Source organism: Mobula birostris, chromosome 25 (genome assembly GCF_030028105.1).
Source record: "Mobula birostris isolate sMobBir1 chromosome 25, sMobBir1.hap1, whole genome shotgun sequence".
Lineage (NCBI taxonomy): Eukaryota > Metazoa > Chordata > Chondrichthyes > Myliobatiformes > Myliobatidae > Mobula > Mobula birostris.
In genome coordinates this window covers 56,855,135-56,989,317 of record NC_092394.1, presented here as the reverse complement: position 1 = coordinate 56,989,317, position 134,183 = coordinate 56,855,135, and the positions used below count along the sequence as shown (strand labels likewise).

The 134,183-nt window shown below is 46.8% G+C and overlaps 2 protein-coding genes across 10 annotated transcripts in view; both read right to left on the bottom strand.

Annotated features, from left to right (window-relative positions):
• Positions 1-24,151: 24,151 nt before the first annotated feature.
• On the bottom strand, positions 24,152-83,087 carry adora2aa (adenosine A2a receptor a). Of its 4 annotated transcripts, none has more exons than XM_072243025.1 (3): positions 82,555-83,087; positions 76,661-77,332; positions 24,152-28,314 (listed from the first exon to the last, which is right to left on the bottom strand). In XM_072243025.1, exons 2-3 carry the CDS (start codon positions 77,005-77,007, stop codon positions 27,426-27,428), a joined length of 1,236 nt encoding a protein of 411 aa, XP_072099126.1. In that variant the 5' UTR covers positions 77,008-77,332; positions 82,555-83,087; the 3' UTR covers positions 24,152-27,425. The 4 variants fall into 4 exon arrangements, with proteins under 4 accessions (XP_072099126.1, XP_072099125.1, XP_072099127.1 ...); XM_072243024.1 differs by lacking the exon at positions 82,555-83,087 and adding an exon at positions 82,352-82,421; XM_072243026.1 differs by lacking the exon at positions 82,555-83,087 and adding an exon at positions 82,133-82,319.
• Positions 83,088-124,868: 41,781 nt separating this feature from the next.
• The window catches only part of specc1la (sperm antigen with calponin homology and coiled-coil domains 1-like a), a 267,927-nt gene continuing 258,612 nt past the window's right edge, over positions 124,869-134,183 (bottom strand). For all 6 annotated transcript variants that reach the window (XM_072243781.1, XM_072243776.1, XM_072243777.1 and 3 more), the window contains 2 exons: positions 130,142-130,201; positions 124,869-128,018 (listed from right to left, as the gene is read on the bottom strand). In XM_072243781.1, the coding sequence (XP_072099882.1) occupies positions 127,929-128,018; positions 130,142-130,201 (150 nt within the window). In that variant the 3' untranslated portion in view covers positions 124,869-127,928. The remainder of the gene's footprint in view (positions 128,019-130,141; positions 130,202-134,183) is intronic.

Below are 134,183 nucleotides of genomic sequence, written 5' to 3'. Positions count from 1 at the left end.
AGGACTCAAAGTCCACCTGCACCTCTGATGTTTGAATTTTCTCCCCATCTAGATAATAGTCTGCACTATTGTTCCTTTTACCAAAATGCATTATCATACATTTCCCAACACTGTATTCCATCTGCCACTTTTTTCCCCATTCTTCCAATTTGTCTAAGTCCTGCTACAATCAGCACTACCTACCCCTCCTCCTATCTTTGTAACATCTGCAAACTTTGCCACAAAATCATCAATTCCATTATCTAAATCATTGACAAGCAATACTGACCTTCTGAGGAACACCACTAGTCACCGGCAGCCAAACCGAAAAGGCTCCCTTTCTGCTTTCTGCTCACTTGCTGCTTTCTGCCTGTCAGCCATTCTTCTATCCATGCCAGTATCTTTCCTGTAACACCACAGGATTTTATCTTGTTAAGCAGCCTCATGTGTGGCTTATCAAATGCTTTCTGAAAACCCAAGTAAATGACACCTACTGCTTCCTCTTTGTTTACCCTGCTGGTTACTTCCTCAAAGAACACTAATAGATTTGTCAGGCAAGATTTCCCTTCACAGAAACCATGCTGTCTTTGACTTATTTTATTATTGGTCTCCAAGTACCCCAAAACCTCGTCCTTAAAATAGACTCCAACACTTTCCCAACCACTGAGATTAGGCTAACTGGCTTATAATTTCCTTTCTTTTGCCCTCTTCCCTTCTTAAAGAGTGGAGTGACATTTGCGGGACCATGCCAGAATCAAGTGATTCTTGAAAGATTGTGACCAATGCATCTGTTATCTCTTCAGCAACCTCCCTCAGGACTCTGGATGTAGTCCATCTGGTCCAGGAGATTTATCCACCTTAAGATCTTTGAGTTTGTCTCACACTTTTTCCTTTGTAATAGCAACAGAACTTATTCCTGCGGCCTGACACTCATGGACCTTTGGCACACTGCTACTCTCTTCCACAATGAAGACCGATGCAAAGTACCCATTAAGTTCATCTGCCATTTCTTTGTCCCTTATTACTACTTCATCAGCATTATTTTTCCAGTGGTCCAGTATCAACCCTCACCTCCCTGTTACTCTATATAACTGAAAAAACTTTTGTTATCCTACTTTATAATATTGGCTAGTCTGCCCTCATATTTCACCTTTTCCATTCTTATAGTTTTTTTAGTTGCCTTTCATTGGATTTTAAAAACTTCCCAATCATCCAATTTCCCACTCACTTTTGCTACTTTATATGCCTTTTCCTTGGCTTTTATGCAGTCCTTAACTTCCTTTGTCAGCCACAGTTGCCTAACCCTGCCATTTGAGAACTTCTTCTGTGGGACATATCTATCCTACGCCTTGTGAACTATTCCCAGAAATGGCAGCCACTTCTGCTCTGCCATCATCCCCGCCAGTACCCTCCTCCAATCCACCTGGGCAAGCTCCTGTCTCATGCCTCTGTAATTCCCTTTTTCCATTGTGTTACTGATACATGTGAGTTAAGCTTCTCCCTCTCAAAATGCAGTATGAATTCAACCACATTATGATCACTGCCTCCTAAGGGTTCCTTTACGTTAAGCTCCTTAATAAGATCTGTATTATTACACAACACCCAGTCTATGGTAGCTTTTCTCCGAGTAGGCTCAAGCACAAGCTGCTCTAAAAAGCCATCTTGTAGGTATTCAACAAATTCTCTGCGATCCGACACCAACCTGATTTTCCCAATCCCCTTGCATATTGAAGTCCCCCATTACAATTGTGACATTGCCCTTATTACATGCCTTTTCTGGCTCCCTTTACAATCTCAGCCCCATATCTTGGCTATTATTTATGTTCAAAGGTCAAATTTAATGTCAGAGAAATGTATACAATATACATCCCGAAATGCTTTTTCTTCACAAACATCCACAAAAACAGAGAAGTGCCCCAAAGAATGAATGACAGTTACATGTGAGAACCCCAAAGTCCCCCCTCCCACGCGTAAGCGGCAGTGAACAACGAACCCCCTCTCCCCACCAGCAAAAAACACGTGCATTGGTACCATCACTGAGCCCAAGCGTGTGCTATGCAATAGCAAAGACACAGACCAAAGTTACCCCAAAGGCTTCACATTTCATCTGACAATCGACAAACCAAAGGTTCTCCCTCTCCCTGGGAAAGGAGAGGGAGGTATCCCTGATTTTCAAGGCGAGCAGGAGACATAACAACAACCCGCTGGTTTACAAACTTAAAAGACTGTTTTGTCACCTTTTTCAAGTTCTGTGTCCAAAGATTGCAAAGACATCGGGTCTTTGGGCCCACAGCGAAAGATTTTCCGGCCTCCCTGACAACACACGAATCTCCTGCCATGACACCGACCCTCAGTCCGCCCGTCTCCAGAGCCCCGAGATCTTTGGCTTCCGAACACAGTCGAGATTCTCAGGCCAAACCCTTGGCATGTTGAATAGCGGCCAGTCGTGGAACCCCGAGAACGGGTCCCATTCCCGCAAAGAACTGGAGCCTGCGTGTAACTCCAGGTCAGGATCTTCAAAAGAACCCTGAAAGAGAAAAATAAAGATATTAAAGATAGAAATAGAACTGTTTCCGAAGATGCAAACAAAGGAGTTGCCGTTAGACGCCGTCACCCCTCCTAAGCTCCCATAATGGATTTTTTACCCTTGCAGTTTCTTAACTTCACCCACAAAGTTTCAACATTTCCTGATCTCTTTCTCAAGATGTAATTCCATGTCTTACCAACAGAGCCACATAATAAGACGTAGGAGCAGAATTAGGCCATTTGGCCCATCGAGCCTGCTCTGCCATTCAATCATGTCTGATCCTTTTTCTCCTCCTTAGCTCCAATCCCCAGCCTGCACCCCCCATACTTTTTTGCCAGGTTCAATCAAGAATTTATCAAGCTCTGCCTTAAATACACCCAACGACCTGGCCTCCACAGCTGCCCATAGTAATAAATTCCACAAATTCACCACCCTCTGGCTAAAGACATTTCTCCGCATCTCTGTTTTGAAAGGGCGCCCCTCTATCCTGAGGCTGTGCCCTTTTGTCCTAGAGTCCCCCACCATGGGAAACATCCTTTCCACATCTACTCTGTCTAGGCCTTTCAACATTCGAAAGGTTTCAATGAGGTCCTCCCTCATCCTTCTAAATCTGAGCAAGTACAGACCCGAGGCTATCAAACGCTCCACGTATGATAACCCTTTCATTCTCGGAATCATTCTTGTGAACCTCCTCTGGACCCTCTCCAATGCCAGCACATCTCTTCTAAGATGAGGGTCCCAAAACTGTTAACAATACTTAAGGTGGGGCCTCACCAGTGCCTTATAAAGCCTCAGTATCACATCCCTGCTCTTCTATTTTAGACCACTTGGAATGAATACTAACATTGCATTTGCCTTCCTCACCACCGACTCAACCTGCAAGTTAACTTTCACGGTGTTCTGCACAAGGACTCCCAAGTCCCTTTTCATTTCAGATTTTTGGATTTTCTCCCTGTTTAGAAAATAGTCTGCATATTTATTTCTACTACCAAAGTGCATGACCATGCATTTTCCAACATTGTATTTCATTTGCCACTTTCTTGCCCGTTCTCCTAATCTGTCTTAAATCCTTCTGCAGCCTACCTGTTTCCTCAATACTACCTGCCTCTCCATCAATCTTCGTATCATCTGCAATCTCAGCAACAAAGCCATCTATTCCATCATCTAAGTCATTGATATACAGCGTAAAAAGAAGAGGCCCCAACACCGACCCTTGTGGAACACCACTAGCCACTGGCAGCCCATGAGAAAAGATCCTTTTATTCCCACTTGCTGCCTCCTACCAATCAGCCAATGCTCTACCATGCCAGTAACTTTCCTGTAATACCATGGGCTCTTAACTTGGTAAGCAGCCTCATGTGGCACCTTGTCAAAAGCCGTATGAAAGTCCTATTATACAACATCTACTGCATCCCCTTTATCTATCCAACTTGTAATCTCCTTAAATAATTCCAGCAGGTACATCAGGCAGGATTTTCCTTTAAGGGAACCATGCGTACTTTGTCTAATCTTGTCCTGTGTCACTCCATTACCTCATCCTTAACAATTGACTCCAACATCTTCCCAATCACTGAGGTCAGGCTAACTGGTCTATAACTTTCTTTCTGCTGCCTTCCTCCTTACTGAATCAGTGGAGTGAGATTTGCAATTTTCCAGTCCTCTGGTACCATACTAGAGTCCAATAATTTTTGAAAGATCATTACTAATGCCTCCACAATCTTTACTGCTATCTTTTCAGAACCCTAGGGTGCAGTTCACCTGGTCCATATGTACACTTAGGACTTTCAACTTTTTTGAGCACCTTCTCCCTTGTAACAGTAACTGCACTCACTTCTCTTCCCTCACACCCATCAACATCTGGCATACTGCTAGTGTCTTCTACAGTGAAGACAAATGCAAATACTCAGTTAGTTCACCTGTCCCTCATTATTATTTCTCCAGCCACATTTTCAAGCAGTCCACTCTCATCTCTTTTTTATTGTTTACATACTTGAAAAGGCTTTTACTATCCAATTTGATATTGTTTGCTAGCTTGCTTTCATATTTCATCTTTTTGCTCCTAATGACTCTTTTAGTTGCTCTCTGTAGGTTTTTAAAAGCTTCCCAATCCCCTGTCCTCCCAATAATTTTTGCTTCGTTGTATGTCCTCTCTTTTGCTTTTACATTAGCATTGACTTCCCTTGTCAGCCACGGTTGTGTTATTTTGCCATTTGAGTATTTATTTGTGTTTGGAATACATCTATTCTGCACCACCTTTATTTTTTCCAGAAACGCACGCCATTGCTGCTCTGCTGACATCCCTGCCAGCATCTCCTTCTGATTTACTTCAGACAGTTCCTCTCTCATGCCACTGTCATTTCCTTTACTACACTGAAATACTGCTATGTTAGGCTTTACTTTCTCCCTATGAAATTTCGAGTTGAACTCAATCATATTGTGATCATTGCTCCTCAGGGTTCTTTTACCTTAAGCTCCCTAATCGCCCCTGGTTCATTACATAACACCCAATCTAGTATAGTTGATCCCCTAGCAGGCTCACCAACAAACTACTCTAAAAAGCCATCTCGTAGGCATTCAACAAATTCATTCTCTTGAGATCCATTACCACCTGATTTTCCCAATAGACCTGCATGTTGAAATCTCCTGTTGACTATCATAACTTTGTCCTTTTGACACGCCATTTCTATTTCCCGTTGTAATCTGTGATTCACGTCCCAGCTACTGTCAGGAGGCCTGTATCTAGCTGCCACCAGGGTCCTTTTACTCTTGCAGTTTCTCAACTCACTCCACAAGGATCCTATATCACATCTTTCTACTGATGTTAATCCATTCTTTACGTGCAGAGCCACACCATCCCCTCTGCCTACCTTCTTATCCCTCTGATATAATGTATAACCTTGGACATTCAGCTCCCAACTACAACCATCCTTCAACCATGTGATGGCCACAATATCATACCTGACAATCTGTAATAGTGCAACAAGATCATCCACCTTATTTCTTATACTCCATGCTTTGAGATATAACACTTTGAGTACTGTATTTGCTAACCTTTTTGATTCTGCATTCCTAATGCACTGATACTCACCCTGCTGGCTGCTATTTTGTCCTATCATCTGCCTGCCCTTCCTGACTGTCTGACTGCATGCTATCTTTCATTTTTTTACCAAACGTTCTATCCTGAGTTCCTTCACTCTGGTTCCTACACCACCCACCCCACCCCCGCCAAGTTAGTTTAAACCCCCCCCCCCCCACAACAGCTCCAACAAACCTACCTGCAAGAATATTGCTTCCTTTCAGGTTCAGGTGCAAACTGTCACTTTTGAACAGGTCATACCTCCCCCAGTAGAAACCCCAATGGTCCGAGAACCTGAAGCCCAGTCCCCGCGCCAGCCTCTCAATCACACATTGATCTGCCAAATCACCCTGTTTCTACCCTCAGTGGCACATGACACAGGCAGCAATCCAGAAATTACTACCCTGGAGCTCCTAGCTCTCTAGATTCTTTTTTCAGAACCTCTTTGCTTTTCCTTCCTATGTCATTGGTACCAATATGTACCAAGACATCTGGCTGCTCCCCCTCCCTCTCTGCAATGCTGTGGATGCAGTCCGAGACGTCCCTGGCCCTGGCACCTGTGAAGCAACATTCTATTTGGGTGTCCCGTTCACATCCACAGTCTCTTGTCTGTTCCCCTAACTGTTGAGTCCCCTATCACTACCGCTCCTCTCTTCTCCCTCTTTCCTGTCTTGCACCACGAACCCCATGCTCAGTGCCAGTAACCTAGTCTGGGTGGCATGCCCCTGGGAGGTCATCCCCTTCAACAGTATCCAAAGTGGTATACTTATTATTAAGGGGAATGGCCACGGGGGTTCTCTGCACTAACTATCCATCCACATTTCCATTTCTCCTGACAGTCACCCAGCTACTCGCCTCCTGCAACTTCGGAGTGTCTACTTTCCTGTAACTCTGATCGACTATCTCCTCTCTCTCCCGTACAAGCCGAAAGCCATTCAGCTGCTGCTCCAGATCCCTAACACGGTCTTCAAGGAGCTGCAGCCGGATGCACTTCATGCAGATGTAGTTCCCCGGGAGACTCTGGCCACTCTGCTTGCCCCTTCTGTAATTTTAAACAAGCATTGCTGACCTGCGAGAAACCTCTTCGCTGTGGCCTACTCCTGTCGCTGATTTGGACTGCCGGAATAAGCTCGAACACCCACAGAGCTCTCCTTTTAAACAAGCGTTGCTGGCCCGTGGGGAACATCGTCGCTGTGCCCTGCTCCTGCCACTGACTGAGCCGCCTACCCCTCCTGTCTGTCCATTCAATACAAACTATATCCTTTGATGTTAGGCTCCCAGCTGTAAACTGTGGATGACACAAGAATTGATGGTGCAGATAGAGAGGATTATTGTCCAAGGCTACATCAGGATATAGATTTGTTGGCAAACTGGCAGATGGAGTTTAACCTCAACAAGTGTAATGTGATACATTTTGATATTGCAAATGTGTTCAGTAACTGGCCAGAGGATCTTGGGGTGCAAGTCCATAGTTCCTAAAAGTGGTTACATAGTTGGGTAAGAAGGCATGTGGTGTGCTTGTCTTCATAGGTTAATGCATAGAATATAAAAGTTTGGATGTTATTTTGCAACTTTACAAAACACTGCTGATGCTGTATTGGAGTACTGTGTGCAGTTCTGGTCACCACTCTGTAGGAAGGATGTGCTTGCACTGGAGAGAGTGCAGAGCAGGTTCACCAGGATGTTCAAAGTTCAAAATAAAATTTATTATCAGAATATATACATGTCACCACATACAACCCTGGGATTCTTTTTCTGTGGGCATACTTACCAGATCTATAGAATAGTAAATGTAAACTGTAATCATCAGGAACTGTAAATAAACTGAGCAAATCCAGATATAAATAAAGAGAAATAAGTAATGAGCATGAAATAACAGTGGCTGGGAGGTGGACCACAGGTTACAACAGGAAATAGATAAAGGTGTGTCAAAAGGGCAATGTTATGATAATCATGGGAGATTTTAACATGCAGGTCAATTGGGGAAATCAGGATGGTAATGGATCTCAAGAGAGTGAGCTTGTTGAATCCTAAGAGATGGCTTTTTAGAGCACTTTATCATTGAGCCTACTAGGGGACAGCTATACTGAATTGATGTAATGAACCAGAGGTGACTAGGGAGTTTAAAGTAAAAGAACCCTTAGGAACCAGTGATCACAATATGGTTGAGTTCAACTTGAATCGATAGGGAGAAAGTAAAGTCTGATGTAGCAGTATTTCAGTGGAGTACGGGAAATTACAGTGATATAAGAGAGGAGTTGGCCAAAGTAAATTGGAAGGAGCTGCTGGCAGGGATGACAGCAGAGCAGCAATGGTGTGAGTTTCTGGGGAAAATGAGGAAGGTGCAGGACAGATGTACTCCAAAAACAAAGAAATACTCAAATGGCAAAATAGTACACCCGTGGCTGACAATGAAAATCAAAGCTATTGTAAAAACAGAGGGCATACAACAAACCAAAAATTAGTGGAAGATAGAGGATTAGGAGGTTTTTAAAAACCCACAGACAGCAACTAAAAGAATCATTAGAAGGGAAAAGATGAAATATGAAAGCAAGCTAGCAAATAATATCAAAGTGGATAGCAAAAGCTTTTTCAAGTATGTAAAAAAAGAGAGAAATGAGAGTGGATATAGGACCTCTAGAAAATGGGGCAGGAGAAATAATAACGAGCGACAAGGAGATGGCTGATGAACTAACTGAGTATTTTGCATCGGTCTTCACTGTGGAAGACAATAGCAGTGTGCCAGAAGTTGTAGTGTGTGAAGGAAGAGAAGAAGTTTCTATTACAAGAGAGAAGGTGCTCAAAAAGCTGTAAGACCTAGAATTACGTAAGTCACCCAGACCAGATGAACTGCACCCTCGGGTTCTGAGAAAGGTAGTGTTAGAGATTGTGGCGGGATTAGAAATGGTGATTCAATAGTCATAGTCATCCCTGCCAGCATGGTGCCAGAGGACTGGAAAATTGCAAATGTCACTCCAGTCTTTAAGAAAGGAGGAAGACAGCAGAAAGGAAATTATAGACCAGTTAGCCTGACCTCGGTGTTTGGGAAGATGTTGGAGTCAATTATGGCCTGCTCCTGCCGCTGACGGAGCCACCTACCCCTCCTGTCTGTCCCTTCAATACGGAGTATATCCTCCCAACTACAAACTGTGGATGATATGACACTTGTTGGGGTTAAATTCCATCTGCCAGTTTGCTGGGACAAGATAGGACAAAGTACACATGGTTCCCTTAAGGGAAATTCCTGCCTGACGAACCTGTGGAATTCTTCGAGAAGATTACAAGTAAAGGGGATGCTGTGGATGTTATTTGGACTTTCAGAAGGCCTTTGGCAAGGTGCCACACACAAGGCTGCTTACCAAATTAAGAGCCCATGGCATCACAGAAAAGTTACTAACGTGGTTAGAGCATTGGCTGATTGGTAGGAGGCAGTGAGTGGAATAAAAGGATCCTTTTCTGATTGGCTGCCAGTGACTAGTGGTGTTCCACAGAGGTTGATGCTGGGACCACCTCTTTTTATGCTGTATATAAATGAATTAGATGATGGAATAGGTGGCTTTGTTGCCAAGTTTGCAGATGATACAAAGATTGGTGGAGGGGCAGGTAGTGTTGAGGAAACAGGTAGGATGCAGGAGGACTTATACAGATTAGGAGAATGGGCAAAAAAGTGGCAAATGAAATACAATGTGGAAAAATTGAATACAATGAAATAAAAGTGGAAAATGTAAACACGAGGAATCCTGCAGATGCTGGAAATTCAAGCAACACACATCAAAGTTGCTGGTGAATGCAGCAGGCCAGGCAGCATCTCTAGGAAGAGGTACAGTCGACGTTTCGGGCCGAGACCCTTCGTCAGGACTAACTGAAGGAAGAGCTAGTAAGAGATTTGAAAGTGGGAGGAGGAGGGTGAGATCCAAAACGATAGGAGAAGATGGGAGGGGGAGGGATGGAGCCAAGAGCTGGACAGGTGATTGGCAAAAGGGATATGAGAGGATCATGGGACAGGAGACCCAGGGAGAAAGAAAGGGGGGGGGGGAAACCCAGAGGAGGGGCAAGGGGTATAGTCAGAGGGACAGAGGGAGAAAAAGGAGAGAGATAGAGAAAGAATGTGTGTATATAAATAAATAACGGATGGAATAAATAAAGTGGAAAATGCATGATCATGCACTTTGGTTAATAGAAATAAATGTGCAGACTATTTTCTAAAAAGGGAGAAAATCCAAAAATCTGAGATGCAAAGGAACTTGGGAGTCCTTGTGCAGAACACCCCAAATGTTAACTTGTAGGTTGAGTCAATGGTGAGGAAGGCATATGCAATGTTAGCATTCATTTAAAGAGGTCTAGAATACAAGAGCAGGGATGTGATGCTGAGGCTTTATAAGACACTGGTAAGGCCTCACCTTGAGTATTGTGAACAGTTTTGAACCCTTATCTTAGAAGAGATGTGCTGGCATTGGAGAGGGTCCAGAGGAGGTTCACAAGGATGATTCCAGGAATGAAAGGGTTATCATACGAGGAACATTAGATGGCTCTGGGTCTGTACTCACTGGAATTTAGAAGGATGAGGGAGGATCTCAGTTCAGCAGAGGAGGACAAAGGGCTTAATTAGGAAGGGGAAAAAAGATTATGAGAGAAAACTGGCAGGGAACATAAAAACTGACTGTAAAAGCTGTAAAACCTCCAGACCCTTGGTGACAATAGTCATGGACACTGTTCATTAAACCCCATAGACTGCCCATTCTGTGCCTCCTCCTGCCCCAGCTCTCAGTGTCTGAGCCTCTCCTCTACTGAATGAGATGAAGTTTGACAATAGATTGCTTTGGAAGGCCAGTGAAAAAAGTACATTGCAGTAATCTAGTCTGTTTGATGTAAAGGTGTGAAATCATTTTTCAGCATCATTACTTGACAGAAATCAACATACCTTCGCAATATTCCTGAAATGTAGAAATGCTGCTCTGGTCACTTTCTTTATGTGGAATTTAAAATTCAAATTTGAATCAAGGAAAGCAGCCATTCTAGATACTTCAGATTTTACAAAAGGAGCCAAGATCCCAAGTTTATTTCTTTTGGCTTTGGGACCAACCAAAAATATTTCAGTTTTATCTTTATTTAGTTTTGGGAAATGATTGCTCATCCATTTGTTTATTGCAACTATACCAGAAGTTAGAGAAGATATAAAACTCTGCGTCATCTGCATAACTGTGGAAATCAAGTTTATGCTCTCTAATATAAGGAATTCTGCAGATGCTGGAATTTCAAGCAACACACATAAAAATTGCTGGTGAACGCAGCATCTCTAGGAAGAGGTACAGTCGACATTTTGGGCCGAGACCCTTTTTATGTGTGTTGCTTATGCTCTTTAGTGATGTTTCCGAAGGGGAGAATGTATATATAAGGAGAAGAATAGGAGAGCAAGACAGCTTCCCTGAGCAACACCAAAACGTACATTGTATTTCTTAGAAAATTGGTCTCTAAGATACAGCATACGAAAAAAAGATGGGTCGACGTTTCGGTCCTAACGAAGGATTCCGGCCCGAAACATTGACCGACCTGCTGAGTTCCTCCAGTGTGTTGTCAGTATATGAACAAAAATTGAGAGCACTTCCCGAGAGGCCAGTCCAGTCCTCAAGGCACTGTTGTGGTCAATTGTGTTGAAGGTAGCACTTAAATGTGGAAGAATTAGAACTGAGACTCTGTTGGGCATCAGTGCTGAACCTAAGGTCACTGACAATTTTGCTAAGGGCCATCTCTGTGCTATGGTTTGCTCTGAAGCCTACTGGAATTTTTCTAGAATATTGTTCTCATGCAGAAAAGTGTTGAGTTGGTTGAAAATGAATTTCTCAGGAATGTTGTCCACAAAGGGAAGATTTGATATAGGTCTGTAGTTAGCTAGTACTTCCCTATCTAAGTTTGGCTTTTTAAGTAAGGAATTGACAGCTGCAGTTTTGAAGGCATCTGGAAAACTCCAGATTCAACAGATGTGTTAATTTTCCTAACAGAATTGAAAACACTATTATAGGAGCCCTTAAAATGTGTGGTAGGGAAAGGGTTGAGACTGCAAGTAGACAGTTTGCTCTTTGTTACATTCTTAAAGAGTTCTGCAGCAAAAATACGTGTAAATTTTGACATGGTGGCTCAGGTTGGCTGTAGAGGTTACCAGTATCTGCAGCTATACTCTCCCCAAAGGAAGTAATATAGTTGATAAAAAATTTGTAATTCCTCACCTTTTGTGGCAGATGCTTGACTAGAGAGATTATTGGTTAGGGCAGGGTTTATACTCTAGTCCTCTCAAAATGAATGCAAACATTGCATCTGCTTTCCTCACCACTGACTCAACATGCAAGTTAACCTTTAAGGAAACCTGCACAATGTTTCCCACATTCCTTTGCACCTCTAATTTTTGAATTGACTCCACATCTAGAGAATAGTCTATGCCTTTATTCCTTCGAAAAAGGCATGACCATAAACTTCACGACGTAATATTCCATTCTTTTCCCATTCTCCCAATCTCTCTAAATCCTTCAGCAGACTCCCTGTTTCCTCAACAATATCTGCCCCTCCACTCATCTTTGGATTGTCTGCAAACATGGGCGCAAAGCCATTGATTCCATCATCCAAACTATTGGCATAGAATGTGAAAAGAAGCAATCCCAGCACCACCCCTGTTGAACACCACTAGTCACTGGCAGCCAACCAGACTCCCTTTATTCCCACTCTTTGCCTTTTGCCAGTCAGCCAATCTTCTATCTATGTTATTCACTTTCAGTGATAATGGTAAGCAGCCTCATGTGTGGCACCTTGTCAAAGGCCTTCTGAAAATCCAAGTACACAACATCCACTGACTCTCCTTTGTCCATCCTGCCTGTTATTTCCTCAAAGAATTTTAACAGATTTGTCAGGTAAGGGACAGACCATGGCCTATTTTATCATGTGCCTCCAAGTACCCCGAAACCACATCCTTAATAATGGACTCTAACATCTTCCCAACCACTACTGTCAGGTTAACTGGCCTATAATTTCCTTTCTTCTGCCTCCCTCCCTTCTTAAAAAGTGGAGTGACATTTCTAATTTTCATTCCTCCGGAACCATTCCAGAATCTGGTGATTCTAAGGCATCCACAAACTCTTCATCTAGCTCTTTGCAGGACAAGTCTGTGGTGAGGAAGACAAGTGCAATGTTAGCAATCATTTCAAGAGGACTAGAATATAAAAGTAAGGATGTAATGTTGAAACTTTATAAAGTTTCACTTTAATTTTGTTGATAAAAAATTCTTTACTTGGAGTATTTGGCCTCACTGGGAATATTGTCAGCAGATTTGGACCCCTTAGAAAGGATATGGTGAAACTGGAAAGGATTTAAAGGAGATTCATGAAAATGATTCCAGGATTGAATAGCTTGTCATATGAAGGCCATTTGATGGCTCTGGGCCTGTATTCACTAGAATTCAAAAGAAGGAGGGGTGACCTCATTGAAACCTATCGAATGATGAAAGGCCTTGATAGAGTGGATGGGGAGAAGATGTTTCTTATGATGGGAGAGTGCAAGACCAGAGGACACAGCCTCAGAATAGAGGGGCGTCCTTTTAGAACGGGGATAAGGAAGTATTTCTTTAGCCAGAGTGGTGAATCTGGAATTCTTTGCCACAGGCAGCTGTGGAGGCCAAGTTATTATGTATAGTTAAGGCAGAGGTTGATAGATTCTTGATTGGTCAGGGCATGAAGGAATACGGGGAAAAAGCAAGAGATTCGGTCTGAGAGGGGAACTGAGTCAGCCATGATGAAATGGCGGAGAAGACTCGATGGGCCAAATGGCCTAATTCTGTTCCTATATCTTATGCTAGTGTTTTTCACAGTGAAGACTGATGCATGGTTACATAGTGGTTGGCACAACGCATTGCAGTACAGTCGACTGAGGTTCAATTCCCAATACTGCCAGTAAGGAGTTTGTACATTCTCCCCGTGACTGTGTGGGTTTCCTCCCACAGTCCAAAGATATAGCAGTTAATCAGTCAATGTAAATTATCCCATGATTAGGTAGAGTTAAAACAGGGGGTTGCTGTGAAGCCTGGCTCAAAGAGCCGGAAGGGCATTCTCTGCACTCTATCTCAGTTACTAAATAAATAAAGTGCTTATTAAGTTCATCAGCTATTTCCTTGCCCCCAGTACTACCCCTCAGCAGTCCAACATCCACGCTCACCTCTTTTACTCTTTTTATACGTATTTGAACAAGTCCCTCTGTCTCCACCACATCTGTTCTCAGGATGAGACTTTTCATTCCAGAACATCTGAAACGTCCTCCTCCTCTAAAGAACAGGGCTTCCAATGCACAGCCATCGATGCTACCCCTTCCAGCATTTACAGCAGCAAGTGGGACAGGTGCGACACCTGTCCATTCACCTCCTTCCTCACTACCACTCAGGGCCCAAACTGTCCTTCCGGGTGAGGCAACACTTCACCCGTGAGTGTGTGCTCGGTGCAGTCTCCTCTCCATTTGAGGGACTGACATGGGGGTCCACCTCACTGAGCATCTTCGCCTCATCCGCCACAAAAGCAGGATTTTCCAGTGACCACCCATTTCAATTCGGTTTCCAATTCCCATTCCGACATGTCAGTCCACAGCCTCCTCTATTGCCACACACGTACTGGAGGAGCAACACCTTATATTTCAACTGGGAAAACTTATACTCCAACCTAACAGAAAGAATATCAATTTTTCAAAACGCTGGTAATTTCCCTTCCCTCCCTCCCTCCTCTCTATTTCCATTCCCCACTTTGGTTAACCTCTTACCCCTTCCCTTCTCTTCACCAGCCCATCACCTCCGGTTTAGAATGGCACTGGTGTAGCACAGTGACTTCTGACTGGTGGCGGATGAAACAAGGAAAACAACTAAATACATTGTTAATCACTCTTTTTCTGGCAGACGATCATGCAAGTCATAATCTGGAACGTCCTTCAGAACTAAGGCGAGGCAGGATGGAGGGCCCACTTCTGACAGTGAGGAAGACCCGAGGATGAATCTGTTGTTATATATGAAATATAAATATGTGAAAAGAAAAAGATTGGTTAAGACAAATGTAGGTCCCCTACAGACAGAAACAGGTGAATTGATTATGGGGAGCAAGGACATGGCAGACCAATTGAATAATTACTTTGGTTCTGTCTTCACTAAGGAGGACATAAATAATCTTCCGGAAATAGTAGGGGGCAGAGGGTCCAGTGAGATGGAGGAACTGAGGGAAATACATGTTAGTAGGGAAGTGGTGTTAGGTAAATTGAAGGGATTAAAGGCAGATAAATCCCCAGGGCCAGATGGTCTGCATCCCAGAGTGCTTAAGGAAGTAACCCAAGAAATAGTGGATGCATTAGTGATAATTTTTCAAAACTCGTTAGATTCTGGACTAGTTCCTGAGGATTGGAGGGTGGCTAATGTAACCCCACTTTTTAAAAAAGGAGGGAGAGAGAAACCAGGGAATTATAGACCGGTTAGCCTAACATCGGTGGTGGGGAAACTGCTAGAGTCAGTTATCAAAGATGTGATAACAGCACATTTGGAAAGCGGTGAAATCATCGGACAAAGTCAGCATGGATTTGTGAAAGGAAAATCATGTCTGATGAATCTCATAGAATTTTTTGAGGATGTAACTAGTAGAGTGAATAGGGGAGAACCAGTGGATGTGGTATATTTGGATTTTCAAAAGGCTTTTGACAAGGTCCCACACAGGAGATTAGAGTGCAAACTTAAAGCACACGGTATTGGGGGTAAGATATTGATGTGGATAGAGAATTGATTGGCAGACAGGAAGCAAAGAGTGGGAATAAACGGGACCTTTTCAGAATGGCAGGCAGTGACTAGTGGGGTACCGCAAGGCTCAGTGCTGGGACCCCAGTTGTTTGCAATATATATTAATGACTTGGATGAGGGAATTAAATGCAGCAGCCCAAAGTTTGCGGATGACACGAAGCTGGGCGGCAGTGTTAGCTGTGAGGAGGATGCTAAGAGGATGCAGGGTGACTTGGATAGGTTAGGTGAGTGGGCAAATTCATGGCAGTTGCAATTTAATGTGGATAAATGTGAAGTTATCCACTTTGGTGGCAAAAATAGGAAAACAGATTATTATCTGAATGGTGGCCGATTAGGAAAAGTGGAGGTGCAACGAGACCTGGGTGTCATTCTACACCAGTCATTGAAAGTGGGCATGCAGGTACAGCAGGCGGTGAAAAAGGCGAATGGTATGCTGGCATTTATAGCAAGAGGATTCGAGTACAGGAGCAGGGAGGTACTACTGCAGTTGTACAAGGCCTTGGTGAGACCACACCTGGAGTATTGTGTGCAGTTTTGGTCCCCTAATCTGAAGAAAGACATCCTTGCCATAGAGGGAGTACAGAGAAGGTTCACCAGATTGATTCCTGGGATGGCAGGACTTTCATATGAAGAAAGACGGGATGAACTAGGCTTGTACTCGTTGGAATTTAGAAGATTGAGGGGGGATCTTATTGAAACGTATAAAATCCTAAAGGGATTGGACAGGCTAGATGCAGGAAGATTGTTCCCGATGTTGGGGAAGTCCAGAACGAGGGATCACAGTTTGAGGATAAAGGGGAAGCCTTTTAGGACCGAGATTAGGAAAAACTTCTTCACACACAGAGTGGTGAATCTGTGGAATTCTCTGCCACAGGAAACAGTTGAGGCCAGTTCATTGGCTATATTTAAGAGGGAGTTAGATACGGCCCTTGTGGCTACAGGGATCAGGGGGTATGGAGGGAAGGCTGGTGCAGGGTCCTGAGTTGGATGATCAGCCATGATCATACTGAATGGCGGTGCAGGCTCAAAGGGCCGAATGGCCTACTCCTGCACCTATTTTCTATGTTTCTATCTTTCTATGTTATAGGCCAAATCGAGGCTGCGAGGTCCAGGCCCCAGAGTATACCAAAGCGACTAAATCCAATGTTTGGACAGAGATTTAAGCAAGGATGAATCAGGAATGTCAGGAACAGGCCAAACTGAGGCAACAGAGCAGATCAGGGCGACTGAACACAAAGTATGAAAAGAGATTTAAGTGCAGGGCCAAATCGAGGAAATTGATTCTGATGTTTGGACATCATTTTAGGTGCTGGGCCAGATTGAAAAGGACAGGCTGTCGGGGCCTGAGGCGAAGGACGGACCCAGTTCAGATTGCTCCTCCATAACATATACTCTGTTATGTACTGAACTATGAGACTCTCTGTGGTTTTCAGTTCAGAATGCCATTTGCTCAGTTTTTGGTTTGCATAATCATTTTTTTTGTCTCTGGTCAGTGAGTGTTTGATGCTCATATTTAAGATGGGTTCCTTTGAGTTTCTTTGTTTCGTGGCTGCCTGTGAGGAGAGAAATCTCAAGGATGTATAATGTATAAAATAACTTTGGTGCCCAACCTTCTTCTCTTGTTCCATGGTCCAGTCTTCTCCGATCAGATTCCTTCTTCAGCTGTTCACCTCTTCCAATTGTCACCTCTCAGTTTCTTACTTCATCCTCCCTCTTGCTCCACTCACTACTTCCTCACCCGGTTTCACCTGCCAGCTTGTGCATATTCCCCCTCATCTTCGCCAATTCATTCTCCCCCTCCCCCCGATCACTCCCCCTCTCCCCCAGCTCATTCCCTCTCTTCCCAGCTCATACCCCTCTCCTTCCCGACTCATTCCCCCAATCTCCCCATCCAGTTCATTCCCCATCTCATTCATCCTCAATTTCCACATCTCCTTCCGCAGCTCATTCCCCCTACCCCCCAGCTCATTCCCTCTCCCCCCAGCTCATTCCCCCTCCCCCAGCTCATTCCCCGGCTCCCCCCAGCTCATTCCCCCTCTCCCTCAGCTCATTCCCCTCTTCTTCCCCAGCTCATTCCCCCTCCTCCACTCAGCTCATTCCCACTCCTCTCCCAAGCTCATTCCCCCTCTCCCAGCTCATTCCCCCTCTCCCCCAGCTCATTCCCACTCCTCCCCCAAGCTCATTCTTCCTCTCCCAGCTCATTCCCCCTCCTCCCCCAAGCTTATTCCCCCAATCCCTCCATCCAGCTCATTCCCCATCTCATTCATCCTCAATTTCCACATCTCCTTCCGCAGCTCACTCCCTCTCCCCCCAGCTCATTCCCCCTCCCCAGCTCATTCCCCCTCTCCCCCAGCTCATTCCCCCTCTCCCCAAGCTCATTCCCCCTCTCCCCCAGCTCATTCCCCCTCCCCAGCTTATTCCCTCTCCCCCCAGCTCATTCCCCCCTCCCCCAGCTCATTCCCCCTCTCCCCCAAGCTCATTCCCCTCTCCCCAGCTCATTTCTCCTCCCCAGCTCATTCCCCCTACCCCCAGCTCATTCCCCCTCTTTCCCCCAGCTCATTCCCCCTCTTTCCCCCAGCTCATTCCCCCTCCTTCCCCCAGCTCATTCCCCTCCCCTCAGCTCATTCCCTCTCCCTCAGCTCATTCCCCCTACCCCCAGCTCATTCCCCCTCTCCCCCAGCTCATTCCCCCCTCCCCCACTCATTCCCCCCTCCCCCCACTCATTCCCCATCTCCTTCCCGATTCATTCCCCCAATCCCCCCATCCAGCTCATTCCCCCTTCCCCCAGCTCATTCCTCCTCCCCTCAGCTCATTCCCTCTCCCCAACTCATTCCCCCTCCCCCAGCTCATTCCCCTCCCTTCCCCAACTCATTCCCCCTCCCCCAGCTCATTCCCCCTCCCCAGCTCATTCCCCCTCTCCCCAGCTCATTCCCCCTCCCCAGCTTATTCCCCCCTCCCCAGCTCATTCCCCCTCCCCTCAGCTCATTCCCCCTCTCCTCAGCTCATTCCCCCTACCCCCAGCTCATTCCCCCTCCCCCCACTCATTCCCCCTCCCCCCACTCATTCCCCATCTCCTTCCTGACTCATTCCCCCAATCCCCCCATCCAGCTCATTCCCCCTTCCCCCAGCTCATTCCTCCTCCCCTCAGCTCATTCCCTCTCCCTCAGCTCATTCCCCCTCTCCCCCAGCTCATTCCCCCTCCCCAACTCATTCCCCCTCCCCCAGCTTATTCCCTCTTCCCCCAGCTCATTCCTCCCTCCCCCAGCTCATCCCCTCTCCTCCCCAACTCATTTCCCCTCCCCCCAGCTCATTCCCCCTCCCCCAGCTCATTCCCCTTCTTCTTCCCTACTCATTCCCGCTCTACCCCAGCTCATTCCCCCTCCCCAGCTCATTCCCCCTACCCCCAGCTCATTCCCTCTCTCCTCAGCTCATTCCCCCTACCCCCAGCTCATTCCCCCTCCCCCCACTCATTCCCCATCTCCTTCCTGACTCATTCCCCCAATCCCCCCATCCACCCATCCAGCTCATTCCTCCTCCCCCCAGCTCATTCCCCCTCCCCTCAGCTCATTCCCCCCTCCCCCAGCTCATTCCCCGGCTCCCCCCCCAGCTCATTCCTCCCTCCCCCAGCTCATTCCCCCTCCCCCAGCTCATTCCCCTTCTTCTTCCCTACTCATTCCCGCTCTACCCCAGCTCATTCCCCCTCCCCAGCTCATTCCCCCTACCCCCAGCTCATTCCCCCTCTCCTCAGCTCATTCCCCCTACCCCCAGCTCATTCCCCCTCCCCCCACTCATTCCCCATCTCCTTCCTGACTCATTCCCCCAATCCCCCCATCCAGCTCATTCCTCCTCCCCTCAGCTCATTCCCTCTCCCTCAGCTCATTCCCCCTCTCCCCAGCTCATTCCCCCTCCCCAACTCATTCCCCCTCCCCCAGCTTATTCCCTCTTCCCCCAGCTCATTCCCCCTCTCCCCCAGCTCATTCCCCCTCCCCTCAGCTCATTCCCCCCTCCCCCAGCTCATTCCCTGGCTCCCCCCTAGCTCATTCCCCCCCTCCCCCAGCTCAATCCCCCTCCCCCAGCTCATTCCCCCTACCCCCAGCTCATTCCCCCTCTCCTCAGCTCATTCCCCCTACCCCCAGCTCATTCCCCCTCCCCCCACTCATTCCCCATCTCCTTCCTGACTCATTCCCCCAATCCCCCCATCCAGCTCATTCCTCCTCCCCTCAGCTCATTCCCTCTCCCTCAGCTCATTCCCCCTCTCCCCCAGCTCATTCCCCCTCCCCAACTCATTCCCCCTCCCCTCAGCTCATTCCCCCCTCCCCCAGCTCATTCCCTGGCTCCCCCCCCAGCTCATTCCCCCTCTCCCCCAGCTCAATCTCCCTCCCCCAGCTCATTCCCCCTACCCCCAGCTCATTCCCCCTCTCCTCAGCTCATTCCCCCTACCCCCAGCTCATTCCCCCTCCCCCCACTCATTCCCCATCTCCTTCCTGACTCATTCCCCCAATCCCCCCATCCAGCTCATTCCTCCTCCCCTCAGCTCATTCCCTCTCCCTCAGCTCATTCCCCCTCTCCCCCAGCTCATTCCCCCTCCCCCAGCTCATTCCCCCTCTCCTCAGCTCATTCCCCCTACCCCCAGCTCATTCCCCCTCCCCCCACTCATTCCCCCTCCCCCCACTCATTCCCCATCTCCTTCCTGATTCATTCCCCCAATCCCCCCATCCAGCTCATTCCCCCTTCCCCCAGCTCATTCCTCCTCCCCTCAGCTCATTCCCTCTCCCTCAGCTCATTCCCCCTCTCCCCCAGCTCATTCCCCCTCCCCAACTCATTCCCCCTCCCCCAGCTTATTCCCTCTTCCCCCAGCTCATTCCTCCCTCCCCCAGCTCATTCCCCCTCCCCCAGCTCATTTCCCCTCCCCTCAGCTCATTCCCTCTCCCCCAGCTCATGCCCCCTCCCCCAGCTCATTCCCCCCTCTCCCAGCTCATTCCCTCTCCCCTCAGCTTATTCCCCCTCTCCTACCCCAGCTCATTCCCCCTCATCACCCCATCTCATTCCCACCCCAACCCCAGCTCATTCACTCTCTCCTTCCCCAGCTCATTCCCCCTCTCCCCCAACTCATTTCCCTCATCTTCCCCAGCTCATTCTCCCTCTCTGCAGCTCATCCCCTCTCCTCCCCAACTCATTTCCCCTCCCCCCAGCTCATTCCCCCTCCCCCAGCTCATTCCCCTTCTTCTTCCCTACTCATTCCCGCTCTACCCCAGCTCATTCCCCCTCCCCAGCTCATTCCCCCTACCCCCAGCTCATTCCCCCTCTCCTCAGCTCTTTCCCCCTACCCCCAGCTCATTCCCCCTCCCCCCACTCATTCCCCATCTCCTTCCTGACTCATTCCCCCAATCCCCCCATCCACCCATCCAGCTCATTCCTCCTCCCCTCAGCTCATTCCCCCTCTCCCCCAGCTCATTCCCCCTCCCCTCAGCTCATTCCCCCCTCCCCCAGCTCATTCCCCGGCTCCCCCCCCAGCTCATTCCTCCTCCCCCAGCTCATTCCCCCTCCCCCAGCTCATTCCCCTTCTTCTTCCCTACTCATTCTCGCTCTACCCCAGCTCATTCCCCCTACCCCCAGCTCATTCCCCCTCTCCTCAGCTCATTCCCCCTACCCCCAGCTCATTCCCCCTCCCCCCACTCATTCCCCATCTCCTTCCTGACTCATTCCCCCAATCCCCCCATCCAGCTCATTCCCTCTCCCTCAGCTCATTCCCCCTCTCCCCCAGCTCATTCCCCCTCCCCAACTCATTCCCCCTCCCCCAGCTTATTCCCTCTTCCCCCAGCTCATTCCCCCTCTCCCCCAGCTCATTCCCCCTCCCCTCAGCTCATTCCCCCCTCCCCCAGCTCATTCCCTGGCTCCCCCCCCAGCTCATTCCCCCTCTCCCCCAGCTCAATCCCCCTCCCCCAGCTCATTCCCCCTACCCCCAGCTCATTCCCCCTCTCCTCAGCTCATTCCCCCTACCCCCAGCTCATTCCCCCTCCCCCCACTCATTCCCCATCTCCTTCCTGACTCATTCCCCCAATCCCCCCATCCAGCTCATTCCTCCTCCCCTCAGCTCATTCCCTCTCCCTCAGCTCATTCCCCCTCTCCCCCAGCTCATTCCCCCTCCCCTCAGCTCATTTCCCCTCCCCTCAGCTCATTCCCTCTCCACCAGCTCATTCCCCCTCCCCTCAGCTCATTCCCCCTCCCCCAGCTCATTCCCCCCTCTCCCAGCTCATTCCCTCTCCCCTCAGCTTATTTCCCCTCTCCTACCCCAGCTCATTCCCCCTCATCACCCCATCTCATTCCCACCCCAACCCCAGCTCATTCACTCTCTCCCCCAGCTCATTCCCCCTCCCCTCAACTCATTCCCCCCTCCCCCAGCTCATTCCCCCTCCCCCAGCTCATTTCCCCTCCCCTCAGCTCATTCCCTCTCCACCAGCTCATTCCCCCTCCCCCCCAACTCATTTCCCTCATCTTCCCCAGCTCATTCCCTCTCTCTCTCAGCTCATTCTCCCTCTCCGCAGCTCATCCCCTCTCCTCCCCAACTCATTTCCCCTCCCCCCAGCTCATTCCCCCTCTCCCCACTCATTCCCCTTCTTCTTCCCTACTCATTCCCGCTCTACCCCAGATCATTTCCTCTCCCCCCAGCTCATTCCCCCTCTCCCCACTCATTCCCCCTCTCCTTCCCTACTCATTTCCGCTCTAATCCAATCATTTCCTCTCCCCCCAGCTCATTCCCCCTCTCCCCACTCATTCCCCCTCTCCTTCCCTACTCATTTCCGCTCTAATCCAATCATTTCCTCTCCCCCCAGCTCATTCCCCCTCTCCCCCCAGCTCATTCCCCCTCTCCCCCTCAGCTCATTCCCCCCTCCCTCAGCTCATTCTCCCTCTCCTTCCCAACTCATTTCCCCCAATCCCTCCCAGCTCATTTCCCATCTCATTCATCTGCAAATTCCACATCTCCTTCCCCGGCTCATTCCCCCTCTCCTCCCCCAATCCCCCCCGGCTTATTCCCCCTCTCCTACCCCAGTTCATACCCCCTCTACTCCCATCTCATATCCCCTCCACCCCCAGCTCGTTCCCCCGTCTAGTCCAAGCTCATTCCCCCTCATCATCCCATCTCATTTCCACTCCAACCCCAGCTCATTCCCCTCTCCTTCCCCAGCTCATTCCCCCTCCCCCAGCTCATTCCTCCTCTCCCAACTCATTCCCCTCATCTTCTCCAGCTCATTCCCTATCCCCAGATCATTCCCCCTCTCCTCCCCAGCTCATTCTCCCTCTCCCTAGCTTATTCCCCCTCTCCCTCAGCTCATTCTCCCTCTCCTCCCACATCCCATTCATCCTCACTTTCCCCACCTCCCCCCAGGCTCATTCCCCCTTCTCCCTCAGCTCATTCCCCCTCTCCTTCCCACTCGTTCCCCCTCTCCCCCAGCTTATTCCCTCTCTTTACAAGCATCCGTTAGTCTTGTGAGACCATGGATTTGCGCCTTGGAAGGTTTCCAGTGGGCAGACCTGGGTAAGGTTGTATGGAAGACCAGCAGTTGCCCATGCTGCAAGTCTCCCCTCTCCACGCCACCGATGTTGTCTAAGGGAAGGGCACTAGGACCCATACAGCTTGGCACCGGTGTGGTCGCAGAGCAATGTGTGGTTAAGTGCGATGCTCAAGGACACAACACACTGCCTCAGCTGAGGCTCGAACTAGCGACCTCCAAACATTCCCTCTCCTCCCCCACTCATTCCCCATCTCATTCATCCGCAAATTCCACATCTCCTTCCCTGGCTCATTACCCCACCACGCCAGCTCATTCCCCCTCTCCTTCCCAGCTCATTCCCCTCTCCTTCCCAACTCATTCCCCCTTGCTCCCCCAGCTCATTCCCTCTTTTCTCCCCAGCTCATTCTCCCTTACCTTCCCCACTCATTTCCCCTCTCCCCAGCTCATTCCCCTCTTCCCCAGCTCATTCCCCCTCTCCTCCCCCACTCATTCCTCCTCTCCCCAGCCCATTCCCCCTCACCTTTCCTACTCATTCCCCCTCTCTCCAGCTCATTCCCCTATCCCCCAGCTCATTCGCTCTCCACCCCAGCTCATTCCCCCTCCTTCTCCCAGTAGTCTCCACACCCACCAGTGTTCACTCCACCTTCCATCTACTAGAATCATGCCCTCCCTTTCCTTCCCCCTGGAACTTTGTCCCTGCTGTTGGTCAGAACCTGCACCTTCCCTTTCCCTGCTCTCCTAAATCGCTCCCCATCTGCACCCTCCATCAAAAACCTAGCCCTCTCTGCTCCCGTACTTCACAAGTGCAGGCTCCCTTCTTCCTGTTCACATTGTGCTCGGCCTCTCCAAGAAAATGTGAACTTATGGTGATGCAAGGAGGTAACTGAGAATGACCACGGGAAATTATTTAATTCTTCACTCAATACAAAAGCACTACACTCTGTTAGAGAAGAGTACAGTCGGCAACAGCTGAAACAATGTATTGTACAGTCAAGGAAAGTGGGCCCAGCACACTGATCAACTCTGGAGGGAGAACCCTGTTGCCTCCCCCCACCCACTCTGCCCCAGAACAACCCACACCCTTTTCAACTCCACCTACTCCACCCTTTTCCGTCCCTCCTCAGCCCCACCCAACCCTCCCCAATCATGATCACCCATTCCCACCCTCTTTACCCCCTCCCCTTCTGTCACTGCTCTGCCCCTCTCTCTCAAACGACTGCCCAGCCAACCCCCCAACCCGTTCCCCTGCTCCGTTCCCTCTTGTTCACTGCCTTGTCCTTCCCCTAACCAACACCCCCACCCCCATATCCACGTTCTCGGATTCCCCGGTCATGTTGGTATCTGCTGCACCCATGTTCAGCAGATTCTCTAGGCTCTGGAATCTGCAGTCTGGGCCCCCACTCACTGAAGCCCACCCCCACATCACCTGGGGACTGCCTGAGCCGTCCTAGCGCAGGCCCGGGGCAGATGGGGTGGGACTACAGGGGCAGTGGGAGGAGGGATTGGGACAGGCAAGGAGGAAGTAGGACCAACAGAGAGAGTGGGAGGAGTGGGATTGGGACAGACAAGTGGGACTGATGGGGGGGTGGGGGGGGACGTCGACTCAGACCATGAGATGCCTGTGTCAGGTATTTTCATGCCTTACAAGGCGCAGATTGGAAGTCTGTGTGGGGCACCACTCCTCGCACAGACTAGAGCAATGTGTGGTTAAGTGCCTTGCTCAAGGACACAAACACACTGCCACAGCTGAGGTTCGAACTAGCGACCTTCAGATCACTAGACAAATGCCTTAACCACGTGGCCACGTGCCCAATGACAGGGAGACTGGGTCTGATGGGTGGGTTTGGGACTGATGGGGGAGGTGGATGGACACTGCAGATGGGGGACAGGTGGGAGTGGTTTGAACAGGGAGGGTTGAAGTGGGACCAAGCTGGTGGGAAAGGGATCAACACCAGGGCAATTGACCCAATGGGGGTATTAGGAATCGAATGGGAGGGGAGCAGATTCGGCGCCCGTTGGGGGGGGGGGGGTTCAAGGAGGCTGCAACATTTACAGTGATGATGTTGATAACAGACAGTGATTGGAACAGAGACCAGGCGAGGGGTTTGGAATAGTTCTGGTCTGGACCAGATCCGGAGTGGGATGGGGGAGCCAGGAATGTCTTGCTGCTGTGGTAGCTCCAGAGTCTGGGTTGGAGTCACTCAATCCCCAGGCTGGTTGCCACTGGTGGAAGGATGCAAAGTCTTTCCTCTCCCAACCCCTGCACTCGGGAGAACACTCTGCCTCCGCAAAAAAAGGAAGAGCAGGGGGTCAGGGGATAAGGGGGTGCAATGGCAATGGGAGGGGGAGCTGGGAATTCAGTGTGCTGAGAAGGCTGGGAGATGAGGAAGTAGATTCAGGGGAGGGATGTATGAGGTTTGAGTCTTGGTCAGTGTTAGAGCTGGGTGGGGGTAGTCTGGCCTGGATCAGTACTGCTCCTATCTGTCCCAACAGTGGTAGAGAGTGGCCTGATGTAGCTTCAACATCAGTTATGGATCCCATTAAGTCTTGGGACACTGGGTCAAGCGGGGCTGACCTGTTGTTACCAGCTACCATCCTCCATCAGCTGAGAAATCAGTGCCTCTCCTTCACGGACACAGAACGTACTCTGGGTGGAGTCTTCAATGTCCATCACCTAGGCTAGTTTGATAGCAGTACGACAGACCGAGCTAGCTGAGACCAGAAGGACAGAGTGGCTAGACTGAGTCTGTGACAGCTAGTGAGTGACCCAACACCAGAGGTAAGCCCACAACCTCAATCTCACTAATCCACCCTTCACAGAGGCATCTATCGTCAGCAGCAACATCAACCCAATCCCGCTCACATTCTTGGTCAGCATGGACCAGGTCGGCAGAAGGGTGTTTCTGTGCTGTATCACTCTATGATTGAGGTCAAAGATGCTGTCTTCACACTGGTCTCCATTGTGTTGTGTGGCTACACCATGACCAGTCCCCTCAGATGAAAACCGGACAGCCATGAGCACAGTGGACCAACAGCACCACCTGTACGCACCTGACACAGCATCTCCATCACTGCCAATGAAGATTGTCAGAATTGTAGATGGTGTAGCTTACAACGGAGCATTGATAGGATGCAAAGCTGGGCTGAGAAAAGGTAGACGGAATTCAATCCAGAAATCTGTAAAGTGATTCACTTTGGAAGGTCGAATTTAAAAGCAAAATACAGGTTTAATGGCAGAATTCTTAACAATGTGGAAGAATAGAGGGATATGGGGTTCACATCCATAATTCCCTCAAAGTTACCATGTAAATTGATAGGGTAGTTAAGAAGGCTTATGGTTGGAGGGGGGATTGAGTTCAAGAGCTGGAAGGTAATACTGCAGTTCTATAAACCCTGGTTAAACCACACTTGGGAGTATTTTTTCAGTCCTAGTTCCCACAATATGAGAAGGACAAGGAAGCTTTAGAGAGGGTGCAGAGGAGATTTACCAGAGTACCGCTGGATTAGTGAGGATATATTGAGTGAGCCAGGGTTTTACTGTTTGGAGAGAAGGGAAATGAGAGGAGGTTTGATAAGAGATGTACAGGATGATAAGAAACGTAGAGTGAATAGCTGCAGACTTACTCCTGAGGGCGGGGGAATGTCTGATACAAGGGGGCATAATTTGATGACTGGACAAAAGTAGAGGGGGGGTGTAAGGGGTCATTTTTCACACCGAGAGTGGTGGCAGAGGCAAATACATTAGGGACAATTAAGAAACTCTTAGATAGGAACAGGGATGAAAGAAAAATGGAGGGCTATGAAGAAGGGAAGGGTTAGATTGACTGGAGTAATTAAAGGGTCGGCGTAACATTGTGGGCCGAAAGGCCTGTACTATTCTATGTTTCAGATCCATTCTTGTCTCAGAAGTGCAGTATTGGGATATACATGCTGGAGAAGTTGGGATCAGCTCTCCATCTTGGAATTAGAGTACACTGAACCTCAGTAATTTTAAATAAAGTTGATGAGAATAAGTTACAGGGTTCAGTTCTTGTGTGTGAAGAAGGCTGTCAGATCAGATCCCCCAGGAAGGATGCAGCAGAGATCTGGGGACTGATTACTGTGCTAAAGGATGGGTAAATCACATAACATGCAACATGAGTGACCTCAGGTGGGTGGTCTTCCAGTAGCCACCGTGTGAATGGCCAGGTCCACCAAGGGAAGTGTGTTTGGTCCCAACCCGGTCCACATATGTAATTCTCACACCAAAACCAGCATGTACCTTTGACACATCACAGACCCAGCAGTGGATAAACAGTTAACAGATCACAGCCCAACCCGAGGTCTGAGAACAGACAGCACCTTCTCTCCAGGTGAGAGTATGAGGGATGTTCATTACTGAACCAATACAGGTCACCTCTCCTCAGCTCCTCTATCTCCTCACACCAAGGACTTAATGCCTGCACACCTCAGCCTGAGAACCACCCTCTGCACCTTGCAATCTCATCCCTTGCTCTGTGGACAAACTGAAGCCTTGTTTGGATGCCGTCAGGAGGCCTGGTGTGGAAAGGCCGTGTGTAAGTTCAAATCCCGTTCCTCCGGCAAGTGTTGTCCTTGGCCAAGAACCCACTCACACTTTGAGCCCCCTGGGCTGGTCTCATTTGGCCGGCGACCCAGAAGGTGCTGATGTTGGAAAGTGTCTTTATCTGCCACACCTGCTCCCTCGACACGTGCATTGGTGAGGAGGTCCAGGCCACATCCATTGACGTGAAGATTTACATTGTCCCCAGCAATGTGAATGGAGCTCCTTGTGTTTTGTCTTGTGAACGTCTGATCTGTTTTCCTCAGTATGTGCCTTTTCAGGATCTTCCGGAAGGTCTGTCGAAATTCTCTGATTCTGTAGGCGTAGATTAAGGGGTTGATCACAGAGTTGGCATGGGAGAGGATGATGGCAAAGTACAGGATGCTGTCAGGAGGCCTGCAATCCTTGCAGAAGAAGTTTACGCAGTTGATGATGTGCAGAGGCAGCCAGCAGGCTGCAAAGAGGCCCACTATGATGGCCAGCGACTTGGCCGCCTGCACCTCCTTCCGCAGCGTGGACCTGCTCCTTTCCGTTTGCAGACTGCTGAAGTCCATCTGCTTGAGCTGGTGCCGGGCAGCCATGAAGATCCTCAGGTAGATGCCCAGCATTAGAATCAAGGGAAGCAGGACACAGGCAAAGAAGTTGTAATAGACCATGTAGTCCATGGTGACCACCTCCTCAAACAAGCAGGAGACCAAACCATCTCTGCATGGCAGAGTCCTGTTCACTGCCACTGACATGTTGTGACCAGATTTATTCCAGCCGAAGATTGGGGTCAGCCCAATGAGGAAGGACAGAACCCAGCAGATGCAGATGACACCCCTCGCACGTGAGCCTGTCACCAGGCTATTGTACCTGGAATGAGAAGCCAAGGAATAATTACACACACGTAATCTTGGCAAACAGTTAAAACCCAGAGAAAGATGTCTCATATCCATGTACAGTGCACGATATCAAGGCACGGCACAATCCCACCCCCCTTGGTCACCTTGTCCAACACATACTCCATCTTCTCCAAAAGCAAGGTCACACAACTCTCCACCCAGCCTCACCGAGGAGTGCTGAGGACAATTGATTCTCACTCCATCCCCACCCAGCGTGGCCGAGGAGTGCTGAGGGCAATTGATTCTCACTCCAGCCCCACCCAGCCTAGCCGAGGAGTGCTGAGGGCAATTGCTTCTCACTCCAGTCCCACCCAGCCTAGCCGAGGAGTGCTGAGGACAATTGATTCTCACTCCAGCCCCACCCAGCCTAGCCGAGGAGTGCTGAGGGCAATTGCTTCTCACTCCAGTCCCACCCAGCCTAGCCGAGGAGTGCTGAGGACAATTAATTCTCACTCCAGCCCCACCCAGCCTAGCCGAGGAGTGCTGAGGGCAATTGGTACTCACTCCAGCTGCATTTTCAGCTTGGAGCAGTTATCTGAAAGGGACGGGGATCCAAACTGGGTTGAGACAGCAAGGGTGCCCTTCCTGTACACGGGCTCTTCCTGCTGCTTTCTTCACACAAACACACGTTTGGTACACCATTTAATATTCATCACCACTGTACTCTGTATAAGTACAGTCAGACTAATCCTCACCACTCTGTTCTGAATAAGTACAGTCAGAATAACCCTCACAACCACTGAGTTCTGTATTCATACAAACTAACCCTTACCACTGTGCTCTGTATATATACAGTCAAACTAACCCGCCCCACTGTGTTCTGTATAAGTAAGTTCAGACCAACCCTCAGCACTATGATCTGTGTAAGGACAGTCAGACTAACCCTCACCAACACCATGTTCTGTATAAGTACAGGCAGACTAACGATCACCACCACTGTGTTCTGTACAAGTAGAGTCAGACAAATCCTCACTACCACAGTGTTCTGCATAAGTACAGTCAGACTAACCTGCACCACTGTGTTCAGTATACATATAATCAGACTACCCCTCACCACTGTTCTGCATGCATACAGTCAGACTAACCATCACCGTGTTCGGTGTAAGTACAGTCAGACTAACCCTCCCCATTGTGTTCTGTTTCCATACACTCAGACTAACCCTCACCACAGCTATGTTCTATATAAGTACAGTTACACTAGCCCCCATGGCTATTTTGTGTAAAAGTACAGTCAGACTAACCATCACCACTATGTTCTATATCAGGACAGTCAAGCTAGCCCACACCACCACTGCGTTCTGTACAAGTATTCTGTGTTCTGTATAAATACCATCAGTCTAACCCACACCACTGTGTTCTGTATATATAAACTCAGAATAAACTTCACCACCACTGTGTTCTGTTTAAGTACAGTCAGACGAACCCTCGCCACTGTGTCCTGTATAAGTAGAGTAACCCTCACCACAACGATGTTCTGTATAAATACAGTCACACTAACCTGCACCACTATGTTCTGCAAAAGTACAATAAGACTAACCATCACCACTATGTTCAGTATTAGGACAGTCAGACAAACCCTCACTACAGTGTTCTATATAACTACAGTCAGAAAAACCCTCACCACTCTGTCCTTTTTACGTACACTCAGACTAATCCTCACAACCACCTCGTTCTGCATAAGTCAGACTAACCCTCACCACTGGGTTCTGAATACTTAGTCACACTACCACTCACCACTGTTCTGTATAAGGAAAGTCAGACTAACCCTCATCACTGTTCTTTATACTGTACATACAGTCACACTAAGCCTCACCACTGTGTTTGGTGTAAGTAAAGTCAGACTAACCCTTACAACCACTGTGTTCTGTATACGTACAGTCAGACTAACTCTTAACACTGTGTTCTGTATATGTACAGTCAGATTAATCCTCACTACCTATGTGTTCTGTCTAAGTACAGTCAGACTAACCCTCAGTACCATGTTCTGCTTCCATACACTCAGACTAACTGTTACTACCAGAGTATTCTGTATAAGTAGTCAGACTAATTCTCACCACAGCTAAGTTCTATATAAGTACAGTACAGTTACACTAACCTGGATGGCTATTTTCTGCAAAAGTACGGTCAGACTAACCATCACCACTATGATTGTATCAGGACAGTCAGGCTAACCCTCACCACCACTGTGTTCTGTACAAGTTGTCAGACAACCATCACCACTGTGTTCTGTGTATGTTCAGTCTAATGCACACCTACTCTGTACACATTAACTCAGACTAAACTTCACCACCACTATGTTCTGTATATGTACAGCCAGACAAACATACACTGCTGTGTTTTGTATACATATACTCAGACTAAACTTCACCCCCACTATGTTCTGTATATGTACAGTCAGGCAAACGTACACCACTGTGTTCTGTATAGATATACTCAGACTAAACGTCACCACCACTGTGTTCTGTATAGATATACTCAGACTAAACGTCACCACCACTGTGTTCTATATACATACAGTCACACTAACCCTCAACACTGTGTTCTGTATATGTACAGTCACACTAACCCTCAACACTGTGTTCTGTATATGTACAGTCAGTGTAACCCTCACCACTGTGTTCTGTATACGTACAGTCAGACTAACCCTCACCCATGGGTTCTGTAGAAGTACAGTCAGACTACCCCTCACCACTGTTCTGCATAAGTATGGTCACACTAACCTTCACCACTGTGCTCTGTAGAAGTACAGTCAGACTAACCCCCCACTACCGTGTTCTGTATAAGGAAAGTCAGACTAACCCTCACCACTGTGTTCTGGCTATGGACAGTCACACTAACATTCACCACTGGGTTCTGAATACGAACAATCACACTAACCCTCACCACTGGGTTCCGTAGAAGTACGGTCAGACTGACCCACACTATGGTGTTTGGTATACGTACAATCAGACTAAACCTCACCCCCACAGTGTTCTAAGTACAGACTAACCATCATCACAGCTATGTTCTATATCAGTACAGTTACACTAAACCACATGGCTATTTTCTGTAAAAATACAGTCAAAGTAACCATCACCACTATGTTCTGTATCAGGATGGTCAGGCTAAATCTTACCAACATGTTCTGTAGATGTCGAGTCAGTCTAACACTCACCACTGTTTTCTGTACAGGTACAGTCAGAATAACCCTCACCACTGTGTTCTGTGTACGTTCAGTCTAATGCATACTGCTATGTCCTGTACACATTAACTCAGACTAAACTTCACCATCACCGTGTTCTATATATGTACAGTCAGACAAACCCTCACCAGTGTTCTTTTTACATACACTCAGACTAATCCTCACAACCACTGTGTTCTGTATACATACAGTCATACTAACCCTCACCACCATGTTCTGCTTCCATACACCCAGACTAACCCTCACCACCACAGTGTTCTGTATAAGTACAGACTGACCCTCACCACAGCTATCTTCTATATTAGTACAGTCACACTAACCCACATGGCTATTTTCTGTAAAAATACAATCAGACGAACCATCAGGACAGTCAGGCTAACTCTTACCACCGTGTTCTGTATATGTACAGTCAGACTAAACCTCACTGTGTTCTGTGTACGTTCACTCTAATGCACACCGCTGCTCAGACTAAACTTCACCACCACTATGCTCTATATATGTACAGTCAGTCAAACCCCCACCAGTGTTCTTTTTACATACACTCAGACTAATCCTCACAACCACCATGTTCTGTATACATACAGTCACACTAACCCTCACCACTGTGTTCTGTAGAAGTACAGTCAGACTAATCCGCACCACTATTTTCTGACGCAAACACGAGGAAATATGACTGTCCTATCGAGGGGTGATGGGAGACAGCGATACTCGAAGGGGGTTCCTTATGTCCAGTCTATTCCGCAATTTGGTTTTCGTTGTATTCATTGCAGAGATATGTTGGAAATGGAAGCAATGTTTTCAGTGCTTTCGTGGCTATCTCAGGATATTAAGCCTTGACTTTGATCCAGAATGCCAGCAGAAATTTTATGCCAAACATACTTTTCAGCCCGCCACCATTTGCAAGCTCGAGGAATTCATCTCCTTCCCGCGCTGACACGAATGACACACGGGTAATGACCTCGTGTGCGTTCAAGCTCAACAGTGGGCATGACAGGGAATGAGGAGAGGCACAGCTGACTCATATCACCAAATCATATCGTTTCTTTGCTGGGGACCGCTGGGATAGTGGGTTTTAGTTGCAGTGATTTTTCTCCTTGGCAGAGGAATTGGACAGGAAGTTACCGAGATAGAGGGTTTGAGTTACAGTCTGTGATTATTCTCCTTGGAGCAGAGGAAGTGGACAGGAAGTTGCCTGGATAGAGGGTTTGAGTTACAGTCTGTAATTATTCTCCTTGGCAGAGGAAGAGGACAGGAAGTTGCCTGGATTGAGGGTTTTAACATAGAACATAGAATAGGACAGCACAGTACAGGCCCTTTGGCCCACATTGTTGTGCCGACCCTCAAACCCTGCCTCCCATATAACCCCCCACCTTAAATTCCTCCATATACCTGTCTAGTAGTCTCTTAAATTTCCCTAGTGTGTCTGCCTCCACCACTGACTCAGGCAGTGTATTCCACCTCTAATAGCCCCCTTGAACTTCCCACCCCTTACCTTAAAGCCATGTCTCCTTGTATTGAGCAGTGATGCCCTGGGGAAGAGGCACCGGCTATCCACTCTATCTATTTCTTTTAATAGCTTGTATACCTCTATCATGTCTCTCCTCATCCTCCTTCTCTCCAAAGAGTAAAGCCCTAGCTCCCTTAATCTCTGATCATAATCCATACTCTCTCCAGCGGTCCCCAACCACCGGGCAGCAAAGCATGTGCTACCAGGCCACGAGGAAATGATATAATTTGGCGATATGAGTCAGCTGCACCTTTCCTCATTCCCTGTCACGCCCACTGTTGAGCTAGAATGCACGCGAGGTCATTACCCGCACGTCATCCATGTCAGCGCGGGAAGAAGATGAACTCGAGCTTGCAAATGACGATGGGCTGAAAAGTATGTTTGGCATAAAATCTCTGCCAGCATTCTGGATCAAAGTCAAGGCTGAATATCCTGAGATAGCCACGAAAGCACTGAAAACATTGCTTCCATTTCCAACATATTTCTGCAATTAATGCAATGAAAACTAAATTGCGGAATAGACTGGACATAAGGAACCCCCTTCGAGTATCGCTGTCTCCCATCACCCCTCGATGGCACCGTCTTGTTGCAGGGAAACAAGCCCAGGGCTCCCACTGATTCAGCGATATTGGTGCGTTGCAATGATTTTATATGATCATACGGGGAAAATATGTGCTGTGTGTTTAACATCCAAACGTTACTTAAAATGTTATGATGCTATTGACTTATAAGTGACTTATATAACCATATAACAATTACAGCACGGAAACAGGCCATCTCTGCCCTTCTAGTCCATGCCGAACGCTACTCTCACCTAGTCCCACCGACCTGCACTCAGCCCATAACCCTCCATTCCTTTCCTGTCCATATACCCATCCAATTTCTCTTTAAATGATAATATCAAACCTGCCTCTACCACTTCTACTGGAAGTTCGTTCAACACTTACTTCAAGCTCCCCTGTCCTCCCCTGATAATTGACTTATCACTGTATTCATGCGCGGAAAATATGCGCTGTATGTTTAATATTAAATTCGGTAGATAAACCCTATTAGAAACAAAATTGAGAAATTGTGTGTATTAGCCATTTATCACCCATATTCCGGTTGTGATTAACACCCCCCCCCCCGCCAGACGGAATCGCCAAAGCAATTTGTAGAAAAAATTGGCACATACACGCAGGCGCAAGTCACGCATACTCACTGGTGCCCGTGCAAGGCTTCATGGTCATTGTAGTCTTTCTCGGGGTAAACACAACGTATTTGACTGCTACTTGTGTCCGTTGGCAACCCTACCCCATCCCCCCGGGTCAGCCGGTCCGCAAGAATATTGTCAATATTAAACCGGTCTGCAGTGCAAAAAAGGTTGGGGACTCCTGCTCTATCCAGGCAACTTCCTGCCCACTCCCTCTGTTCCAAGGAGAATAATCACAGCCTGTAACTCAAACCCTCTATCCAGGCAACTTCCTGTCCACTTCCTCTGCTCAGAGAAGAATAATCATAGACTGCAACTCAAACTGTCTATCTAGTCAACTTCCTGTCCACTTCCTCTGCTCAGAGGAGAATAATTAGAGACTGTAACTCAATCCCTCTATCTAGTCAACTTCCTGTCCACTTCCTCGGCTCCAGGGAGAATAATCACAGACTGTAACTCAAACCCTCTATCCAGGCAACTTCCTATCCACTTCCTCTGCCAAGGAGAATAATCATAGACTGTAACTCAAACTCTCTATCCAGGCAACTTCCTGTCCACTTCCTCTGCTCAGAGGAGAATAATCAGAGACTGTAACTCAAACCCTCTATCTGGTCAACTTCCTGTCCACTTCCTCGGCTCCAGGGAGAATAATCACAGACTGTAACTCAAACCCTCTATCTAGTCAACTTCCTGTCCACTTCCTCGGCTCCAGGGAGAATAATCACAGACTGTAACTCAAACCCTCTATCCAGGCAACTTCCTATCCACTTCCTCTGCCAAGGAGAATAATCATAGACTGTAACTCAAACTCTCTATCCAGGCAACTTCCTGTCCACTTCCTCTGCTCCAGGGAGAATAATCATAGACTGTAACTCAAACCCTCTATCCAGGCAACTTCCTGTCCACTTCCTCTGCCAAGGAGAATAATCACAGACTGTAACTCAAACCCTCTATCCAGGCAACTTCCTGTCCACTTCCTCTGCTCACAGGAGAATAATCACAGACTGTAACTCAATCCTCTACTCAGGCAACTTCCTATCCACTTCCTCTGCCAAGGAGAATAATCACAGACTGTAACTCAAACCCTCTATCCAGGCAACTTCCTATCCACTTCCTCTGCCAAGGAGAATAATCATAGACTGTAACTCAAACCCTCTATCCAGGCAACTTCCTGTCCACTTCCTCTGCTCCAGGGAGAATAATCATAGACTGTAACTCAAACCCTCTATCCAGGCAACTTCCTGTCCACTTCCTCTGCCAAGGAGAATAATCACAGACTGTAACTCAAACCCTCTATCCAGGCAACTTCCTGTCCACTTCCTCTGCTCAGAGGAGAATAATCACAGACTGTAACTCAATCCTCTACCTAGGCAACTTCCTATCCACTTCCTCTGCCAAGGAGAATAATCACAGACTGTAACTCAAACCCTCTATCCAGGCAACTTCCTGTCCACTTCCTCTGCTAAGCAGAATAATCACAGCCTGTAACTCAAACCCTCTATCCAGGCAACTTCCTGTCCACTTCCTCTGCTCAGAGAAGAATAATCATAGACTGCAACTCAAACTGTCTATCTAGTCAACTTCCTGTCCACTTCCTCTGCTCAGAGGAGAATAATTAGAGACTGTAACTCAAACCCTCTATCTAGTCAACTTCCTGTCCACTTCCTCGGCTCCAGGGAGAATAATCACAGACTGTAACTCAAACCCTCTATCCAGGCAACTTCCTATCCACTTCCTCTGCCAAGGAGAATAATCATAGACTGTAACTCAAACTCTCTATCCAGGCAACTTCCTGTCCACTTCCTCTGCTCAGAGGAGAATAATCAGAGACTGTAACTCAAACCCTCTATCTAGTCAACTTCCTGTCCACTTCCTCGGCTCCAGGGAGAATAATCACAGACTGTAACTCAAACCCTCTATCTAGTCAACTTCCTGTCCACTTCCTCGGCTCCAGGGAGAATAATCACAGACTGTAACTCAAACCCTCTATCCAGGCAACTTCCTATCCACTTCCTCTGCCAAGGAGAATAATCATAGACTGTAACTCAAACTCTCTATCCAGGCAACTTCCTGTCCACTTCCTCTGCTCCAGGGAGAATAATCATAGACTGTAACTCAAACCCTCTATCCAGGCAACTTCCTGTCCACTTCCTCTGCCAAGGAGAATAATCACAGACTGTAACTCAAACCCTCTATCCAGGCAACTTCCTGTCCACTTCCTCTGCTCACAGGAGAATAATCACAGACTGTAACTCAATCCTCTACCCAGGCAACTTCCTATCCACTTCCTCTGCCAAGGAGAATAATCACAGACTGTAACTCAAACCCTCTATCCAGGCAACTTCCTATCCACTTCCTCTGCCAAGGAGAATAATCATAGACTGTAACTCAAACCCTCTATCCAGGCAACTTCCTGTCCACTTCCTCTGCTCCAGGGAGAATAATCATAGACTGTAACTCAAACCCTCTATCCAGGCAACTTCCTGTCCACTTCCTCTGCCAAGGAGAATAATCACAGACTGTAACTCAAACCCTCTATCCAGGCAACTTCCTGTCCACTTCCTCTGCTCAGAGGAGAATAATCACAGACTGTAACTCAATCCTCTACCCAGGCAACTTCCTATCCACTTCCTCTGCCAAGGAGAATAATCACAGACTGTAACTCAAACCCTCTATCCAGGCAACTTCCTGTCCACTTCCTCTGCTCCAGGGAGAATAATCATAGACTGTAACTCAAACCCTCTACCCAGGCAACTTCCTGTCCACTTCCTCTGCTCCAGGGAGAATAATCACAGACTGTAACTCAAACCCTCTATCCAGGCAACTTCCTATCCACTTCCTCTGCTAAGGAAAATAATCACAGACTGTAACTCAATCCTCTACCCAGGCAACTCAGGTTCCAACCATTCATTGTGTGTATCTGTCCCCTGAAACTGTATCACTTGATCTTACCGAGATTAAACTTCATGAGGAACATTACCCATTAGTTTACCACTATCCCCCGCACTATTAATCATGTTACCGATTTTTTTAAATGTGCAAACTTGCTAACCATAACTCCTCCATCTATACATAAACTGTTAACGTAAACGTACATACGGATGGTGGGACTGGGACCAAGGGTGACACCCAGTGCAGATAGAAACATCTTCAGATCAATGAGGATCAACCAAGTGCAGCGCCCACACCAAGATGAAGCCGTACCAGAGCTGTGTCCTGTCCATACTCTTGTATGGATCAGAATGCTAGCGCATGACAGCGAGCGACCTTACCAAGCTGCTGTCATGAGCCTCCAGAAGATCCTCCTGATTTTCTGGCCAAGATGGATTTCTAACCAAGCCCTACTCCTCAGAGGACAAAGCCACAATCACCATGAGGAAATGTTGGAGATGGATTGCGCATGTGATGAGAAGAGAGGCCAACACCAACATCAAGACAGCACTTCATCGGACCCCTGAAGGGCAGAAGAAATGTAGGAGACCAAAGGAACTTGGAAGCATAAATTGGGAACAGATGTTTTCGGGGAAATGTACGGCAAAAATTTGGCAAATGTTCAGGGGATATTTGTGTGGAGTTCTGCATAGGTACGTTCCAATGAGACAGGGAAAGGATGGGAGGGTACAGGAACAATGGTGTACAAAGGCTATTGTAAATCTAGTCAACGAGAAAAGAAAAGCTTACGGAAGGTTCAAAAAACTAGGTAATGATAGAGGTCTAGAAGATTATAAGGCTAGCAGGAAGGAGCTTAAGAAAGAAATTAGGAGAGCCAGAAGGGGCCATGAGAAGGCCTTGGTGGGCAAGATTAAGGAAAACCCCAAGGCATTCTACAAGTATGTGAAGAGCAAGAGGATAAGACATGATAGAATAGGACCAATCAAGTGTGACAGTGGAAGAGTGTGTATGGAACCGGAGGAGATAACAGAGGTACTGAACAAATACTTTGCTTCAGTATTCACTATGGAAAAGGAACTTGGCGATTATAGGGATGAATTACAGTGGACTGAAAAGCTTGAGCATATAGACATTAAGAAAGAGGATGTGCTGGAGCTTTTGGAAAGCATCAAGTTGGATAAGTCACCGGGACCGGACGAGATGTAGCCCAGGCTGTGGGAGGCGAGGGAGGAGATTGCTGAGCCTCTGGGGATGATCTTTGCATCATCAATGGGGACAGGAGAGGTTCTGGAGGATTGGAGGGTAGCAGATGTTGTTTCCTTATTCAAGAAAGGGAGTAGAGATAGCCCAGGAAATTATAGACCTGTGAGTCTTACTTCAGTGGTTGGTAAGTTGCTGGAGAAGATCCTGAGAGGCAGGAGTTATGAACATTTGGAGAGGCATAATATGATTAGGAATATTATGCCTTATGAGCCTGACTGATTTTTTTGAGGATGTGACAAAACACATTGATAAAAGTAGAGCAGTAGATAGAGTGTATATGGATTTCAGCAAGGCATTTGATAAGGTACCCCATGCAAGGTTTATTGAGAAAGTAAGGAGGCTGGGATCCAAGGGAACTTTGCTTTGTGGATCCAGAATTGGCTTGCCCACAGAAGGCAAGGAGTGGTTGTAGATGGGTCATATTCTGCATGGAGGCTGGTGACCAGTGGTGTGCCTCAGGGATCTGTTCTGGGACCTCTACTCTCCATGATTTTTATAAATGCCCTGGATGAGGAAGTGGAGGAATGGGTTAATAAATTTGCTGATGACACAAAGGTTGGGGGTGTTGTGGATAGTGTGGAGGGCTGTCAGAGGTTACAGCAGGTCATTGATGGGATGCAAAACTGGGCTGAGAAGTGGCAGATGGAGTTCAACCCAGATAAGTGTGAGGTGGTTTATTTTTGTAGGTCAAATATGATGGAAGAATATCGTATTAATGGTAAGACTCTTGGCAGTGTGGAGGATCAGAGGGATCTTGGGGTCCGAGTCCATAGGACACTCAAAGCTGCTGCGCAGGTTGACTCTGTGGTTAAGAAGGCATACGGTGTATTGGCCTTCATCAACCGTGGGATTGAGTTTAAGAGCCGAGAGGTAATATTGCAGCTATATAGGACCCTGGTCAGACCCCACTTGGAGTACTGTGCTCAGTTCTGGTCTCCTCACTACAGGAAGGATGTGGAAACTATAGAAATGGTGCAGAGGAGATTTACAAGGATGTTGCCTGGATTGGGGAGCATGCCTTATGAGAATAGGTTAAGTGAATCAGGCCTTTTCTCCTTGGAGCGACGGAGGATGAGAGGTGACCTGATAGAGGTGTATAAGGTGATGAGAGGCATTGATCGTGTGGATAATCAGAGGCTTTTTCCCAGGGCTGAAATGGCTAACACTAGAGGGCACAGTTTTAAGGTGCTTGGAAGTAGGTACAGAGGGGATGTCAGGGGTAAGTTTTTTACGCAGAGAGTGGTGAGGGCGTGGAATAGGCTGCCAGCAATGGTGGTGGAAGCGGATACGGTAGGGTCTTTTAAGAGTCTCCTGGACAGGTACATGGAACTTAGAAAAATAGAGGGCTATGGGTAACCCTAGGTAATTCCTAAAGTAGGTAGATGTTCAGCACAGCATCGTGGCCGAAGGGCCTGTATTGTGTTGTAGGTTTCCTATGTTCTATATGTATGTATTTATGCCATACTGATGTCTTAAAGCATATGCAGATACTGTAGATAAATCTCTAAAGCCTGATCATGCATATCCAAGACCACTGTGGGAAGCCAGGAAAAGAGTTATGGAGATACTTTTGTCATCATTAGTGATGGGTGAGCTGCTGGAAGGCATGAGGGTGGAATGATATTGTGCCTTTATTTAGGAAGGGCTGCAGAGAAAATCCTGAGGCCTGTAGACCAGTAAGCCTAACAGGTGTGGTAGGCAAGTTACTGAGGGACAAGCGTTAAAAATGGCAGGGGTTGATTAGGACAGCACAGTTTTGTGTGTGGGAGGTCACGTCTCATATTTTTGATTAGTTTTTTTCTAAGTAACTAAGAAGATTAACGATGGCAGGGCCCGTAGGTGCAATCAACATAAACTTCAGTGAGATACTTGGTAACGTCTGCTTGGCGGCCTGCCCTGGAAGATTGTTTATTGAACTGGAGGCCTATCACAAGTGGTGTTTCCCAGGGATCATTGGTATTTAAAAGTCATTAAAAATTAGCATTATTTGTCACATGCATGTCACAACATACAGTGTGTTTGTTTGCATCAGCGGGTCGGTCGTTTGGGTAGTTTGTCATCTATACCAATAAGTGGGATGAGATTGTACAAGGGGTTGTTAGTAAGTTTGCAGGTGACACTGAAATAGGTGGTGTTATTAGCCCAAGACACAGGAGCAGAATTAGGCCATTCAGCCCATCGAGTCTGCTCCATCATTCCATCATGACCTGATCCTGAATCGCATTCCTTGCACTCAACCCCATACACCTGCCTTCTCACCGTATCTTCTGATGCTGTGACTGATCAGGAAACTATCGACTCCCACCGTAAATGTACCCATGGACCTGGCCTCCCCACAGTCTCCGGCAGAGCGTTCCACAGATTCACTAAATTCTGGCTAAAAAAATTCCTCCGTACATCTGTTCTAAAAGGTCACCCCTCAATTTTGAGGCTGTACACTCTAGTTCTGGATACTCCCACCGTAGGAAACATCCTCTCCTCATCCACCTTATCTAGTCCTTTCAACATCCCATAGGTTTCAATGAGATCCCCCCTCCACCGCATTCTTCTAAATTCCAGTGAGTACAGGCCCAAAGCTGCCAAATGCTCCTCATATGTTAACCCCTTCATTCCCAGAATCGTCCTCATGAACCTCCTCTGGACTCTCCCCACTGACAAGATAGATAGATAGATAGATATACTTTATTAACCCCGAGGGAAACTTGGTTTCGTTACAGCCGCACCAACCTTTCTGAGATATGGGGCCCAAGTGTAGTGTGATTAGTGTCTTATAAAGGCTCAGCGTTATCTCCTTGGTTTGAAATTCAATTCCCCTTGAAATAAATGCCAACAATGCATTTGCCTTCTTTACCACAGGCTCAGTCTGTACAAATGAACCTTCTCCCTATTTAGATAATAGTCCCCACTTTTGTTCCTTTTACCAAAATGCATTATCATATATTTCTGAACACCGTATTCCATCTGCCATTTTTTTGCCCATTCTTCCAATTTGTCTAAGTCCTGCTGCAATCACATTGTTTCCTCAGTACAACCTACCCCTCCACTTATCTTCGTATCATCTGCAAACTTTGCCACAAAGCCATCAATTCCATTACAGTATTCAAATCACTGACAATGTAAAAAGTAGCGGTCCCAATACTGACCTCTGAGGAACAACATTAGTCACTGGCCAACCAATGCATCCATTATCTCTTCAGCAACCTCTCTCAGGACTCTGGGATGTAGTTCATCTGGTCCAGGTGACTTATCCACCTTAAGACCTTTCAGTCTGCCTAACATTTTTTTCCCTTTGTAATAGCAATGGCACTCAGTCCTGCTCCCTGACACTCATGGACCTCTGTAAAACTGCTAGTGTCTTCCACAGTGAAGACTGATGTAAAGTACCCGTTACGTTCATCCGCTATTTCTTTGTCCCCCATTACTACCACACCAGCATCATTTTCCAGTGGTCCAATATCAACTCTCACCTCTCTTTTACTCTTTATATAACTGAAAAAACTTCTGGTATCCTGCTTTATACTATTGGCTAGTTTGACCTCATATTTCATCTATCCCTTCTGATAGCTTTTTTAGTTGCCTTTTGCTGGATTTTAAAAGTTTTGCAATCATCTAACTTCCCACTCGCTTTTGCTACCTTATATGCCCTTTCCTTGGCTTTTATGCAGTCCTTAATTTCCCTTGTCAGCCACGGTTGCCTACCCCGTCATTTGAGAACAACTTCTTCTGTGGTACATATCTATCCTGTGCCTTGTGAACTATTCCCAGAAACTTCAGACATCTCTGCTCTGCTGTCATCCCCGCCAGTATCCTCCTCCAATCCACCCGGGCAAGCTCCTCTCTCATGCCTCTGTAATTCTCTTTATTCCATTGCAATATTGATACTCATGAGTTATGCTTCTCTCTCTCAAATTGCAGCACAAATTCAGTCATATTATGATCACTGCCTCCTAAGGGTTCCATTACATTAAGCTCTCTAATAAGATCTGGGTTATTACACAACACCCAGTCTAAGTTGGCCTTTTCCCTGCATAGGCTCAAGGACAAGCTGCTCTAAAAAGCCATCTCGGAGGCAAATTCCCTTCTTGTGATCAGACATCAACCCGTTTTTCCCAATCTCCTTGCATATTGAAGTTCCCAATTACAATTGTACTATCACATGCTTTTTCCAGCTCCTTTTTCAATCTCAACCCCACAGCTACAGAGAAGATTTACTAGAATGTTAACTGGGTTTCATCTCCTAAATTACAGAGAAAGGTTGAACAAGTTAGGTCTTTATTCCTTGGAGCATAGAAGGTTGAGGGGGGACTTGATAGAGGTATTTAAAATTATGAGGGGGATTGATAGAGTGCATAGGTTTTTTTCCATTGAGAATGGGGGAGATTCAAACAAGAGGACATGAGTTGAGAGTTAAAGGGCAAAAGTTTAGGGGTAACATGGGGGGAACTTCTTTACTCAGAGAGTGGTAGCTGTGTGGAACGAGCTTCCAGCAGAAGTGGTTGAGGCAGGTTCGATGTTGTCATTTAAAGTAAAATTGGATAGATATATGGACAGGAAAGGAATGGAGGGTTATGGGCCGAGTGCTGGGCGGTGGGACTAGGTGAGAGTAAGCATTTGGCACGGACTAGAAGGGCCGAGATGGCCTGTTTCCGTGCTGTAATTGTTATATGGTTATATGGTTATATCTTGGCTACGATTTGGAGGACTATATATGATTCCTGTAATGGCTTTTTAACCCTTGCAGTTTCTTAACTCCACCCACAAAGGTTCAAGCCTATGACACCTCTTTCTAAAGATGCAATTCCATCTATTACTAACTGAGCCACACCACGGCCTATGCCTTCCTGCCTGTCCTTTCGATACGAAATATGTCCTTTGACGTTAAGCTCCCAACTATGACCTTCTTTCAGCCCCAACTCAGTGATGCCCACAAGTCATATCGACCAATCTCTAATTGCACCACGAGTTCTTCCACCTTATTCTGAATGTTAGGTGCATCTAGATACAGCATCTTTCATCCTGCATTCTTCACCCTTTTGAATCTTGCCTCTGTGGTACAAATTAACTCTTTACCTGTCTGCATTTGTATCCACTCATTGGCTTGTCCTTCCTTACACTCATGCTACACCAATCAACTGTTTGTAAACATGCTGGCTCACCCTCAGCTCTGTCATACTGGTTCCCACCTCCCTGCCATATTAGTTTAAACCACTCCCAACAGCTCTAGTAAACCTGCCCCTCCCTCGGATTCAAGTGCAACCCCTCCCTTCTGTACATGACTCCTCTGTCCCAGAATTGGTCCCAATTATCCAGAAATCTGAATCCCTGCTCCCCACTCCAATTCTTCAGCCATGCATTTATCTGCCACCTCACTCTATTCCTATACTCATTGTTGCGTGGCACAGGCAACAATCCCAAGATGACTACCCCTGAGGTTCTGTATCTCAGCTTCCTTCCTCACTCCCTGTAGTCTGTTTTCAGGTCCTCCTCCCTTTTCCTCCCTATGCCATTGGTACCAATATGTACCGTGACTCCTGGCTGCTCACTCTCCCTTTTCAGGATATTGTGGATGCGTCCAGAAACATTGCACAAGAGGCAAACTACCATCCATGTTTCCTTTTCGCATGCACAGAATCACCAATCTGTCCCCTTGACTATAGAATCCCCTATTACTGCTGCTATCCTCTTTCGTTCCCTACTCATCTGAGCCACAGGGCCAGACTCTGTGCCAGAGGCACAGCCGCTGTTGCTTCCCCCAGGTAGGTTACCCCAACCCCAACTTATTGTACTCCAATCATCTTATTGACAGTGAAGATGGTCCTCCAGATTTACAGAGGGATCTGGATGAGTTGAGTAAGTGTGCTGAGGAAAGGCAAATGCAATTTAATTGCCACAAGAAAGCAGGGCCCGTCATCAAGGACACACAGCGTCCAGGCTACACTCTCTTCTCACTATTGTGATTGCGTAGGAGGTATTGCAATGTTAGGTCCTGCACTACCACATTCAGGAACAGTTACAGTGCTGCTAGAAAATTTGTGAACCCTGTAGATTTTTTTCTGTTTCTGCATAAATATCACCTAAAATGTGATCAAATCTTCACATATGTCCTAAAGCTAGACAGAGGACCCAATTAAAAATATAACACAAAAAATTGTACTTGTTCATTTATTTATTGAGAAAAATGATCCAATATTACATGTATTTGTGTGAAAAAGTATGTGAACCTCTGGGGTAATGCCTTCCACAAAAGCTATTTGGAGTCAGGTATTCCAATCAATGAGATGAGATTGGAGGTGTGGGTTGTAGAAGTGCCCTGCCCTATAAAAAAGCCACAAAGTCATGTTACTGACAGAGCCTACTCTTCTCAAGAAAGATCTGTTTATATGCACCATGCCTTGATTAAAACAATTTTCAGAGAACCTTAGAAGAATTATAGAGATGCATGAAGCTGAAAAAGGCAACAAAAGCATTTCTAACCACCCGTGTGTTCATCAGTCCACAGCACGAGAAATTGTCTACAACTGGAAGAAATTTAGTACTGTTGCTGCTCTCCCTAGCAGTGGGCGTCCTGCAAAGATCACATCAAGAGCACAACGTGCAGTGCTGAAGAGGTGAAAAAGAATGCAAGGGTAGCAGCAAAAGACCTGCAGAAATCTCTCGAACTTGCTGAAGTCTCTGTTCATGTGTTCACTATAAGTAAAACACTGAACAAGAATGGTCTTCATGAAAGGAAACCACAGAGGAAACCACTGCTGTCCAAAAAAAAACATTGCTGCACGTCTCAAGTTTGCAAAAGACAACCTGGAAGTCCTACAATGTTCTGTGGACAGATGAGACAAAAATTGAACTTTTTGTCAGAAATGCACATTGTTATGTTTGGAGGATAAAGGGCATTGCACACCAACACACAACTGCGAAGCATGGTAGAAGATGTGTCTTGCTTTGGGGCTGCTTTGCTGCCTCAGGGCCTGGACAGCTTGCATTCATTGAAGGAAACACAAAATACTCTGCAGATGCTGGGGTCAAAGCAACACTCACAACATGCTGGAGGAACTCAGCAGGTCGGGCAGCGTCCGTGGAAACAATCAGTCACCGTTCCGGGCCGGAACCCTTCGTCAGGACTGAAGAGGGAAGGGGCAGAGGCCCTATAAAGAAGGTGGGGGAGGGTGGGAAGGAGAAGGTTGGTAGGTTCCAGGTGAAAAACCAGTAAGGGGAAAGATAAAGGGGTGGGGGAAGGCAATTCATTGAGGGAACAATGAATTCAAAATTGTATCAAGACATTTTACAGGAGAATGTCTGGGTAGCAGTCCACCACCTGAAGCTGAACAGAAGGTGGATAATGCAACAAGACAATCATCCGAAAGACAAGAGTAAATCAACAACAGAATGGTTTTTTTGGAATGGCCAAGACCTAACCCTAATCCTATAGAAATATTGTGAGAGGACCTGAAGCAAGCAGTTCAGGCAAGGAAGCCCACCACCATCCCAGAGCTGAGGTACTTTTCTAAGGAGGAATGGCCTAAACTTCCTCCAAGCTGTGTGCAGGACTGATCAACAGTTACTGGAAACGTTTGGTTAAAGTTATTGTTGTGCAAGGGGGTCTCACCAGTTACTGAAAGCAGAGGTTCACATACTTTTTCCAACAAATGCATGTAATGTTGGATTATTTATCTCTAAATAAACAAGCAATAATGCTTTTTGTTTTATTTATTTAATTGGGTTTTCTTTTTCTAGTTTTCAGACTTACATGAAGATCTGATCACATTTTAGGTGATATTTATGCAGAACTAGAGGAGATTTTGCAGGGCTCACAAACTTCATAGCACTGCCGAATTACCCTATGACCATCAGGCTCCTGAACTGGTGTGGATAACTTCACTCACCTCAACACTGAACTGACTTCACAAGCTATGGGCTCACTTCCATGTTCTTAGTATTATTTATTTGCACAATTTGTCTTCTCTGGCACATTGGTTACTTGTCAGTCTTTGTTTATATATAGTTTTTTAATAAATTATTTTTATTTAATATTTTCCTGTAAATATCTGCGAGAAAATGAATCCCAAGATAGCACATGGTGACATGTATGCACTTAGATTAAAAAATTACTTTGACTTTTGACTTTGACTCTGATCCTAGAAGCTTCTTCAACTGAGGTTATGTGGATAGAGCTCAGGAGCAAAAAGGGGGTGATCACTTTGCTGGAGGCAGTCTGCAGATCTCCCAGCATCAGCAGGAGATCAAGAAATAGATACGTAGACAAATCCGAGAGAAATAAGAGCAATTGGTGATAATAGTCAGGATTTCAACTACCAGCGTATGAATCGGGAGGGGTAGAAACTGTGGAATGTTTAAAGTGCATCCACTTAGAGCCGAGAAGGAGAAGAGTTAGACCAGATCATGGGAATGGAAAGGGATGAGAGCGTTTTGTGGATAGTGACCAAAGCTCTGCAGGTTTCGAGGTAGTTACGGAAGGAGATAAGAATGGACTGGTAGTGAAAGCAAACACGAGGAATTCTGCAGATGCTGGAAATTCAAGCAGCAACTTTGATGTGTGTTGGTAGTGAAGGCATTGATTTGGGGATATGCTGGCATCAATTTCATATAACAGGACGGGGAGGATGAAATCTAACAAGTAGGAGTCATTCAAAAGTGAAGAAGCAGGACGATGGCACCCTGGATGTCACAGGTTGGAGAGACAATCACACAGGTGGCGTAAAAAACTATCAAATATCACTAGTGCACAAGCCCAAGGAAAATCCCAAAGCAACCTCGGTACAGGAAGGGCAAGAGGATAACTGGAAAAAGGGGCAAAAGTCTCAATTTGTACAGAGCTGATGACGTGGGGGCCATTTAATCTGTTTTCATTACATAGAATTTGTGTGGGGGGTGAGGTGAGGGTGGAGAGGGCGAGGTGAGGGTGGAGAAGGCGAGGTGAGGGTGGAGAGGGTGAGGTGAGGGTGGAGGGGCGGGGTGAGGGTGGAGAGGGTGAGGTGAGGGTGGAGGGGTGGGGTGCGGGTGGAGGGGCAAGGTGAGGGTGAAGAGGGCGAGGTGAGGGTGGAGGGGCGGGGTGTGGGTGGAGGGGCGGGGTGTGGGTGGAGGGGCGAGGTGAGGGTGGAGGGGTGGGGTGAGGGTGGAGGGAGTGAGGTGAGGGTGGAGGGGGCGAGGTGAGGGTGAAGACAGGGAGGTGAGGGTGGAGGGGCGAGATGAGGATGGAGAGGGTGAGGTGAGGGTGGAGAAGGTGAGGTGAGGGTGGAGGGTCGAGGTGAGGGTGGAGGGGGTGAGGTGAGGGTGGAGGGGTGAGGTGAGGGTGGAGGGAGTGAGGTGAGGGTGGAGGGTCGAGGTGAGGGTGGAGGGGTGGGGTGAGGGTGGAGGGAGTGAGGTGAGGGTGGAGGGGCGAGGTGAGGGTGGAGGGAGTGAGGTGAGGGTGGAGGGGTGGGGTGAGGGTGGAGGGAGTGAGGTGAGGGTGAAGAGGGTGAGGTGAGGGTGGAGGGGGTGAGGTGAGGGTGAAGAGGGCGAGGTGAGGGTGAAGAGGGCGAGGTGAGGATGGAGAGGGTGAGGTGAGGGTGAAGAGGGCGAGGTGAGGGTGGAGAGGACGAGGTGAGGGTGGAGGGAGTGAGGTGAGGGTGGAGAGGGCGAGGTGAGGGTGGAGGGAGTGAGGTGAGGGTGGAGAGGGCGAGGTGAGGGTGGAGGGGCGGGGTTTTCTGCCGTACACTGCGGGCAAGTCACTTCGACGCTGGATTGTGTAGGGATATTTTCAGGCTGCCCCCAGTTGTTGGTTTGAAAACAAATGAAACATTTCACCATATGATTTAATGCATGTGATAAATAAATGCATCTGAATCATGTTAAACAGGAAGTGGCATTAGATGCCTTCATTCAGTTACTGCTGAATAAATGACCTAAAGCTCAATCCCAGATTGGTGTGGAAAGCAAGGGAAGAGAAGCCGGGCTCCAGCAGATTATTAAATCTTTACTGATCACAGGTGAGGTTGCAGACAACTGGAGGATGGCAAATGTGGTTCCTTTCTCCAAGGGAAGCAGGGATAAGCCAGGGAGGTACAGGAGACTGAGATGAAGCTCAGTGACAAGAAGAAGATGAATCCATACTTCATGTATGTGTGACTACAGCACCCAGAGATCACCCTGTACCCCTGTGGTAGTTGAGACTTGGGAAGATGGTTTGTTCAGGTTCATAGTTACATGACCCGTGGACCAACTCTGTCACCATCTCTGCTCCTTGGCATCTGCAGCAGTGTGATGGAGGAGCTCAGAACATTGCCTGTATCATTCAGGCTGCTGGAGGGACTGAGTGGGTTGAGTAGCATTGCTGAGGGTAAGGAATTGACAATATCTGAAAGCCTGTTGTCCTGCTCCAGGTTCCAGTGTTGCCAATCTTGTGTGTGTCCATAGTCTGATCTGTCAGTGTGACAATCATTAATCATTCTGTGGGACAGCTCCCTCAAATCCAACACCAGGCGTTTGTGAGCATTTACAAGACCAACAGGGCCGGATGTGAATCTGTTGTGTGTCTGAGCTCTGTATCAAGATCTAAGTCAGATGTTGTGTGTTTTTGGCCTTGTTACATGACGGTCGTGGTGTGTGACTGCTGGACAGCGAGCTGTGGAGAGCACCCACAAAATCCAGATGGGTGGGGTGTTACTTTGTTCCGTGAGGCTGTAAGACGTAGAAGCCTGTCAAATCTGCACCACTTTTTGATCCTGGCTGATTTATTTTTTGCTCTCAACTCCATTCTCCCACCTTCTCCTAGAAACTATTGATGCTTTTCTAATTCAGTACCCATCCACCACTGCTTTGAATACCCAATGACTTGGCCTCTACAGGTGCCTGCATTAATGAATTTCAGAGTCACTACATTCCGGTCAAATGAACTTTCTGCTTACCTGTGTCCTACAGAAAATCCTGTACTCTGAGCTTGTGCCTTCTAGTCCTAGACTCTCCCACTAATGAAAGCATCTTCTCCACGACCACTCAGTCTTGGCCTGACAATATTCAACATGTTTCAGTGAGGTTCCTCCCCATTCTTCTAAACTCAGTGAATACAAGTCAAGAGCCATCAAACGTTTCTTGTACATTAACCCTTTCATTCCCAAAATACCATCATTCCCACAATCCTGATTGAGAAGTTGCAGAACCTGGGCCTCTGCACCTCCCTCTGCAACTGACTTCTTGTCTTAACCAGAAGACCACGATCTGTGCAAATTGGTGATAACATATCCTCCTCACTGACGATCAGCACTGGCACACCTCAAGGGTGTGTGCTTAGCCCACTGCTCTACTCTCTCTATACACATGACTGTGTGGCTAGGCATAGCTCAAACACCATCTATACATTTGCTGACGATACAACCATTGTTGGTAGAATCTCAGGTGGTGATGAGAGGGTGTGCAGGAGTGAGATATGCCAACTGGTGGAGTGGTATCACAGCAACAACCTGGCACTCAATGTCAGTAAGACGAAAGAGCTGATTGTGGACTTCAGGAAGGGTAAGATGAAGGAACACATACCAATCCTCATAGAGGGATCAGAAGTGGAGAGAGTGAGCAGTTTCAAGTTCCTGGGTGTCAAGATCTCTGAGGATTTAACCTGGTCCCAACATATCGATGCAGTTATAAAGAAGGCAAGACAGCGGCTATACTTCATTAGGAGTTTGAAGGGATTTGGCATCTCAACAAAAACACTCGAAAACTTCTATAGTTGTACCGTGGAGAGCATTCTGACAGGCTGCATCACTGTCTGGTGTGGAGGGGCTACTGCACAGGACCGAAAGAAGCTACAGAGTGTTGTAAATCTAGTCAGCTCCATCTTGGGTACTAGCCTACAAAGTAACCAGGACATCTTCAGGGAGTGGTGTCTCAGAAAGGCAGCGTCCATTATTAATGACCTCCAGCACCCAGGGCATGCCCTTTTCTCACTGTTACCATCAGGTAGGAGGTACAGAAGCCTGAAGACACACACTCAGTGATTCAGGATCAGCTTCTTCCCCTCTGCCATCCGATTCCTAAATGCACATTGAACCCTTGGACACTACCTCACTTTTTTTTTTACATTTACTGTTTTTCTGTTTTTTGCACATTTTTTAAATCTATGCAATGTACGTATACTGTAATTGATTTATCTATTTATTATTATTTTCTTACTTTTATTTATTATTTATTTCTCTTCTATATTATGTATTGCATTGAACTGCTGCCACTAAGTTAACAAATTTCACGTCACATGCTGGTGATAATAAACCTGATTCTGATTATGAAAATCATTCTTGTGAACCTCCTCTGGACCCTCTCCAATACCTGCACATCCTTTCTTAGCTAAGTGGCCCAAAAAGAGATGAACATACACGCAAACATGAGGAAATCTGCAGATGCCGGAAATTCAAGCAACACACATCAAAGTTGCTGGTGAATGCAGCAGGCCAGGCAGCATCTGTAGGAAGAGGTACAGTCGATGTTTCAGGCCGAGACCCTTCGTCAGGACTAACTGAAGGAAGAGTTAGTAAGAGATTTGAAAGTGGGAGGGGGAGGGGTGATCCAAAATGATAGAAGACAGGAGGGGGAGGGATGGAGCCAAGAGCTGGACAGGTGATTGGCAAAGGGGATACGAGAGGATCATGGGACAGACGAAGATGGAGAGCAGGCAAGGAGTGATTGTGAGACGGACAGAGAGAGAGAAAAAAGGAAAAAACAATCAATCAATCAATCAATAAATAAATAAGGGACGGGGTAAGAAGGGGAGGAGGGACATTAATGGAAGTTAGAGAAATCAATGTTCATGCTGTCAGGTTGGCGGCTACCCAGACGGAATATAGGGTGGTGTTCCTCCAACTTGAATGTGGGCTTCATCTTTACAGTAGAGGAGGACAAGGATAGATCTATCAGAATGGGAATGGGAAGTGGAGTTAAAATGTGTGGCCATTGGGAGATCCTGCTTTCTCTGGCAGACAGAGCGTAGGTGTTCAGCGAAACGGTCTACCAGTTTGTGTCGAGTCTCGCCAATGTATAGAAGGCCATTTCGGGAGCACCGTACGCAGTATATCACACCAGCCGACTCACAGGTGAAGTGTCCCCTCATCTGGAAGGACTGTCTGGGGTCCTGAATGGTGGTGAGGGAGGAAGTGTAAGGACATGTGTAGCACTTGTTCCGCTTACAAGGATAAGTGCCGGGAGGGAGATCGGTAGGAAGGGATGGGAGGGATGAATGGACAAGGGAGTCGTGTAGGGAGCGATCCCTGCGGAAAGCAGAAAGGGGCGGGAGGGAAAGATGTGCTTGGTGGTGGGATCCCGTTGGAGGTGGCAGAAGTTACAGATAATTATATGTTGGACCCGGAGGCTGGTGGGGTGGTAGGTGAGGACAAGGGGAACTCTATTCCTAGTGGGTGGCAGGAGAATGGAGTGAGAGCAGATGTACGTGAAATGGGGGAGATGCATTTGAGAGCAGAGTTGATAGTGGAGGAAGGGAAGCCCCTTTCTTTAAAAAAGGAGGACATCTCCTTCATCCTGAAATGAAAAGCCTCATCCTGAGAGCAGATGCGGCGGAGACGGAGGAATTGCGAGAAGGGGATAGCATTTTTGCAAGAGACAGGGTGAGAAGAGGAATAGTCCAGGTAGCTGTGAGAGTCCATAGGCTTATGGTAGACATCAGTACATAAGTTGTCTCCAGAGGTAGAGACAGAAAGATCTAGAAAGGGGAGAGAGGTGTTGGAAATGGACCAGGTAAATTTGAGGGTAGGGTGAAAGTTGGAGGCAAAGTTAATAAAGTCAACGAGCTCAGCATGCGTGCAGGAAGCAGCGCCAATGCAGTCGTCGATGTAGCGAAGGAAAAGTGGGGGACGGATACCAGTATAGGCTTGGAACATGGATTGTTCCACAAAGCCACCAAAAAGGCAGGCATAGCTGGGACCCATATGGGTGCCCATGGCTACACCTTTAGTTTGGAGGAAGTGGGAGGAGCCAAAGGAGAAACTATTAAGAGTAGGGACTAATTCCACTAGACGGAGCAGAGTGGTGGTAGAGGGGAACTAGTTAGGTCTGGAATCCAAAAAGGAGTGGAGAGCTTTGAGACCTTCTTGGTGAGGGATAGAAGTATATAGGGACTGGACGTCCATGGTGAAAATAAAGTGGTGGGGTCCAGGGAACTTAAAATAATTGAAAAGATTCAGAGCGAGAGAAATGTCACCAACATAGGTGGGAAGGGATTGAACAAGGGGGGATAAAACCGTGTTGAGGTATGCAGAAACGAGTTCGGTGGGGCAGGAGCAAGCTGAGACAATAGGTCTGCCAGGACAGGCAGGTTTGTGGATCTTGGGTAGGAGGCAGAAACGGGAAGTGCGGGGTGTGGGAACTATAAGGTTGGTGGCAGTGGATGGGAAATCCCCTGAGCGGGTAAAGTCGGTGATGGTATGGGAGACAATGGCCTGGTGCTCCTCAGTGGGGTCACGATCGAGGGGTAAATAAGAGGAGGTATCAGCGAGTTGTCGCTGTGCCTCAGCAAGGTGGAGGTCAGTATGCCAGACTACAACAGCACCCCCCTTATCGATGGGTTTTATAATAAGGTTAGGATTAGTGCGGAGGGAGTGGAGAGCAGAGCGTTCGGAAGGAGTGAGGTTGGAATGGGAACAAGGTGCGGTCAAGTCGAGACGGTTGATGTCCCGTCGGAAGACCTGCTCTGTTTTACTTTTTTTTTGTTATTGTTATTCCTACTGTTTTTCCCTTTTCTCTCTTTCTCTCTCTGTCCCTCTCACAATAACTCCTTGCCTGCTGTCCATCTTCCTTTCTCCCTAGGCCTCCTGTCCCATGATCCCCCCCCCCACTTCTCCAGCCTTGTATCCCTTTTGCCAATCAACTTTCCAGCTCTGAGCTCCATCCCTCCCCCTCCTGTTTTCTATCATTTCGGATCTCCCCCTCCCACTTTCAAATCTCCTACTAGCTCTTCTTTCAGTTAGTCCTGACGAAGGGTCTCGGCCCGAAACATCGACTGTACCTCTTCCTAGAGATGCTGCCTGGCCTGCTGCGTTCACCAGCATTTTGTTTGTGTTGCTGGAACAGATACACAATGGTTTCCTGTATCCAACTGCAGATTAAACTCCCTCAGCATCATGCCAGGATGCCCCGGGAGCAGCACCTGCAACATCCGAGGTGTCCCACTGTCCTTTACGTGGCAGTCAGGCAGGTCAATTCATGACAGGAACGGGAGATCCTGCTCCATTGGGAGGGAATACAGAATCCTGAAGATCCAGACTTGGTGATTTAAAAACAGCTTCTTCCCCTCCGCCATCACATTTGTGAACAGTCCATGAAAACCACCTCATTATTTTGTTCTCTTCTTGCACTACTTTATCTTGTATATCCTTATTGTATGATGTTTCTTGGTCGTTAGGAACATCCTAACGAACAAGAAAATAGCAGTTGACGTCCGCTTAGAACTCTCAGCTGCTACATTCTTCCTATATTGATGTATGGCTGCAAGTCATGGACCATCACAAATGCAATGAACAAAAGAATCAATACAGCAGTGATGTGGTTCCTCAGAAGAATACAGACAGGATAACCAATGAAGAAGTTCTACAGAGAACGAAAACAAAATGTACATTACTTAAAAAATCAGAAAACAGCAATCAAAATTCTCTGGACACATCATGCGAAGAGAGACATGAGAACATTTATTTACACTGTAAAGCTGGAAGGAAGAAGCAGCAGAGACAGACAGAGAATGAAAATGATAGATGGAATAACATCATGGTTAGAAACAGGGGAGGCAACAACTACAATTCGGAGGGTCAGGGACCGTGATGGATGGAGACATGATCGCCCATGCCAAATGGCAAGGCACCTGAATACATATTGTATGATACTATTATAGCAATTTTTATGTAGTAACTGCACTGCTGTCACAAAACAGCAAATTTCATGCATATGTCAGTGGTAGTAAACTAGATGCTGATTCTGAAGAGGAAGACACGGGGTTAAACAGACACTGCCTTATCCAAGTGCACCTACTGCTCCTGTACTTACCGACAATGGGAGGGATCGGGATACACAAGCTTCAAGCAACAAAGACTGCTTGACACCCCCATGTGGTGACCTCTGGCACACGGGTCCAACACGGGTGGGTGCAGCATGCTGTGCCAACGCTGACACATGGGGGTTGGGTTAGGGGAGGGGGTTGAAAGGGAGGCTGATGCTCAGGAGTGAGTGTTCAGCAGTGAGGACAACCTCAAAGGTACATTTAATGTCAGAGAAATGTATACAATATACATCCTGAAATACTTCTTCTTGGCAACCATCCATGAAAACAGAGCAGTGCCCCAAAGAATGAAAGACAGTTAAATGTTAGAACCCCAAAGCCCCCCTGCCCCACCACGCTGGCGTTAAGGAGAAACCAAAGTGGGATGTTAGAGATGGAAGGAGTGAATAGATCAGTAAACCAGGAACACTGGTGGTACAGGATGCACGCGCGAGAGGGTAACAGGAAGGAAGGAAAGGGAGCAGGTGAATTGGCCGTAGTTCCCAGCCCCTGCACCGTAGGGTGTGATAACACTGGGGGAGGGTGCTGAGGAGATTCGCCAGGGGCAGTGTTTCTCTTCTGAGGAGAGAGTGTACTGACTGGGTTCGTTTCCTTGGAGCAGAGGAGGCTGGGCTGAGGGCAGTGAAGCGGAAACATGGAAGAGAGCTGCTTGCCTCAGCAGAGAAGTGTAAAACCAGACAGCGGTGATTTACAGTGAGCTCAGAGGGGATCTGAGGAAGAACCATTTCCCTCGGAAGACAGTTGTCTGGAACACACTGTCCAAGAGGTAGAGACTCTCACACCTCAGAATGAGAAGTTTGGTTGAGCTTTTGACTCCCCAAGATGCCAGTCCCTGGATCCGCAGTAAGTGCAGCCATAGAGACAGGTTATTTGCCTCACCTCATCCATACTGACCTAGGTACATCTGGAGCTGGTCCCATTTGCCTAAACAATTCCCTTCCATGTACTTGTGGAAATGGCTCTAGAATGTTGTAATTGCACTGGCATCTACACCTCACTTCACTTTACACACCGCCCGTTCTCTTCTGCTTCTACCCGAGGGACCTAACTGAAATATTGGCTAAATGCTGAGACTGAGTAACACTGATGTTTCTCCAACACTTTAGAAACTCCTTCTTCTTCTCTGCCAATAGATTTCTGAATGGACTATGAACACCCTTTTGCACTATTTGTTTATTTTGTTGGGTAGCAGGGTGGAGATACGTCTCTACTAATGGAGGTGTAAGGTGCTCCCTCCCTCTGCTAGCCTGCAAAGTGTAGCCCTGCTGAGGCCTCCTCACCTCGGTCAGGGTCACGTGAAGTCATGGGACCAGGTGGTGGATGGTTGTATGAGCAGCTGGTGCGTATCACAAGTCCTGGTTATGCGACCACTGATGCCAGGCAGACAATCTCTGAAGAGTATTGATAATGGCTGGGATTACCCATCTTGTAAAGACACTGTCCAGAACGCAAAACACTTCTGTAGAAAAATTTGGCAAGAGCAGTCATGGTCATGAGACCAAAATCGCCTACATCATACGAGACGGCACATAATAAACAAACAAATTTATTTTTGCAATTTATATTAATTTTTATGTCATGCTGCCACAAAACAACTAATGTCAATGATAATGCAGTTGAATTGTAATATTTTACATGGATCAAAGAGATCTGGATCTGCTCTAGGTGCATGTAGATAAGACTAGGTTAGCACAAACTAGATGGGCCAAAATTTTTGTGCCGCATTGCTCTATGATATAATAAATTGAATTATATTTATAATTCAATGGGACTTGAGTCCTTTTATGTCTGAAGCTCGAAGCCTAGAGTACAGCAAGCAGGCAAACGGTGTGTTATCTTTTGTTGCCAGACGATACAAGTACGAGTGAAGATGCCTACCACAATTACACAGGACGCTGGTGATATTGTGTAGAGTCATGGTTTCCCTACCCAAGGAAGAGAACATACTGCAGCTGGTTTTGGGAAATGAGACAAAGAGGTGACAGACCTGATAGTAGGTGAACATTTGAGGAATCGCGACCACAACTCATTATGTTTTAGGATAGCTATGAGCAAGGCTATTGGATGTTGTGATCTAGTATTAAACTGGGGAAGGGAAGATTACTACAGGACAGCTCAGCAGTGTAGAGGTTAATACAAAGCTTCCATCCATGACCGTTGAGCTAGCAAATCAGCCTGGTAAGAAACATTCAAATACAGGTCGACCATCACCAATCCGGCACCACTGGGACCTGAGGAGTGCTGGATTAGTGAAAATGCCGAATTACAGAAGGATCACATTAAGCATAATTAGTGCCGGATTATCAAAGGAACCGGGGATTAGTGAAGGTTGACCTGTACTACAGAAATGGCAAAACAAAATGCAGCACAAATTGGGGGTTGCTGGCAGTGTAGAAGGGCCTATTCTGTACTGTACCTCAATAATAATAAAGGATAAGACAGCAGCTAAGAGGTGTTGACTGGGGGCAGCTGCTGTCGGACAGGTCCACATCTGACATGTGGGAGTTGTTTAAAGACCAGCTAATCAGAGTTCAGGATCCAGCATGTAAGAAGTAAGGACGGGAAGTAAAGGAACCTTGGAAACTGAGAGCCAAAATTTAGTCAGGAAGGAAAAGGAGCTAACATCAGACTGGGCCCTTGTAGAATATAAAGACAGCAGGAAAGTGCTGAAACTAAAACAAGAGAAAATCTGGAAATGCTGGAAATCTGAGTGACACAGACAAAATGCTGGAGGAACTCAGCAGGCCAGGCAGCATCTATGGAAAAGAGTACAGTCAACGTTTTGGGCCAAAACCCTTCAGTAAGACTGAAGCGAGTGATTAGGGAAGTGAAAATGGGTTATGGAATGGCCTTGGACAGCAGAATCAAGGAAAATCCCAGGGGATTTAATATTAAGGAAAAGAAGATATCTAAGGGGAGGTTAGGTCCATTTGAGGATAAAAGGGGGAATTTGTGTTTGGAGTTGGAGCAAGTGGCTGAGGTACGAAGTTAGTACCTTATGTTGGGACTTATTGAGGAGAAGGATTTGGAGGACAGTGAAGGCATTATGGGTCATGCTAATTTGAAGAGACATTTTAAGATTAAGTAGGTAATCTGGGTCTTCTGGAAAGTATTAACATTGGTAAGTTTCCTGGGCCTGATGGCATACATCTCAAGAATATTGAAAGAAGCAAGTGAGGAGATTGCTGGGAGTTCAACAAAGATCTTTATGTCCTCACTAGCAAAAAAATGAGCTCTTGGAGAACTTGAGAGTAGCAAATGTTATGCTTTGTTCAAAAAAGAAAAGAAAGGATAATCGAGGTAATTATTGGCCAGTGGGGGTAGGGAAACTATGAGAGAGGATACTGAGGGAGCGCATGTATGCATACCTGGAAAGGCATGCCCTACTGCAGGGCAGTCAGCATAACTTTGTGCACGGCAAGTTATGCCTTACAGATGATGGAATTATTTGGAGGTGGTGACAAAGGAGCTGGATGAGAGTAAGGCAGTAGATGTTATCTAACCTAGTAAGATATTTGATCAGATTCAGAAGATAAAAGTGCACGGGGTCTAGGAAGAAATGCAGGTCTGGATTTGGAACTGGTTTGCACATAGAAGAAAGAGTAAGGTGGCTGTTTGTGATATATGTCAATGATTTAGATTACAGCATAGTTGGATGGATTAAGTAGCAAATTTGCAGGTGACACACATCTGCAGAGGAGTGGCAGATGGAGTTTAACCTGGGAAAGAGTGAGGTGTTACGCTTTGGGAAGTCAAATGAAAGGAGAAAGTTTACAATTAATTGCAGACCTACAGGGGATATGGAGACTGTGCACTGTGGTTTAACAAGGATATGGAGACTGTGCAACATGATTCTACAAGGATATGGAGACTGTGCACCATGATACTACAAGGACATGGAGACTATGCACCATGATTCTACAAGGATATGGGGACTGTGGACCACGATGCTACAAGGACATGGAGACTATGCACCATGATTCTACAAGGATATGGGGACTGTGGACCACGATGCTACAAGGACATGGAGACTGTGCACCATGATGCTACAAGGATATGGAGACTGTGCTCCATGATGCTACAAGGATATGGAGACTGTGCACCATGATGCTACAAGGATATGGGGACTGTGGACCACGATGCTACAAGGACATGGAGACTGTGCACCATGATGCTACAAGGACATGGAGACTATGCACCATGATGCTACAAGGACATGGAGACTATGCACCATGATGCTACAAGGATATGGGGACTGTGGACCACGATGCTACAAGGACATGGAGACTGTGCACCATGATGCTACAAGGATATGGAGACTGTGCTCCATGATGCTACAAGGATATGGAGACTGTGCACCATGATGCTACAAGGATATGGGGACTGTGGACCATGATGCTACAAGGATATGGAGACTGTGCACCATGATGCTACAAGGATATGGAGACTGTGCACCATGATGCTACAAGGACATGGAGACTATGCACCATGATGCTACAAGGATATGGAGACTGTGCACCATGATGCTACAAGGACATGGAGACTATGCACCATGATGCTAGAAGGATATGGAGACTGTGCACCATGATGCTACAAGGATATGGAGACTGTGCACCATGATGCTACAAGGACATGGAGACTATGCACCATGATGTTACAAGGATATGGAGACTGTGCACCATGATGCTACAAGGATATGGAGACTGTGCACCATGATTCTACAAGGACATGGAGACTGTGCACCATGATGCTACAAGGACATGGAGACTATACACCATGATGCTACAGGACATGGAGACTGTGCACCATGATGCTACAAGGATATGGAGACTGTGCACCATGGTTCTTCAAGGACATGGAGACTGTGCACCATGATGCTACAAGGATATGGAGACTGTGCACCATGGTTCTTCAAGGACATGGAGACTGTGCACCATGATGCTGCCTGGTTTAGAGAGCATGTGTTGTAAGGAGAAGTTGGAAAAAATGCATTGTTCTCCCTTGAATTTTAGAGGCTTAGAGAAGACCTGATGGAGACTTTAAAATGAAAGGCAGTTGGGACCTTTTCCCCAGGGTAGAAATGACAAACACCACAGATTAATATCTTTCAGGAATGGTTTACCAGGAGCAGTTGTGGAAATGGACAGCTTGAGGGAGGAGTTAGAAGTGTTTACAGAACATGGTAAGGCCCTGGATGGTTTAACAGGAGCACTAGTTTTAGCAGGCAGTTTGGATAGATGCAAACAAGTAAGGAATGATGGGATATGGATAGAACATAGAAATCTACAGCACATTACAGGAACCGTGGTGTACAAAGGCTGTTGTAAATCTAGTCAAGAAGAAAAGAAGAGCTTACAAAAGGTTCAAAAAGCTAGGTAATGATAGAGAGCTAGAAGATTATAAAGCTAGCAGGAAAGAGCTCAAGAAAGAAATTAGGAGAGACAGAAGGGGCCATGAGAAGGCCTTGGCAGACAGGATTAAGGAAAACCTCAAGGCATTCTACGAGTACATGAAGAGCAAGAGGATAAGACGTGAAAGAATAGGACCTATCATGTGTGACAGTGGGAAAGTGTGTATGGAACCGGAGGAAATAGCAGAGGTACTTAATGAATACTTTGCTTCAGTATTCACTACAGAAAAGGATCTTGGCAATTGTAGGGATGACTTACAGCAGACTGAAAAGCTTGAGCATGTAGATATTAAGAAAGAGGATGTACAGGAGCTTTTGGAAAGCATCAAGTTGGATAAGTCACCAGGACCGGATTAGATGTAGCCCAGGCTACAGTGGGAGGTGAGGGAGGAGATTGCTGAGCCTCTGGCAATGATCTTTGCATCATCAATGAGGACAGGAGAGGTTCTGGAGGATTGGAGGTTTGCGGATATTGTTCCCTTACTCAAAAAAGGGAGTAGAGATAGCCCAGGAAATTATAGACCAGTGAGTCTCACTTCAGTGGTTGGTAAGTTGCTGGAGAAGATCCTGAGAGGCAGGATTTATGAACATTTGGAGAGGCATAATATGATTAGGAATAGTCAGCATGGCTTTGTGAAAGGCAGGTCGTGCCTTACGAGCCTGATTGAATTTTTTGAGGATGTGACTAAACACATTGATGAAGGTAGAGCCATAGATGTAGGGTATATGGATTTTAGCAAGGCATTTGATAAGGTACCCCATGCAAGGCTTATTGAGAAAGTAAGGAGGCATGGGATCCAAGGGGACATTGCTTTGTGGATCCAGAACTGGCTTGCCCACAGAAGGCAAAGAGTGGTTGTAGACGGATCATATTCTGCATGGATGTTGGTGACCAGTGGTGCGCCTCAGGGATCTGTTCTGGGACCCCTACTCTTTGTGATTTTTATAAATGACCTGGATGAAGAAGTGGAGGGATGGGTTAGTAAATTTGCTGATGACACAAAGGTTGGAGGTGTTGTGGATAGTGTGGAGGGTTGTCAAGAGATTACAGCGGGATGAAAAAATGAGCTGAGAAGTGGCAGATGGCATTCAACCCAGATAAGTGTGAGGTGGTTCATTTTGGTAGGTCAAATATGATAACAGAATATAGTATTAATGGTAAGACTCTTGGCAGTGTGGAGAATCAGAGGGATCTTGGGGTCCGAGTCCATAGGACACTGAAAGCTGCTGTGCAGGTTGACTCTGTGGTTAAGAAGGCATACAGTGCATTGGCCTTCATCAATCGTGGGATTGATTAGGAGCTGAGAGGTAATGTTGCAGCTGTATAGGACCCTGGTCAGACCCCACTTGGAGCACTGTGCTCATTTCTGGTCGCCTCACTATCAGAAGGATGTAGAAACCATAGAAAGGGTGCAGAGGAGGTTTACAAGGATGTTGCCTGGATTGGGAAGCATGACTTATGAGAACAGGTTGAGTGAACTCGGCCTTTTCTCCTTGAAGTGATGGAGGATGAGAGGTGACCTGATAGAGGTGTTTAAGATGATGAGAGGCATTGATCGTGTGGATAGTCAGAGGCTTTTTCCCAGGCTGGAAGTGGCTGACACGAGAGGGTACAGTTTTAAGGTGCTTGGTAGCAGATACAGAGGAAATTACTCAGAGAGTGGTGAGTGTGTGGAATGGGCTGCCGGCGACAGTGGTGGAGGCGGATATGACAGGGTCTTTTAAGAGACTCCTGGACAGGTACATGGAGCTCAGAAAAATAGAGGGCTGTGGGTAACCCTAGGTAATTTCTCCGGTAAGGACATGCCTGGCACAGCTTTGTGGGCCGAAGGGCCTCTATTGTGCTGTAAGTTTTCTATGTTTCTATTACAGGTCCTTTGGCCCATGTTTTCATACCGACCATGAAATCTAACCTAGACACTGCCTAGAATTTCCCTACCCCATGGCCCTCTATTTCTCTAAGCTCCATGTACCTACCTAAGAGTCTCTTAAAAGACCCTACCGTATCCGCCTCCAGCACTGGCAGTGTGTTCAATGCACCCAGCACTCTGTGATAAAGGGATATTTCGTATAAGATCAGCACAATATGTCTGGAGTGGTTCAGCGTACTGCTCTGTGCTCAGCATTCTCTGAAAGACATATTTGTCAAAGATGGAGAACAGTGAAGATCCACCCAACCGGTTCTATAAAGAGTGGGCTTGCTGAAGGAGGGCTGACTGAGCTCAGGAGAATGAGGAAAGATATCATCAGAACAGCAAATTCATACAACTTGACAGGCTGAATGCAAGTCGGATGTCTCCTCTGACCGAAGAGTCCAGGTTGGGGGAGCGGGGGCATCATTTGAGAATAAGGGGTGGGGAATTTCGGACCGAGACAGGGAGAGTTCACTCAGAGGATGCTGAGTCTTTGGAATTCTGTACTACAGAGTGAGGGGAGCAATACAGGACCTACCACAAGTCGTTCCACACAGACAACAATGGATTTCTGGATAATGAGGGAATCAAGGGATCTGGGATCATGCAGTTGTAATCGGAGCGTGCTGGATCAGGCTCCCTCCTGATCTCACACGTTCTCTTACTGAGTGCCATCCAACAAAATGTGAAGAGGAAGATTCGAGGTAAAGCATGACAATGCAAGCCAGCTGACCAGGAGAGCCCAGGCGTGGAACAGCCTCCCTCCCCCAGGCAAGCGGAATGACAGAGTTCAGGAGCACAGTAATCCTCCAGGAAAACAGGAATCCACATTCCAACAGCAGCAAAAACAATCCATTTCTATTTAAAGCAAAAGTAACTTCAAAAGTGGTGGGAAAAAGGCCTGGACTAACACGCCAGACAATTCACCATATGGAATTTAAAAAAGAAGTCAGTCTTAAACTGAAATCAGAGCACAGATGCTGGAAATCTGCAATGTAGACAGGAAATGGTGGAAGCAAGCAACAGGTCACGCAGCACGGGTGATCAGTCTGAGTCACAGACCCTTCAGCTCAACTGGTACATGCAGACTAACATTCCCATCTAACTTAGTCCAAATTGCCACCGTTTGGCCAATATCCCTCTCAAACTTTCCTATCTGTTTACCTGTCCAAGTATCGTTTAGAGGTTATTAATGTACCTGCCTCACCTCTTTTCTCTGGCAGCTCATTCCACATACTGACCACCCTCTGGGGATAAGATTGTCCCTCAGGTTCCTATTAAATCACTGCCCTTTCAGTTTAAACCAACGCCTTTCGTTATTGATTCCCCAACACTGGGAGTCAGCCTGTGTGCATTCACCCTGCTCTGGCCCTCACGATTTCAAACACCTCTATTCTCTTACACTCCCGTCTTTGTAAATCTCCTCTGCACTCTACATCTTAATGGCATCTTTCCATCACAAAACTCCAAACATGACCTCACCAAAGTCTTGTACAAGCGCACCACGACATCCCGATTTCTGTACTCAGTGTCCTGACTGATTAAGGCTATCCTACCGCCCTGTCTCCCTGTGATGGCACTTCCAGGGAACCAGAGATGATGAAAAGACGTTGGTTTCTCCCTCTGCAACTGCCACCTGACATCCCACCCTTTTCAAAGAGGAGTTGTTGATCTTATCCTTCATAGTTCATCTCCAGAAGTGACTCCAACTCTCTGACCGGGTGTTACCATTCTCCCAGCTGCAGCAGCATAGCATTCATGGAGAAGGTGAAATCCCCAGCCCCAGGCCACTCCAGCCCCAAATCCTTGTCATAGAATATTTGTTGCTCTTTATTTTATTTAGAGGTACAACATGGTGACAGATTTTACCAGTGCAATGATCCTACACCACCCAGTTACGCCCATGTCTTTGAAACTGGAGGACCCAGAGGAAACCTACAGTATACAAACTCCTCACAGACACGAATGGGAATTTTACCCAGTTGCTGGTGTTACTTTGCTGTGCCTCCGCAAGCTTTCCGAGGCTCTCCAGCCATCGCACATTTCTAAAGACCGCATCTGTTCTGATGATAACGTCCGCTCTCCACTCCCAGTGACCCCCACTAATCTTTCACCCCTTCACTTGTCACAAAAACCTAAGACAACAGAAACTGGAGTAGGCCACTCCGCCCATCCAGCCTGTACCAGAATTCAATATGATCATGGCTGATCTATGCTGGCCTCAACTCAACTCTTCTTGCCAGATACCCATTTCCCTCAATTGCTTGATTGTTCAAATATTTATCCTTCTCCACCTTAACTATATCCAAGGACATGACCCGCACCTCCTTCAGGAGCAGAACATTTTAGAGATTCACCAGCCTGTGAGAAAAGCGAAGTCTACAATCCTCAGTTTTAATTGACCAATCCCTTATTTTGTAGTTTTGTCTCCTTGTCAGAGCATTTAGCGGCTATCTTCCTTTGGAATCTACTCAGTTTGAATCAGGTTGCCCCTCACCAAGTTTCAGTTGACCTCCTCAGCTTTATAGTATTTGGTTATTCTGCTTTCAGTTGCCTTGAAAGAGAATTCTAACGACTCACAGCCCTCTCAGAAAACAATGCTCTCATCTCAGCCTGAACTGGCATCTGCCACCCTAGGTTTTGCATTCCCCTACAAAGGGCAATGTGCTCCTCACACCCACCCTGTGGGAACCCTTGTGGGCTGCAGTCAAATTGCCTCTCACTCATCTGAACTCCAACCACTCCTTTCCTCAGAAACAACCCGTCCATCCAGGTTGCAGCTTCCGTTACATCCTCCCTCATGGATTCTGTCCGTATCCCATCAGACATAAAAGCAGAATCAGGTTATTCTGCCCATCGAGTCTGCTCCATCATTCAATTTCCATCTCAACCCCATTTCCCCTGTGACCATTGACGCCCTTACCAGTCAAGAACTCTCAGCCACCACTTTAAATACAGCCTTGCATTCTGTCCATACACATCAAATTATTACACAGTGCACTGAGTTAGAACAAGGTAAAACAGTAACAGTGCAGAATAAAGTGTAACAGCGTCAGAGAAAGTACAGTGCAGGTAAATGATAAAGTGCAAGATCACAGTGTGGTAGAGAGTTACCTCAGCACATGCCCAGTCGGTGTAATGGGACAGAACCTTGCACAGGCACATGTTACGCTGTCCAAAGCAAACAAGGAACCTATAATTGGACATGAGGTTTGCACAGTGGTATCAGTGAACAGGAGCTGTCTGATGTCATGTTATACACAGTGTTTCCGCTCTGTGCCTAGTATTTACTGCTCTGGTCACAACGTGGCATTTTCAGCGCTCACCCTGAGAGGCGGTAGGCACTGCCATATATCTGGGCAATATCCACATAACAACCCCTGTATCTAAAATCCCCCAGTACTTATGCAACATAGTCCTGTGACCAGACATCTGTCTGATAACCTGTGTTTCACCTTCAATCGAACAAGCCCTGTTTTTACCCACTGGGGGTGAGTCACACCATACATTATCTCTCCAGTGGCTTCAAGCTGATGTTCCACATGACCCAAGTTTTACTGTTGTGCTCAAGTAATTAACCCACAATCCTAAACCTCTCAGTATTCAGCATTGTATCTAACTCATCATTTGATGTCTGCTGGTATTTACTCCTAAGGCATTATAATTACTCACTATCTAAGTGCCCTAGTGTTGACCCCGTAGCTTTCTAACATTGCGGTCTTGTTTCTCCCTCTACCCCTTAACCCTATCCGATCCAGTTTATCCCGCCTGATGCCTGCTATCTAACACAATGTGGTCAAGTGTCACCGTGTGCTGGCAGACACAGGAATAGAATTAAACCTGGGAGCAGCTGGTTCAGAGAGCCAGAGGTCAGAGGTCAGCTATTGCTCTTGCTAGGGCACAGGAAGAGGTTGTGACCTCTGACTGCACATTCTCGGGATTCCATCCCGCCATCCACCCACCTTAGGAAGGCTGTCCTCACTCTCTGTACCTGCAGGGTCAGCGAATGGTTAACTAAAGCCCGGCCTCTCTCACTGGGCTGCTGCAAGCTCCTAATGCCTCAGGGCCTCAGGTCCTCGTCCACCCTGACTGGGCATTGACCAGTGGCCAGTTCCTGAAGTCCTTGAACCACTCCACTCTCCCGCTGAGCCAGTGAGCACAGATGTGGGAGAGGTGAGGGACAGGGCACATGGATGGGGGTGGGAGGGTTCACTGTTGGTTTCTCTCTGGGACCCCAGGCTGCCTGGTCCTCTGCTGTGCAGTGTGGAGAGGTGAGGGACAGGCAGTCCCACCATCGGAAGCATTAGGTTTGAGTGTCTCGGTGCCTGCATGCAGTCTGTCCCTCTGCTGAACCTCACTGGACAGGGCCCGTCCGGGGAAAGAATGTTTGCCAGGCAGCCAGCACACACTGACGTGCGCAGCGACACCCACAGGTCACAGGTCACAGGTCACCTGCGTGTATCTGTCCTTGCCCCTCACATTCCCCCACATGCAATCAGCCACATCCCTGCCACTCACCTCATTGCTTGCTGAGATTTATTAAACAACTCCAAAAAGCATTGCTCTAATGAGAGTCAGGTTACAAAGGAAAACTATTTTGTACTTGTTTCTGTCAATAAAACTCTGTCTTTATTTCTCCAGGAGACGTCTGCATTCTCCAGCACCTTCCCTCTGACTGGACAGGAGACGTGTCCTGTTCACATCGCTATCGTGATCGGCTACTCATTTATCCAGCCAGCTTTTATTCACACTAATCGCAATGAATACCCAGCTGGTGGCGCAGTGGCATCAGTGCCGGACTCCGGAGCGAAGGTTCTCGAGTTCCAATCCAAGTCGAGCCACCTCACCCACCTCCCGAGCACGCTTTCTACCCGTGCCGGGTTGAGCGTCGAGCTAGCCACTCAGCCTCAGGAACGTTCATATCGTCATCCGAAAGGAGACCAATCCCGACACCACGCGCCAGACAAGAACGGCTGACTGTCTGGCGCGACACGCTAACAAGGATCACTATGAATGAATGACAAAAGCATAAACTTACCTCAGTTGCCTGGTTGACACACAACAGCTGAGCAACAGAGAGCTGAGTCTGCCCTGAGTGATGTGTCTGACACTCCGCTTAAAGGGCCTGCCAGAGCTGGCAATGGCACTCCCTCAGGCACCCAGGCAGCAGCCAAACCCTCATTGGAACCAGTTGGAAGAGGACAGAGGTAACAAGAGGGTCTCTGGAAACACTCAGCAGTTCAGAGAAGCAGAATTAACACTTCAGGGGAAAGCACCCCCCCCTCCTCCATGGACTCTGTCTTTACTTCTCACTATCTCAGTAAAGCAGACAGCACAAAGACCCCGCCCACCCTAAACTTTCTCCCATCAAGCAGAAGATGCACATACCACCAAGCTCAAAGACAACTTCTACCCCACTGTCCAATGAACCTTGCTCTAGTCTCCCATTAACCCACCCAATCTACTTCATGATGATCCTGCTCCTTTGTGTCTAAAACAATTACAGGTGTCCCCCGCTTTACGAATGGTCACTTTACGAAAGACCTACATTAGAACCTGTTTTCGCTAACCAAAAGAGGATTTTTGCTTTTACGAAAAAAGACGCTCGCTTTAAACTTGTGTTTACCCTGAGAAAGACTACCACGACCATGAAGCCTTGCGCGGGCAGGTGTGTGCGCATGCGTGTACGTGTGGATTTTTTCCTACAAATTGGTTTTGGCTCAATCTTCCCGATTCTGATAAGTGAAACTACACTGTACATACATTATTTCTACTTTATATAGGCTGTGTATTTATCATATCATTCCTGCTTTTACTATATGTTAGTGTTATTTTAGGTTTTATGTGCTATTTGGTATGATTTGGTAGGTTATCTTTTGGATCTGGGAACACTCTACCTTCGGATAGCCAGGGAAACCTGTATTCTGTGTTGTTATTGTTTTACTTTGTTAAATGCTCTGTGTACTGTTTTCATCTGTATGAAAGACAAGTATTTCTGCTCGTGACAATGATAAACCAACTCCAATACCAATACTTCCAAATGTTTGCACAGTTGACGTGAGCACAAGTTAAACCTCCTGACCAGACTCACATCCTCCACTGCCCTCAGTCTCAGTGCTTCCCTCAGCTTCCCCTCATGGTTGCTGATGGAAGGCAACACTGGCTCTGCGAGAGGAGCTGACTTCCCTCCCCCTCAGATCCAGGAGCTGCAGAGGGGTCACAAGGTTGCAGTGTGGATAATCATGATTCCCATCATGACCCACAACTCGTTAGTATTTACTAACGAGAAGTGCCAACGTTCCTCCACCTCGCGCCTTGATCCATGGGGAATGTTGTCAAAAGCAGGATTGGACACAGCGAAGGACTGCACAGAGACAGTGAGGAAAAGAGAAGCAACACACACAAAATGCTGGAGGAACTCAGCAGGCTGGGCAGCAGCTATGGAAAAGAGTACAGTCGACGTTTCTGGCCGAAACCCTTCCTCAGGTCTGGAGAGAAAAAGATGAGGAGTAGAGTTAACAGGTGGGGGGAAGGGAGGAAAACGCAAGGTGATAGATGAAACCGGGAGGGGCAGGGCTGAAGTAAAGAGCTGGGAAGTTGATTGGTGAAAGAGAAACGGGGCTGGAGAAGGGGAAATCTGACAGGAGAGAACAGGAGGCCGTGGAGGAGAAAAAAAGGGGTGAGGAGCACATGAGGAAGATGATGGGCAGGCAAGGAGATAAGGTGAGAGAAGGTAAAGGGGATGGGGAATGGAAAAGGTTGGGGTGGGGGCATTACTGGAAGTTAGAGAAGTCGATGTTCATGCCATCAGGTTGGAGGCTACCCAAATGGAATATAAGGTGTCGTTCCTCCAACCTGAGTGTGGCTTCATCTTTACGGTAGAGGAATTGAGGAATAGGAATGGGAAGTGGAATTAAAACATGTGGCTACAGGATGTCCTGCTTTTTCTGGCTGATGGAGCGTAGGTACTTGGCAAAGTCTCACAGTACATGACCCCAACAGATTCACAGGTGAGGTCGCCTCACAGGTGAAGTGTAACACTTGTTCCGCTTGCAAGGATAAGTGCCAGGAGGGAGATCAGTGGGGGAGGGGGATGAATGGACAAGGGAGTCCCGTAGGGTGTAAGTGGGGAAGGGGAGGGAAAGATGTGCTTGGTGATGGGATCCAGTTGGAGGTGGCAGAAGTTTCAGAGAATTATGTGTTAGATGCGGAAGCTGGTGGAGTGGTAGGTGAGGACAAGAGGAACCCTACCCCTGTGGAGCGGTGGGAGGATGAGGTAAGAGCAGATGTACACAAAGTGAAAGAGAAGCATTTGAGGGCAGTGTTGGTGTTGGAGGAAGGGAAGCCCCTTTCTTTGAAGAAGGAGGACATCTCCTTTGCTCTGGAATGAAAAGCCTTATCCTGATAGCAGATGCGGCAGAGACGGAGGAATTGAGAAAAGGGGATGGCATTTTTACAAGTAACAGGGTGGGAAGAAGTATGGCCCAGGTATCTGTGAGAATCTGTGGGTTTATAATAGACCCTCCCCCCTTCACCATTCCCTATCCCCTTTTCCCTCTCTCCTTGCCTGCCCATTGCCTCCCTCTAGTGCTCCTCCCCTCCTTTTCTTTCTCCGATGGCCTTCTGTTCTCTCCTTTTGGACGCCCCCTTCTCCAACCCTATCTGTCTTTCACCAAGCAACTTCCCAGCCTTTTACTCCCCCTCCCGGTTTCACCTGTCACCTTGTGTTTCTCTCTCCCCTTCCCCCACCTTATAAATCTACTCCCCATCTTTTTTTCTCCAGTCCTGCCAAAGGGTCTCAGCCCAAAACATCGTCTGTACTCTTTTCCATAGATGCTGCCTGACCTGCTGAGTTCCTCCAGCATTCTGTGTGTGTTGCTCGGATTTCCAGCAACTGCAGATTTTCTCCTGTTTGTGAAGGAAGAGAGAAGATGACAGGAGTGTACAAGGAACCTAATCAACAGAGACTCTGCATTAAAACTAAGATCAGTTAAAGTTACGGTTGTGTCCTGACACTGTGGAAGGGGACTGAGAAATAAATCGATAATTTTATTTCCTTCTATGTGAAAGAAAAGGGTCAGAAACATTGATGAACTGTAGGGAGAATGACTGATGAGCTGAGAGAAATAACCAAGAGTCAAGGTGTGAGAGCTGATACATGCAAGAGCTGGGGCAGGATCTTGGTCTTCGAGGAGATGGCTTCTTCTTCCATGTTTGCAAAGATTCCCACAGGAGATAACCCTACTGTGTAAGAAAGGAGAGAGGAAACGAGAGAGGAACTACAGGGAGTCTGATATCAGTAGCAGGGAAATGCTGGAATCTTCTATAGAGGAAATAATAGGGAGCTTAGAAAGTGATGACAGGATTGTGCAGAGTCAACAGGATTGATAGAAGGAACATCATAGTGGAAAAGCAGATTGTGCAGAGGGTATGGAGAGTCTGCAGAGATATATAGATAGGTTAGATGAGTGGACAAGTGTCTGGCAGATAGAGTACAATGTTGGTAAATGCGAGGTCATCCACTTTGGAAGAAAAAATGGAAGATCAGATTATTATTTAAATGGTAAATAATTGCAGCTTGCTGCTGTGCAGAGGGACGTGGGAGTGCTTGTGCATGAATCACAAAAGGTTGGTTTGCAGGTGCAACAGGCTATCAAGGAAGCAAATGGGATGTTGGCCTTCATTGCTAGAGGGATTGAATTGAAGAGCAGAGAGGTGATGCTGCAACTATACAGGGTACCTGTGAGGCCGCACCTGGAGTACTGCGTGCAGTTCTGGTCTCCTTACTTGAATAAGGATAGACTGGCTTTGGAGGAGGTGCAGCGGAGGTTCACCAGGTTGATTCCAGAGATGAGGGGTTTAGACTACGATGAGAGACTGAGTCACCTGGGACTGTACTCGCTAGAATTCAGGATGAGAGGAGATCTTATAGAAACATATCAAATTATGAAGGGATAGATAAGATAGAGGCAGGAAAGTCGTTTCCACTGGTAGGTGAAACTAGAACTAGGGGGTATAGCCTCAAGATTCGGGGGAGTAGATTTAGGATGGAGATGAGGAGGAACTGCTTTTCCCAAAGAATGACGAATCTGTGGAATTCTCTGCCCAATGAAGCAGTGGAGGCTACCTCAGTAAATATACTTAAGACAAGATTTTTGCATAATAGGGGAATGAAGGGTTCTGGGAAAAAGCGGGTATGTTGAGATGAGTCCATGGTCAGATCAGCCATGATCTTATTGAATGGTGGAGCAGGCTCAATGGGCCAGATGGCCGACTCCTGCTCCTATTTCTTATGTTCTTATCATTTTTGCTCAATTTTCTTTCTTTCAAAGAGGATGTAACTGGCAGAATAGAAGAGAGATGCAATGCATTTGTGTTTTAAGGTGGCACATGGGACCACACACCAGTGAGGAGAGGTCAGGCTAGGCTGCTGTCGAGCCAGTAGATTGACACATGGTGACCACCACAGTGATCAGGGTCAACACACGGAGCATCAGTGTAGGCAACAAGGAGGGTGCGGTAAGACACTGGGGAGGGGAGGGGAGGGTACAGACAAGCTGAGTGAACCTCAGAGTCAGTGGGACAAAGTCAGGCTCTCACTTCAGTGCAGAAAGGCAAGATGGGATCGTTAGAAAATGGCGAGAGATTACGGGAGGGATGAGATGATGCATGGGTTGAGGTAGGTAGGATGCTGATGAGGACAGTGGTACATTGAGATGCTGTCAAGCCCTAGTACAAACACATCTCACTAATATCAAAAGGAAGAAGGAATCAGATATGGAAGGAGACTCCAGTAAGATGTTGGGGCACTTGGTTGCAGTGACCTCTTCAGGTTGAACAAAAGATGGAAGTGTTTGTCTTGTGATTGCAGGACATGTTTTTTTTTGCTACAAGACTGGTTCATTGGTGACACCAAGTGAAAAGATGCTGTTTGGCTTTGGTTGTAATGTAGAGCAGACCCACGTGTCGTGGCATTGCCTGTTACAGCTACCCAGGAGAGGAGGCGTCGGAGGTGCCAGGTTGGAGGTTGGCCTTCGCAGAGCAGCTCTTCCTGGAGGACAAGTTGGATCGCCTTCGACTGCAGGAGATAAGGAAGTGGCTCTAGTACAACATCCCGTGAGCCATCAATCTTCAGACCATTGCACTCAGGGACTTTACTAATACCACTTGTGATTCCATGTACTAATATTATTTTGTGACTGTATTTGCTATCATAACTATGTGCTGTGTGTGACTGTATGCACCACTGTAACTATGTGCTGTGACTATGTACCATTACAACTATATGCCATGTGTTACTGTATGTACCATTGTAACTATGTGACATGTGTGACTGTATGTACCATTGTAACTATGTGATGCGTGTGACTGTATGTACCATTGTAACTATGTGATGCGTGTGACTGTATGTACCATTGTAACTATGTGCTGTAACTATATGTACCATTGTAACTATGTGCTGTAACTATATGTACCATTGTAAAGCCTGGTTTATACTTCTGCATCAACGCGTCGCCGTAAGGTCTGCGTTGCCGCAAACCCTACGCAAAGCCAACGCGGAACCCTACGCGAGAGCTTGCATTGCTGCGACGCGCACCTCTCCCAAAATGTAACCGCACGTTGCGGCAACGCAGAACGCAGCAACTGTGATTGGTCCGCTTGGTAGCATCACATTTCCTCCTACGCTGCAATAGCTTCCCATTGGGCGACTGAAGGGCAGGGAAGGAACTCTGGCTGCGATGCTTTCCATAAAGCCTTACAGACCTCCGAAATTATGGAGGACACATTTCGCACGAAAAAAGACGCTCGCATCTTGTTTACCCTGAGACTACCATGACCATGAAGCCTTGCGCGGGCAGGTGAGTGCACATGCGTGACGTGTGCGAATTGCAGAGCGATGCAGACACACCAACGCACAAGTATAAATGCTCACAACGCGCGTAGGCCACTTGCGTAGGTTACAGCGTCCAGTTGACGCAGAAGTATAAATCAGGCTTAACTATGTGCTGTGAATGACTGTATGTACCATCGTACCTATGTGCTGTGACAGTATGTACCATTATAACCATGTATTATTAGTGAGTATGTACCATCATAATTATCTGCTGTAACTGCATGTACCATTGTAACTATACACTATGAGTGACTGTATGTGCTATCATAACTATGTGCTGTGACTGTATGTACCATTGTAACTATGAGCTGTGAGTGACAGTCCGTACAGTGTTTTGCATCTTGGCCCCAGAGGAACGCTGTTTCAGCTAGCTCTATGCATGTGTGTGGTTAAATGACAATTAAACTTGATTTTCACATCTGTGACCCTTGGCACAGGTCTGAGGGAAGATGTACTATGATAGAGGGAGTGTGGGAAGATTTACACTGTGGACCCGAGAGTGTGAAGGCTATGTTCGTTAGATGAACTGTGGAGGTTAGGGGAAGGAGGTGCTCTCTCTGAAGGGCCACTCACGGATGGCTCAGGGTCTGCAAGGCATCAGAGGAAATGTCTTCTTGTGGAACCCCTCGAGTGCAGCTCTGTGGAGGGCCAGTTACTGACAGAGACCCTCAGATGTTCAGTTGTTCTATCAATAAAGGATCTGGAGTTACCACAGGAAAATGGCTCCTAGGTACAGACAGAGTCGTGGTCTTACTGGATGATGGACAGACCCAAGGAGCAGAATCATGCTGTTCCTCGCTCTTTGTTCTGGTGTAACATGCATAAAATACTAGAGGAACTCAGTGACTCAGGCAGCATTTCAGGAAATGGATAAACAGTCAACGTCTTAGGCTGAAACCCTTCTTCAGAACTGGGAAGGGAGGGAGAAGAAGCGAGAATAGGGTTGTTGGAGGGGGAGGAGGAGGACTAGCTAGAAGGTGAAAGGTGAAGCCAAATGAGTGGGGGAGGAAGAATGAAGTCAAAAAGTTGGAGCTGATGTGGAAAAGGTAAAAGGCTGAAGAAGAAAGAATCTGATAGAAGAGAAGAGTGGATCATGGGAGGAAGGGGTGCCATGGGGTGGAGGTAGACAGGTGAGGAGAGGAGGTTAGAAGCTAGAGTGGAGAAATGAAGCTGGAAGGGGGAGGGGAAAAGTTACTGGAAGTTGGAGAAATCCATGTTTGTATCATTAGGTAGGAGGCTACCCAGTTAGAATATGAGGTGTTGCTTCTCCAGCCTAAGTGTTGCCTCATCGTGGCAGAAGAGGAGACTATGGACAAACATGTTGGAATGGGATTGGGGATAGGAATTAAAATTGTTGGCCACAGGGAAATTCCACTTCTTTGTATAGAGCTGAGGTGCTCAACAAAGCAGTCAGTCCCAATCTATGTTGGGTCTCACCAACGTGGAGGGAGCTGCACTGGACACAGTACATTTGCATGTGAAGCGATGCCTCACCTGGAAGGATTATTTGGGACCCTTAATGGAGGTGAGGGAGGTGGTGAATGCTTGCAGGATATATTAGAGGGCTGTTCTTGTGTTCAGAGCAGCCAGGGCAGGGTGAAGGGTGCTGGAGGAGTGGGGTGAGAGAGTCTGGTTAGGGAGGGCAGGCAGGACCAGGGCCATTAAAGACGTGTTGTATTTTGGGCTCTCAGCCTGACCTGTCATGAGAGGAAGATGTTTCTGGTGAGAAGAGGCACAGGTGTGGACAATATTTGTCCCAAAGGCAGGATCCCACTGGTGGGATCCTCAGGCACAAGTCCTTCCTGCTCAGATTGTGGAGCTCCATCAGACTCTTCCACTCCTTTGAGTGTACACTGTGCCCTTAGAAAAAGTGTGTGTCCCAATTGGACAGCGAGGGATTTATGACCCCACCATAGGATGGTTTCTGTCCCGTCAACCACCGGATAGTGAGGGGTGTCCGTCCCATCAGTGACCGGACAGTAAGGTGTTTGTGTCAGAGACCATACGGTGCCAATTGCCTTTAGAAACCACTGGTGAGGACAGGCCATGTGTTTCTGTAACCAGTCAGGCTTGTGTTTTCTGTGGGGACAGGGTTACACAGCAGTTCGTTAAGGTCTTTCCTTAGAGTGTGGACTGTAATATCACACCATTTAAATCAAGTTCTTACAGAGAGAATAAGGAAGAGTAGAATGAGGAACGTGAACCCATGGTATCACGTTCATGTTCCCCCTATTGTATCTTAAACCTGTCCATTTCCAACATTGTCAGAACCAAACCTGCTCTGCCACTTCATTTGTAAGTGGGTAAGTCCCTGCATGGCCGTGGATGGCCCGCTGGTTACACAATGCCTCCCCGAAACCGTGAAGTACTAACCACTGACTCAACCAACACTCTGATCCTGTTCAGACCTTTCCTGGGTCTTGCAGTCCAGTCACACCAGGAAGTGTGGAAGAGGAATTCAACCCATCAGTCACGTTCGTAAGAACTTTACAAGATTTGCCAAGCCCAATTCATTGCCAGGAAATTACACAGCTGCTGTGACACAAATGTGATTTCACGCTGCACGTCCACTCCCCTCTGTCCTTCTTGACATTGGCAAAGTTAGATCAGCATTTTACACCCCTCGCCAAGCATACCTCAGCCACCCCATGTCTACCCATCCTCAATCTCCAAATCATTCCCTCCTACTGCTGTATTTCAGCCTCAGTTCTCCCCATCACCTCCCTTTCGGGAATTCACATGATCAGAGAAAGGTAGACCCACAAACAGGCTCTTGGCCTACAGAGCCCTGCTGACCATCGACAACCCTCTCACACTCATCCTCCTTCTCCTACAGATAATCTTCCCTCAGATCCTACCTGCAAGTAGGAGTAACTCTCTCAGGAGAGGACACACTCTCTCTCATTCTCATACCTCCTCTTCCACACTTCCTCCCTCACTCTCAATTCTCACTCTTACTTTCAATCCCCCTCTTCTGACTTTCTCTTCTTCAGACTCTTGCCTATTCCATACAGTTTCCCTCTTCTTGTTGCTCTCTCCAACATTCTGCACCCCCTCCCTCTCATACATAGACATACTCTCCCTCTCTCATACACATCGATGCAAACTCTTCCCCCAGTCTCTGTCTCCCCCCTTGCCCACATCTCTCGGACACAGCCTGGCCCTCTTTTCCCCAGGTCCCCTCACACAGGCACAGCCTCACACTTGTCCTCGTGCTGTCACGTTTCTCCCTTTCAGCCCATCCTGTAGCATTCAACACCACAGTATCTGATTCACCAGGAAACCACAACGTGTTTATCCAGCGTTCTGACTGGAGTAAACTGAACCCACGACTCCCCTCCCTCAGGCACACCATCAAAGGTCAACTATATCCAACTGCAGTATTAGAATCCGGTAACAAGCAGCTTATTCCAGTAACCTGTGTTCACTGAGTGAACTCGGCATGACAGTCAGTTGGTGGTGGGGGTGGAGACTGGACTGTCGTCAACGCTGTCCCCAGGCGACTGGTGTGCATGTTAAATTCCACATCTGCAAAGTTCTGCCACCCCTGTTTACTGCAGATGCTTTTCGGTTCAATGATGCACAGTTTGAACGTTACGGTACAGAACCCACCTCAGCTCTAGGCAGAGTCACTGCCTCACTGCATCAGAGAGCACAGTTCAAAGCCGTCACCTCCCACTGGATGCGTGCAGTCTCACTGTGACTGTGTGGCCCCCAGGGGACTCCGCTCTCCTCCCACATGCCAAAGACATGGGTCGTGGTAAACTGGCTGCTGTACAATTCCCTTGATTCGAGGGTGGGGAGTTGATGGATGTGCAGGCAACGGTGTGATTGTTTGATAGTGGACACAGAGCTGATGGGCTGAAGGGTCTGTGCTATGTGGCTCTGGGATCTCCTCCCCACACCCACCTAACCGCTCTACCTCGCCCCTCACTAGATTGCCAGCACAACCAGAACTCCACACCCAGACACACTGCCCACCTGCGCCCCATACTGGGCTTGAGACCCTGCGGTGCTCCCTACCTGAGTGGGATCTTGATGCAGATGTAACGGTCAATGGCGATGGCCAGCAAGCTGAAGATGGAGCTTTGCGTCAGCACCACCACGAAGCAGGCGATGAAGAGGCAACCGTAGAACAGGGAGCAGAAGCCGGTGCTGATGGTGATGGCAAAGGGGATGGCCAGGACACCCACGGCAATGTCTGCCACAGCCAGGGAGACCACAAAGAAGTTGGTGATGTTCTGCAGGTTGCTGTTCAGGTAGACGGCCCAGCAGACGAGCACGTTGCCCAGCACAGCCAGCACGGCGATCAGCAGTTCCATCACGATGTAGATGACATTGTCCCAGGGCTGCTCCTCCTTCCCCTGCATGGTGCAGTGAGCAGCGGCGTGCGCGAGCCCTGACAGAAAACACTGTCCATATCTGCAGCTCACTGCCCGGGCTGTTCACAATGCGGGACAGGGCAGGCGACTGTGGAACTCACCCCCGTCAGTAACGACGCCAGGCACTCCCACTTCACCGACACAGGTTCCGAGCTTGCTTGCTTTCCATCAGTGGGGCTGCCAGCCACCTCGAGGTTCCACAGTCGGCGGGCTCCACCCGCTCTCCGGTCACAGGCTCTGCTGTGCGGCCCGCCACCCCACATACAAACTCTTCCGGGCTTCCGTCTCTCCCGCCTCTCCTGGCAGCGGCACTCTGCAACAGCAACATTTGTACCGAGTTAGTACCAGCATCTGTGTCGTGGCAATGTCACAAAGCAGATTCTAAGAACATGTAGCTATGGTGCATCAGAGATAGGCCTCTTCCCAGAAAAAGAGGAGGCAGTCTTGCCCTGTACTGGGCAGTGGACAGGGGCAAAGAGAAGTTAGAGAGGGATGGAATGAGGCAGGGGTCAGAGCCTTGCTTCCTCCAAAAGCTTCTTCCTGCCTATCAGCTGTACAGAAAGGCCATCAAGGAGGAGGCATGGTGGAAGAGGAGTGTGTGAAGAGGGAGTTAAAACATGGAGGAGGCTCCGTGTGGCCAGCCCTCCTTCCCAGGCAGCACCTGCTGAACTTCACAAAGCCAACAGGGCAGAGGGAAACAGCCCAAGGAAAGCTGCTGTGCCCCAGGACACAAACCACAGGCAAAACAGGCTCTGAGAGCTTCTCAGAGCTGGTTACACGGTAGAGAATATTTATTTATCTATTGAGTTACAGGATACAAAACATTTATTTATGTATTGAGTTGCAGCGGGAAAAGGCCCATAAGTTCCAGCCCTGTTGCCCAGCAATCCCCATTAAATCCTAGCCTTATCACAGGACAATTTACAGTGACCAATCAACCTATCAACCCATACGTCTTTGGACTATGGGAGGAAACTGGGGCACCGTGAGGAAACCCATGCGGCCCTGGGGAGAACGTACAAACTCTCTAGGGGCAGAGGAAGAAATTGAACTGCGTCTGGTACCGCACAATGCGGCCACCTGCCACCCCCGCCCCCCCAAAACGAAGGTGCTGTCAACCCACTGCAGAAAGATTGTATTGACACATTCATAACCCTGTACACTGTTCTGAGAACACCCGACAGCCTGCATCAGGCCAGACCTCAGAAGCCACGTCTTGCTGTAGCGTGCTGACTGGAACACACGCGACACTCCGGTACACTGTGAACACACTCCGATACACTGTGAACACACGCCACACTCCAGTACACTGTGAACACACTCCACACTCCGGTACACTGTGAACACACGCCACACTCCGGTACACTGTGAACACACACCACACTCCGGTACACTGTGAACACACTCCGATACACTGTGAACACACTCCACACTCCGGTACACTGTGAACACACTCCACACTCCGGTACACTGTGAACACACACCACACTCCGGTACACTGTGAACACACTCCACACTCCGATACACTGTGAACACACGCCACACTCCGGTACACTGTGAACACACTCCACACTCCGGTACACTGTGAACACACGCCACACTCCGGTACACTGTGAACACAGTCCACACTCCGGTACACTGTGAACACACACCACACTCCGGTACACTGTGAACACACGCCACACTCCGGTACACTGTGAACACACGCCACACTCCGGTACACTGTGAACACACTCCACACTCCGGTACACTGTGAACACACACCACACGCCGATACACTGTGAACACACTCCGGTACACTGTGAACACACGCCGATACACTGTGAACACACTCCGGTACACTGTGAACACACTCCACACTCCGATACACTGTGAACACACTCTGATACACTGTGAACACACTCCACACTCCGATACACTGTGAACACACTCCGGTACACTGTGAACACACGCCACACTCCGATACACTGTGAACACACTCTGATACACTGTGAACACACTCCACACTCCGATACACTGTGAACACACTCCGGTACACTGTGAACACACTCCACACGCCGATACACTGTGAACACACTCCGATACACTGTGAACACACTCCACACTCCGGTACACTGTGAACACACTCCGATACACTGTGAACACACTCCGGTACACTGTGAACACACTCCACACTCCGATACACTGTGAACACACTCCGGTACACTGTGAACACACACCAGTACACTGTGAACACACTCCACACTCCGGTACACTGTGAACACACTCCACACTCCGGTACACTGTGAACACACACCACACTCTGGTACACTGTGAACACACTCTGGTACACTGTGAACACACTCCGATACACTGTGAACACACTCCACACTCCGATACACTGTGAACACACACCACACTCTGGTACTCTGTGAACACACACCACACTCCGGTACACTGTGAACACACTCCGATACACTGTGAACACACTCCACACTCCGGTACACTGTGAACACACACCACACTCCGGTACACTGTAAACACACTCCGATACACTGTGAACACACTCCACACTCTGGTACACTGTGAACACACACCACACTCCGGTACACTGTGAACACACTCCACACTCTGGTACACTGTGAACACACTCCACACTCCGATACACTGTGAACACACTCCACACTCTGGTACACTGTGAACACACTCCACACTCCGGTACACTGTGAACACACTCCACACTCCGGTACACTGTGAACACACTCCGGTACACTGTGAACACACTCCACACTCCGGTACACTGTGAACACACACCACACTCCGGTACACTGTGAACACACTCCACACTCCGATACACTGTGAACACACTCCGCACTCCGATACACTGTGAACACACTCCACACTCTGGTACACTGTGAACACACTCCACACTCCGGTACACTGTGAACACACTCCACACTCCGGTACACTGTGAACACACACCAGTACACTGTGAACACACACCACACTCCGGTACACTGTGAACACACTCCACACTCCGGTACACTGTGAACACACTCCACACTCCGGTACACTGTGAACACACACCACACTCCGGTACACTGTGAACACACTCCACACTCCGGTACACTGTGAACACACTCCACACTCCGGTACACTGTGAACACACACCACACTCCGGTACACTGTGAACACACACCACACGCCGATACACTGTGAACACACTCCGGTACACTGTGAACACACTCCACACTCCGGTACACTGTGAACACACTCCGGTACACTGTGAACACACTCCACACTCCGGTACACTGTGAACACACTCCAGTACACTGTGAACACACGCCACACGCCGATACACTGTGAACACACTCCAGTACACTGTGAACACACTCCACACTCTGGTACACTGTGAACACACACCACACTCCGGTACACTGTGAACACACTCCACACTCCGGTACACTGTGAACACACTCCACACTCCGGTACACTGTGAACACACGCCACACTCCGGTACACTGTGAACACACTCCACACTCCGGTACACTGTGAACACACACCACACGCCGATACACTGTGAACACACACCACACTCTGGTACACTGTGAACACACTCCACACTCTGGTACACTGTGAACACACTCCACACTCCGGTACACTGTGAACACACTCCGGTACACTGTGAACACACACCACACGCCGATACACTGTGAACACACTCCACACTCCGGTACACTGTGAACACACACCACACGCCGATACACTGTGAACACACACCACACTCTGGTACACTGTGAACACACTCCACACTCCGGTACACTGTGAACACACTCCACACTCCGGTACACTGTGAACACACACCACACTCTGGTACACTGTGAACACACTCCACACTCCGGTACACTGTGAACACACACCACACTCCGATACACTGTGAACACACTCCACACTCCGGTACACTGTGAACACACACCACACGCCGATACACTGTGAACACATTCCACACTCCGGTACACTGTGAACACACTCTGGTACACTGTGAACACACTCCACACTCCGGTACACTGTGAACACACACCACACTCCGGTACACTGTGAACACACTCCGATACACTGTGAACACACGCCACACTCCGGTACACTGTGAACACACTCCACACTCCGGTACACTGTGAACACACTCCACACTCCGGTACACTGTGAACACACTCCGGTACACTGTGAACACACTCCACACTCTGATACACTGTGAACACACACCACACTCTGGTACACTGTGAACACACGCCACACTCCGGTACACTGTGAACACACTCCACACTCCGGTACACTGTGAACACACTCCGGTACACTGTGAACACACTCCACACTCCGGTACACTGTGAACACACTCCACACTCCGATACACTGTGAACACACACCACACTCCGGTACACTGTGAACACACTCCACACTCCGGTACACTGTGAACACACTCCACACTCCGGTACACTGTGAACACACACCACACTCCGGTACACTGTGAACACACTCCACACTCCGGTACACTGTGAACACACGCCACACTCCGGTACACTGTGAACACACTCCACACTCCGGTACACTGTGAACACACGCCACACTCCGATACACTGTGAACACACGCCACACTCCGGTACACTGTGAACACACTCCGGTACACTGTGAACACACTCCACACTCCGGTACACTGTGAACACACGCCACGCTCCGGTACACTGTGAACACACTCCGGTACACTGTGACATTCGGGACCATTTGCCCAGTCAGTTTTCTCAGAGCGGTCTCACCCAGATCTTCACCCCCAGAGCCCTCCTCCTCACACCCGCAGTCTGCAGCCCCAGTTACTACCCCACCCCCACCGGACCTCCCAGTGACCTCTCGGGGCGGCGATGGACGGGTGATTACGCGGTGGAGAGGAGGTGACTGGGAGGGCAGACGGGACCCTCGCTCCTCTCAATGGGCCCGAATTAGAGGAGGGAGGTCCGAGGGGATCGAGGGCCAGACCCGAGCGTACATCCCCAACTTCCCCCCACTCCGCCCTGTGAACCTCTCCCGGTCACCGAGCGGGGCCGAGACCGTGCCACACCCCGCCCGACAGCCCCTCTCTCACCCCCAGAAACCTGGCACGGATCCCGGCACAGCCCCGCTTCTTTAACTGATCCTGGCTGCTCGACGAGCCGTCGGGCATGTCCAGGTCCCAGGGGTCTGCGGATCCTGAGCCCGCTACGTTGACCATCTTCGGGACCCGGACAGACCGCGCGTATCGGTATCCGCTTTCACCCCCTCCCCCGGTCCCAGAACCCGCTTCAGGACCCTCGGCGCAACCAACCTCGTTCTGTCCGCCCGACCGCGAGCACGGAAAGCCAGACCTGAGTCTACTCCAACTCTCGTCCCTCCCCTTTCTCCTCCCTCCTACCCTCAACACCACTTCCCTCTCTACATCCCACTGACCAACCTCCCACCGCTTCTCCCTTCCTTTCCGCCCCACCCCTTCATCCCCCCTGTTCTCTCCAGTTCGGTGTCGGACTGAACTTTTTGAGCCCCGTCGGCTGTGTTCTCGGTGCCGAAGCGTGGAGTGGACAGTGGGAGCCTCCGCTCCGTCCAAGCGACCGGTACTGTAACAAGGGATGGACAATTTCGTAAGCGGGTTGGCGGAGAACGAGCTGGGGTATCCCGGACACTTGGAGACGGTTGGTAATTCAAAGAAACCACGCTGGCTCTTCTTTAGCGTGAGAATAGCTTCTCCCCGAGACCGGCAGGCTCCAGAACTTCCAAATCAAATATTGTTGCAACACGAGGACCTAATCTGTTCCGTGATTCAAACTTTCCAAAAACCAGCGCAGTCTCCGGCACGGCTGGGCGGACCTGCGCCTGACTCCAGGTATAGCACCGTCCACCCGGAAATAACACTGCGCTCTGCTGTCCGACTGGTCCTGCACCACTCTCCACCCTCAGTATGTGCAAATCTCTTTGTGCCGTCCGCCTGACGTGACTAAACCACTGTCCGGGACCAGTCTAATGTGGGCTTCACACTTGTACGTGCTCGCGGAACTGGCGTGGAAATGAAAAGCGAGTCCGGGAAGCCTCTCAGTAACAGTTTCGGATTGGCGACATCATCCTGCCCGCCTGTCCCCACAACTCTGTTCTCCTTTACGACACCTGTTTTCAAAGACCCACGGAGTCGTAGAGAAAAGGAACAATCCTTCAGAGCCCGTCCGTTCTTTTTGCCCACCTGCAAATTTCATGGCCGTGTAACTGCGTCTTAAACATAGTGGTTGTATCAGATTCCAGCCTTTGCCCTACCCTTCTCCGTTAATTCTCCTCCCTCTCTCCTGAGCCCTCCTGTGTTTGATACCCCCGCCATGGGAAATGATTCCCCATCCGTGCCTGTTAAAACTTTATACCTCCATCAGATCATCCTTCAGGTTCCTTAACTCCAGGGAAAACCAGCCCAGCCTATTTATTCTCTCCCCACAAACTAAAGTCCTGGTGATAAACACAAGGGATTCTGCAGATGCTGGAAATCCAGAGTAGCACACGCAAAATGCTGGAAGAACTCAGCAGATCAGTTGATGTCTATGGAAATGTATAAACAGTCGACCATTCAGGCCAAGACCCTGGAGCAGAATGAGGCCATTCAGCCCATCGAGTCTGCTCCACCATTCCATCATGGCTGATCCTGAATCCCTCTCAACCCCACCATAACCTTTGGTGCCCTGACCAATCAGGAAACTATCAACTTTCACCTTAAACATATCCATTGACCTGGCCTCCACCGCAGTCTGTGGCAGAGCATTCCACGCATTCACTACTCCCTAGCTAAAAAAATTCCTCCTTACCTCTGTTCTAAAGGGTCACCCCTCAATTTTGAGGATGTTCCCTCTAGTTCTGGCTACCCCCACCATAGTAAACATCCTCTCCACATCCACCCTATCTAATCTTTTCAACATTTGTAGGTTTCAATGAGATCCCCCCACGTTCTTCTAAATTCCAGTGAGTACAGGCACAAAGCTGTCAAACACTGCTCACATGTTAACATTTACATTCCTGGAATCATCCTTGTGAACATCCTCTGGACTCTCTCCTTTCTGAGATATAGGGCCCAAAGCTGTTGACAATACTCCAAGTATGGCCTGACTAGAGCCTTATAAACACTCAGCATTATCTCCTTGCTTTTATATTCTATTCCCCTTGAAATAAATGCCAACATTGCATTTGTTTTCTTTATCACAGACTCACCCTGTCAATTAACCTTCCGGGAGTCTTGCATGAGGACTCCTAAGTCCCTCTGCACCTCTGATGTTTGAACCTTCACCCAATTTACATAATAATCTGCACATTTCCCAACACTGTATTCCATCTGCCACTTTTTTGCCCATTTTTCCAATTTATCCAAGTCTTGCTGCAGTATTATTGCTTCCTCAGCACTATCTACCCCTCCTCCTATCTTCATATCATCTGCAAATTTTGCCACAAAGCCATCAATTCTATGATCCAAATCACTGACAAACAATGTGAAAAGTTGTGGTCCCAATACTGACCCCTGAGGAACACCACTAGTCACTGGCAGGCGACCAGAAAAGGCCCCATTCATTCCCACTCACTGCCTCCTGCCTGTCAGCCATTCCTCTATCCATGCCAGTATCTTTCCTGTAACATCACAGGATTTTAACTTGTTAAACAGCCCCATATGTGACACCTTATAAAATGTCTTCTGAAAGTCCAAGTAAATGACATCCACTGCCTCTCTTTTGTCCACCCTGCTTGTTACTTCCATGAAGAACTCTAACAGATTTGTCAGGCATGATTTTCCTTTACAGTAACCATGCTATCTTTGACTTATTTCAGCATGAGTCTCCAAGTACCTCAAAATCTCATCCTTAATAATAGACTCCAACACTTTCCCAACCAGTGAGGTTAGGCTAACTGGCCCGTAATTTCCTTTCTTTTGCATTCCTCCTTTCTTAAAGAGTGGAGTGACATTTGGAATCTTCCAGGCCTCTGGGACCATGCCAGAATGAAGTGATTCATGAAAGATCATGACCGATGCATCCGTTATCTCTTCAGCAACCTCTCTTAGGACTCTCAGATGTAGTCCATCTGGTCCAGGTGACTTATCCATCTTAAGACCTTTGAATTTGCCTGGCACTTTTTCCTTTGTAATAGCAATGGCGCTCACTTCTGCTCTCTGACACTCACGGACCTCTGGTACACTACTCATGTCTTCCACAGTGAAGACTGATGTAAAGTACCCATTATCTTCACCTGCCATTCTTTGTCCCCCATTACTACCTCACCAGCCTCATTCTCCAGTGGTCAACTCTCACCTCCCTTTTACTCTTTATATAACTGAAAAAACTTCTTGGTATCCTGCTTTATATTATTGGCTAGTCTGCCCTCATATTTCATCTTTTCCCTTCTTATAGCTTTTATTAGTTGCCTTTTGTTGGATTTCAAAAGCTTTCCAATCATACAACTTCCCACTCACTTTTGCTAACTTATATGTCCTTTCTTTGACTTTTATGCAATCCTTAGCTTCCCTTGTCAGTCACATGGTTACCTACCCTTGTCATTTGAGAACTTCTTCTGTAGGACATACCTATCCTGTGCCTTGTGAACGATTCCCAGAAACTTAAGCCATCTCTGCTCTGCCGTCATCCACCTGCCCCCCCCCCCCAGTATCATCCTCCAATCCACACGGGCAAACTCCTCTCTCATGTGTCTGTAATTCCCTTTATTCCATTGCAATACAGATACATGTGAGTTATCTTCTCCCTGTCAAATTGCATTATGAATTCAATTATATTATGATCACTGTCTTCTAAGGGTCCCTTTACATTAAGCTCCCTAATAAAATCTGGATTATTACACAACACCCAGTCTAAGATAGCCTTTCCCTGAGGAGGCTCAAGCACAAGCTGCTCTAAAAAGCCGTCTCATAGGCATTCAATAAATTCCGTCTTTTGTGATCCGACACCAACCTGATTTTCCCAATCCCCTTGCAATTTGAAGTCCTCCATTACAATTGTGTCATTACTTTTATTGTGCTTTTTCCTGCTCCCTTTGCTCCCTTCTTCATGAAGGTCCTGGTGAATCTCTTCTGCACTCTTTCCGGCAAAGCCACATGATTTTTGGGCCAGAATTGTAAATAATACCCCATGTGTGGCATAGAAATTCTTTGCAAAATTGCAACATAGTGTTCCAACTGCCGGCACCTGTGAAGACAAGCATGCCAGAATCCTTGGTCACCATCCCATCAACCAGTGTCGCTGCTTTCTTGGATTGGGTCTCCCTCATCATCAACGTTCCCTACTGTCCTATCAGTTACCGAACACTCTGTACCTCTTTTGACATGGAACATAGAACATTACTTTGGAACATAGAACAGTACAGGCCCCTCAGCTCATGATTTTATGCCATCCTTTCAACCTACTCAAAGATCAATCTCTGACAGTTCCAACTGGGCCTGCAGGAGGAGGAGGAGGGTTGGGCATGGGACTAGCAACCCCATCCCACAAAAACTCAGCACTACAGAAACACCAGCAGAAGCTCCAAAGACATCATCCGTGGGAGAGGAAGGATCTTTGCCTAGAAGACATATGAAGTTGTGTGGTGAAAACGGAAGCCACAGGTCAATCAACCTGACATTGGTGGTGGGGAAACTGCTAGAGTCAGTTATCAAAGATGTGATAACAGCACATTTGGAAAGCGGTGAAATCATCGGACAAAGTCAGCATGGATTTGTGAAAGGAAAATCATGTCTGACAAATCTCATAGAATTTTTTGAGGATGTAACTAGTAGAGTGGATAGGGGAGAACCAGTAGATGTGGCCTATTTGGATTTTCAAAAGGTTTTTGACAAGGTCCCACACAGGAGATTAGTGCGCAAACTTAAAGCACACGGTATTGGGGGTAAGGTATTGATGTGGATAGAGAATTGGTTGGCAGACAGGAAGCAAAGAGTGGGAATAAACGGGACCTTTTCAGAATGGCAGGCAGTGACTACCGCAAGGCTCAGTGCTGGGACCCCGGTTGTTTACAATATATATTAATGACTTAGACGAGGGAATTAAATGCAGCATCTCCAAGTTTGCGGATGACACGAAGCTGGGTGGCAGTGTTAGCTGTGAGGAGGATGCTAAGAGGATGCAGGGTGACTTGGATAGGTTAGGTGAGTGGGCAAATTCATGGCAGTTGCAACTTAATGTGGATAAATGTGAGGTTATCCACTCTGGTGGCAAGAACAGGAAAACAAATTATTATCTGAATGGTGGCCAATTAGGAAAAGGGGAGGTGCAACGAGACCTGGGTGTCATTGTACACCAATCATTGAAAGCTGGCATGCAGGTACAGCAGGCGGTGAAAAAGGCGAATGGTATGCTGGCATTCATAGCAAGAGGATTCGAGTACAGGAGCAGGGAGATTCTACTGCAGTTGTACAAGGCCTTGGTGAGACCACACCTGGAGTATTGTGTGCAGTTTTGGTCCCCTAATCTGAGGAACGACATTCTTGCCATTGATGGGGTACAAAGAAAGTTCACCAGATTGATTCCTGGGATGGCAGGACTTTCATATGATGAAAGACTAGATCGACTAGGCTTATACTCTCTGGAATTTAGAAGACTGAGGGGAGATCTGATTGAAATGTATAAAATTCTAAAGGGATTGGGCAGGCTAGATGCAGGAAGATTGTTCCCGATGTTGGGGAAGTCCAGAACGAGGGGTCACAGTTTGAGGATAAAGGGGAAGCCTTTTAGGACCAAGATGAGGAAAAACTTCTTCACACAGAGAGTGGTAAATCTGTGGAATTCTCTGCCACAGGAAACAGTTGAGGCCAGTTCATTGGCTATATTTAAGAGGGAGTTAGATATGGCCCTTGTGCCTAAAGGGATCGGGAGTATGGAGAGAAGGCAGGTACAGGGTTCTGAGTTGGATGATCAGCCATGATCGTAATGAATGGCAGTGCAGGCTCGAAGGGCCGAAAGACCTAATCCTGCACCTATTTTCTATGTTTCTATGATGGATGAGTTCAGAACCAGAGGCCACAGTTTAAGAATAAGGGGTAGGCCATTTAGAACAGAGTTGAGGAAAAACATTTTCACCCAGAGAGTGGTGGATATGTGGAATGCAAAGGTAATGGGGATAAGGCAGGAACTGGATACTGATTGTGCATGATCAGCCATGATCACAGTGAATGGCGGTGCTGGCTCAAAGGGCCAAATGGTCTTCTCCTGCACCTATTGTCTATTGTCTAATCATTCTCATCTTTTCCCATCTTCATTGGGATCCTATTATCAAATACATCTTTAATTTGTCACCCATTCTTCACTTTCTGCAGGGATTGCTCCATTCATCATTCCCCTCGAATCCCCCTTCTGACACGTATCACTACAAGCAACAGATCTGCTTCCCTTGCCTATTTACCTCCTCCCTGACTTCCATTCAGGGCCCCAAATAGTCCTTCCAAGTGAGGCAACACTTCACCTGTGAACCTGCTGGGGCCGTCCATTGTGTCTAGTGCTTCTGACGCTGCGTACTGTACATTGGTGAGGCCCGTTGTAAATTGGAGGACCTCTTTGTTGAGCACCTCCACTCCAGAACACTTGGCTTCCCAGTGGTTAAACATTTTAATTCCAATTCCTATTCCCATTCTGACATGTCAGTCCATGGCCTCCTCTTTTGCCATGATGAGGCCACTTCAAGATGGAGCAGCAACACCTCGTATTCCATCTTGGTAGCCTCCAACCTGATGGCATGGACATCAATTTCTCCTTCTGGTAACTTCTACCTTCCCTCCTTCCCCCTTCTCTCTTCCTCAATCCCCACTCTGGCTTCTTCCCTCTTCTCACCTGCCTATCACCTCCCCGGTCCCTCCTTCCATGGTCTACACTCCTCTCCTTCTCTCGCCCTTTACCTTTCCAACCCACCTGACTTCACCTGCTATCTGGCCTTCCTCCCACCACCACCACCCCAACACACACACACTTTAATTCCCGGAGTCTTCCCCTTTCATTTCCAGTCCTGGTGAAGGGTCTTGGCCCGAAAAGTCAATTGTTTATTTACTTCCATGGATGTTGCCTGACCTGCTGAGTTCCTCCACCAATGTGTGCGTGAGTTAGCCTCACCGTTTCGCTGGTCTGTAGCACATTTCCAGAACCCGCTTCATTGCCCACAACAACCGTTCCCCTGACCTGATGCCGGAAGCCCTGGGATGAGTGACTAGTGGGGTACCGCAAGGCTCAGTGCTGGGACCCCGGTTGTTTACAATATATATTAATGACTTGGATGAGGGAATTAAATGCAGCATCTCCAAGTTTGCGAATGACACGAAGCTGGGCGGCAGTGTTAGCTGTGAGGAGGATGCTAAGAGGATGCAGGGTGACTTGGATAGGTTAGGTGAGTGGGCAAATTCATGGCAGATGCAATTTAATGTGGATAAATGTGAAGTTATCCACTTTGGTGGCAAAAATAGGAAAACAGATTATTATCTGAATGGTGGCCGATTAGGAAAAGGGGAGGTGCAACGAGACCTGGGTGTCATTATATACCAGTCATTGAAAGTGGGCATGCAGGTACAGCAGGAGGTGAAAAAGGCGAATGGTATGCTGGCATTTATAGCAAGAGGATTCGAGTACAGGAGCAGGGAGGTACTACTGCAGTTGTACAAGGCCTTGGTGAGACCACACCTGGAGTATTGTGTGCAGTTTTGGTCCCCTAATCTGAGGAAAGACATCCTTGCCATAGAGGGAGTACAAGGAAGGTTCACCAGATTGATTCCTGGGATGGCAGGACTTTCATATGATGAAAGACTGGATGAACTAGGCTTATACTTGTTGGAATTTAGAAAATTGAGGGGGGATCTGATTGAAATGTATAAAATCCTAAAGGGATTGGACAGGCTAAATGCAGGAAGATTGTTCCCGATGTTGGGGAAGTCCAGAACGAGGGGTCACAGTTTGAGGATAAAGGGGAAGCCTTTTAGGACCGAGATGAGGAAAAACTTCTTCACACACAGAGTGGTGAATCTGTGGAATTCTCTGCCACAGGAAACAGTTGAGCCCAGTTCATTGGCTATATTTAAGAGGGAGTTAGATATGGCCCTTGTGGCTACAGGGATCAGGGGGTATGGAGGGAAGGCTGGGGCAGGGTTCTGAGTTGTAGGATCAGCCATGATCATACTGAATGGTGATGCAGTCTCGAAGGACCGAATGGCCTACTCCTGCACCTATTTTCTATGTTTCTATGAACCCATCACCGGCCGAAAACGTGCCTCAGTTGATTTGCCCGGCTGGGGAAAGTATTGGAGAATTCTCACCGCTCCTCGGAGCGCGCACAGAATAGAGGATGCGTTGTTTCTTGGAACCATAGCGCATTCACAGGCCCTTCGGCCCACCGAGTCGGTATTGTTCATCTATTTGTACACCTACATTCACCCCAGTGTTTACTCTGCCCACATTTCAACACTCCCTCTAGGTTCGACAGAGCCGCAGGTCTTCAAACACCTGGGCAAACTGCACACGGACAAAGCCCGAGGTCAAGATCGAACCCCGAGGGGAGCGGCTGGGCCACCTGCTCCCGTGTGCCGCCCACTTCTATAATTCGACAGTCACGTCTATAGTCCGGCACAGCCCTGTTCCCTCTGACAACTGACTTGTTCCATCGCCATTTGCCTTGTCGGAAGCAGAGCGCGACCGTCCCACCCCGAACCAGCCCAGCAGGGTTGGGGTCGCACCTAGTGTCGGTCTCTGGGTTCGGGTAAGGAATCAAAATCCCAGGGTTCCCTGTCCTGCAGCACATTTCAGCATTTCTTACACCCCCCCCCCCAAAAACAAAAACACCTCTCGGTCAGAATCGGGAACCCGACCAAGACAGTTGCAAGATAAGGAGAGCGGCTGATTGGTGCGACTGATAACTCAGCCGGCAATGCTGATGGCTGCTGACCGACTCCACTCCCTCCTCCTGGCGGACATCTCCCGCACGACAGGTAGCCAGCGGAGAGAGCTCCGACGGCCGGCTTCCCGCTGAAAGCCAGGAAGTAAACGCGAGAGAGTGTGGAAATGCGAGAAGCCACACGAACGGCAGCGACGGCAGCCCTGACACAGAGAACGTCAGTTCAGGGCCCCCGCCTCACCAGGGAATTCTACATCAGTTCGAAGAAACAGACCGTGTTGAACAAATAAAACATGCCAGGTATCACTGAATGAGGCTATTCGTCCTACCGAGGCCGTGCTAGCTTCCAGGACAGGCCCGTTAGGGCCAATCTCAATTATTTCTCGATAACATACTCTTTTTGAGATTCCCTCAACTCCCACCCTCTCGACTTTAGCCCGCACCTTCAACGCTAGCAACTTGCAGCAGCCAATAACAAACCCACACATGGGCTGCGGGAGGAAAGCGAAGCACCCATTTCATAGAAACATAGAAAATAGGTGCAGGAGTAGGCTATTCGGCCCTTCGAGCCTGCACCGCCATTCAGTACGATCGTGGCTGATCATCCAGCTCAGAACCCTGTACCTGCCTTCTCTCCATACCCCCTGATCCCTTTAGCCACAAGGGCCTGTCTGTCTGTCTGTATCTTGTTTTACGGCGGTTGGCATCCAGCTTAATGGTGGATTACCGCCACCCTCTGCGCCGGAATGTGCACTAGACATACATTCTAAATCCCTTCACCCAATCACACACACACACAAACCTACACTTCACCCTCCCATCTTTGACCATCCTAGTATCCTATTCCTGTTTATTCGTCATATTCTATAAAAAACCCCTGTACCCCTTAAAAACGCTAAAAATACCTGGACTTGTGCTCTCTCACCCATGCCCAGCAACCCTTTTAATGTGAATTCCTGCACCCCCAACTCCCTTAGTTTATTTCTCATCATCTCTCTCTGTATCCCATACTTCCTGCAACACAAAACTACATGTTCTACTGACTCCTCTTCCTGACATTCCTCACACAATCCTGTCTGGTGTTTCCCTATCATTTTCAATGTTTTGTTTAATGCACAATGCCCCAGCCTTAACCTAGTCCACACAATTTCCTCTCTTCTGTTTCCATTACCTACCCTAGTAACTGCAACACTCTTTTGTATTTGATATAAATGCCTCCCTTTCCCCTCCCTGTCCCATCTTTCTTGCCACATTCGGTTGACTTTTTCCCAGATTACACACTTAACCTCTGCTTTACTGATACTAATGTGCATTTCCACATTTTCTTTCTTTAACGCCCTCTTTGCCAACTCATCCACCCTCTCATTCCCCTTCACCCCTACATGTGCTGGAACCCATAGAAATTTTACCTGACCTCCCTGATTTGCAATTCTTGTAACTAACTTAAGCCATATCTAACTCCCTCTTAAATATAGCCAATGAACTGGCCTCAACTGTTTCCTGTGGCAGAGAATTCCACAGATTCACCACTCTGTGTGTGAAGAAGTTTTCCTAATCTCGGTCCTAAAAGGCTTCCCCTTTATCCTCAAACTGTGACCCCTCATTCTGGACTTCCCCAACATCGGGAACAATCTTCCTGCATCTAGCCTGTCCAATCCCTTTAGGATTTTATACGTTTCAATCAGATCCCTCCTCAATCTTCTAAATTCCAACGAGTATAAGCCTAATTCATCCAGTCTTTCATCATATGAAAGTCCTGCCATCCCAGGAATCAATCTGGTGAACCTCCTTTGTACTCCCTGTATGGCAAGGATGTCTTTCCTCAGATTAGGGGACCAAAACTGCACACAATGCACACAATATTTCAGGTACATCTGCTCTTACCCCATCCTCTTACCACCCTACCAGGGATAGTGTTCCTAACCCGCACGCACCCCCCCCGCCAGCCTCCGCATCCAGCACACATCTCCGCAACTTCCACCATTTCCAATGGGATCCCACTGCCAAGCGCATCTTTCCCTACCCAAACTCTCTGCTTTCCACAGGGATTGCTCCCCACGCGACTCCCTTGTCCGTTCGTCCCTCCCCACTGATCTCCCTCCTGACACTTATCCTTGCAAGCAGAACAAGTGCTACACCTGCCCGTACACCTCCTCCCTCACTACCATTCAGGACCCCAAACAGTCCTTCCAGGTGAGGCGACACCTCGCCTGCGAAGTGTCTGTTGGGGTCATATACTGTGTCCATTTATCCAGGTGTGGCCTCCCGTGAGACCCGACCGTTTCGCCAAGCACCTACGCTTCATCCGCTAGAAGAAGCAGGATCTCCCAGTGGCCACCCATTTTAATTCCTCTTCTCATTCCCATTCCGATATCTCAATCCATGGCCTCCTCTACTGTTGTGTTGGAAGAACAGCATCTTATACTCCATTTGGGTAGTCTCCAACCTGATGGCATGAACGTCGATTTATCGAAGTTCCGGTAATCCCCCCCACCCCCCTTCACCATTCCCCATTCCCATTTCCCTCTCTCATCTCATCTCCTTGCCTGCCCATCTCTGGTGCCTCTCCCCGTGCCCGGTTCCTTTCCTCCATGGCCTTCTGTCTTCTCCGATCGGGCTCCCCTTCTCCAGCCCTGTATCTCTTTCACCAATCAACTTCCCAGCTCCTTACTTCATCCCTCCCCCTCACGGTTTCACCTGTCACCCTGTGCTTCTCTCTCCCCTCCCCCACCTTTTAAATCTACTCCTCAGCTAGTTTCTCCAGTCCTGCCCAGAAGGATCTCGGCCCAGAATATCAACTGTGCTCTTTTCCATAGATGCTGCCTGGCCTGCTGAGTTCCCACAGCACTTTGTGTGTAATCCTGACATAAGTACTTGTATTGTCCAAGCAATCTAAGGCTGTGTGAAATGCCATTGAGGTTGCGTCTGCGTAGACCTATTGTGGCGATAGGCAAATTGAAGTGGGTCCGGGTGCTTGCTGAGGCAGGAGTTCAGTCTGGTCATGACCAACCTCTCAAAGCACTTCATCACTGTCGATGTGAGTGCTACTGGGTGATAGTCATTAAGGCAGCTCGCACTACCCTTCTTAGGCACTGGTATAGTTGTTGCCTTTTAGGAGCATGTGGGAACTTCCGAGTGTAGCAGAGAGAGGTTGAAAATGTCCTTGAATTGGTTTGCACGTTTTCAGGGCCTTATCGGATACTCCACTGAGGTCAGTCACCTTGTGCGTGTTCACCCTCCTTAAAGACAGCCTCCGAAATAGTGATCATAGGGTCACTGGGTGCAGCAGGGATCTTCACAATTGTAGTTAGAAACTCTCTCTTTCAAAGTGAGCATAAGACCGTAAGACATAGGAGCAGAATTAGGCTATTTGGCCCATCGAGTCTGCTCCACCATTCAATCATGGTTGATCTTTTTTTCCCCCTCCTCAGCCCCTCCCCTCCCCAGACTTCTGCCTGTAACCTTTGATGCCATGTCCAATCCAGAACCAATCAATCTCTGCCTTAAATACACCCAACAATCTGGCCTCCACAGCTGCCTGTGGTAACAAATTCACCACCCTCTAGCTAAAGAAATTTCTCTGCATCTCTGTTTAGATGGATGCTCCTCCACCCTGAGGCTGTGCTCTCTTCTCCTAGACTCTCCCACCATGAGAAACATCCTTTCTACATCTACTCTGTCTGGGCCTTGCAATATTCAAAAGGTTTCAATGAGATCCCCCCTCATCCTTCTGAATTCCAGCGAGTACAGACCCAGAGCCATCAAACGTTCCTCATTTGATAACCCTTTCATTCCCAGAATCATCCTTGTGAACCTCCTCTGAACCCTTTCTAATGCCAGCACATCTTTTCTTAAATCAGGAGCTGAAAACTGTTCACAATACTCAAGGTGTATAAAGCCACATTATAAAGCCTCAGCATCACATCCCTGCTCTTGTATTCGAGACTTCTTGAAATGAATGCTAACATTGCATTTGCCTTCCTCACCACTGACTCTGCCTGCAAGTTAACCTTTAGTGTGTTCTGTACAAGGACTCCCAAGTCCCTTTACATCTCAGAGTTTTGGATTTTCTCCTCATCTAGAAAATAGCCTGCACATTTATTTTTACTAGCAAAGTGCATGACCATGCATTTTTCAACATTGTATTTCATTTGCCACTTTCTTGCCTGTTGTTCTAATCTGTCTAAGTCCTTCTGCAGCCTATCTGTTTCCTCAACACTACCTGCCCCTCCACCAATCTTTGTATCATCTGTAAACTTGGTAACAAAGCCATCTATTTCATCATCTAAATCATTGATACACAGCATAAAGAGAAGTGGTCCCAACACCGACCCCTGCGGAACACCACTAGTCACTGGCAGCCAACCAGAAAAGGTTCCTTTTATTCCCAGTCACTGCCTCCTACCAATCAGCCACTGCTCTAACCATGCCAGTAACTTACCTGTAAAGCCATGGGCTCTTAACTTGGTAAGCATCCTCACGTGTGGCACCTTGTCAAAGGCCTTCTTAAAGTCCAAATATACAACATCCACTGCATCCCCTTTATCTATCCGACTTGTAATCTCCTCAGAGAATTCCAACAGGTTCGTCAGGCAGGATTTTCCCTTAAGGAAACTAATCTGACTTTGTACTATCTTGTCCTGTGTCACCAAGTACTCCATCACCTCATCCGTAACAATTGACTCCCAACATCTTCTCAACCACAGTGGTCAGGCTAACTGCTCTATAATTTCCTTACTGCTGCCTTCCTCCTTCGTTAAAGACTGGAGTAACATTTGCAATTTTCAAGTCCTCTGACACTATGCCAGAGTCCAATAATTTTTGAAAGATCCTTACTAATGCCTCCACAATCTGTACTGCTACATCTTTCAGAACCCTAGGGTGCATCTGGTCCGGGTGACCTGTGTTGCCTTAGGTCTTTCAGCTTTTTGAGCACCTTCTCCCTTGTAATGGTAACTGCACTCACTTCTCTTCCCTCACACACTGCAACATCTGGCACACTGTTAGCGTCTTCCACAGTGAAGACTGATGCAAAATATTCATTTAGTTCATCTGCTTGGCCCCTGTTATTATTTCTCCGACTTAATTTTCTAGCTGTCCTATATCCACTCTCATCTCTCTTTTAGTTTTTACACACTGGAAAAAGCTTTTACTATCCACTTTGATATTATTTGCTAATTTGCTTTCATATTTCGTCTTTTCTCTCCTAATGATTCTTTTAGTTGTTCTCTGTAAGGTTTTAAAAGCTTTCCAATCCTCTGTCTTCCCACTCATTTTTGCTTTGTTGTATGTCCTTTCTTTTGATTTTACGTTGGCTTTGACTTTCCTTGTCAGCCACGGTTGTACTATTTTGTCATTTGAATACTCCTTTGTTTTTGGAATACATCTATCCTGCCTTCTTCATTATTCCTAGAAACTCACACCATTGCTGCTCTGCTGACATCCCTGCCAGCATCTCCTTCCAATTTACTTTGGCCGACTCCTCTCTCATACCACTGTAATTTCCCTTACTCCACTGAAATACTGCTACATCAGACTTTACTTTCTCCCTATCAAATTTCAGATTGAACAATCATATTAAGATCACTGCCTCCTAAGGGTTCTTTTACCTCAAGTTCCCTAATCGTCTCCGGTTCATCACATAACACCCAATCCAGTATAGCTGATCCCCTAGTAGCCTCAGCGACGAACTGCTCCAAAAATCCATCTCGTAGGCATTCAACAAACTCTCCCTCTTGAGATCGATTTCCAACCTGATTTTCCCAACTGACCTGCATGTTGAAATCTCCCATGACTATCATAATATTGTGCTTTAGATACGCTTTTCCTACAAACATTTGTATTTCCTGTTGTAACCTGTGGTCCACATCCCAGCTACGGTTGGGAGGCCTCTATATAACTGCCATCAGAATCATTTTAACCTTGCAGTTTCTTAACTCAACCCAAAAGGATGCAACATTTCTGACCCTATGTCACATCTTTCTACTGATTTCATGCCATTCTTTACCAGCAGAGCCACGCCGCCCCCTCTGTCTAACTTCCTGTCCCTCCGATACAATGTGTAATCTTAGACATTCAGCTTCCAACTACAACCATCCTTCAGTCACAATTCAGTGATGGCCAGAACATCATACCTGGCAATCTGTAGAAGTGCAACAAGATCATCCACTTTATTTCCTATACTCCATGCATTGAGATATAACACTTTGAGTACAGTACTGTATTTGCTACCACATTTGATTCTGCATCCCTAGTGCACTGATACTCACCCTGCTGGCTGCAATTCTGTCCTATCATCTGCCTGCCCTTCCTGACAGTCTGACTGCACGCTATCTTTGCTTTCTTACCATCCGTCCTATCTGAGTCCCTTCACTCTGGTTCCTACCCCCCTGCCAAATTAGTTTAAACCCTCCCCAGCAGTTCTAACAAACCTGTCCATAAGAATATTGGTTCCCCTTGGGTTCAGGTGCAACCTGTCACTTTTGAACAGGTCATTCCTCCTCCAGAAGAGATCCCAAAAAGGCATAGAAGTCATTGAGTTCATCTGGTAGTGAAGCATCACTGCCATTCATGCTATTGGGTTTCACTATGTAGGAAGTAATTTCTTGCAAACCCTGCCAGAGTTGATGTGCACCCAATGTTACCTCCATCCTCTCTCGGAATTGTTTCTTCACTCTTTAAATAGCCCTCCGCAAGTCATACCTGGTTTTCTTGTGCAGACCTGGGTCACCAGACTTAAATGCCACACACCTAGCCTCCAGTAGACAATGAATCTCCTGGGTCATCCATGGCTTTTGGTTTGGGAATGTACAGCAAGTTTTTGTAGGGACACACTGATCCACACAGATTTTAATGAGGTCGATAACAACCGTGGCATACTTATCCAGATTTGAAGATGAACCTCTGAATACAGTCCAGTCCACCAATTCAAAGCAGTTCTGTAATCACTCCTGTGCTTCCCTTGTCTGTCCCCTCTTGGTCCTCACTGCTGGTGCTGCAGTCTTCAGTCTCTGCCTATGCTCAGGGAGTAGAAGTACAGCCAGGTGATCGGACTTACCAAAGTGAGGGATGGGATAGCATGGTAGGCATTCTTGATGGTGGTGTAACAGTGGTCCAGTGTGTTGTTTCCTCTGGTTTGTTCAATCTTATTATGTCTGATCTGTTCTTTGTTCCAACTCCATATTCTCAACTAATCTAATTCACATTGTATTCTTCTAGCCGTTAGCATAACACTATCACAGATTCAATTCTGCCATTGCCTGTAAGGACTTTGCACGTTCTCTCTGCAACTGCATAGGTTTTCTCCCACATTCCAAAGACACCTGCATCAGTAGATTAGTTGGTCACATAGGTGTAACTGGTCACTGGGCCAGAAGGGCCTGTTACTGCATTGTAAAGATGTATATTTTGGCCCTGAGCACATTCAATGACTCTGCCTGCAGTTGTCTGTGTGGGAGATCCAGAGGGTTCACCCACCCCTCTGGAAAAGATACTTGCCAGATACTTGGGTTGCAGATAAAGTTTTAAGCCCACTCCACCCCACCAGAGCCTTGCCCTTCACTGCTTCCTTGTTAAAGAGCAAGAAGAAAACAGGTGTGTGGCTGATGAAATGGATGGTGTGTTGGAAAAGGACAGTGCTACACAGAGGAACGATAAAAAGACAAAACAGACGGATGTCATCTAAATGCACATGACATTCAGTCCAAGGCAGACAATTGCTTGGACATAAAGATAATGGATATGTTCTGATTCAGGAAGCCTGAAGTGATGAAAATACTGAGCACATTCGGTTGGATATATCACCAGGGCGTTAAGGGAAGTAAGGAAGGAGATCTTTATTAGTCACAGGTGAGGTATCAGAAGAATGGAAGACAGTTAATTTTTGACAATACACACAAAGTGCTGGGGAAATTCAGCGGGACAGGCAGTATCTATGGAGGGAAATGAACTTTTGAAGCTGAGATCCTTCATCAGGATGTGACTTATGTTGATGTGGAAAGGTCGGGTGTGTCAGAAAGGGAGGAGTCAGTGTGGTTCTGTGCAGGGGAGATCATGTCTCACAAATCTGAATGAGAACATTGATGAGGTAACTCAGGAGATTGATGAGGTCATGTTAGTAGACGTAGTTTGCATGGACTTTGACAAGACTTTTGACAAGGTCACACATCGTAGGCTGGTCCAGCAGATGGGAACTGAGGTGTGTTTGCAAACTAGATCTGAAACTGGTTTGGTGTTAGAAGCAGAGAATAGTGGTGGATGGGTGTCTGTCTGAGTGGAAGTCTGTAACCAGTGGTGTACCACAGGGATCAGTACCTGTGTTTGTCAGATGAGAATGTAGTTGGTCCGATTAATAAGTTTGCAGACAACACATAAGTTGGTGGAGTCCTAGTTAGCAAGGAACGTTGTCAAAGGAGATACGGTAGGACATAGATCAGCTGAAAATTTGGAAGGAAGTGTGAGGTAATGCACTTTGGGAAGTCAGATTTTAGTTGGACATAGAAAATGGTAGAGATCTTACGAGCATTAATGTGCAGAGGGACTTTGAAGTGCAAGTCCATAGCTCCCTCTGAGTGGTGACACAGGTGGATAGGTTAGTAAAGAAGGCATTTGCTTTGCTTTGCTTGCCTTCACAGTCTAAACTCACAATTATCAGAGTAGAAATGTCATTTTACAAAACATTAGTTATGCTGCATTTGGATATTGAATACAGTTCTGATCACCACACTACAAGAAGGATGTGGCAGCAATAGAAAGAGTAGAGAAGAGATTAGACCAAAAGACCATGAGACATAGAAGCAGAATGAGGCCATTCAGCCCATCGAGTCTGCTCCATCATTCCATCATGGCTGATCCCGGATTCCACTCAACCCCATACGTTTACCTTCTCGCCATAATCTTTGATGCCCTGACCAATAGGAAACGATTAACTTATATATACCCATGGTCTTGGCCCCCACTGTCTGTGGCAGAGCTTTCCACAGATTCACTACTCTCTAGCTAAAAAATATCCTCCTTGCTTCTGTCCAAAAGGGTTCCACTCAGTATCTAGTCCTTTCAACATTTGGTAGGTTTCAATGAGATCCTCCTGCATTCTTCTAAATTACAGTGACTACAGGACCAAAGCTGCTAAACGCTCTTCATATGTTAACCCCTCCATTCTCAGAATCCTTCTCATGAACCTCCTCTGGACTCTCTCCAATGACAACCCAGCCTTTCTGAGATATGTGGCCCTAAACTGTTGACAATACTCCAAGTACGGCCTGACTAGTGTCTTATAAAGGCTCAGCATTATCTCCTTGTTTTTATATTCTAGTCCCCTTGAAATATTGCATTTGCCTTCTTTACCACACACTCAACCTGTAAATTAACCTCCTGGGAGTCTTGCACAAGGACTCCTAAATCCCTATACTCCCCATTTAGATAATAGTCTGCACTTTTGTTCCTTTTGTCAAAATGCATTATCATACATTTCCCAACACTGTATTCCATCTGCCACTTTTCTGCTCATTAAGTCCTGCTGCAATTGCTTTGCTTCCACAGCACTACCTACCCCTTCACCCATCTTTGTATTATCTGCAAACTTTCCCACAAAGCCATCAGTTCCATTATCTAAAAAAGTAGTGGTCCCAATACTGAATCAGAATCAGGTTTATTATCACCGGCATGTGACATGAAATTTGTTAAGTTAGCAGCAACAGTTCAATGCAATACATAATCTAGCAAAGAGAGAAAATAAGAATAATAAATAATAACAAATAAATAAATAAGAATAGATAATGATGAATACCACTAGTCACTGGCAGCCAACCAGAAAAGGCTCCCTTTATTCCCACTCGCTGCCTCCTGCCTGTCAGCCATGCCTCTATCCATGCCAGAATCTTTCCTGTAACACCACAGGATTTTATCTTGTTAGCAGCCTCATCTGTGGCACCTTATCAAATGCCTTCTGAAAATCCAAGTTAATGACATCCACTGTCTCTCCTTTGTCCACCCTGCTTGTTACTTCCTCGAAGAACTCTAACAGATTTGTCAGGCAAGATTTCCCTTCACAGAAACCAAGCTGACTTTGACTTACTTTATCATTAGTCTCCAAGTACCTCAAAACCTCATCCATAATAATGGACTCCAACACTTTCCCAACCACTGAGGTTAGGCTAACTGGCCAATAATTTCCTTTCTTTTGCTTCTCTCCCTTCTTAAAGAGTGGAGTGACATTTGCAATCTTCCAGTCCTCCGGGACCATGCCAGAATCAAGTGATTTTTGAAAGATCATGACCAATGCATTTGTGATCTCTTCAGCAACCTCTCTCAGGGCTCTGGGATGTAGTCCATCTGGTCCAGGCAACTTATTCACCTTGAAACCTTTCAGTTTGCCTTGTACTTTTTCCTTTGTAATAACGAAGACACTCACTCTTGCTTCCTGACACTCACAGACCACTGGCACACTGCTAGTGGCTCCCACAGTGAAGACTGATGCAAAGTACCCATTAAGTTCATCTGCCATTTCTTTGTCCCCCATTACTACCTCACCGGCATCATTTTCCAGTGGTCCAATATCAATGCTCACCTCCCTTTTACTCTTTATATAACTGAAAAAAAAACATTTAGAATCCTGCTTTATATTATTGGCTAGTTTGCCCTCATATTTCATCTATATTCCCTTCTTTGGCTTTTTTAGTTGCATTTTGTTGGATTTTTAAAACTTTTCAATCATCCGACTTCCCACTCACTTTTGCTACAAGGCATACTACAAGTATGTGAAGAGCAAGAGGATAAGATGTGAGAGAATAGGACCAATCAAGTGTGACAGTGGAAAAGTGTGTATGGAACTGGAGGAGATAGCAGAGGTACTTAATGAGTACTTTGCTTCAGTATTCATGACAGAAAAGGATCTTGGTGATTGTAGGGATGACTTACAGCAGACTGAAAAGTTGTGCTCCAGGATACTGTGGGAGGCGAGCAAGGAGATTGCTGAGCCTCTGGTGATGATCTTTGCATCATCAGTGGGCACGGGAGAAGTTCCAGAGGATTGGAGGGTTGCAGATGTTGTTCCATTATTCAAGAAAGGGAGTAGAGATAGCCCAGGAAATTATAGACCTGTGAGTCTCACTTCAGTGGTTGGTAAGTTGATGGAGAAGATCCTGAGAGGCAGGATTTATGAACATTTGAAGAGGAATAATATGATTAGGAATAGTCAGCATGGCTTTGTCAAAGGCAGGTCATGCCTTATGAGCCTGATTGAATTTTTTGAGGATGTGACTAAACACATTGATGAAGGTAGAGTTGTAGATGTAGTGTACATGGATTTAGCAAGGCATTTGATAAGGTACTCCATGCAAGGCTTATTGCGAAAGTAAAGAGGCATGGGATTCAAGGGGACATTGGTTTGTGGATCCAGAACTGGCTTGCCCACACAAGGCAAAAAGTGGTTGTAGACGGGTCATATTCTGCATGGAGGTTGGTCACCAGTGGTGTGCCTCAGGGATCTGTTCTAGGACCCCTACTCTTTGTGATTTTTATAAATGACCTGGACGAGGAAGTGGAGGGATGGGTTAATAAATTCTCTGATGACACAAAGGTTGGGGGTGTTGTGGATAGTGTGGAGGGCTATCAGCGGGACATCAATAGGATGCAAAACTGGGCTGAGAAGTGGTAGATGGAGTTCAACCCAGATAAGTGTGAGGTGGTTTATTTTTGTAGGTCAAATATGATGGAAGAATGTCATATTAATGGTAAGACTCCTGGCAGTGTGGAGGATCAGAGGGATCTTGGGGTCGGAGTCTATAGTACACTCAAAGCTGCTACGCAGGTTGACTCTGTGGTTAAGAAAGCATACGGTGCATTGGCCTTCATCAATCGTGGGATTGAATTTAAGAGCCAAGAGGTAATGTTGCAGCTATACAGGACCCTGGTCAGACCCCACTTGGAGTACTGTGCTCAGTTCTGGTCGCCTCGCTACAGGAAGGTTGCGGAAACCATAGAAAGGGTGCAGAGGAGATGTACAAGGATGTTGCCTGGATTGGAGAGCATGCCTTACGAGAATAGGTTGAGTGAACTTGGCCTGTTTTCCTTGGAGCGACGGAGGATGAGAGGTGACCTGATAGAGGTGTATAAGATGATGAGAGGCATTGATTGTGTGGATAGTCAGAGGCTTTTTCCCAGGGCTGAAATGACTAGCAGGAAAAGGCACAGTTTTAAGGTGTTTGGTAGTAGGTACAGAAGAGATATCAGGGGTGAGTTTTTTATGCAGAGAGTGGTGAGTGCGTGGAATGGGCTGCTGGCAATGGTGGTGAAGGCAGATACGATAGGGTCTTTTAAGAGATTCCTGGACAGGTAGATACAGCTCAGAAAAGTAGAGGGCTATGGGTAACCCTAGGAAATTTCTAAGGTAAGGACATGTTTGGCACAGCTTTATGTGCTGTAGGTTTTCTATGTTTCTATGAAAGGGTGGGACTGCCAAGTCACAAATCCCCTAGAAGATGAGGAGCATGGGGAGTGGAGAAAGGCAAAAAGGAAAGCCAAGATTAACGAGCAGAAAGCATGAGAATGTGCAGGATTGAAATCCAACAGAAAACTTATCTATATTCACGAAGGTGAAAAACAAGGAAGTAGGTCATTCAGGAAGGGGGCTGGTGATAGATGTTAGTGTTCAGAAGGAGGAGTTGTTATATGTTTAAATGTGCATCACACAAGATGGAACTCTGCGGGCCAGGCAATGTCTATGGAACTGAATTAACAGTTGACGTTTCGGCTGAGACCTTTCATCAGGACTGAAAAAGAAGGGGAAAGAAGCCAGAATAAGAGGGTAGTGGGGAGGAGAAGGAGGACAAATTGGAAGGTGAGAGGTGAAGCCAGGAGGTCAGATGGGTGGGAGAGGAGGATGAAGTAAGAAGCCAGGAGATGATAGGTAGAAGGAATCTGATAGGAGAGGAGAACTGGAGTGGCACCAGGTGTGGAGGAGAGGGGGAAGGGAAGCCAGAGTGGGGATTTGAAGAAGAGGGAAGGGGGAGGGGAAAATTACTGGAAGTTGGAGAAATCAGTGTTTATGCCATCATGTTGGAGGTTACTCAGGTGGAATATGAGATGTTGCTCTTCCAACATGAGGGTGGCCTTATCATGGCAATAGAGGAGGCCATGGACCAACATGTGGGAATTGAAATGGTCGCTACTGGGAAATCCTGCTTTATGCAGATGAAGTGAAGTGCTCAACAAAGAGGTCCTTCAATCTATGTCAGGTCTCACCAATGCAGGGAAGGTTACTTCGGGAGTACCTGATACAGTAGACAGCCCCAGCAGATTCACAGGTGAAGTGTTGCCTCACTAGGAGGGACTTTTTGGGGCCCTGAATGGAGGTTAGGGGGGAGGTGGATGGGCAGGTGCAGCATATCTTCAATCGCAGGGATATGTGCCAGGAGCAAGATTTGTCAGAAGGGAATCACAAAGGGAATGATCCCTGCGGAAAGTGGAGAAGAGGGGGAATGTGAAGATCTGTTTGGTGGTAGGATCCTGTTGAAGATGGTGGAAGTTCTGGAGAATAATGTGTTAGATTCAGAGCCTCATGGGGTGGTAGGTGAAGACAAGAGGAACTCTATCCCTGTTAAATGGTGGGAAGATGGGCGAAGGGCAGATGTCCAGGAAATGGAGGAGATGTAGATGAGGGAAACATCGATGGTGGAGGAAGGGAAACCCCTTTCTTTGAAGGAGGAGGACATCTCTGATGTCCTGGAAAGGAAAGCCACATCCTGGGAACAGATACAGTGAAGGCATAGGAACTGAGAAAAGGGAATGACATTTTTACAGGAGACAGTGTGAGAAGAGATATAGTTAAGATAACTGGGAGTCAGTAGATCAGCAGACAGCTGGTCTCCAGGGATGGAGACAAAGAGATCGAGGAAGGAGAGGGAAGTGTCAGAAATGAATCACTGTCGAAGTTGGAGGAAGAGTTGATGAAATTGATGAGCTCAGATTGGGTGCACGAAGCAGCACCAGTGCAGTCATCAAGATAGCTTTGAAAAAGTTGAGGAGCATTACCAGGGAAGGCTTGGAACATGGAGTCAACAAAAAGCCAGGCATAGCTGGGGCCCATGGGGGTGGCCAGATTCAGGCATGGTGGTCCACAGATGACTGGAGGACAGTGAATGTGTTTTCAGTGTTTAGGAAGAGAAGTATAGATAAGCCAGGTAACTGAAGGCCAATGAGTCTTGACTCATGGGGGAAATTATTGGAAAACATTCCAAGGAAAGGATTTATATTCACCTGAAAGGGCAGGGCCTCATTAGGGGGAGTCATTAGGTGTATTGATGAGGTAGGTATTTTCAATATGGGGTGTGTGGGGTGTCAGGGAGGGGTAGCACCTCTGGTGGGGGAACATGTCGCATCCTTTTCAAGGCAGTTAGTCCACCTTTGGTCCCCACCTGGCACTCAGCTCTCACCTGTGGCTCCCCGTAGCTGCATACGAAAGTGGCCACACCCTGGGCAATGGCTTCGACAAGCTGGCTCAACCAGGTGAGGGTAGCCAACAGGTCTCAAACCCTCGGTGTGATAGGGAGTTGTCTATCCCAGCACGTGAAGACAGACTCTGGCAGATTGAGCGGATGAGGCCAATGGAAAGTCCAACGGTCAAGAAGGCGGTCTCTGCAAGCGTTGTGGAACATGTAGAGCAGGACAAGACACAGAAGACGTCCTGGTCATCCACTGCGCCTAGTCCCATCTCCAGCCGTCTCGACTCTGTGTTGCCACTGGATCCAGATGGGAATTGGGAAGAGAGAGTGAGGCTGACGCTGCTCAACTCTCCCTCACTTAAATCCAAATCACGCACTAGTCTCGACACCATCATAATGGTGTCGAGGTCCGCATCGACGTCGATGATGGACAAACACAAATTGTCAATATGGAATCCAGTAAGGCATTTAGAAAGCATATGGATCAGAAGGTCAGGACCCACTGTATAAGGGAAAACTGACAAAGTGGATGCTTCCTGACTGCAGGAGCAGTGTTGGGGAAGGAGGGGACTGCTGAATCTGCATGGCTACTTAAAACGGGAAGAGAGGATAAACTGAGTAAACAAGCCAATTCATTTAACTATAGTGATATACTAATGTGCTGCTGCTGTATCTATGTGCACTCAGATGGATAATACTGAATTCATGCAATGCGTAAGGGCACTTTCTGAGATCAATATGTTGATCAATCAGAGAAAAGACTATTGTAGATCTTGTTTTTGGCAAGGAAGAAGGATTGGTTGATAGTCATTGTGAATTGGGACAAGAACATGATAGAACATTACATTAGGGTGGAAAGTTCAATGAATCAAAGCAGAGGAAACTGTCGGGGAGAGAGACTTGCTAGATGCCTTGACTGGACAGGCAGAAGTGAGCATTGAACAAGATAATGCATATGCTCGAATAAATAAAAGAGGAAATGCTGGAAGCACTGTTTATGCTTCTGTTTTAGATTTCCAGCATCTGTAGTTGTTGTTTTCACTTGCAAAATAAATATATTCCTTCAAAACACAAAAATACAAAAGAAATGTCATTCATCCATGTCTGACAAGAGAAATTAAAGACAGTGGTGAGTCTAAGAGAGGGAGACTAGCAGATTCGTCAGGGACAGCAGAAGGTCTGAGGATTGGGAGAAGATTTGACCAGTGTAAGAGAACCAACACATGGATAAATAAAGACAGTACAATAATGTATCATTTCTTAATGCATGCATTACTAAATGACAATAAAGGAGAACTACGTGTCTTCATAATCTTATTATACATGAGTGCAGACTGATGAGAAACTTGAAGACAGAGTGGAAGAATGTGTGTTGATGAGGGTGGTGTGCTTGATATAATCCACAAGGACTGTAAAAGTTTCCATATGAGACACTGGTCTGCTAGATTTGAGCCAACAGGGTCCAGAAGTTTGGCAAATTAGATCTGAAATTAACTTGGTGATAGGAGGCAGAGGGTGGTGGTGGAAAGCTGATGTTGTGATTGGTAGCCTGGATTGGAAATGATGTATCACAGGATTGGTGATGAATCCCTTGTTGTTTGTTATATAAATTAATGGCTAGGCATGAAAATAAGAGGTGTGATTATAAAGCTTGTCAGATTGATAGTGAGGAGGGTAGTCAAAGGGTGTGAAAAATGTGTGGTGATGTACTTTGGTAAAATGTGCACCGTGAACGGTCGAGCCTTTGGAAGCCCTGAAGATGAGAGAGATATAAGTGTCCCAAGCCCAAGGATCTCTGGAAGTAGATATGGTGATTAAGTTTGCAGGTCTAAGGAGTCTCATTTCAACTGTTTGGAGACTTAAAGAGATCACACCTACGACATTGCAGACAGGTTAGCCTCCTTATCTAATAACGAATGGACTTATGTTGGAATTAGAATCAATTTTATTTTTTACATCCATCTCACACAAGGGAGTAAAAATCTTTATGTTGTGTCTCTGTCGCTATGTACAAGCAATAAGGAAGGGAAATGTGGGAGGATATTGTCCAAACACTAAGATTGTATACATGTATGTACAGTCAGATATATAATCAGATCAATGTGTATTGATAAATCTGATGGCCTGGTGAAAGAAGCTGTCCTGGAGTCTGTTGGTCCAGGCCTTAATGCTGTGGTACTGTTTGCCAGCCAGAAGCAGCTGAAACAGTTTGTGGTTGGTGTGGCTGGAGTTCCCGATGATCCTCCAGGCCCTTTTTTATACACCTTCTGCTGTAAATGTCCTGGATAGAGGCAAATTCACATCCACGGATGTGCTGGGCCGTCCGCACCACTCTCTGCAATGCCCTGCGATTGAGGGCAGTAAAGTTCTCATACCAGGCGGTGGCACAGCCAGTCAGGATCCTCTCAATGGATGGTGTCCCTGTAGAAAGTCCTGAGGATTTGGGAATTCATGCCAAACTTCTTTGGCCACCTGAGCTGAAAGAGGTGCTGTGGTGTTTTTTTCATCTCACAGTCAGTGCGTACAATCTAGGTGAGATCCTCGGTGATGTATATACTGAGGAATTTGAAACTATTCACCCTCTAAACTACAATCCCATTGATGTCAATAGGGGCCAGCCTGTCTCAGTTCCTCCTGTAATCCACGACCAATTCCTTTGTTTTTTTGATATTGAGGGAGAGGTTGTTTTCTTGGTCCCACTCTGTCAGGGCGTTGACTTCTCCTCTGTAGGCTGTCTCATCGTTGTTGGAAATAAGGCTGATCAATGTCCTGTCATCTGCAAATTTGATCAGCAGATTGGAGCTGTGCGTGACAACACAGTCATAGGTGTATAGGGAGTAGAGGAGGGAGCTCCTGTGTTGTGGGTCAGAGGGGCAGAGGTGAGGGTGCCCATCCTTACTACCTGCCGGCGATCCGACAGGAAGTCCAGGATCCAGCTGCATAAGGTGGCGTGCAGACCAAGGTCTCTGAGCTTTTTGTTGAGCCTGGGGAGAATTATGGTGTTGAATGCTTAACTGTAGTCCAAGGACAGCATTCTAACGTAAGCATCCCTGTTCTCCAGGTGAGTGAGGACAGTGCGTAGAGCTATAGCTATGGCATCATCTGTTGATCGGTTGTGTCGGTTGGCGAATTGTAGGGGTCCAGTGTTGGTGGTAGTATGCTGCAGATATAGTCCTGGATAGAGAGTTGTGAAGGTTCTTTTGACTGGTTCCAGGGGTGGCAAGTATGCCAAATGAGAAGAGAGTGAGTGGAGTGGGACTGTATTTTCTAGAGCCTAGGAGTACGAAAGACAGTCTTATCAAAGTTTGTTAGCCAGGCCAGGTGCAGGAAGGGTGCATCCCCTTTCTACTGAGAATGGGCCTGGGGGCATAATTTGAGAATCAGAACTGAGAGGAGGAGGAACTTTGTTACTCAAAGGATGGTGAAGATTTGGACTTCTCTGCCAGGTCTGTGAAGGCTCTGAGTCCACCCTAAACATGGTTCAATGGGTAAACAAACAAGAGAAAATCTGCAGACAACACACACAAGATACTGAAGGAACTCAGCAGGCCAGGCAGCATCTAGGGGAAAAAAGCACAGCTGACATTTCTGGCTGAAAACCTTCGGCAGGACTGGAGAAAAAAGGCTAAGGAGTAGATTTAAAAGACGGGGGTGGGGGGTGGAGAGAGAACCACTAGGTGATAGGTGAAACCTGGAGGGGGAGGGATAATGTAAAGAGCTGAGAAGTTGATTGGTGAAATAGACAGAAGGCCATGGAAGAAAGACTATGGGGGAGGAGAACCAGAGGGAGGTGATGGGTGGGCAAGTAGATAAGGTGAGAGAGGGAAAAAGAGGATGGGGAATGGAGAGGGAGGGGTAGTTGGGGGCATTACTGTAAGTTTGAAAAATCAACATTCATGCCATCAGATTGGAAGCTACCCAAACGGAATATAAGGCGTTGTTCCTCCAACATAAGTGTGGCCTCATCACGACAGCGGAGGAGGTCATGGATGGGCATATCAGAATGGGAGTGGGAAGTGGAATTAAAATGGGTGGCCACTGGGAGATCCCGCTTGTTCTGGTGGATGGAGCTTGATGATAGATGCTTGATGAAGCGGTCTCCCAATATGTCAGGTCTCAACAATGTACAGGAGGCCATTTTGGGAGCACCAAACACAGTAAATGACCCCAGCAGACTTACAGGTGAAGTGTCACCTCACCTGGAAGGACTGTTTGGGACCCTGAATGATAGTGAGGGAGGAGGTATAGAGGCAGGTGTAGCACTTGTTCCACTTGCAAGGATAAGTGCCAGGAGGGAGATCAGTGGGGAGGGACGAATGGACAAGGGAGTCACATAGGGAGTGTTCTCTACGGAAAGCAGAAAGTGGGGACGGGGAAGATGTGCTGGATACAGATGCTGGTGGGGTGGTAGGTGAGGACAAGAGGATTCCAATCCCTGGTAGGGTGGCGGGAGGATTGGGTAAGAGCAGATGTGCGTGAATTGGAAGAGAAGCGGTTAAGGGCAGTGTTAATGGTGGAGGAAGGGAATGCCCTTTCTTTGAAAAAGGAGGACATCGCCTTTGTTCTAGAATGAAGAGCCTCATCCTGAGAGCGGATGTGGTGGAGATGGAGGAATTGAGAAAAGATGATGGCATTTTTACAAGTAGTACGGTGGGATGAGGTGTAGTTCAGGTGGCTGTGAGAGTCCATGGGTTTGTAATAGACATCGATGGATAAGCTGTCTCCGGAGATAGTGACAGTGAGATCGGGAAAGGAGAGGGAGGTGTCAGAAATGGTCCAGGTGAATTTGAGGGCGGGGTGGAAGTTGGAGGGAAAGTGGATGAAGTGAACGAGTTCAGTATGGGTGCAGGAAGCAGCACCAATGCAGTCGTCGATGTAGCGTAGGAAAAGTGCGGTAAGGTCACCAGTGTAGGCTTGTAACATAGACTGTTCCACATAACCAACAAACAGGCAGGCATAGCTGGGACCCATGTGAGTGCCCATGGCTACCCCTTTTGTTTGGAGGAAGTGGGAAGAGCCAAAGGAGAAATTATTGAGAGTGAGGACTAGTTCCGCTGGGCAGAGGAGGGGGGGAACTGGTTAGGTCTGGTGTCCAGCAAAAAACAGAGAGCGTTGAGGCCTTCCTGGTAGGGGATGGAGGTGCATAGGGACTGGACATACATAGTAAAAATAAGATGATGGGTTAGGGAACTTGAAACCCTTGAAAAGATCGAGAGTGTGAGAGATGTTACGGATGTAGGTAGGAAGGGACTGAACTAGTGGGGATAAAACAGATTTGAGGTATGCTGATATGAGTTCAGTGGGGCAGGAACAGGGTGAAACAATGGGTCTACCTGGACAAGCAGGTTTGTGGATCCTGGGTAGGAGGTAGAAACGGGAGATGCAGGGTGTTGGTGGTGGTGGATGGGAGATTCCCAGAGTCAATAAGGTTGGTGATGGTGTAGGAGACAATAGCCTGGTGTTTCTTAGTGGGGTCCTGTTTGAGGGGTAAGTAAGAGGAGGTTTCTGAGAGTTGGGTTCAATAGGTTTCTGGACATTAAGGGCATGCAGGGATATGGGAATAGTGATGTAAAGGGAGATCAGCTGTGACCTTAGTGATTGTGGAGCAAAATCCAGGGACCCAGCACTTGTTTCAGTTTTTAAAATTTGAAATTCCAAGGGACTGCGGGTACCTTCATTCAGAAAGGCACAGGTGTCCGTGTCAGTCGGCGTGGAGTTGTACGTGGAAGTTCCTGTTTTGCCGGAGATGGAATGTTTGGAGAAGGTATCAAGCAGAGTTAATGAGTGCAGCATATTTGATAAAGTTGGCATGGTTTTTGATAAGAATCTGTACGTCAGACTGGTCAAGAAGACCCATGGGATCCAATAATGAATTTTGCAGGTTAAGCACAATTTGACTGAAGATGAGGATTGAAACCTTAGACTGCAACTAGATATAGGACTGGTCAGCGAGATAAATGGAATTGAATCCAGGGGGGTTCATCATGACTCCCTCACAATGCGCTCCACCTTCTTGTGCAGAGGCTTTATGTCGGCATTGAATGGTCTCAACCTGTTTAATAGTACAGCTGTTCTTTCTACAAAACCCCTTATTATCTTCATCTGCCACTCACTGAAACTTATCATCTGTTTGCGCCCTCCTTTGTCACCCATCTCTGTATCACCCTTTGAGCCTGGCTCTCACGTTTTATCCATTGACTTACCAAATTTTGGACACAATAGACTCAGCTTTCCATAACCGCTGAAAGCTTTCGGACTAACTCCACCACCCAGCTCACCAAGATTCTCTGTCTCCTCCAGTTTCCTCAGCTTCTGCTTTCCTTAACCCCACTGTGAGTATTATGATTTTTCTAACCCAATCCTTTCCTCCTCCTCCAATAAATGTAAATCCACAGCACCAAGCTACTTAGCTCTTTGAAGGAAAATAGGGCTTTCCTATTGAGCATGTTTTGGTCTCTCATACACCTCAATGAAATCTATTTCCCAATCTCTAGGAGTTTGTTATAATCATTACAACTTTGAAAGATTGCCACCCCCTCCCTCGGTAGCCCCCTTTTTAAAACCCAGGATCAGGCCATAAAGGTTGAGAAATTCTCAGTTGTTTACCTGATGCATTTTCTCTTGGGATAATGGTTGTTTTAAATTTGTCACCATCTTAGTTCTCTTAATTACTAACTACACACTTCATGGGTTGAGGTGTCTTCTACTGTGTAGGCAGATACATCTTTAGTTAATATCTCTGCCTTTTTCCTTCCTCTATTATCCCTGAAGATAGTCATTGCCTGGCACTTGAATGTTTATTTGCCAGCTAAAAACACAAGCTTGATGATATCCTATTCTTGCTATCTGCTACATCTTCTGAGGAGTTGGGACATTCTGGACATAGGAAGGTCATTGATAAAGCAGCTGGAGATGGACAGGGTTAGGATGCTGCCCGAGAACATGCTTCTGTGATGATGGGATAGAACATAGAATTTTAAGTCACAGTATAGGCTGTTCAGCCCACACTGCTGTGCCGATTACTGCTCATGGTACTAGATCCACTGCACCAGGTGTATATCACGTCGCAGCATCATATTCCCATCAGGACTCGAGAGCTCAAGCTCATTTAAGATTCATGGTGCCTTGTTTTACTGACATTCCTGAGCTATTTTATAGAATTGAGTGGTCCCATTCTATACTTACTGAGATTTCAGATTTCCATCCCTCACTGAGTCTCTGTTCAGTGATGGAGACAAACCACTGACTGATCTGATCTTTCTGCCCTGACAGGCTCATAGTGGGCCATTTCACTGAGGACGTGTGAGACTTAGCCCACTGAGAATTCACAGAACATCTGAACCTCTGAAGATAGCAGTGTCTTATCCAATAACATATAGAGTTGTACAGCACCGATTCAGCTGCTTCAGCCCATCATGTTAATGTAACCATCGAATCCCTGAGTATCAGTCATCTGGCTCTTCAATGCAACAATATCCACCACATCCTCCACATTCTTCCCTTGCCTCCCATAATAACCTGGGATACATCTCACCACGCTACGGAGATTTGCCCACCTTGCACCTTCTCCTTCCTAAAGCCCTCCCTCCTGCATCATCCCTTTAGATACACATACATGTGAACTGTTCTTCCAATCCTATACTCAAGAGCGCACAGCACAGCAAATAATCCAGAGATTGCAACGGTAGAGGTCCTGCCTCTAATCTTCTCCCTAATTTCCTAAATTCACATTAGTGCCATAGTGTTTTACAGCATAGAAATAGGCTCTTTGGCCCAACTTGTCCATACTGACCATTTCCACCTGCCATTCTTCGGTCCACTTTGCCAGTTTAACTGGACTCTAATTGGTAGGTTGCCTGGGTGGTGCAGCTCATTGGGTCTGTTCCATGCTGTATTTCTAAAGGAATCCACGTCAGGTACAGGACTGACGGCAGGTTGTTCAATCTTAGGCGCCTGCAGGCAGTTACAAAGGTGCGAGAGACAGTCATCAGAGACTTCTTGTTTGCTGATGACTGCGCACTCAACGCCAGCACAGAGCAGGAGGTGCAGAGTGAAATGGACTATTTCTCACAAGCCTGCGACATCTTCTGTCTCACTATCAGCACCAAAAAGACCGAAGTTATGTACCAGCCTGCCCCAGGAAAGCCATACCAGGAGCCGCGCATCACGGTGAAGGGCCAGAACCTCCAGGCAGTCGACAACTTCACCTACCTGGGCAGCATACTCTCTCGCGCAGTGAACATAGACGCTGAGGTCAACAACAGGATTGCCAAAGCCAGCGCCGCCTTTGGGAGACTCCGTGAGAACGTCTGGGAGCGGAGAGGACTCAGCCTTACCACCAAGCTGAAGGTCTACTGTGCAGTGGTCCTTACCACCCTCCTTTACGCCAGTGAGACCTGGACTGTCTACAGCAGACACGCCAAACAGCTCAACCACTTTCACCTGAGCTGTCTCCGCAGACTCCTCCACATCTGGTGGCAGGACAAAATCCCCGACACGGAAATCCTGGAACGAGCTGGGCTCTGCAGCGTCTACACCCTCCTGCTGAAAGCCCAAGCCAGGTGGGCTGAGCATGTGGTCAGAATGCCAGACAGCTGATTGCCTAAGCAGCTGCTGTACAGAGAACCATGTCAGGGCAAGCGCTCAGTCGGGGGGCAGAAGAAACGTTACAAAGACTGCCTCAAAGGCCTGGGTGTCGACATCAACACGTGGGAGACGCTTGCCCTCGACCGTCCAGCTTGGCGCAGCAAGATCACCACAGGAGCCCGTGCAGCTGAAGTCAGGCGCATCATCGATGCTGCAAGGCCCGAGCAGCATCCACTGCCACGACAGCACCCACCCACTTGTGTCCCACATGTGGGCGAGCCTTCAGGGCCCGGATTGGCCTCATCAGTCACCTCCGGACCCACAGCCACCAATCTCCCATTTGACTTTGAAGCCATGGTCATCTTCGACTACGAAGGACGAACAACAACAACAACAACATTTCTAAATAAAATAAAAATTATAGATTCCATTATAGCCTTAGATAACCATCCTCACTGTCCAATTTTGGTGTTATCCAAACTATCTGCCTCTTGCTTTGCCTGGTGGTCACCCATTGCAGCGTGGAGGCGAACAATGGGCTTATTTCTGTGCTACGTCAGTGGATTCCGGTTCATTGGGCCATCGATTATTTGTGGCAGCCACTTGTTGAGGGCAACTGTTAAAGAACAAAAGCTAATCAAGAAAATAGCCCTTTGTTTATTTAATACACTATGTCGCTTAATTGGAATAGGAGACTCTGAACAGTTTCTGACTAGCGTCAGTTACATTCACTTTTGTGGCTGTTACCCTACACCGTGCTTAGAGTGAACAGTTTTTAAATAGTGTCAGTTGTGTGTTTTTGTGTTCAAAAAGTAGTGACTTTTGTTATTGATAGTTGACGAGAAATTAACAGTAAGACAATTCAGAACTGTTTGCTCACTGTGCTTTTAAGCATTCAGGCTTGGAGATGTCAGAAATGGGCAGGAGTGAAAATGAAACAATTTCATGACTTCAATAAGTTAGGAACTACGAATATTTTGAAGGTATTGTAATCAACTTGAATGTTACAAAGAAAATGAAGATGCAGTTGTCAACAGCATTGTCTGCCCATTATAGTAGGTGTCTGCACTGATTTTGTTCATTTACAGTCAATCAAAAGACCATGGCAGCGTTCACATGAAGAATTCCTTTGTTGATAACTTTTAGGAACTAACACAGTTTTATAGCAGCATTGGTAGTGTTCTAATTTGTTCTGTATTTCATGTAAATGCATAATTTATTACTCAGTTAAATCATAGTTTGTCTTTATTTATACATGTTTAGAATTGAATTGACTTTATTACCTATATCCTCCACATACATGAGTAAAACTCTTTACATTACGTCTCCATCTAACTGTGCAATTTATCGTAATTTGTAGTGGAAAATAGTACAAGGGGTGATTAATAAGTTCGTGCCCTAAGGTTGAAGGAGTCAATTTTAGAAAACCCAGCACCTTTATTTTTTTGCATAGTCCTCTCCTACATTTACACACTTAGTCCAGCGGTCATGGAGCATACGGATCCCTTCTTCGTAGAAGTCGGCGTCTTGGACCTCCAGAAAGAGGTCCACAGTAGGGGAGATTGATAAGTTCGTGGCCTAAGGTAGGAGGAGATGAATTATTAACTTCAAACTTTCTGCACGATCACTCAAAGTGTTGAACTGCACGTACATGTAACGACAGCTGTATAATTCATCTCCTTCTACCTTAGGCCACGAACTTATCAATCACCCTGCTGTGGACCACTTTCTGGAGGTCCAAGACGCCGACTTCTACAAAGAAGGGATCCGTATGCTCCATGACTGCTGGACTAAGTGTGTGAATGTAGGAAGGGACTATGTTGAAAAATAAATGTGCTAGGTTCCAAGGTTGTCAAGCCGAGGGGTGGTAGAGGGGACAAGCTCCCACTACCTAAAAGTGCTCCTCATGGCATGCGCCTCAAATAGCGTCTGACAACCAAGTCCAACTCCTGGCCTTCTCGTGTGGCTCAGCCTCTAAGCCCGGCAGAACTGTTTCTACTGACAGGAGAAGGGGCGAAGGCGGGTCCTGGCACCTCAAAACCTGTGCTTCGGGTAGATGCTATTTTCTTGACAGCACAGTATCAGGGTGATGACTTCTTCTCTGTAAGCTGCCTCGTTATTATTTGAGATCAGGCCAATTAGTGTAGTGTTGTCAGCAAATTTAATTAGCAGATCGGAGTTGTGGGTGGTGACACAGTCACGGGTGAGGGGGCCCACTCTTATCACCTGCCGGCGATCCGACAGGAAGCCCAGGATCCAGCTGCGCAAGGCAGGGCCAAGTCCAAGGTCTCTGAGCTTCTTGTCAAACCTGGAGGGAATTATGGTGTTGAATGCTGAACTGTAGAGCAAGAACGGCATTCTAATATAACCATCCTTCTCCAGGTGTGTGTAAGGACAATGTGTAGAGCTGTGGCTGTTTCACCATCTGCCGATCGGTTGTGTCGAATTGTAGGGGGTCCAGTGTGGGTGGTAGCATGCTGCAGTTATAGTCCTTGACCAGCCTGTCAAAGCATTTGCTTATTATTGTGGTGAGTGCAACAGAACACCAGCTAATTCCATGAAGTTTGGCTAATTGGGGCAGCCACTTAACTGGGCCTGATGTGTCCCAATTAACTGGAAACCACTGTACGACGGGTGATTGATATGTTCGTGGCCTAAGGTAGGAGGAGTCAATTTTAGAAAACCTAGCACATTTATTTTCCCTACATTTACACACTTAGTCCAGCAGTCGTGGAGCATAAGGATCCCTTCTTTGTAGAAGTCGGCATCGTGGGTATCCAGAAGTGTTCTACAGCAGGGGTGATTGATAAATTCGTGGCCTCAGGTAGAAGGACATGAGTTATTAACTTCAAACTTTCTGCATTTTCACTCAGAGTTGAACTGCACGTGCATGTAACGAGAGCTATATAACTCATCTCCTTCTACCTTAGCACACGAACTTATCAATCGCTCCTGCTGTGGACCACCTGGAGGTCCAAGACGCTCTCGTTACATGCACATGCAGTTCAACTCTTTGAGTGATAATGCAGAAAGTTTGAAGTTATTAACTCATCTCCTTCTACCTTAGGCCACGAACTTATCAATCACCCCTGCTGTGGACCACTTCTACAAAGAAGGGATCTGTATGCTCCACAACAATTGGACTAAGTGTATACATATAGGAGGGGACTATGTTGAAAAATAAATGTGCTAGGCTTTCTAAAATTGACTTCTTCTACCTTAGGGCACAAACTGATCAATCACCCCTCGTACATGTTCACTGAGCTAGATTCCTCGGCAGAGGAGTCCCAATGCCGTATGTCAGTGAGTGTTTCCTGCTACCGTGAGCCGTTTATTGAGAACAGCACTAACTTCTAGGGTTTACTTATGTCATATCCCAATGGAAATTCACAATGCCGTATTTTGTTTAGGGACTACAGTGACAAATTCCCTGTTTGCTACAACATATAACACAGAGCTGTTCAGGGTGCCATAACCCATTGGCTGTTCACTATGCCATTATTGTTTATATTGCAATATCTCACAGAGTTCATGAACTGTATCCCATTGGGAGCGGTGGGAAGTGGGGTTGGGGATGGGGATATCACGCTCCCCTGTCCCACAGAATATTACTAATCAACAATGTATTAGTGATTCATGTACTTGTCCGGATACTTATGTTTTGTGGAAACAAGAAGTTCAAGAGCCGAGAGGTAATGTTACAGCTGTAATTGACCCTGGTCAGACCCCACTTGGAGTACTGTGTTCAGTTCTGGTCACCTCACTACAGGAAGGACGTAGAAACTGGGGAGATTTACAAGAATGTTGCCTGGATTGGAGAGCATGCCTTACGAGAATAGGTTGAGTGAACTTGGCCTTTTCTCCTTGGAGCGATGGAGGATGAGTGGTGACTTGATATAAGTGTATTAGGTGATCAGAAAGAGTACAGTTTTAAGGTGCTTGGAAGTAGGTACAGAGGGGATATCAGGGGTAAGTTTTTAATGCAGAGAGTGGTGAGTGCATGGAATGGGCTGCCAGTGGAGTTGGATACAATAGGGTCTTTTAAGAGGCTCCTGGATAATTTCCTAGGTAATCTCTAAAGTACATGTTCGGTGCAGCATTGTGGGCCGAAGGGCCTGTATTGTGCTGTAGGTTTTCTATGTTTCTATCTGCCTCTACCAGTGGTATGGTCCAGACTGCAATCACCCTCTTCCTCAGAACTCCTCCAAACCTCTTACCCCTTCCCCTAATCCTGCGCTTTCTGGTCTTGGACAACTTCCATGAGGAAAAGTATCTTATTCTCTAACCTATCTATGCCTCTTGTAATTTTCACTATATCTTAATCAGATCCTGGCAGCAAGGAAGAAACACACTAACCCAGATTTCCATTTGCTGCTACCAAAGTCCCTGCCGATTCCCCTCAGATCTGGCTTCTTATCATCATTTCCCTTTGCACTGGGACCACCAACAGACCTTGGCTCCAGCTAGATCATCAGAGACACATTTGCCTCCCCCATCTTTTAACACTTCCCTTCCTGTGTCTGGGTGTGTCTATTACTTTCCTGTCTTCAACCTGCAGGGAGACCACATCTAAGATATGCACTGTGGTTCTTCCAGTCAAGTACTCAAATTGTGATACTCAGCACATAAACTGCTCTGAAGGAAAACTAAGCCAGTCCATTAGGTAGAGCAGAGGTGGCATTATAAAGCATGTGGGAGAAACACACGGCTAAATTGTGTTTAGTTCAATGCAAGGAGTCAATGATTAAGACACACGAACTGTGGGCATTACTCAGCATATGGAAATCATGTAACCATATCTGACAGGAGGGCTGTTATCAACATTTGTGGATACAGAAGCTGTAAATAGGGGCTGGGATTACCATATTGACCAAGGATTCCATAACGAGGATACCCTAGATTTTCAAATTAGGTCTTATAGATTGGTTTAAGATCAAGAAATTAACAAACATAGGGGATCATTTTGCTCAGACCTAACAGTCAACAGGTGAATTCATCTCTGAGTATACAGTACTGTGTGAAAGGTACTTTTGCAAAGATACTGTATGTCAATGTGGAATGGAGAATGAGACTGTAAATCTGACATGATGAAAGGATTTTGGAAATAGCAATGGTGGAGCACCATGCAGGGGTGGCACGGTGTAGACACACCCAGCCCTGAGACACTAGGCAAGGTAATTAGAAAAGGCATGTCAAAAGGGCAATGTTATCTTAGTCATGGAAGATTTCAACATGCAGGACGATTGGGAAAATCAGGTTGGAAATGGATTTCAATGAGTTTGTTGAATGCCTACGAGATGGCTTTTAAGAGCAGTTTGTCGCTGAGGCTACTAGGGGATCAGCTATACTGGATTGGGTGTTATGTAATGAACTGGAGGCAATTAGGGAGCTTAAGGTAAAAGAACCCTTAGGAGGCAGTGATCTTAATATGATAGTTCAATTTGAAATTTGATGGGGAGAAAGTAAAGTCTGACGTAGCAGTATTTCAGTGGAGTAAAGGAAATTACAGTGGTATGAGAGAGGAGTCGGCCAAAGTAAATTGGAAGGAGATGCTGGCAGGGATGACAGCAGAGCAGCAATGGTGTGAGTTTCTAGGAATAATGAAGGCAGGATAGATGTATTCCAAAAACAAAGTAGTATTCAAATGACAAAATAGTAAGTCGAAGCTAATGTTAAAGCAAACGAGAGTGAATTGAGGGCATACAACAAAGCACAAATTGGTGAGAAGAAAGGATTGGGAAGTTTTTAAAAACCTATAGAAAGCAACTAAAAGAATCATTAGGATGGAAAAAATGAAATGTGAAAGCAAGCCAGCAATCAAGATCAAAATAGATAGTAAAAGCTTTTTCAGGTATGTAAAAAATGAGATGAGAGTGGATATGGGAAATGAGGTCAGAGAAATAATGGTGGACAAGGAGGTGGAAGACGAACGAAATGAGTAGTTTGCATCAGTCTTCACTGTGGAAGACAATAGCAGTGTGAGGGAAGAGAAGTGAGTGCAGTTACTCTTACAAGGGAGAAGGTGCTCAAAAAGCTGAAAGACATAAGAGTACATAAGTCACCCGGACCAAATGAACTGCACCTTCTCAAAGAGGTGGCGGTAGAGATTGAGGAGGCATTAGTAATGATCTTTCAAAAATCATTGGACTCTGACATGGTGCTAAGGATAAGATTATGGAGTACTTGGTGACAAGATAGGACAAAGTCAGCATGGTTTCCTTAAGGGAAAATCTTGCCTGACAAACCTGTTTGAATTCTTTGAGGAGATTACAAGTAGGATAGACGTACAAGTGGGATACAGTGGATGTTGTATATTTGGACTTTTGGAAGGCCTTTGACAAGATGCGGCATATGAGGATGCTTTCCAAGTTAAGAGCCCATGGCTTTACAGGAAAGTTAGAGCATTGGCTGATTGGTAGGAGGCAGCAAGTGGGAATAAAAGGTTGGCTGCCGTAGACTAGTGGTTTTCTGCAGGGTCGGTGTTGGGACCACTTTTTTTATGCTGTATATCAATGATGTTGGAATAAATGGCTTTGTTGCCAAGATGGCAGACGATATGAAGACTGGTGGAGGGATAGGTAGTGTTGGGGAAACAGATAAGCTGCAGAGAGCTTAGACAGATTAGGAGAATGGGCAAAAGAGTGGCAAATGAAATAGTATTGAAAAATGCACAGTCATGCACTTTGATAGTAAAATAAATGTGCAGACTACAGTATTTTCTAAATGGGGAGAAAATCCAAAAATTTGAGATGCAAAGGGACTTGGGTATCCTTGTGCAGAACACCCTAAAGGTTAACTTGCAGGTAGAATCGGTGGTGAGGAAGGCAAATACAATGTTAACATTCATTTCAAGAGGTCTAGAATACAAGAGCAGGGATGTGATGCTGAGGCTTTATAAGGCACTGGTGAGGCCGCACTTGAGTATTGTGAACAGTTTTGGTGCTCCTCATCTAAAAAATGTGACAGCATTGGAGACGGCCCAAAGGAGGTTCACAAAGGATGATTCTGGGAATGAAAGGATTATCACATGAGGAAAGTTCAATAGCTCTGGGTCTATACTCATTGCAACTAAGAAGGATGGTGGGGCGGGGGGGGGGGGGATCTCATTGAAATCTTTTGAATGTTGAAAGGCCTAGACAGAGTAGATGTGGAAAGGATGTTTTCCATGGCGGTGGTGTCGAGAGCAAGAGGGCACAGCCTCAGGATAGAGGGGCGTCTATTTAAAGCAGAAAATGGAGACATTTCTTTAGCCAGAGGGTGGTGAATTTTGGAATTTATTACCATAGGCAGCTGTGGTGGCCAGGTTGTTGGGTGCATTTAAGGCAGAGATTGATAGCTTCTTGATTGGACATGCAATAAAGGTTATGGAGAGAATGCTGGTGAGTGTGGCTGAGGAGGGTAAAAAAGGATCAGCCATGATTGAATGGTGGAGCAGACTCGATGGGCCAAATAGTCTAATTCCGGTCTTTTGTCTTATTATGATTCCTAACAATTGGTTTATTGATTATTACAGAATGTCCCTCTGATGCTTCCCTCCACTTTCCCAACTATGATTCCCCTCTCCCTCCCCCCTTCCCACTCTGTCCACAGTAGAGACCAATATCAGGTTTATCATCACTCATGTCGTTAAAATTGTTTTTGGTTTTTTTTGTGGCAGCAGACGTATTAGGCACCTAAGCTCTATATGTGACTTTTGCACATTACTGTATTCTCTATACTATATTTAGCAGGACAGGCAGCATCTGTGGAGAGTGATCATGTCAAGGAATTTCCAGACTCTGCAAAGTGATCATTGATAGGTAGCGCTGAGTATGAGGCCTAGATGTACCCTACCACTGGTGAGGCGCTCTCCTCCGAAACAATAGGAGTGCTGCAGCTACTCAGAAGTCTCATTTCCTGTCAACCCTCAGAAGCCAGGAAGGGGACAGTGTTAAAAATACACTTGGACTAAGATGTTAACTGTCCTGTGCTATCACCAGTGGGATCATCAGCTGATCTGCCACCTGTCTTCAGGAGTTTCGGCCTGCTTATGATCAAGACTCCCTCGAGGTGGTGGGCCAGCAGTGCTAAAGCACCACCTTCCACGGGTGAGCTTAAAAACTTGGCATCTGCCGCTATCAGTCAATTCCATCCAACAGATAGTCTGCTCTTCATGTGTCTATGCAACTACTGAAGGGTTTGCAAGATATTTATACACTGTCTTGACTATCTGCCCCTCTGGACATACTTGGTCCACACCCATGCTGATCCTTTCTCTGCTGCCTCAGCTACAGCCCTGCTGGTTGACTTGATCTCTCTTCTAGTGAAGCCAAGGTCACGCAGCCACTTCTGGAAAGTGACTGTAATAAACCCATGGCAGCCTACTTCGAATGGATAGCATGAGACCTTCCACCCTCTGTCTCTGCACTCTGATCTTAATTCTGCATACTTGGTTAACCTGCGCTCATGGGCTTCATCAATGTTATCTTCCCAGGGGACTGTGAGTTCACCAATAACCACTTCTCTACTGGTGTCAGACCATACCATTATATCTGGACGCAATGTGGTGAAAGCTATTTGCTCCGGGAAACTGCCTTTCCCGTCCAGGTCGGCCTTGACACACCAATCATTGGCTGAAGAAAGCAACACTCACATCACGCTGGAGGAACTCAGCAGGTCAGGCAGCATCCATGGAAACGATCAGTCAACGTTTCGGGCCAAAGAAATTACAGTATTGGCTGAAGAAAGTATGCTTGATCGTGGGCTTGTGCTGAACACACTTGACTTGGAGCCTTCTTTCACAAATGATATGCGATGTTCTGTGCAGCACGGGGCATGAGATAAGTTGTGCTGCAGTACTCTCTGCTCAACCGCTTCTGTCACAACTTTGAGAACGTTGTTATGTCTCCAAGTGTACATGCCGCTGGAAAGATTGACTCTGCATGCACTCAAAACATGTTGAAGTGTTCCCTTCTCGCCATAAGAGTGGCAGAGAGAGCGCGAGAGGAGGAAGATGTCATAAGGAACAGAGGGAAGGGGATGAGGAGAAAGTTCAGTGGAAGATGTGATCACGAGAGGGTAATGAAGAGGAAAAGAGATGGGAAAGCAGAAGAAAGGAGAGAGCAAGGAGAATCGTAAACACAAAATAATCTGGAGATAATTCCCACACCCCGTACCGCTCGGTTTTGCCTCCTCCCCAAGGTACACAAGCCTGATTGTCCCAGTAGACCCATAGTTTCTGCTTGCTCCTGTCCCACCGAACTTGTATCTGCCTACCTGGGCTCCATTTATTCACCCATAGTCCCTCCCCACCTACATCTGGGATACATCCCATGCCCTCCACCTCTTCAATAACTTCCAGTTCCCCGGTCCCAACTGCTCCATTTTTACTTTTTTTTTTGAAAAAGCTTCTCCTTCCAACCCTCCCCCACCTTCTTTATAGGGCCTCTGCCCCTTTCCTCTTCAGTCCTGACGAAGGGTTCCGGCCCAAAACGTTGACTCATCATTTCCACGGATGCTGCCCGACCTGCTGAGTTCCTCCAGCGTGTTGTGAGAGCAAGGAGAAGATGGGAGAGAAGGGTCCAGAAGGAGTGGGAAGCCAGAGCAGGGAAGAAGGCCAGAGCTAAAATGGAGCAGAATGACAAAGAGGAAAGAGGAGCTAGGATTGAGGAAGAGCAAGGAAAAGCGAAGGCAAGGGAGGAGTGTGAGAATTAGGAAGAGCATAGGAGGGGAGGGTAGATGGCAGGGCAGGAGAAAATAGATGAGGAAATGGGGACAAAAAGGAGCAAAGAGGGAGGAGTAGGAAAGAGGACAAAGGTGAATAAGGAGGGTGGGGACCAGAGGAAAGAGGTGGTGCAGTAGTTACTACTGCTGCCTCACCGCTCCAAGGATCTAGGTTTGAAACCTGTGTGGTTTACTTCAAATGCTTCTGTTTCCCAAAGACATGCATCAGCAAGGGAGATGAGGATGAGTACAGGTCTATGGTAGGAAACTTTGTCACATGGTGTGACCAGAATTATCTGCAGCTTAATGTGAAAAAGACTAAGGAGCTGGTGGTAGACCTGAGGAGAGCTAAGGTACCAGTGACACGTTTCCATCCAGGGGGTCAGTGTGGACATAGTGGAAGATTACAAATACCTGGGGATACGAATTGACAATAAACTGGACTAAACACTGAGGCTGTCTACAAGAAGGGTCAAAGCATCTCTATTTCCTGAGGAGACTGAGGTCCTTTAACATCTGCCGGACAATGCTGAGGATGTTCTACGAGTCTGTGGTGGCCAATGCTATCACGTTTGCTGTTGTGTGCTGGGGCAGCAGGCTGAGGGTAGCAGACACCAACAGAATCAACAAACTCATTCGTAAGGCCAGTGATGTTGTAGGGATGGAACTGGACTCTCTCACGGTGGTGTCTGAAAAGAGGATGCTGTCTAAGTTGCACGCCATCTTGGTCAATGTCTCCCATCCATTACATAATGTACTGGATGGACACAAGAGTACATTCAGCCAGAGACTCATTCCACCGAGATGCAACACAGAGCGTCATAGGAAGTCATTCCTGCCTGTGGCCATCAAACTTTACAACTCCTCCCTTGGAGGGTCAGACACCCTGAGCCAATAGGCTGGTCCTGGACTTATTTCATAATTTACTGGCATAATTTACATATTACTATTTAACTATTTATGGTTCTATTACTATTTATTATTTATGGTGCAACTGTAACGAAAACCAATTTCCCCCGGGATCAACAAAGTATGACTATGACTATAGGTTGGTTAACTGGCGCTCTCAGTGAAAGGTAGAAGAATCGTTTGCTGATTTATTGAAAAAGTTGCAGAAACAGAATGTCGAATAAAATTCAGCAATTAAAGGGCTAATATCCAATAGGATGGAGCTTCTTGCTTCATCAGACCTTAAAAGCAAAATAGAAAATACAAGCAAAACATCACTTAATGCAAAGAAAAGTGAACCTTTAATGTGGATAATGTTACACTTCCCAAGATTAATCACGGTTGTTTAGCAAACTTGCCCAGAAAGCATCCTACACTGAATGCCTGGATTGGACACTGTACCACTTTCTGCACATAACTGTGATAGCATAAGATTACAGAAATACAACTAATATATGCAATCAAAATACATGGCTTTTATACTAAACATGGTGTGCCTGGCACTCACTACTACTAATAAGTCAATAATATAAATAATGCCCAAAGCTTTGAATACTGAGCAGAGCTACAGAATTAAACATTTAGTGAAATAAGACTGGTACCTATAAGTTATTGGAAAATAAAAAAAAACTGCAGATGCTGGAGATCAGAAACAAATACAGAGAACGCTGGAAACACTCAACAAGGTGAGGCAGCATTGTCCCCGAACTGAAATACTGATTCTGAAGCTACTTGATCTGCTTAGTGTTTCCAGCAGTTTCCGTGTATTCTTACTGACATGTATCAGGAACAGCCATCACCTGACACAGAATGGACACCCCTAGGAGTTCAGTCTTCACATCATGGTATTTGTGTCACTTGATGTGACATGGATCACAACAGGTTATCTGTATCCATGGAAAGAATACTTTATATAGCTGAGGCACCTAGCAAAGGGATAAGGCTATTTATTGCCAAAAAAAAAGGGAATGTGCTTGTCAGACAGATCATTGTCCACTGTGTCAGAAAATACACACCAATGTGAGCTTTAGCATCAATTAGTGGGACTAAGAGGTGTAGCCAGAAGATAGTGTTTAGAATAGAAGGCATCAAGCATCAAACCCTTTTCAGTAGAAATGACTTATGGGGTTAATTTAAGAGGCAATCTCTGTTATTGTGGAGACTTGTCAGCAAGGAGTGTAGTAACAAGGATGAGATTAATGTAAACTGGATTGACCAATACTCTAGGTTATTATCTTCCCATTTAGACCATTAAAATTATCTTTCAATCACAGTGAGTGTTAAAGAAATGTAAGTCAATAGGCACGTGTCAGAAAGTAATGATATGAAGCAACTTTGTCAATATGGATTGTAGATGAAGATCTGGGACATCCATTGGCTACAGAGAACAGTACAACAGTTACCTTAGACAGCTCAGTGGAGTTCCCCAGGAATCTCCAGCAATAACTGCAGCAGTGTATTGGAAGTCCACCTCAGGCGCCTTAGCAGATGCTCCAAGTGTATATGATCATTTGGAAAACATCAGCCAGTACAATCCATCAACTCGCAGGGCAGTCTTGTTGAAGTCCAAAAGAGCATTTTACAAGTTACCAGGGTCTGTCCATCTGGACATTTCATCATACAGGTGGTCTGGTCAAGTTCCATCAGAATCCTCCATCAGATGGGCAGGGCAGACTGGTTAAGGCCTGAAGGAATTTTCACCAGTTGGACAGACAGTGTGGTCAAGGTCTGTAAGGAAATTTCATCAGTTGGGCAGGGTGAAAGCTCAAGGTCTGTAAGGAATTTTCACCAGTTGGACAGGGCAGTCTGGTAGAGATCCTTTTGGATGTTCTGCCACCTGGAATGGGCATTTTAGGGGAGGACCATCAAGGCATTACAATAATCATTTGGAACAGTTTGATGGGCATCCATTAGGATTCTTCATCAGTTACACAGGCAGTCAGGTAGCAGTTCATACATTTCATCAGTTACACAGATAATTTGACGGAAGTCCACAAGAATGCTCTCCATCAGTTACACAATGGTTAATAGTCAAAGAACTATAAAATCATTAAAAGATAAAACAGATAAAGATCTTAATTGGAATGAAGACTGAGAAACCCAAACCTGCCTTTTCACCTCTGAAGAAATGATGAGAACATGGCATTACTTCAGAATTCCTAGACAAATTCCTGCCTTATTTAGAACTCGGTAAAGTTGATGGAGTTGGTTATCCAACTGGTGTCAGATAAAACACTGAGCACAGACCTTTACTCTGCGTTTAATAAATGGTGTACCTTTGCTGGGAATACCTTAGTGGGTCACTATAAAATCTTCCTCTACTGTGCCCCATTAATGCATTCCCAGCATATATGAAGTGCAGAGTAAAGCTCCTTTAACACAGTATCATCAAACAATCCACTGTGGGCGACATGTGCAGTGTAAACTAATTGTACGTTGTTAGAAGTGCATCAGAGTTGACTCAAAAACAGCAGTATATTTGCAAGCACCTTGACAGATTTGCAAGGGATGGAAGCTGTTCATGTTATGAACTACCAGTTTCTCTAAAGAAAATTAAAAACATGATAAGTAGATACAAAAATTACTAGCTCGTTATAAGTAGTTAATATTCTAAATAAGGACAGTTTGAAGACACTAGCCTTTTGACACAGGAGTCTTCTTCTCATTGGTCTGGAAGAACCTCCTCCATTTGTCTGGAAGAATTATTCAACACTTGTAGATGATCCTTTGGGGAAGTCTTTCTATAAACCGTGGACCATGATTTTAGGATTTGACAGAGTAAACAGACTGTTCAGAGTGACACCTTAAGACCAAGTACTAATGCTAAACTTGAGCTATTCACCCTGAAAACCATAGTCCAGGTGACTTATCAAAGCCAGAGTTTGAAATTGTACTGTGAGCTCAAGGCTTAACAATGGAATTAGGCATTGGTGAAGGGAGCATCATGGATATTACTGTGTGAACTGACACTTGTAAATGCTGCCTGACTTTTGGACATAACTTCATTTTTCTTCTCCGATCAGTGCAGCAAGTCTTTAATGTTAGTTGGAATGGATCGTTTATTTCTCAGCCTTTGGAGGCTGTACCATTCGTCAGTTCACCACTGCAAGCATACATCAACAGATAAATCTAGAACAACAGTGCCGTCTCTCAGCTGCACATCTCTTCACTGGACAAGTTATAGAACCTGGGGAATGTTCTTTCTTTTCAAAGTGATGCTGTGTGAAGTTACTGGAATGAATGTTGTAAGGCTGTTATATGAAGAGCTGTATCAACACTCGTGCCCAAAATCAACTGTTGCTCTGCAAACACTGGCTTTACTGGTCACAGATGCAAGATTCAAGTTTCAAAGTATTTGTATATAGCTGTCACGTATTGCATCAGACTCTGCCAGTCTGGCCGTTCTGTGCTCACCATCTCATTGATATCCTGGAATGGGAAACATAACAGAATCATATTAGAAGGTCTGATAATTTGCCCAAGGATACACAATTTCCATTTACCCCGAGAATCTGTCTGTTGCTAACTCTCTCCAGAATGGGGATATGTATTGTTTTACAGATCTGTGAAAAACTGAAGGCATGATATGAAGAAAAGCAAGACATATCAAAGCCAATAAAAGTACTACAGGTGGCTTCTGCTTTACGGCTTTGAATTAGAACATGCGTTTTTTTTCCAATACGTGTTTCTTGATGCATGTGCATGGTGTAGCTTCACATTATGAAAAGCTATGATATGGCCCATTTTCTAGGAATGCAACCTCTGCTTAATGCAGGGGTTGCCTGTACAAGATTAATACACATTTTTACTAATACTTCCAGTGAAGGTTCTGTAGTCAGTTTTAGCCTAATAGCGGCACTTAACTCAACTCTTAACCTGGCTGCTCACCCTCCCACTCATTTGCAGTCCACATTGGTACTAATAATATGGGGAGGAGGGGTGACGCGGTCCTGCAAAGTGAGTTTAGGTGCTAAATTAAAGGACAGGACCTCCAGGGTTGTGATCCCAGGATTGCTACCTCTGCCACATGCTAGTGAGGCCAGAAATAGAAAGATCATACAGTTTAACATATGGCTAAGGAGATAGTGCATGAGGGAGCATTTCAGATTTTTGGATCGTTTGGCTTTCTTCCAGGAAAGGTGAGACTTGTACAGAAGGGACAGTTTGCACCTGAACTGGAGAGGGACTAATACCCTAGTGGAGGTGCTGGAAATCCAAGCAACATGCACAAAATGCTGGAAGAACTCAGCAGGCCAGGCAGCATCTATGGAAAAGAGAAACATTGACTGTACTCTTTTCCAAATATGCTGCCTGGCCTGCTGAGTTCCTCCAGCATTTTGTGTGTGTTCCTAGTGGAAAGGTTTGCTAGTGCTGCATGGGGGTGGGGGCTTTAAATTGCAAGGGGATGGGAGCCAAAGCACCAAATAGATAGTGGAGTGGTTGTGGATAAAGATATTGTTAAGCCTACACACAAAGTCAGGAATCAAAAGGTTGAGCGTGGTGGGACTAATGCTCTGAGCTATTCAAGACGTGGTGCTTCAAGAAGATGGTATCTATCATTATGGGCCCTAACCATCTGACATGCCCTCTTCCTGTTATTACCATCATTACCACCACTGAGGCGGCACAGGAGCCTGAATGTCGATACTCAATGATTCAGGAACAGCTTCTTCCCTCTGCCAGATTTCTGAATGCTCCATGTACTCATGAACACTTTTTCATTATTCTTTTATTTTTGCATTTATTTTGTAATTTACAGTAATTTTATCTCTGCAATATATTGCTGCCGTAAAACAACAGATTTTATGTCATATAAGACAGTGATTCTGATTCTGGTGTGACAATGGTATCTGAACTCTCAATATCTTACATCTCAGACCACCCTGCTTCATTGTTGGCATCTATGGCACGGTGCATTCACTTAAGTTAAAAACCCAGAATGCTTCATAGTGTGCTCACTGGATGTTCATACTCTGGTGATGGTCAGCTGACTGTAGCTCGATACTCACAGACGGTACAGGACACCGACTATACTTAAAGACTCAGACCGTTCATGGTGTGCCAGTTATACCCAAGAGTCTAAGATGATGTAAGAACTAAAGTCTCATATGAAGTATGGCTTGCTCACTGGATCTCAAGTCTTAGACCACAGAGTTATCTGGACGTCAGCACAGAGTTCTGATATTTTTAAGAGCTCTTGACTGGAGATTATTTCTATAGTTTTTTTCCTGTACTATACTGTATACACAGGAGTGCTTAGTAGAATAAGCATTGAATGAAAATCAGCAAGTTCACAATAATCTGGAAACTAAATGCCTATGCCCAGCACACAAGGGATAGAAGCTGTCCACACCTTTGCATAACCAAAGTAATGTTTAGCCCGAAGCTGACAATCTGTACACGTAAAAAAAAGGTGTAACAAATTGCTTTTACCACTCCTGGGAGCATAACACCTCATTAAAAGGAGAATAATAAAGTATTAAGACAGGAAGTGCTTGGATATTGTGTTTAACAACTGAACATTTAATCCAAATGTTTATTTAAAAGCTCACCAGTGTAGACTTGATGCCAACACTTTCAGCTGCCTGGAAAGCCAGGGAAAAATTTCTTCGCTGTAAATCAAACATACAGAAAATTAAAAGTCTGCTGTCAAAAATAATTTTAAACTTTTGGTTGCAACACCACAGGGGGAATTTTGTTAATACAGTTTGACCCCGAACAGTACTGTTACCACACAAAAGGCCCTGGAGACCATCATGTCAATCAAGACAAGTCTTTGCCCCTGTTTGTTCCCCAGAACCCTACAAACAATTCTGTCTGACTTTGTTTCCACCCAATAACGATTTTCTTCACAAATCTCTCATTGGCTTTCTTACTTCAGTGGTGGGCGAGTTGTTGGAAAAGATCCTGAGAGACAGGATTTATAAGCATTTGGAAAGACAGTCTGATCAGGGATAATCAGCATGGCTTTATCAAGGGCAGGTCGTGCCTGATTGAATTATTTGAGGATGTAACAAAAAACACTGATGAAGGTCGAACAATGGATGTAGTGTATATGGATTTCAGTAAGGCAGTTGAGAGGTTCCCTATGCGAGGCTCATGCATAAAGTAAGGAGGCATGGGATCCTAGGAGACCCTGCTTTGTGGATCCAGAATTGGCATGCCCACAGAAGGCAAAGGGTGGTTGGAGATGGTTCGTATTCTGTATGGAGGTTGATGACCTGTGATGTTCTGCAGGGATCTGTTCTGGGACCCCTCCTCTTTGTGATTTTTATAAATGATCTGGATGAAGAAGTAGAAGGGTGGGTTAGTAAGTTTGCTGGTGACACAAAGATTGGGGGTGTTGTGGATAATCTGGAGGGTTGTCAGATGTTATAGCGGGACATCAATAGGATGCAGAAGTGGGCTAAGAAGAGGCAGATGGAGTTCAACCCAGATAAGTATGAAGTGGTTTATTTTGGTAGATCAAATTTGAAGGCAGAACATAGTATTAAAGGTAAGACTTTTAGCAGGGTGGAGGATCAGAGAGATCTTGGGGTCCGTGTCCATAGGACACTCAAAGCTGCTGTGCAGATTGACAGTGTTATTAAGAAGCCATATGGCGTGTTGATATTCATCATCTGCGGGAGTGATGTAATGTTACAGCTGTATAAGACCTTAGTTAGACTCCACTTGGAGTACTATGTTCAGTTCTGGTCCCCTCCTTACAGGAAGGATGTGGATACTATAGACAGAGTGCAGAGATTTACGAAGATGTTGCCTGGATTGGAGAGCATGCCTTATGAGAACAGATTGAGTGAACTTGGCCTTTTCTCCTTGGAGTGACAGAGGATGAGAGCTGGCCTGACAGACAGGCATTAATCCTGTGGATAGCCAGAGGATTTTTCCCAGGCTAACATGCAAGGGTATAGTTTTAAGGTGCTTGGAAGTAGGTACAGAGGGGATGTCAGGGATAGGTTTTTCCACACAGAGAGTGGTGGGTGCGTGGAATGCACTGCTGACAATGGTGGTGGAGGCAGATACAATAAGATCTTTTAAGAGACTTTTAGGTAGGTACATCCCTGCTGAACTGCTGAAGCATGGAGGAGAGGCCATGATAGACATGCTTACCACCATCTGCAATAAGATCTGGCAGACAGGTGAATGACCAACACCTTGGACTCAGTCGCTGATCACTGTGCTTTCCAAGAAAGGCAATCTCCAACTTTGCCAGAATTACCGTACCATCATGTTTGATCAGCCATGTAAGCAAGGTAATGCTTAGAATCATCTTGAACAGACTGAGACCTCAGGCAGAAGACATCATTGCCGAGGAACAAGCAGGCTTCCAAGGGCAGAAGCACCACTGAGCAGATTTTCAACCTCTGCACCCTTTGTGAGAAACACCTTCAGCACCAGAGAGAGTTCTACCACGTCTTCATAGACCTCAAGAAGGCATTTGACAGAGTCTGGCATGATGCCTTATGGGCCACCATGAAGAAATTCAACATGGGGCAGAAGCTAATTCATACAATCCATCAGCTTTACGCCAAGGCAACCAGTGCAGTGCTTGCTCAGGGCACCAATGGGGAGTGGTTCCATACCTCTGTAGGAGTCCGTCAGGGCTGCCTCCTCTCCCCCACTCTCTTCAACGTCTTCCTGGAACGAATCATGAGTGTTGCCCTTGAAGGTCATGTGGGCACAGTCAGCATCGGAGGAAGAAACATCACAAACCTAAGATTTGCTGATGACATTGATGGACTTGCAAGAAAAGAGGACGAACTGGCCAATCTGGTCAGCCATCTTGACAGAGCCTCCACAAAGTTTGGAACGGAAATAAGTGCCGAGAAAACCAAGCTCATGGCAAATGCCAATGGTGCCATCACAACAGACATCTCAGTCCATGGTCATAAACTTGAGACAGTGCAGCAGTTCAAATAACTGGGGGCAATCATCAGTGGTGAAGGATCAAGACCAGAAGTCCTGGCAAGATCCGCACAGACAATGACTGCACTATCCAAACTCAAGACAATATGGAGGGACAGCAACATCACCATGAAGTACAAGTTCAGACTCCTGTGTGCATTGATATTCTCTATCTTCCTGTACACATGTGAGACATGGACCCTCACAGCAGAGCTACAGAGGAAGATACAGGCATTGGAAATGAGATGCTATCGCAACATCTTGGGCATCTCATACTTGGACCACATCACAAACAAGCAGGTCCGCAAGACCATCCAGCACCATGTTGGCCCCCATGAAGACCTTCTCACAATGGTGGAAAAAAGAAAGCTGAGATGGTACAGCTACGTAACAAGATCCAGCGGCCTTGCAAAGACCGTTCTACAAGGAACTGTGGAGGGGAAAAGAAGGAGAGGCAGACAGAGGAAAAGATGGACGGACAACATTAAATAATGGACAGGGGAAACATTTGCGACGACCCAGGCTCTGGCACACAACCGCGACAGATAGAACAGACTGGTGCAAAGCTTGTCATGACGCCCTGACAACTCCACCAGGAGTTAAGGGCGCAATAAAGGAAGGAAGAAAGATAGGTACATGAAGTTTAGAAAAACAGAAGGTTCATTGCAAGATCTGTGCCCTTGGTTCTCCAATTATCCACTGATAGTAACAACTTCTCTCAATTTACTTCACTTACATTCATTGCAATCTTGCACACCTGTCAATTCCTCTTAAGATACAGAATCAGAATTAGGCCATTCAGCCCATCGAATCTGTTCCACCATTCCATCATGGCTGATCCCAGAACCCACTCAACCCCATACACCTGCCTTCTCACCATAAACTGTGATACCCAAACTAAACAGGAAACGATCAACTTTTGCTTTAAAGATACCCACGGACTTGGCAGTGCATTCCACAGATTCATTACTCGCTGGCTAAAAGAAATTCCTCCTTACCCCTGTTCTAAAAGCTCACCCCTCAATTTTGCAGCTGTGCCTTCTAGTTCTGGACAGCCCCTCCACAGGAAACATCCTCTCCACATCCATCTTATCTAGTTCTTTCAACATTCGGTAGGTTTCAATGAGATCTCCCTGAATACTTCTAAATTCCAGTGAGTACAGGCTCAAAGCTGTCAAATGGTCCTCATATGTTAACTCCTTCATTCCTTGAATCACCATTGTGAACTTTCTCTGGACTCTCTCCAAAGACAACACATCCTTTCTGAGATACTGGGCCCAAATCAGTCGACAATACCCCAAGTGCAGCCTGACTAGTGTCTTATAAAGCCTCTGCAATATCTCCTTGCTTTTATATTCTATTCCCCTTGAAATGAATGCCAACATTGCATTTGCCTTCTTTACCACAGACTCAACCTGTGATTTAACCTTTTGGGAGTCTTACACAAGGACTCCAGAGTCCCTCTGCACCTCTATTTTCTCCCCATTTAGATAATAGTCTGCACTACTGTTCCTTTTACCAAAATGTATTATCATACATTTCCCAACACTATTCCATCTGCCACTTTTTTACCCATTCTCCCACACCCCTATTCTCCAAGGAGAACTGCTCCATTTTCTCCAGTCTAGTTGCAATCCTCATGTCTGGCCCCATTGAATAAACCTCTCTGACACCTTGTTTGAAACTTTT

Coding starts and splice junctions, on each gene's coding strand:
- adora2aa (XM_072243025.1), bottom strand. CDS start 77,007: ATGCAGGGGAAGGAGGAGCAGCCCTGGGACAATGTCATCTACATCGTG. Junction 28,315..76,660: donor TGCATCAAGATCCCACTCAG/GTAGGGAGCACC, acceptor TTCTCATTCCAG/GTACAATAGCCTGGTGACAG.